We start from the raw sequence: 129,552 nt of genomic DNA on the forward strand, positions 1-129,552 counted from the left end.
GGGGTGGTGTGGGGAAGGGGGAGGGGCGATTAAAGGAACAACTTTCAAAATTAATTTAAACAGAGTTAAATCCATTCATTGCCCTCAAGGGAAAGCACACACCGCAGTCAGCCTAGGTTACATGACAGAAGGTCCGGTGTTTGGGCCTTGTTCTTAGCTTGAAAGCTCAAGGAAACAGCTGGGTCTAGACCCTCTGCGCCTCAGCTGGTGCCAGACATCAGCCTAGGTATGACCACTTCCTTCCTCCTTCGCTTCATCTCCCCTCTTTCCAGAAAGAAACCATGACTTCAGTCCACGTCACAGGCCACATCCTGTTGCTTTTTTTTTTTTTTTTTTTAATCATTTGGAAGACCTATCCATATAACCCTGCCCCCTAGACAAGGCCCCCACGCTCCTGGTGTTTGGTGAGCCTTCAGACTCAAACTGACCAGGGCCTTAAGGTGGAAAGTTGACTTTTGGGCACTGGCCCCATTCTGTGCTACTCTGGGTAGGTTGTTACCTCTTTCTGGGCCTCACTAGGTCTATCTGTCAAATGGCAATAAAAACATCACCCTGGGTTCTCCCTGTCTGTACTTGGAGGTTAGGGGTGGGGCAGTGTCAAGGAGATACATCCTGAAGCCTGGCTGTGTCTCAGTGCTTCCGGTTTCCTGCAGCTCAGAAAAGGGGTCTCCAGCCCGAGGACGGGCGCTAAGACCTAGACCTTCTTGTTGCGGTGACAAGCCCCTTGGGGCTGCGTGGGCCCACCCCTTCCCACCCCCTCTCCCCCGAGCGTTTAGGCTCCGCCTTAGGGGAGGAGCTAAGAGGCGCGCGGTGGCTCGCTACCCAGCAGAGCTGGCTCTGTCGCCGCACCACCAGCTGCGGCTCTGGGACCTGCGGATTGAGCCGGGGCCGGGAGCCGCCCGTGGCAGGGCTCGAGAGAGCGGGTGAGTAGCGAGGCGCATTCCTCTATGAGCTGTGCCTATTGGGCGGGCAGGTGGTCTCGGCTCCTTCCAGTCTGGCAGGTGGAGAGGGGCGCCTTGGCCAAGGGCGGGTGGTTTAAGATAATGGAGGGGGGCCGCAATAAGATGTTCTGGAAAGGCGGGTACCGAGGGTGCGGAGCCGGGGACTTGGGCCACAGTGGGGACATCCTCCCTGTCCTCGCTCTCGGATGGTAAGGTTGGTGTAGGGGATGCATTGGCAGGTTGTTGGCTGGGGCTGTGATGGTTGCATCTTGGGGGCGATGTGAGGTCCGTGGTCTGTCTGGCTACAGTCTGCCAGGGTTACAAGGCTGCGTGGTGAAGCCACAGAACACCAGACGCCCTGGGCGCGCGGTTCTACGAGCCCGGCATGGGGGTGCCGCCCCCTCGCGTGTCGGCGCTTGGTTTGGGCTGGCAGCGGCCGCGCGCTGGGAGCACTGCTCCGGGGGTTGGAAAAGTCCCGGGGGCAAGCGTTCCTATGGGTAAACGTGACCCAGTGCGGGATCTCCACCCCTAGACCGTGTGGGTCAGTTTCGGCAGCCCCCAGCTTGGTGGTTCCCCAGAAGGGATGCTCCCAGCCTCTCCGCCAGCCGCCGTGGGCGCGAGCTGCCGGTCCTCGCGCCCGGAGCGCTCCACTCCTCGCGAGTCCCGCGCATTTGCTCCTTCAGGGAGCAGCGCCCCCGAGCGCCCAGGACATGCAGAAACCGCGCAGCCCTACCCCAGAGGTCGACTGAGGGGTCTCCCACAAGGTCACGCGGAGCGCATAGATCGTCCCGGGTGGGAGCGAGAAGCGGGAGGCGCTCCTACCCTCCTCCGTGGTGGATGCGGACTCTCTTCCTCTACGCTCCCCTCCCAGCCCTGCCTCCGGCTTTACTGCTGCTGTTGCTGCTGCTGCTGCAGCTGCAGCTCCCAGTCCTGGGAGGATAGTTGGGTCTAGGTGAGCTGTGACTACGGCCCTCCCTGCAAGCCAGCGGGGCGCCGCCACCAGGGGCCAGGCCTGGGAGCCTTTGCTCTCTGGAATCTGGAGAGTGGAGGGACAGAGATGCGGCTGCACAGCGCTTCCCAGAACCGAAAGCCGGTGCTTGCGTGCCCATGTGATTACACTGCTCATAAAGGGCTCCTGTTCTTGCTGTCAGAAGCGCCCACCAGCTCCTGGCGGCCGGGAGCACCAGGTGCGGCCTGTGAATCGCCCTCTGTGGAGGACCCGGAGCCCAACAGTGCCAGGCGCCGTTTCCCTCCAGGCCCCTCTGGGGAAGGGGCTGGCGGTTGCCGGGGCCCTCGGGGGGTACGGGGGGGGCGGGACTTCCCTGTGTGCCCTATCCTGCCATTTCCTGCGGCCAGTGTGGTACGGGAGGAGAAACAACCTCCATGGAGGAGGGAGCTCTCCTTCCAGACTGAGCTCAGCCAAGGACTAGCTGTCTTCACTCGGTTCCCCATCACCACAGATCTCTAAGAAATGGGGCGAATGGTGGCGGTACGGTAACTGAGAGGCCTCGCAGAAAGCTCATGGTGCAAGCGGAGCACCAAGGATGGCCCTGCTAGGCAAACCCGCCTTCAGTAAGGGTTTGATCGGGGCGTGTCTCCTAGCCAGGTGCAGAAGTGGAGCCCTGGTGGGTGGTTCTGCAGGGGCTGGGATTGGGGGGGGGGGGGGGAGTTCTACTTTTCCTCCCTCAGTTATGTCACCAAGAGCCAGCTTGTAGGAGGCGGTGGGGACCGGTGACTCCTTCCAGCATGTTGCCTGCTTGCAAGGCCTTTCCCACACACATTTCCCACCACTTTCTCTCCCACCTGTCACCCAAATCGCATCTTCTCTGCCCCAGTCCTTGGGACGCTGTGGACAAGATGCCAACCAAAGCACTGTCAACTAGAGTCTACCTACCAGTGTCCTCTCAGCTCTTCCCAGCCTTTGGACTGGCTTTAAGAAAACCTTTTAGTGGGGTGCTGGTGGGGTGCGGTGGTGCACACCTGTGATGCCAGCACTCAGGGAGGCAGAGGCAAACGGATCTCTGTGAGTTCAGGCCAACCTGGTCTACAAACAAGTATGGGCCAGCCAAGGCTACACATAAAAAATTAAATAAAAGAAAGAAAGAAAGAAAGCCTCTTTGGATTCCAAGCGGACTCTCATTTGTGACTTAGGCATCACAGGCCCCTTGGGAAATTCTCTTGTGATGGGCCATTTCCTGGCCTAGAAGTACCAGGTAAGTAAGGCCAGGGTTTAGTGCCCACACAGACTTTACACTCTGTGTTCATGGAGCCCGGGAGCAGAGGTTAAATTCTAATCTTGCTGTTTGGTGTTTTCATGAGCCCGAGCCACAGGGTGAGGTGAAGCCGAGGGAGGGAAATGCTTTTCTTCAAGGCTGGAACCTTCCTGTGGAGCTACTCTGAGCTAGCCACCTGTCCTGTCTTGAGAAAACCCTTAGGGAACTTGTTCTAACCCACAGCAGCTGAGTGGTCACAGGACAGCAGATCGCAAGGCAGCCTGGATTCAAGTGCTGGGTTCGGATCCCCTAAGACACTGTTTCTTACTGACCTAACCCCTTCTCCCATCCTAGCCCCCTGTGCTCCCAGCCCCCAGGCACTTGCAGACAGTGAGTCCCAACTGACATTCCAGACCAGGACAGCTCCTGTCCCAACACTTCTTAGCGATCAGCCTTGGGGGAGGGGGAAACAGTATGAGTCTAGTTGAAATGATGGCTCTGTCTAAAGCCATCTTGGATCTCTGTATAAAGCGCTCTCTCTCTCTCTCTCTCTCTCTCTCTCTCTCTCTCTCTCTCTCTCTCTCTCTCTCTTTCGCCCCCTCTCCCTTTCTCTTCTGGGTAGTAAGAACCCCCACCAAAGTCATCTTCATGAGACCAGAGAACAGAGACATGCTTAGTGGAGTGCTGGCAGGCAGGCAGGAAGTGAACTCTTGTCACTAGCACCTCTGGTCCTTTCTTTCCTTGGGCCCTCATAGATCCTGCCTCCTCCCCCGCTACAGGAATACCTCTTGTGCCATGAGTTCTCAGGGTAGAGAAAACCTCTTAGCCTGTCTGGGGGGGGGGCGCAGAATTAGGCTTCTGCATGATTCCTTTCTCCGGGGTCCTTTGTGCATGCCTTGTGATTAGCAAGGGGTCTCCATAACCAAAGTAGCTCTGGGGGGGTTCTCATTTCAGGGGAGAGGCAGGCCTGCAGACAAGAGAGCCTGGTTGGGGGGCGTGCGGTCAAAGCTTCCATAGTAAGACGTGGGGACTGAGGACAGGAGGCCCCAGGTTTGAGCCACCACTGTACCCTGTCCTTACTGCTCATGGTTAAGTGAGCAGAAAAGAGATACTGTGGGTAAAGACTTAGCTCAGGGCTGTCCCTGTATGAATAACTGCTCGCAGATGTTAGTTGCTATTATTATTAGTCTATTATTACCAATAACAGGTGGGCTACACTTACTGCGGGAGCACATTTGATCTCTTCAGTGGCAATTTTCCAGGTGGTAGGTAATGGAGGGGTGGGGACCCGTACATGGAGAGGAGAGCCGTATGTGTTAGAGTGTCCAGGCTGGAAAGCTCTGGACAGCTTTGGCGAGCTGTGGGTGGGAGTTGCTGCTGGAGCCCTGTCAACAGTGTGATGCAGGTCCTGGTAGGAAGGCCAGGGAAGGAGTCAGAGGCCATCCTGCCAGGGGCCTGTGCATGGTTAAACACTCGCTGACCCGAAGCGGCACTCCACAGCCTTGTCAGGTGGAGGCTCTCTGCAAACGGTTGTCTGGTTGTGGTAACCAAGAAAGTTCAGGATTAATTTCTGCGTGGAAGGAAGAGCAGGGCAGTGCTTTTATACCGAAGCACTGTCTCCATTCCTCCTTGGTTCCTTCCATTAAGCATAGAGCTTTCTTTCTTCTGCCTGACATGCTCCCCCATGCCAAGGTCTTCAGAGATGCTCTATGCCAGCTGGACATGGTGGGATACGTATGTAGTCTCGGCCCTTGGGAGGTCAAGGCAGGAGGATAGCAAATTGAGGGACAGCCTGGGCTACATGGTGAGAACCTAAAGAAAAGAAAAGAAAAGAAAAGAAAAAAAAAGGATATCATGTACTTTCCTGTATGCTCTTTGTAAGTCTCTAAGCTGGCTACACAGTGTCTAGTTTCTCTGACTTTGTGTGCCCCTGGATGCTGGGCAGGAGAGCCCTTAGAAATCGGTCACCATAGGGTATGCTCGTGGAACCTGCCCTGACTTTTGGGAAATTCCTGAGTGCAGGTGACTGTGGGGGGGAGGTGTTCCTGGATGTCTCAGAATCGAGAATGGCATTCCACTGGGGTCCCACAGATGTGCTTCGATGCCGGCAGTTTGCGGCTTGATTGATGGGGCAGGTGGTGGCCAAGGCCCCCAAGGTGGCCCCAGGGAGGAATGAGCCTTTTAGGATGACTGCTCAGAGTATCATGTGACTATAGATCCTGCCTATTGACAAATGACAAATGACATAAAAAACTAATGCTTAAGTGTTCCCTTTTTCTGTAATGACAGAGTTTAAGTTCAGGGTTCGAACACTGATTGTGCTTTCCGTCAGTTTTTGGGGCCTTGGACACTGCTTCTGTTTCCTTGGGCCCCAATTTCTTCATCTGGAAATACAAACCATATACACTGTATATACAACACACATATTAGGAATTCTGAGTTCTCCTAAGAATCTTAATCGTATCTAAAGTGATGGGCTTCCAAGCTTTTTGTGGGAGATCTCACTATATGCTGAGGTTAGCCTTGAACTCTCAATCCTCCTATTTCAGCCTGGATGCTGGGGTTATAGGGGTGCACCCCAATGCCTGGTGTAGCTTCTAAGCGGTGAATGATATTGGTATAATGTTTTCTAAATCTTCTGCCATGGCTCTGTTTGTACCATACTTAGTTATATAATGATCATTATTCTTTTAGTCTTATTTTAAAATTATTTAATTTCCCCCTTTTTAGATTTATTTACTCGATTTTATGTGTACGAGTGTTTTGCCTCCGTGTATGTCTGCACCACATGTGTGCCTGGTGCCAGCAGCAGCCAGAAAGGGGGGGGGGGGCGGTGTTGGATCCCATAGAACTGGAGTTACAGATGGTTGTGAGACACCATGTGGGTGCTGGGAATCAAACCTGGACCCTCTTCAAGAGCAGACAGTGCTCTTAATGGCTAAGCCACTTCTCCAGGCCCCTGGTCTTAGTCTTCTCTTTTACGCACTAGACCTACAGTTCTCAGTGTCAGACAGTTTTGGCCACTGTCTCGCGATGCCTGTGTTTGTCAGAAGCGGCTGGGAGGGAAGTGGAGACTAGGAGCAATTGACATCTAGTGGCTAGAGACCAGGAAGGCTGTGGAATATTCTACAGTGCATAGCCAAGCCCCTCACAACAACAACAACAAAAAGCACCAGCTCCCCGAATGTTAACAGCATCAAGGCTGAGATCTGCTACACTAGACCTTATGTCCTCCGAGGTCAGTGACTGTATCTAATTCATTCAGCTGTGTCCCCAGTTGCCCAGTGTGATGTTCAGAGCCTGGGAGACAATCCATATGCATTAAAGGAATGAATGAGGACTTGGAAGGCCTCATGCACCCTGGAGTCCCAGAGGTTTGCCTTACAGGACATTCTGAATGAGCGGGAGAGATGTAGAGGAGTCTGCGTGATGAGCAGCCGCTCGCTGGGCAATTCAGATCAAAGGCTTTCAGAGCGCACACGCTATTTTCTTTTGAGCAGGTGCATGGGGGCCTGAAGTTAACTGCCTCACGCCTGTGTTACTGAGGCATTTGCTCATGCCAGACACAAGGCGAATCTTGATCCTCAAGTGGGCTGGGAAAAGGGGCCATAGACCCTAACCCTAACTGTCAGCTGAGCCTTTGGGACCTGCCAGGCCTGGGTGCAGCTGCTGTCAGCTTCCTGTTTTCCCCTGTCTGGTGGAATGAAGGAAACCCACTGGGTGGCTGTTTTTCCACTGACATTTACAGCAATGTGATCGGCCTCGGATTAATGAGGTCAAGCTACAGTGTGAAATCTGCCCGATGACTTGAAACCTGGCCAGCAGGAAGACATGCTCATTTTCTTTGGGCTGTTTGATGTTTCTGGATGGCTTTGGACAGGAAACAGGGGTTACGACTGCTCAAAAGAAGGGTGTCCTTTGTGTCCCCGGGATTGTAGAGCCTGGTATTGTCTCTTTTCCTAACTTAACTGGGAAGGCTTATTTTAATGTGGACTTTGAAATGACCAGCTTGTTAAAGCGAAGATTCACTTCAGGCAGGTATGCTGCACCATAGAGAGGATACCTGCCCCCCCCCATTTCCCTCACCCCACACTTCCCTTCCTGCCTTAGAGTAGAAGTAAAATTCAGGTAGGGGGAGGGTGGTCTGATTTGTCAGGGTCTCTAGCAGGCTCCTGGGACGGGAGCTGCAGACTTCTGGGGAACCCCAAGTCTACAGATAAGGGTTTCTGGTGTGGACCACTCAGGCAGGAAAGAGAATTCAGCCTGTGCCTGTTTGCACAGCCATCTGCTCTGCTGGCTGCTTTCAGAATCACAGATGTTAAGTGTGCCCAGGCCTGGGACCAGATGCCAGTGACAGGATGCTTGCTCTCCGAGAACAACTCAAGTAGCCAGAACCGAGAGACTGAGTTTACAGTGCTTCCAAAAGCACGTGTCTAGGGATGCACCATGCCTGGGCCATCTGGTCACCTGGGTTTTTAAAAAACACTGATCCCCAAGGCCTATGCCACCTGTCCAGACGGCCCCTGGGCATCTGTTTTTTGTTTTTTGTTTTGTTTTGATGTGCCAGGAGATTGATTCACAGCTGGGGGTGGGACTGGTACCCTGTGTAGGTTAGTTGCCCACAGGCCTTGGATCCTGTTCTATGTGTACAGCCAGCCCAGTGGCACCTGCCTAAAAGGGGGTCCTAAACCTAGCCTGTGCTTGCTTGCCAAGCTCTGCACCCTGCAGGGTTGCCTCTCCTGCCGAGAGGGAAGGGCACCTGCTTCTTAACTGGTCATGAACATGCGGTGCTTATGAGCTGGCCTCCAGCTCTCTAGTCTTCCATCAGCTCTTAAGTGGTGGCAGTATTGCTTACCCTGACTCTAGTGACTCTCCCAGAAAGTGAAGCATAGAGAGGCTCAATGACAGCCCCAAGGTCACACCACCAACAAATGGCAATTAGGATTTGAATCTACTCCACCTGGCTTCCAGGCCTTTCTCCTTCATTACCACATGTGCTGAGTTTAGAAGATCTCTTCTCTGTCTGTCTGTCTGTCTGTCTGTCTGTCTGTCTGTCTGTCTCTCTCTCTCTCTGTCTCTCTCTCTCTCTGTCTCTCTCTCTGTCTCTCTCTCTCTCTCTCTCTCTCGCGCTGTGTGTGTGTGTGTGTGTGTGTGTGTGTGTGTGTGTGTGTGTTTGAGGGGTAGAGAACGTGGAGGCCCAAGGACAACCATAGATGTTTATTCTCACCTTCCATTGTGCTTGAGACTGGATCTCTTGGTTTTTGTTTTGCTTTTGTTTTTGTTTTTGTTTTGGCCAAAGTGTGCCAAGGCTAGCTGGCTGGGAAGCCTCTGAGGATGTTCTTGGCTGCATCTTATCTCCAGCTAGGATTGCTGGGATTTCAGACACTCAACATCATGTCCCCTTTTCTAAGAGTCCTAGGGATCCAAGCTCTGTTTCTCACACTTGTTTGGCAAATACCATACCGCTGAGCCATGTCCCCAGTTCCCACTTTAGGGTTTTTGTTGGGCAGAAATGCTTTCTTCTCTGTGTGGGACATCCCACTCAGGTTGAGCATCTGTTAGTCTTTCCTTCAGATAGGGGATGCTAGCAGTGACCTTGGGTGGCTTCAGGTGGCACATTTGCCCCTACCACCTACTGACAGCTTGAGCATGTTGTTTGTCTTGGACAGCTGAGCCTCAGTTTCCCTGTGTAAAGAAAACATAGCAATGATATGTTGTGCCGGCGGTTAAGTACTGAGTGTGCCCAGCAACAGGATGTATGGGTGTAAATAAACTATTCCTGGGATCTTGCTGTTGGCATGGGCGTCTGTGTGTCCTGCATGGCTCTAGGGCAGAGGGACGGGGAGCAGAGCACTGTGTCACTGCGTTCAGGGACTGGGTCATTCATGTTCCTCCCCAGCTTGCTGAGGATCCCGGCTTCCTTCAGCATCCCTAGGCCCTGCTTCTGCTGTTGAGGCCGCAGTGTCTGTGGCAGCCCAGCAAACTCTCAGTTCAGTGTCTCCATGAGAGCTGGCTCCTGTCACCCGTTTGTAAGTAAAAGCAACACATGCTAACACACGCACTCTTCAGCCCCCCCCCCCCCCCGGGCCCTTCTTGGTTGTTTTCTAGAATCACTAACACCCTCAGCTGTGCTGCGGACATGACAGGGAGTGACCGTTGCAGTGATGGGTGCAGCCTCTTGCTTTAGGACGAGAGAGGAGTGATCTTCACCACGATTCCATTTGTTTTGTTTTTCCTCTTTGACGCATAATATTAAGCTTTTTTCTTATTGCTGTGTTTTGTGCTTTTTAATTAGAAAAAGGATACAAACACACACCATAAAACCCCAACAGTACAGCGACGTGGAAAATGTAAAGTAAAATGTCCCCACCCCTCTCCCTACACTCTTATCCCTGTCTCCAGAAGGAATCCCTGGCTGCCTTAGCGTATCTTTCTGTACGTTTTTTGATGCAGACACAAACTCACATTCATTTATGTGTTTATCTCTTTTCTTTTTCACACATCTAGGCCACAATCCTCTGAGATTTTCTTTTTTCAGCTAGCTTGTCTGAGCGCATGCCAACACACATATGTATATCATCTAGGCCACGATCCTCTTGGGTTTTCTTTTTCAGGCAGCTTGTCTGAGCACATGCCAACACACATATGTATATCTGGGCCTCTAAGGCTATGTGGAGTCTCACTGACAAAAATCCACCATCATTTGTTTTCTTGACTCTTATGGTGGCTAAAATTGCTTCTAGGGCCTGGAGGAACAGCTCAGTGGATAATAATGCATATTCCTCTTCAGGACCTGGGTTCGATTCCCAGCATCCACATGGTGGCTCATAACTTCCAGAACCAGGGCACTGGACACCCCAGGTCCCTGCACACACCCAGGCACCTGCACACAAGCAGCACATACCTCGCACACACTCACACAGACGATAGAAAGAGATGCAAATACACATAAGTCTTTAAAAGCTGCGTCTTGATCTTTCCTGCAGCAAGAGCAGAAATCTTATCTTTGTGTACCATTCTGAGTTCTGCCAGAAGCAAGTGTCATTGCAGTTTGAACAGGGTCACCTCTCGCTGACTTGTTTTCCCCGGTGTGGATGCTGCCCCTGCCTTCTTCCACACTGACACCCAGTGCTTTCTTCTTCCTGGGTACTGGCTGAAGAGCAGTTATCAGGATGCTTGGGGCTAGAAGTGTTTTGCATTTCCGCCCCCCAGATTTTGGAATATTTTCAGATGCACAATGATATGCCTTACAGATGGGACCCGAGTCCAAACACGAATTCATTTGTTATCTCCTCCTCTTTCTCTTCTTTCTCTTTTCCCCTTCCCCTCTTCTTCCTCCTCTTCTTCCTCCTCCTTCCTCTTCTTCTGAACCAGGATTGAATCTAGGGCACATGAATATATGCAAACACTCTACAACTATGGTATAACCCACCCCTCTTTATGAGCGCGCGCACGTGCATGTGTGTGTGTGTGTCTGCACATGCATGTGGAATCCAGAGGCCAGCACCCAGTGTGTTGTTCCTCAGTCACTGTTCACCTTACTTTTTTTTTTTCCAAGACAGGGTTTCTCTGTGTAGCCCCGCTGTCCTGGAGCTCACTCTGTAGACCAGGCTGGCCTCGAACTTACTGAGACCTTCCTGGCCCTGCCATCCAAGTTACTGGGATTAGAGGTGTGCACCGCCATGCCTGATTGCTTCATCTTCCTTTTGTGACAAGGTCTGACACTCAGCTGGGGCTCACCAACTGTGTCAGATGGCTGGCCAGAAGCTTCAGGGAGTGTCCTGTCTCTGCCTGTATCACCATGCCAGCGTTTACACTGGTGCTGGGGATCGAACTCAGGTTGTCATGCTTGGGCAGCAAGTACTTTACTGACTACGACCTATTCTCAACTCCCAAGCATCCTTTTAAAATTTGTTTTATTTTGAGACTGGTTTTGGTAAGTAGCCTAGATGGCTTTAAAATTGTGATTCTTCTGCCTTGGCCTCCTGAGTAGGTAGGAGGACAGGCCTATGTGCCGTCATGCCTGGCTCATGTTTGTTAGTTGTTTTTTGTTTGTTTGTTTGTTAGTTTGTTTTATTTTAATATACATTGTCCACAAAGCCTGAAGGTCATTTGTTGTAATATTGTTAGTGTGCTGGGTTTGTCTGTCATCTGCCACAGGTCAGCGTGAAACTACCCCTTTATGGCTTCATGGCTAATTAAAAACAAAACAAAACTTTCGGGTCTTGGAGCATTTTGGGTTTTGGATAGTTGGTTGCTCAAAGTGTAAAATATCCTGACCCAGGCTTTGCAGTAATTCACATTCCTTGGCCTCTGGATGGTGCCTTTATAAAGATTGTTCAAAATAAAATAAAATAAAATAAAGATTGTTCAAAATCCAGGAACTTCACTCCCCCTTGGCTTTACACTTCACCCTGAACATAAGATTAAATTAAGCCAGCATCCACCCTTAGGTTGATCTTATCTCCCAGGGTTGGCAGACAAGTGACCAAATAAAACAAGAACAAAGCAGTGTGGTTCAGGTTGTACCATGTGGGGGCAGGTGCTAAGCCAGCTGCTATACTGATCAAGCCTAGCTTCATGGTCAGCACCCGTTAGCTCATCAGTAACAGGAGTATGTCCTGGAACGAGGTGGTTGACCTTCTCAGGAGAAAACAACTTGAAGCCAGGCATGGTGGTGTGTGCCTATATAGTCCCAGCACTTGAGGAGGCACATGAGTTCAAGGCCAGCCTGGACTACCTACCAAGGCTTAGTCTCAACCTCCCCCCGCCCCAGGAGTGTGTGAGGAGGGGGCAGGGATAGAGTGTGTGCAGGCACTCAGTGAGAATCAGAAAAATGATGCAGTTACCTGGGAGCAGCAGTTAAGAAGAGGCCATTCAAACTTGGGGGTTTTTTTTGGTGGTTTCTGCATTTACTAATGGGGTTCATCCGAGAAAGGTTTTGTAGATCCCTCAGGCAAATCTGAAGCCTGCAATGATTTCTGATCTCTCCTGTGTGGGAGCAGCTGTATGCTAGTCCAGAAAGACAGATGGAGGGAGCAGAGGGCTTATTTCAAAACTCACACCCTTGCTGGGGGTGGGGGTGGGGGGGTGAGGTGGGTGGGGTGGGTAACAAAGATTGGATGTGGGTGATATGATTGGCTGTGGTGGGTCAGATGCACAGAGTGGTTCTCGGTGAGGAAATGAGCACCAGAGAGCTCCTTGTGGCTTATAAAGGGGCCTCCTATGGCAAAAAGAAAGAGGCCCGTTCACCTGAGAGTCTCACCCACTCACAGGCAGCCACGACTGAGCTAGACATTGCCTTGTCCCAGCACCTGTTTGCGCACTTGGGGCAGCTCAAGGCAAGGAGCAGATGAGGATAGCAACTGAAAAGGGCCGTCGGGTGAAGCCAGTTGTTATTTTCTAATGTTCCCTGGCCCGTTACCCAGAGCTCACTGTGTTGCCGAGAGAATGAGGAGAACGTGACCCTTGGTCGGCTACATCCTGCAGTCAAGCCCTGGCTACAGAGGCAGCTTGAGCAGCGGTTATGAAGGAAGGCTTTGGCTCGGAGAGGTGGCACATGCCTTTAAGGTTAGCACTTGATAGGCAGAGACAGGTAGATCTCTATAAATCTGAGGCCATCCAGTTCTACCTGACAAGTTTCAGGCCAGCCAGGGCTACTTAGTGAGACCTTATCTCAGAAAACTAAATAAATAAATAAGAAAGGAAGGAAGGAAGGAAGGAGGAAGAAGGAAGATGGTGCGATGGTTAAAATGCTGACCATGCAAAAATGAGGCCTTGGCTTTGAATTCCCAGCAGGTATGTCCCTGCACACCTATAAGCCCAGCACTGTGGGAGGCAGAGACAGGATGGTTGGCACTTGCTGGTATCACCCTAGCTTCAAGATCATCCATAGACTCAAATGAGTGCAGAGTGATAAAGCAGGGCACTGGATGTCTTCCGCAGGCTTGGGTGTGCTTGCGTACATGGGCCTGCCCCACTCTCTCACACATAATATATGCTTCTCACCTTTTTCTGAGGCCTGTCATGAGCACGGAATCTGATAGAGTAGCTAAAGCTACTGTCGTCAGCGATGTAGCCAGAGACAACCCCAACGGACCAAGAAAGACATCATTTCACCATGGAGCTTGTTTCCGTGTTGGGCACACTAGCATCCTCTGCTGCGCTTCATGTTCTACAGAAACATCTTGCTTTAGACCTTCTGTGGAAGTAGCACTCGCTGCTCCACAAAACAGCAGGGAAGGTTACGAAGTCCTGACGTGGTGGTTCCTGGAGGCTCACACATCACACCCACCTGGGGGAACTCGGAGACCTAGCAATTCCTGGCTGTACCTCAGACCCATTAAAGAGAACGTACCGAAGTGACACTCTCACACACCGCTGTTCTTCTCAAACTTTTAATGATTTGTTATGGGAAAAAAAGCAATGCAAAAAATACATACAAACTTTGAGGAGTGGCTTCTCTCCTTTGCCTGGGTTTCAGGGGTTGGAATTATGTTACCAGGCTTGTGTGGCAAGTACCTTTACTTATTGTGCTATCTTGCTGGGTTTCAAAATAATAATAATAATAATAATAATAATAATAATAATAATAATAATAATAATAATAATGCTGGGTTTCAAATAATAATAATAATAATAATAATAACAACAACAACAACAACAATAATTTTAAAAGCTTTTCTGTGATGTGTGTGTGTGTGTGTGTGTGTGTGTGTGTGTGTGTGTGTGTGTGTGTGTACGGGTATACGACTGCCTGTAGGACCTTCTGTTTGGTCTGTTCTAGAGATGAAATTGCTGGATTATGGAGTATGTGTGTTTCCTTACATTTATAAGATATTGCTGAGTGGTTTTAAGAATGTGTCTAGACCAATGCATACCCTGCTCAGGGCATGAGACTGTACACAGAACCGTTGCTGCTGTCAGTGGTCTTGCTCTGTGGGCTTGCATGTGTGTTCCCACCATCTGCAGCCAGCTCTAAGGCAGAACTAACTGTTCTTGATTTAGAAGTGGGAATGGGGAAGAGGAAGGGCTGCACAAATGCCTGTAGCAGGAGCTCATCATGGGCCTCGCATTCCACAGGAGGGCATTTTGCTGAGGAAGGGACGTTTGGGTGTGGATCTGGAGGCAGGGCACACATGGCTCACCAGGATGGCTCTGGAGACTGAGTGGGAGCACTATCGAGCTCTGAGGAGAGGCCGGGAAAGACTTGAGTCTGTCCCTACTTAAGGCCTGAGTGGGATGGGAAGACGATAGGTAACTCATAGTGTGCCTAGATGCCATCAGAGCTATCTGGTTTGTAGGTTATGTTGTAGTTTTGCTCTTCAAAGCTTGCCTTTGAAGAACCAGGCACTAGGAAGATACTAGAAAAGACGCTAAAGGAAATATGAGAATTGTGTAACTGTCATTAGCGAGAACTGCAACTCGCACAGGTGCAAAGAACAAGGGAGTGCAGCGAGTTAATAATGTTGGTTCTTTGTCCCATCTTTCTTTTCTCTGTCTGTCTGTCTGTCTGTCTGTCTGTCTCTCTCTCTCTGACCCTCATTATCTAACCCAGAATGATCTTCAACTCTAAGTCCTGCTCGCTCCTTCCCCCTGAGTGCTAGAATGCCAGGCATCTGCTGCCATTACCTGCTCAGCATACCAAAGATGTCTGATCTGTTTGTTTATTACAAGCATTAATTTATTTTACACCCTTGAGCAAAGCTAGCATGTTTGCTTTAAGAACTCTTATCCTGTTGATTTCAGCGCTGGTTTCATTTTGAGAAAGCACCATTGATTGCCTTTTCTCTTGAGCTTTGGGTCTTTTTTTGGTTTTGTTTATTTGTTTTAACAATTTTTAATTTTTATGGTGGTTTTACTTTATTTTTTTTAATTTAATTTTAAAGAGTTACTGACCAAGCATGGTGGTACAGGCCTTTAATCCCAGCCCTTGGGAGACAGAGGCAGGTGGATCTCTGTGAGTGTGAGGCCAGTATGGTCTTTGTAGCAAATTACAGGCCAGCCAGAGCTACATAGTAAGAAATTGTTTCATAGATTTTTTTTTATGTATATGAGGGTTCTGTCTGAATGTACATATGCACCATGTACATGCCTGGTGCCCACAGAGGCCAGTAGAGGGTGTCAGAGCCCCTGAAACTAGTGTGAGCCTCCATGTAGATGCTGGGAACCAAACCTGGGTTGACTGAAAGAACAGCAAGTGCAATTAAGTGCTGAGCCATCTTTCCAGCCCTTTCATAGCAATTTTAGATTACATCCCTAGTGTTGTAAAGATTTGGAGAGAGTCTGGGTTCTACTGTGTTTCTCAGAAATGGAATATTTTAAATAACTGGCTACTTAGCTTGCCCAGGCTACAACTCCAAGTAACATCCTCTGGGCAGACAGTCCCTGAGGGAAATCAAGGCAGCAACTCAAACAGGGCAGGAACCTGGAGGCAGGAACTGATGCAGAGGCCATGGAGGGGGTGTTGCTTACTGGCTTGTTCATCATGGCTTGCTCAGCCTGCTTTCTTATAGCACCCTGGACCACCAGCCCAGAGATGGCACCACCCACAGTGGGCTGGGCCCTCCCACATCGATCACTAATTAAGAAAAAGCCCCTAAGGCGTGCCTGCAGCCCAATGTTAATGGAGGCGTTTTTTTCTGAATTGATGCTCCCTCCTCTCCGATGACTCTAGCCTGGGTCAAGTTGACATAAAAGAAGCCAGCACAGTAGGCAACAGCTGAGATCTCGGCCACTTTGAGCCTGATTCAAACTGCTTGGCATCTTCCCAGAATATGTAGCATTCAGGTAGAGTTGGGCACAGTCTCCACTCCCTGTCTGTCTTGACTGGATGTCAGGTAGCCTTGACTGGCTTCAAACTCACTCTGAGCTGGGGGGTGACCTTGAATACCTGCTTCCCTCTCCAGGTGTGTGCTATACCACATGCCAAGCCACGGGAACGCCTACTCAGTGTTCAGGGCTGCTGTCCTGTGGCTTTATCTATGTTGGAGGGAGGTGGGGAGCGGGGCTTTCTTCACTTTTCAGCTGTCACTGGCTGAATTTTGCTCCCTAATTACTTAGGTCACGAGAGAGAAATCTTCACCCACAAATTAGCTGCCACACACAGGTCTGATGGAGGGAAATTCCCTCACAGTCTTTAGAATGTTAAGTCCCTTCCAGTTTCTGCCTGATTTTTGGTGTTTTCCTGTGGGCTCTTCCTTGGCAGGCAGATGGATAGTGTAGAATCTTGCTGAATAGCAGCTCTGTCCATTCAGGAACCCTCAGAACCACCCGCCTCCCTACTTCTGCTGCAGTGGGTGACAATAAATATTCATTTGTTGGCTAAGTAAATAAGGCTTTAACCCTGAAGACAGACTCGGATTGGTAGAGTAAACTGCTACAAGAAAACCCCAAATGAGGGCTACAGAGATGGATTAATTGGTAAAGGGCTTGCACAGAAGTGTGTGAACCTGAGTTTGGAACCCTGAAACCGCATGGAAGCACATGGAAGCACATACCTGCGCTCCACTGGTGGAGAGGGAGAGGCAAGTGGACTCCTGGAATTCAATGGCGAGCCAGGCTGGCTTGCCCAACTCATAGATTTCAGGCTTATCCAAAGACCCTGTCTCTGAGTGGAGAGTGATGGAGGAAGATGCCAGACATCAACCTCATGACCTCTGACCTTCCCCCATGCATCTGCATGTGTATGTGCGTGTTGTGTGTACAGGCACACACACACACACACACACACACACACCACACACACACCACACACACGCCCAAGAAAGAACTCCTGCAAACTAGTTACTTGTTAATGACCTGAGATATGAACTTAGAGAGCGATGCTATAATTTGAGAGGAGATGAGAGCGTCATCCCAGACATCTGAGTGCAAAGCACCATGGTTAATGGTTAGAGTGAGCCTGGGGTTTTGACGCAGGGGAGCTGAATTCTATTGCTATAGTAACACGTCTTCCTGCAATGGGACTTTCAGGTTCAAAGGGAATAGGGAAGCTGAGGTCTGCTCAGAGTTCTGCACGCCCAGGAGGAGGGAATCAAAGGGAGGAACTCTGGCTGCAGATCACAGGGGAGTGGCAGAAGCGCAGTGGGCCACAGCGTGCATCTCTGCAGAGTAACCCGAGAGGTGAGAGGTCACAGGTGGCAGTACCGGAGAAACTTCAAAACCTGAATGTTGGATTTAAAAAAAAAAAAAAAAAAGATCCATCACACTGGGGAGGAGCTGGAAACTTCCTGCTTCGTGTCCCAGGCATAAGAGGACGAGACAGTCACTGTTGCGAATCTGGTCTGAGAGTTGTTCTGAGAAATGAGAATGAAACTCAGTCACCAGAAAGAGAGTATTTAGTGGTGGAGGCCGAGCCCATGGGGCCTTGAAAGGGATAGGAAACGCAGACCCGCAGAACAAGTTACATCCATTTCCTGCCCAAGCCGACACATGCAGTCAGCTCCTACACGAAGTGAAGTTCTGACTCGAATCAGCTTTTTCTCATCCAATGTGGCTTTCACTTATTTCCCTTAAGAATCCCCCTACTAGCCAAGTATCATAGTATGGGCCTGAAGTCCCAGCCCTTGGGGAGTGGAGGCAGGAGAATGAGGACCTCAAGGTCGTCTTTGGCTACATACCGAGATCCAGGTCAGCCTGACTGCATGAGAGTCTGACTAAGCACAAAGCAAAAACCAATAAACGAAGCAAGAATTCCTCTTCTTACACCAGTCAGACTTCTGAGCTCATCTTTGTCTGAACCCTCCCCCCCCCCCCACCCCCCCCCCCTTTTATTTTCAAGTTGGGGAGGTATTCGACATACCAAGCAAATGGCTTAGGCACCGACCCATCCAAACAGATGGCAGGCTGATAAGGAAGAGATGCCAGCGCAGAAAAGCTAGAACACAGCTCTATTTACAAGTGTTCTAACCTCTCCGAGTCTGCTTCTGTCACCGTTTTTGAGACAGTGTCTCATATAGCCCAGGCTGGTCTCAATTTTGATATATAGCTAAGGATGGCTTTGAACTCTGAATCCACCTACTTGTACCCCCAGCATGCCAGGGTTACCGGTGTATACCACCATACCTAGTTTTTGAGGTGCTAGGGATTGAACTCGGGGCCTCGTGAATACTAGGAAAGTACCCTTACCAATTGAGCCATAGCCTCAGTCTAGTCTCCCTCCCCCCTTTGAAATGGAGTCAACGCCTACATTTTCAGAATTAATGCAGAGATGTTACAGCAAAGCTTGATGGGAAAAGGGGGTGCTAATTTGAGAAGCTGCCATTGTTTCTTGGCATCCTTTCTCCCGGGGTTCATTTCCTGGGCGCAGATAACGGGCCCTGAAAGGCTTCCCTTTAGCTGAGCTAAGCGTGTGTGTTGCTCTGTCACGATCTTGACAGTTATCGTCTCTCTTGTGAATTGGTCTGTCTGCTTTCTTAACCAATATGTCTTCTTGGTTGTCTCGCCGCTGAGGCTGTAGACTCTAATATTGTGTACTTCGTGTGGAAGATCTTTTAAAACGCTTAGGGTGCTTTGGGGGGTCTCTCCTCTTTCCTTCTGCTGTCATTTTTCTGTGCATATAGTTTGCATTTGATTCTCAGATGTGCCCAGGACTGGAGGGGAGCTGGATTCAACTCTGATTCACTCTGGCCCCTCCCTCTCTCAGCCTGTCTTCCGGGTAGGACCACCTTCAAACTTAACTGCCTCCTTGGCATCCTTCTACACACCCCAGCAGATAGTTCATATGAAAGGTCTTGTAAACAAACAAACAAACAAACAAACCCTCATCCTAGCAATTTCCCAACTGGCTAAACCTGCCCCTGACTGCAGAAGGAAAGGAAGGGTAGTGGGTAGGTGTGTGTGTGTGTGTGTGTGTGTGTGTGTGTGTGGTGTGTGTGTGTGTGTATATGAGACAGCTTTCTAGAGATGTGTTCCAGGAGTCTGCAGTGGAGAGAGAAATCTTGTTAGTGACTGGACAACAGGGCTCTTCCACGCTGTCAGGAGGGCTGTGAAGCCCAAGCCAGCAATCTCTGCCTCTAGATGGAGAAGGGTCTCAGCTGGTGGCAGTGTCTTACCTCCTTCATCCTTTAAGAATGGACCCTCAACAACACGCTGCTGCATCTCTGTGCTTCAGGGACAGTCAACTGTACGTGCTGCCATTTTGCTGTCGTTGGCTTAGGATGTCACTTTCTAGAACCTAGGCCTCAGCATTTTAGCAGGATGGAGCCGAGTTCATTCTACCGCCAGCGGCAGGTTGCTGTTCAACGATGTCCTGGGATCTGAGAGGCCCTCCTATCTGGTTTGATAACGTTCTAGACCTTTGTGTTTAAGACTAGAAGATTAAACTCCCTTTGCATGTATGTGCACATGTGTGCATGCGTGTTAACATATGTGGGCACACGTGGAAGCTGGAGGTTGATGCTGAGTGTCTTTCTCTATCACTCTCCACCTTATATACTGAGACAGGGCCTCTTTCTTTTTTTTTTTTTTTTTAATATATATATTTTTTTTTAAGATTTATTTATTTATTATTATGTATACAGTGCTCTACCTGCATGTACACCTGGAGGCCAGAAGAGGGCATCAGATCACGTCATAGATGGCTGTGAGCCACCATGTGGTTGCTGGGAATTGAACTCAGGACCTCTGGAAGAGCAGACAGTGCTCTTAACCTCTGAGCCATCTCTCCAGCCCCCAGGGCCTCTTTCTTGATCTTAGAGCTTTCCAGTTCATCCAGGCAATTTGATCTAGGGAACCTCTGTTTCCTGCTCCAAAGCAGTGCTCATATAAGTTCTAGGGATCAGAACCCTGGTCCTCATGTTTTGCTCACTAAGCTGTATCCCTATACCGAGGACTAGACTCTCAGTCGAGGGGGACAAAGGCATACACTGAAATCTAACTTTAGGCAAGCACGCTGTAGACCAGAATTGCAGTCGATGGGCTCATAGTCCCCACCTACATCAATGGCCATGGCCGACATTGCTGATCCTTTCCAGCACTCGGTCCTGTGGCTTCATAATCTGCCTCCTCATACAGCCTCAAATGGACTCCACCAGCCTAAGAGTTGGCACAAGGGGGCAGGGGGTGGGGGAAGCTTGGTCAAGAATGTCGGGAGAGATGGGGGAGGGGGCAGAGGAGCTGATCTAGACAGTATTAACAGCCATCCCTTGTTTAATGACCTGTGATGCAGGAGGGTGTCCTGTGGCCACAGGTGGCCTGCTTTGAAAATGATCCTCCCTCTAGCTTTGGAGGGAGTTTTTTTGTTCCCGCACAGGAGTGGGGTGAGGGGTGGAGGGAGGGAGGGCTAGGAGTTGGGGAGGTTAGGGGCTGTGTGTTCCACTCCCCCCAATCTTGGAGAAACTGTGTTTGTAATATGACTCTCATTTCCCTCTACTTAGCTATTATATAAGCTTCTTTAGGAAACTGGTAGCTGTGATGGTGCCACATAGGACAGTTGTAAGGCATTATATGAGGTCTACGTGCCCCTGGCTTTTGTACCTTTTAATCTGACCCCTGTGCCCCTCCCCGCACTGGCATTCTTACCTACAAGTGGTCTGGCTTCTTTGGGTTCAAATATCAGATGAGAAGTTGGGTGTGGAAGACTGATACCGTAGTAATTTTTGGACTATAAGACGCGCCTGACCCAGTTTTTAGAAAAGTAAAACAAGAAAAACAGTAAAAACAGCCATCAGACGTAAGGCGTACCCTGATCCCTTCCTCACTTTTTGGGTGGGTGGGTGGGGGGGAAGTGTGTCTCATGATTCAAAAAATACAGGATGTTCCTGTGTCCACTAGACTCCTGACCCCTTTGAAGATTTCTTGGAAGCCCAAGGAGGCCACCTCACCTTAACCTGAGAGCTAACCCAAAACATCAACTAATCATCTACTCGAAGTTGGCCTGACAGGTTGTGTTGTTAAACGTGTGGCTCTGGGCATACTTAGCAAGGCCCTTACTCCTGTTGGATGCTTTCCCAGGCCAGCCAGGATCGGGGCTTCTGGGGAGCCTGTCTGCCAAGCACTGATTCTCTCGTCTCTTTACAGCCTGTGGTCACTGAGTTCTGGGTGAGACCAGCGTTGTTCCAGGCCTGGCCTCTAAGTTTGCATTTGAAGATTTTCTCCTCATGCCAGGCTCATGGCGCCTCTTTATATTGCCTGTCCACGGGCCCAGCTCTGCCCGAGGCTGGAGAAGCCAGTGTCCTCAACTAGTCCACCTAAATGTCACTGGTGCCCCAGGGCAATGTCCTGAGAGAGCTCACGTCTATGGGTTGCCTGGTCACTCTTCATTCCTGTGTGTTAGGAATCCTGCCTCCCTCTCCTGCCCATACATTTGAAACCCTATAAATGGGCTTCAGGCAAAAGGTCAGGGCCACCACTCAGAGATCTGAATGAAAGAATGTGACTGGGAGAAATGCCATTGAGGAGCAGGACCTCGGGGACTCTAGTCCCTCATCAGATTTAGAACCAGGAGGCCTGTGTACAGGGACTGTGCCCAGAGTCTAACAGGGTCATCCCCGCAGGAGCAGGACAGTCAGTGGTGCACCACGTCCCCTGAAGACAGGGCCGGAGGGACAGGGCTAATTTCTAATTCAGATATCTGGAGCACCAAGGCCCAGAAGTCTCTTCTCTCACGCGCAGAGCATCTCTCTACTGATGATGTTACTCAGCTGCCTTGTAGGAGGGCGGGGGTGTGCGTCCTTTTAGAGAGAAATCAGGTCCCGAGTGAGAGCTGGGAGGAGGCACCGGGCTGTTTGTTTTCCTTTTCCCCTTGTGCTCAGCCGTGCAGGAAACACGAGGAGAAAAGCACTCGTGGCCTTCCTCCGGAGCCTGCCAAGATTGTGGAGAAGAATAGCTGAAGAGCCAAGGGGGAAAAAAAGCCAAACATTTTCTTTAACAGTGTGAACTTTGAAACTCTCTCTCTGTGTGACTCATGTTTGACAGCCTCTTGAATTTGAATTCACCTTCCCTCGTGTTGTTTTTCTCAAACCAGTAAGTAGGCTTGACTCCAAAGATGTGTCAGCCACTTGCTCCTCTGTGACTGTGTGCATGTGTGCATGCGTGCATGAGTGTGTGTGTGTATGCGCGCGCGCGCGTATGGGGGGGTCCTTTCTCCCAACTCAACAGACATGACTACTGCAGGAATCAACCTTGACATCCTGCATTTCCTCAAGCCTGGCCTTCCACTTAGACCTGTTGAGCCAGAAATGGCCAATGTAGGAGGAAGTATACATGTTGGTAATAGCCTTCCGCAAGGGGCCACAGCCCTTCCTGGGCTTCCTAAGCCTGCGCCCTTGAAAGCATCCTTGCTGTGTGTTAGGATATTGTGGGTTACAGGGAACTGGCTTACCCAGTACATTAGTTTGCTGGCTTTGCTTGCTGGAGTCCAGCACCTCAGCGATTAAACAACCCATTCGTGTCCTCTACCACCCAAGCATTGGCTTCACCAGAGATTGCCTTCACAACACTTCCACTGCCTCAGACAGTGGGGGAGAGGAAGCTTCTGGTTGGGCCAACCGAGCACATATGCCCACCCTAGACCCCATCCATGTCTGAGCTCAGGCTCTTTCCAAGAGCTCGGACCAATCAGGGCCCACAGGATAATGAATGGGTTCTGTGACCCCCATAAATATCCTCTTCTCCAGGGGCATGCTCACTCCTAGCAGTAACCCCACCATAGCTTTTACCTACAGGGCCTCCTGTCACCCCATGGCTCCATCTCTCCACAGGACCCTGGTCAACTTTCTTCCCTTTGCCCTTAATGGCCAGTCTAATGGTACTCGGTCTTGGGAGCCCAGATCTGTACACTGGCTCCATCTCCTGAGGACAGCAAGGATGAGTGTGAGTGTGAAGAAGAACCAGGTTTAGACTCTGCCAGTTGATAGGCAGGCTCAAGATCTGAGGGGGTGGGGGGGGTTGACAATACCTCAGCAGCCTGTTCCTGCTTCTCCCAGGGTCTAGTGCCTTGGCCTTATACTTCCTGTTGGTCACAATTGAACTATTTTGGTACGTGGCCCAGATGCTGGGAAAGTTCAGTGCCCCACCTTACTTCCCTTGGACTCAAATTCTTCTCATACATACTTCCTGGATGACCTCATTGCCTTGGCCTGCACAGACCCCTCCCGTGCTCATACCCCAGCCAAGCCCCTTTATGAGTAGAGGTCCCACAGGCCTGTGTGATGGTCCATGAATGCTCTCACTACACACCAGGGTTAACATATGTCTATTCCACTGGTGTACCTCCAAGCCTGGCTTCCTTAGGGGAGCCCCTTAAAATACTGAGACTATTGTTCTCCCATGGCCTGTTACTACCCCCCTCCCCACCCCTACTCCTCAATGTAGATTGGGATGCAAGAGTTTCTTAAAGAAGCCACCTCCCAGCTCAGTGGAACCCTGGGTTACTGTGCTCTCCCAGCACCCAGGCCAGTGCCCTTCCTTGGGGGTGTGGGGGGGGTGCTGCCTGGCTGCTGTTGGGCGGGCAGCACCAGGCAATTCTTTAATTAGCCTGAGCAGGGTTTTCTCAGATGGGGGCGGAGGAGGTGTGTGGGTCTATTGGGGGAAACTAGGTCACCTGAAAACTCGCAGTCAGGAGGGAGCTGTCCTGGGGCCCTGCTCCAGGGAACCCAAGGGCTGAAGTGGGAGGAGCTGACAGGCAAAGGCACAGAAAATATGTCCTGGTCCCTTTTTACTGCTCTTGGGAGATGCTGTCCCTTCCTTTCTCCAGAGGGGCTGGGTAACTGTCCTTAATTTCTTGGCCCAGAGCAAAGAGAGCAGTGCAGTGAACACTGTCTGTCTGTCCTGAGCTTGTGGAAGGAGCACCCTGGCAGGAGTCAGGCCTCTGCCACCTGCTGGCCCTCATTCTGTGTTCCCTTGCCTGTTCTGTCATCCACCAGCTAGACAGCGACCATGTCTCTCCCTCACCTGCTAGCTCCTCATCCCTTAGCACAGTCCAGTGTGTGGCAAATACTTGAAAAATATTTGCTGAGTACATACGGATGCTTCTAAGACCAAAGGGGGTAGAACACTTGCTGAGCATATGCAAGGCTTTGGGGTTCCCTCCCCAACTTTAAAACTAAACCACAAAACACCCTCCCCAAAACCCATGTGAACTGTTCTCCTCCAAGACTGTTGTCATGAGAACCAGTTGTCGTTGTGAGGCGGCTTCCCCAAATGTCAGTGACTTACAAATCCTGCCAACACTGAATTCTGTCGTTATTTCATTTCTCTTTACTATCAAGTCACTAGTTGTAGATTGAGATGGAGTTCTATTAAAAAAAAAAAAAAAGGAAATTTCATGTCACTTCCATAAATAAACAGTAACTGCGAAAACAAATCCACAAAAAAACCAAATGATGTTTTTACGTCTTATCCTAAATGCTACTGCTGTCCCCTCCCCCAGGCTGGGAACCTCAGGAGGACTGTCTGTGTTTACAACGTGGACAGGCATGGCTCTAAAGACGTTAGCATCTATGAACACCAGACTGATGCTTTTCTCCTCAGAAATCTTGGAAGATTTTTTTAAAAGACATGGAAAGGATATGTTCTGATGTCTGCCTAACCCTAACCCTAACTCTAACCCTAACCCAGACTGCAAGCGCTCTACCAATGAGCTTTGTCTTCAGATTCCTTCCTTCCTTCCTTCCTTTTTTATTTGCTTTGTTTTTTTTTTTTGTTTGTTTGTTTGTTTTGTTTTGTTTTTGTTTTTGTTTTTTGTTTTTGAGACAGGGTGTCTCTGTGTAGCCCTGGCTGTCCTGGATTCACTTTGTAGACCAGGCTGGCCTCGAACTCACAGAGATCTACCTGTCTATCCCTCCCACAGTGTTGGGAGTATAGGTGTGTGGCACCGTGTCCAGCTCCTTTTTCTTTTGAGACAGGGTCTTGTAAATATGTTCAGGCTGGTACTGAACTTGCCATTCTCTCATCTCAGGCCCCTGTGGAGAGGAGAGGAGAGGTGAGATGAGGGGAGAAAAGGGGAGGGGAGGGGAGGGGAGGGGAGGGGAGGGGAGGGGGGAGAGGAGATTATGGGCTTATACTACCAGGTTTGGTTTCAATAGTTTTTATTAGGGCGTATTAAATGTAGAAAATAGTGACTTTCATTTGACTTGGTTCTCTCTCCATGCTTAGAACTCCTAGTTGAGGTGTTGGCTGAGGAAGTATTCGTTTTTGCTTTTTATTTATTTTTTTTTTAGACATGGTCTCACACTGTTAGCCCAGACTATCTTGGAGCTCACCGCGTAGCCCAGGCTGGTCTCAGACTCACTGGAGCCGCTGTGTCTCAGTCTGATTGCTGGGTCACAGGCATGAGCTACTATACCCAGCTAGGAGGGCATTTGGGAAGTGGAAAGCGTTCTGGCACTCAGCTGCCTGGCATGACTTATTCCCGCCTTCCCTTGGCGTATTTTTTTGGAGGGGGGGGCGGTTCCTCCCCAGTGTGTGATCAGTGTTGCTAATGGAGAAGTCCGTGTGTGTACAGTCACAGGGCTGTAAGACACCGAGCAGAATACTTTGGTGAGTTGGCCGCCTGTGGAAACTCCTCCGGGGAATGCTGTAAGCGCATCGTCTGCTGCCCGTCTCTGGAAGTGTAAGCAAGCACCTTTGCCCAGTGCTTGCTGCTCGGCTCTGCAGACCTGTCCACGCTGTGAGGTGTAAATGGCTGCACCCTGCTCTGTGCTATGGAAATTCCAAGATGGCCTTCCCTTTTCTGTGCAGAGTGGATCTCTGATGTTTGGAGGCTTCCATGTTTTCCCTCTGCCCAAGCACAGGGGTCCAGACTCAGTGCCTAAGGGGCTAGTGAGCAGTGACAGTTGACATGAGGTCAGGTGGGGTAGGATGGCGGTAGGCACTGGGGTTAATTAGAAGGTATGAGTTCCTTTAGAGGGCATAGCCTTTTTGGTGGCTGCTGTGTGAGGCCATATGGCCATATGCTAGGATATTCTGAAAGCTAAAAGCCTGATATCAGATATAAAAACCCCAAGTTTTAAATATGAGTAATTAATGGAAATGTTGAGGATGGCATGGGCTAAACCCAAACAGATTAATGAACGTGAATAGCCCACAGGAGGTTTGCCAGTTGAGTCTGGCCTGTCGTCAAAAAGTGCATCTCAGCCTTTAATCCTAGAACTTGGGAGGCAGAGGCAGGAGGATCGCTGAGTCTGGGGCCATCCTGGTCTACAGAGTGAGTGCTAGGATAGCCAGGGCTACACAGAGAAACCCTGTCTTGGAAACAAAACAAAACAGTGTATCATCTCACAGATACCAAACTTTCTTGATCTCTTCAGCCTGAGTGGTCTTGTCCCCAGGGATTCGTGTTAGCAAGCAACGCAACCACTGAGCTACAACCTTTCACCAAGCACTTATAACTCTCTAGCCGTGTGGTGTGGGCGAATGACCTCTTCTTCTTTCTGTTTTCTTTGTCTGGAAAACAGAGCTGGTCCCCCATGTATCTCTGAACCAGACTAGAATTCAGTGCAGGTGTTCACTTGAGGAAGGAGAGGCGAATTAGCATCTTGCCCTCCAGCCGGTGCCCAATGTCACCATGAGACTTCGTGTCGGTGCATTCAACTCCTTTGAATTCCATATGCTCAAAAACTCCAGCCGCAGAACCTGCCTCAGTGGCTGACGGAGGGAGCAGGGACAACACGGAAGGCTGCCAGGGAGGCCAGCTCATTCGTGCCCAAACCCTCTGCAGAAGGCAGTGGTCATTTCTTTAAAACTAATTGGGGCAGTTACCAGGTCACCTGACAGTTGTGTGCTGAGGGCATTTATTCCACCATGAAAAATGAAAACTTAGGCTTTCATGAAAATCTGCCCATGAATCTAATAGCCACAAACTGGAATCTTTTCCAGTGGCTGGATGGGGAAAACAAATTAACATGCAGTGGAGTACTAGATAGCAATAAAAAAGGACGAACTATTGACACATATGATAATTTGGATGAACCTCAAAGGAGTGATCAACGTGGGGTTTAAAAAAAAAAAAGGCCCGCCCTCAGATGTTACTTTGCTTTCTGCTCCTGTTTCTATAGTGTTTGAACCAAAGTCTAAGGACAGGGAACAGGTTGTTAGCACCACAGGCTAGGATGCGAGTGGGTTTGGGGGAGCTTAGGAGAGCCGTTGGGAGGTTGCCGGGAGGGGCGCTTGTAGCTGTTGGTGTTTTACTGTGGTGGTAAGCACTGATGAAGTTACTACAGAGGCAGCATATACAAATAAGAATCTGTGCCACTGGGGAATATGGAATGTAACCGATGGGCCATGTCACTGTTCTCAAAATAAAATAGTTCAGGCTTATTTGATTCCTGAGAAGGCAGCAGTTTTGCATCCCACAAATATGGATGCACACATCTTTCCATGTCTCCCAGCAACCTGAGATGGCCTTGCCTGGCGAATCCAGGGGCCGGGGGGAGATCTGCCTTTCCACCAACATCTCTTCTTCCTCCAAGCTCCGTTCTCTTTGCCACTAGATGCACAACTGCGGCCACCTCCTTCATTCCTTGACTACCCTGGGGATTCTGGGAGGGGACAGAGCATTTTGCAGGTGGGAATATGGTCTTCAAGAGGTTCAAATGATCGTCCAAAGACCTCTTTCCTTTGCCTCGGAGAATCGAGGGGTCTGTGCTGATGTGTCGCCCAGTCAGTTTCCACCTCTGAAAGGAGATGTGTGTTCTTGTCTTTTGAAAGACCTCCGAAGTGTGTGTTCTGGGGGACTTCAGCCAAATGTTTCCAGGTCCAATAGTTCAGCAGTTCGTAAACTTTTGGGGGTTAGGAGCACTGTAATCCTTGAAATTCTGGATCCTAAAAATCTTTTGTTTATACAAATTGTTTATTTTTAACAGTTTTGATTTTATGAGAGGCAGTCTTACTATATAGCCCAGGCTGGCCTTCGGTTATAAACTGAGAGCTGGCAAGGTGGCTCAGTTGGTAAATGTGCTTGCTAACAAACTGGATGGCCTGAAGTTGATCCCCACATGATGGAAAGAAAGAGCTGACTCCTGCAGGACATCCTTTGACCCCCCCCACATATGTGTCATGGTGCTGTGTCCGCGCGCGCATGCGCATGCGCATACACACACACACACACACACACACACACACACACAAATAAAATATAAAAATTATAAACCCATTATGTCTTATAACCATGCCGGACCTTTTGATGAAAAAAAATGTAACTCTTACACCAACCAAACAAAAATATATAGAGACAGTTGCTGTTTAAATTTTTGTACATCTCTCTATGTTGGGCTTTGCACCTGAGTGTCATATCCATGTCTGTGTTAAACTGTTGCAAGTCACCTGCTGGGTAGCACTAGGACCCTTGCACACTAGGGACAGAATGAGAGTGGGAAAAGTTTAGCAGTGTCTTCCTGCATTTCTGCAAATAGTTTGACTTTGTGGAAGCTGTGAAGGGGCCTCAGGAGGTCCCCCCACCAGTTCCCGGGCAGTTGTACCTTGCTCACACCCTCTTGTTTCCTTCCAGGCCTGCTTGCCCTTCCTCGTTACAGTGTGCGCCATAGTGAGCAAAGTAAGAGAAGCTCAATTGCCTGGCGTCCACGTAGCTGACGGCTTGCCTTCTATTTGTTGCTTCCCTCCCTACCCCCTTTTCTTTTCTTCTTTGAGGCTGGCTCTAATGTAGCTCAGGCTAGCCTTAGACGTGCTAGGTAGCCAAGGATGACCTCAAACTTTTGATCCTCCTGCCTGTACTTCCTCAGTACTGTGATCACAGGCATTCATTTCCATACCCTAGATATACAGGGCTGGGCATGGGGCCCCTCGCTTGGTTCCCTCCGGGCAAGCACTGGCTGAGCCCAATTCCAGCCCCAAGGATTCTATTTGGATACTGCACAGCCTGGGATTTCCTGGGTTCAGCGGTCCACAAGCCATCCTGGGCCTCTGCTTCCAATGTCACATAATTTTTTTCTTTTTCTTTTCTTTTCTTTTTCTTTCTCTCTTTCTTTTTTTTCTTTTTCTTTTCTTTCTTTCTTTTTTTCGAGACAGGGTTTCTCTGTGTAGCCTTGGCTGTCCCAGACTCACTTTGTAGACCAGACTAGCCTCGAACTCACAGCAATCCTCCTGCTTCTACCTCCCCAGTGCTGGGATTAAAAGGGTGCACCACCGCACCCAGCCTATAATTTATTTCTTGAAATAGGATACCTTTGTACCGTGCAGCTGCAAAGATCAGGCTCTTGTTAGCTAACTGTGGCTTGAGCAAGCACCATCATGCAGCAGAACCTTCTGGAATAATGGAACGGCCTTTGTCTGGCTATCCAACATGGGAACCACTAGGAAGTCTGCACTTGGATGTGGCTGTGGAACTGTACCGGTTTACTTTAATTAATTCGAATGTGAGCAGCCATCACTGGCTCAGCTCACAGCAGAGCCAGGCCTTACTGGGGACTCGCACACCACTCTAAGAATCTGCACTTTCGCTTTTGGCACAGACGGGAGGAAAACCTCAAAGGAGCTATGAACTCGGTTGCGGGCGGGCAGGTGATTGACTCTCTATACAGTGCGACGTGTGTTCTCGGGGCCTAACCAGTCCATCTCTGTGTCTGTCTTCCTGTTCCAGGGCCCCACCATGAGGCTCCAGCCCCTCGGGAGCCCCTGTGCTCCCCTGGCCCCAGACACACCGTGCTAGCAGCCCCAGGCAGGGCAGGGGCAGGCGCAGGGCCATGGCCAGCCACGTGGACCTGCTCACAGAGCTGCAGCTGCTGGAGAAGGTGCCGACGCTGGAGCGCCTGCGCGCAGCCCAGAAGCGCCGGGCTCAGCAGCTGAAGAAGTGGGCACAGTATGAGCAGGAGCTGCTTCACCGCAAGCGCAAGCATGAGCGGAAGCGGAGCTCGGGTGGCCGTCGCAAGAAGGTGTCCTTCGAGGCCAGTGTGGCGTTGCTGGAGGCCTCGCTGAGGAATGACGCCGAAGAAGGTAAGGGCCCCCTGCCCTCCGGGACTCCAGCTATGCAGGGAGCCGGCAGAGTCTTATGCACAGCTACTCTCCTGAGACAGCCCCCATGTAGCCCAGGCTAGCCTCCAACTTGTAATGCAACAGAGTATGGCCTTGAACTTCTTTCTGATCCTCCTGCCTCCAATTCTCAGGACCTGGGATTGTAGACTTGTGACGTCACACAGCCTTCCCACCCCACCCCAGCCCCGCCTCCACCCTAGCTTTTATCTTAGACAGCTATTTTCATTCTTGGAGACAATGAGTCCAGCTTTTGCCTAGTAAATACAATAACAATTTTCCTTCTCTCCCACAAATGTTTACTGACAGCCTCCTTCCTGCAGCACCGGCGCTCTGCACACAGAGTAATGAGCAAGTGGCATGTCGTTCTCCCTCCCCTCCGCTCCCCCCCCCCCCCCCCCCCCCCCCCCCACCCCAGCCACAAGCTGGATACTCTAGGATGGTGCGTTTCTCCAAATCGTTCTTCTCCATGGTCCTCACACCGCCCTCAGCATGCTCTTCTGGTGTCTTCTTTCCCATGCGGGGAGGGAATTCGGGTCTTACAGAGTCACATCCCAGACCTTGTTCTCCCTTCACCTTCCACTGTCGTGTCCATGGTGGAGTGTGATTAAGAACTAGACCCTGAGATAACTCAGAGGTTAAGAGTGCTGGCTGCCCTTCCAGAGGACCTGGGTTCTATTCCCAGTACCCACATGGGAGCTCACAACCAGCCAGGGGATCTGACATACTCTTCTGGCCTCCCCAGGGACCAGACATACATGCAGACAAAATGCCCATACACATAAAATAAACATAACAAACACTAGAAGTGTGTCTAGACCCTGAAGGTGGACAGCTTGGGTCTAAAGCTGGTTGTGCAGGTCCCTAGGTGACGCTGGCACAGAGAAGTCCCTTTGCTGTCTGTCTTAGACTCTACTTGTATAAAATGGCAGAGGCAGTAGCATCCTCATAAAGGCCTTCTGAGTGTTCAGTTGGGTAAAACCCATGAAGTATCTTGGACATGTTAAGTTTGTAGCTATGAATTTTTTGTTTTGTTTTGTTTCAAGAGAGGGTTTCTCTGTGTAGCCTTGGCTGTCCTGGACTCACTTTGTAGACCATGCTGGCCTCAAACTCACAGAGATCCACCTGCCTCTGCTTCCCTAAATGTTTGGGCTACCACGCCGGGCTATAAATTTTTAAAAATATTGTTTTTGGGTTTTGAGACAGACTCTCAGGTAGCCCAGGCTGGTCTCTGTGTGTGTCTGAAGATATCATGAATTCTTGATCCTCCTGCCTCAACCTCTCAAATGCTAAGGTGTCAGGAATGAACCACAATAGCTGGCTTATTGATATGTTTTATTATATATGTTTTTGTTTCTTGGTTGTTGTTGTTTTGTTTGAGACAGGGTTTCTCTGTGTGGCCCTGGCTGTCATAGAACTCATTTTGTAGACCAGGCTGGCCTCAAACTCAGGGATCCACCTACCGCTACCTTCTGAGTGCTGGGATTAAAGACGTGTGCTTTTGTTGTTGTTGTTATCTTTTATTTCATTAAATGTATATTTTATATTGTCATGGAGTTCCCATAAGTCTGGAAGCAGAGACAAGTACATGTCACATTGTCCAGGATGGTTTTAGTCTCTGAACCGTGTGAACAAATCAATGCAAGTTCACACAGTTTTCAGGTTGCACAGTTACCCTGTACTGGTTATACCCATTTTATAGATAGGGATATTGGACTCAGAGAGATTCAGAACCTTGATCCAGATGGTGTAACAGGTCCAGAGCAGGTTCATAGGATACTACCCCGTTTGCTTTCCACTGCCAGGATGGCTGGGGAACTCAAACTTCTGTCAGGCCTCCCTTTCTGTGTATGTGCTCATGCCTGCTTATTCTAGCTGAAGTTTGTGCACATGCCCTTCACCCCTCAGTAGCATCTGCCTTACCCCTGAAGAGGCCTGGCCATGTCTCCTGGACCCACCTGCACCCTCTCCTGGTATTAGGTACTAGAGCTGAGAGCTGGTGGCACTGAGAACATAAGAGAGTGTGGACTTTCACAGGCTGCATGGAAATCTGAAACATTTAGGGGCCTACATGATGTCCCACGTAGAAACTAACACACCCGGCCTCATGGGGTGGGTGGTAAAGTGCAGGTGGGCGAGAAATTACACCCAAGCTACTTGCGTGAGGTCCATAGGAAACAGAGTGAACTCATGGTGTCTTGGGGCCCGTCCTTGAGTTATCATTGAGTGTGTGTCAGAGTACGTCAAACACTCCGTACCGCGAGCCTTTCAGACATGAGACACACACCCGTGCTCACCTTACTCTTCCATTTCTAGAACCCTCTGGAAGCGCCATTCTATCTTGATCTTAGTAATATGGGGCTCTGAGACACGAGCAGGAATGGGGTCCCAGGCCCACTGATCTTCCAACAGCTCAGGTGAGAGTTGGGGTTAGCCGCCCCCCTATAGACATGATGGTTCAGGCTGGGCGCGTGGCCCTGAGGCTCCTTCCCACGTGTGGTTTGGTTTGCTGAGTGACGTGGCACCCCCTCCCACTCAGGGGGTGGCTGGCTCATGACGAGGTCTAATTTCTGGTGGGGGAGGCAGTTCACTAGCTCCCTCTCCCACCTGCCGACTACTCTCTTTTTCCCTGGAAATCTCCATTTCCCCTCCCAAGGGGCCTCTGCAGAGGTTTTAAAAATTGGCTGTGTGTTTCAGAACAGCCACCAGGGAGATGGCACCTGCCCAGCCCACTACCCATGTATCATCCTTTATCTGTCCCTTGGCTGTCAAGTGCCCTGCTTAGCAGAAACATGGTTCGGAGTTCAAGGCTACAACTCCAACTGATCCCTAGTCTACGACCTTGGGCAATTTGTTTTGCCTCTCTGGTTTCAGTTTTTGAAATCTGTGTCACGGAGCGTTGAAGGCAGGGGTTAGAAATAGTTCTAGATTTATGGGGTGCAGCTGATGGAGGCCTTGCCTAGCATGTGTGAGGCCCTGCATTTGGCGCACAGTACTATATAACCTGAGCAGGGTGTCTGTCACACACCTGTGGTCCCAGTACCAGAGGATGGAAGACCAGGATATTCTACGTCATCCTCAGCTACGTCCTGAGTTCAAGGCCCCACCCAGCCTGAGCTGCATGGGGCTCTACCTCAACAGAACAACAAACCATCCTGCCCTTTGAAAGTTTCCCTGAACCCTGTGTCAGAACAGCAATTATTTAATTAAGTTCTTCAGGTTAAAAGACTTCCTAATGCCTAAATAGAGATCAAATTCATACAAATGAGTTCATAGTAAAATCAAACAATACAAAGTTGTACAGAGTAATAAATCTGCTCCTCGCTTTCTTTCTCCCTTCCGATCCCTGATTGCTGGTTCAATGTGTTTCTTTCTAGTGACTTTTCTTCTTTGTCTAAGAACTGGGAGCCACATAAACTTCCACATCCTGGAACCCCAGACATGTGACTCCAGTTTTCACACCACACACACACACACACACACACACCATATGACATCTTAGAGTTATGGCCGCTGGAGCACACACAGTGCAGCAGATCCTCACGGTTCGCCCTGTGACGCTTTTGCAGTTGGCTTCACTAGAATCTTTAATATTTCCCCAGTATTTTGTTTGCACACAGTGAACTGTTGAGCACATGCCTAAGTATTTATCCTGTACAAATGTGGATGAGCGTTTGGGAGCTGGGAGCTGGACGGAGATCTTTTGGATTGGTGCCATTGTGGTGTGGAAAGCCATAGAGGTTGCATGAAGGGGACTCTGGGGTCCACGGGTGGATGTGTTCGAGGCTGGCAGCAGTCAGCTCTTGTGCTTGCTGAGCTCTGCTCAGCTTCCTGGCAGCCTGACAGCCCGCTGTGCCTGGCTGGCTGAGCTGGTGTTTGGGAGGCTTCTGGGTGTTAGTTTACAGCCGAGTGGGAGCACAGGGTGGCAGCTCCCCGCTCCCTTGAGCTCATAGCATCCTGAATCAACCTCCCCACCTGCAGCGGGGGTGTGTGTGAGTCGTTCCCCCAGAAAGGGCATCCTTCTCTGGCTAATGTCCTTGACCTTGGACCCGCTCAAGCCCCTCCCTCCCCACTCCCCAGCATCCTGGGATTCCTCCACCAGCTCCCTTCATGTCCCCTGAGTTCTCTCGCCTCCTCTGCACCTCTAGGTGTATGGTTCCCTCACACTCTGACAGACTTTCTTGGACTAACTTCTCTAACTCTTCAGGCCCACAAGGAGAGCTATCCACAGGCCTCTGGGCACCCCAACCATCACTAGCATGGAAGCCCTGAACCTAGCCGTTTCCTGAGAGGCAGAGAGGAGCCAGGGCAATCAGAGTACACGCTGCGGCTCATTCTCCCAAACTGAGACCTCAGCTCTACCACTGACTGCCTGTGCATTTTGGAGAGACAATAACCTAACTTCTCCAGGCCTCCATTTCCCCCACTTGAGCAGGTTAGCAATACGCCTGCCACATAAAGCTGAAGAAGGGATGACTTGAGTTGGTAAGTGCAGAAGAGGTGTGGTACGAAGTGGGGAAGTGGCAGGAGCTGTTATTTCTGTGGTATCTATTATCCCACATTTACGCAAGCACCCTTTATTATATATGCTGACTCTCACCTTCATGATTATTTATCAGGTGCTGTGTGGCTGCTTTATGCCCCACCATCTCGCCTAATCCTCAAGCTGGGCTAGTCAAGCCCTATTTTGGAAAAGTAACTTGGGGCTTCATTTGCATATCATAAGATAGACCCATTTTTCCCTCAACTGTTCAGGGGGTTTCCACAACACCTCAGAGCTGCGCACACAGCTTCACAGTGTAGTTTTAGAACTTGTCCATCACCTCCTGCTCCCCAGGTCCTGCTCCCAGTCCCAGGCCACCACCAACCTGCTGCTGCCTTTTCTGCTGTTTCCTTCATCTGGCATCACGCCGCAGGTGTATGATCTTTTGTGGTCAGCTTCTTTCGTTCAGTAGAGCAGTTCTGAGCTTGGCCAGGTTGTAGCATAGGCGAGTGAGCGCCCGTTCCCTTGTTCCAACCTTAAGTTGCATGGCTCTACCGCAGTCGACTTCCACTCACAGAGGGCTGAACATGGGGAATGTTTGCCATTTTTGGTTTGATGATCAATGCTGCGAAGGACATCAGGTCCAAGTCTTTCCGTGGACATTTATCCATTGTTTTTGGTGTCTACCCAGGAAGCCAGTTGCTGGGTCACATGGTACATTTCTTTGTAACTTACTAAGAAAAGAGGTTAATGGTTTTCTGAGGGTTTTAGAGCAGGCAGGGGGCACCATGGACCCCAAGGCCAGCAGAAGCATCAGGGTCTGTACATCCCCAAGGAGCACAGATTCCCAACCGCAGATGAGCGGTTCTGTTTTACAGGAGAAAGCAGAAGCAAAGGGCACAGGTCACCTGGTAGCTAAAAGGGGCGGTGGGGGTGGGGCGGGGGCTGGGTTGAGAAGTTCTCACGCTTCCAGATCTGCCCTGTAAACAGGCTTGAGAAAATAACGATGCTGCCACTGCCCTAGCCATCTGTGTTGTACAGCTTGTGTGCGTATTTGGTCCTTTGCTTTGGCCTTGGATGCGATGCTTCACTGTAGGGAAGCGGCTCAATTGCTTTCCATTCACCAAGGCAATGGAAACTTACTTATATATGGAACATTATGCAGAAAGGAAATATGCAAAACAGTTATGAGATCTGTTCAGAGGCTGGCAAAATGGCCCAGAGGCTGAAGGACACTTGCCACTAAGCCTGTGGCGTGAGTTTTATCTCAAACACTCATGTGGTGGAAACAAAGCACCGGCTTCCAGAAGTTGACACACACACACACACACACACACACACACACACCACAGTGTAAAAACAACAATAATAAAAAGGCTGTGTGGCACAGGTGATCTGAAGGTGCAGGACCCTCAGCCCCTCGGCCCTGCTAAGGTCTTCTGGCCCAGGTGCCTCTGTGCGACACCACAAAGGCCCCTAGCTCGTCGGAAGGAAATGGCTCTGGCTTTCGTTTTTGGTGATTTTTTTTGAACAGGAAATTTTCTTTTCCTCTCATTCTAAAAATAAGGTGTCCTTGTAGAATATTCCAAAACTATAGGAAAAGAAAAACACTAAGAAGATAAAACTCACACATGCAATGAACATCGACAGCCTCGGGTAATATTTTTTCTATCTTTTATCTAGGAAGTACACTGAGCTCTCCCCTGGGGTGTGTGGAGGAAAGTTTAAATGTGGCCTTGGGTCCAACGGCCTCCCCTTTCTGATCTCAGAGTTCCTTTGTTTTCTTAAACACTGAGAACCCCACCCCCACCCCGAGAGCTTTTGTTTACCTGGGGTCTGTTTTGAGTTTTTGGTGCATTATAGGTTAGGCACACACGTGTGATCCCAGTGCCCAGGGCTCTGGGACTGAAGGGCTATGAGTTTGAAGCCAGCCTGGGCTATATAATGAGACCCTGCCTCAGCAGCTAAGAGTACTGACTGCTCTCTCAAAGGACCTGATTTTAGCACCCATGTCAGGTGGCTCACAACCTTCTTTAATTGCAGTTCCAGGGGGCCCAATACCCCCTTCTGGGATTCCTTGAACACCTGCGTGTACGTGCACACACCCTCACAGAGACACATACACATAATTTTTAAAAAATGAAATAAATAAACCCAAGACAAATGAAGAAGTTAAAATCGAAGGGTACATTTTCTTTGGTCATTAAGTCAGAGCCTGTTTAGTTTTTATGTTTCTTCTGCACAGCGGAGGTCATCAACTACCAACCTTAAACAATTGTCTCAATCTTCCATGGGAAGCCATGCTGTTCTAGCTGGGATTTCTCCGAGGATATGGCCACTTGGAGGTTCCCGTGAGGCCGGAGGCATCCATTCCAAGATGCAGCTCACATGACGTCCTTTTACTTTGGGTGACGTTAGCACAGAAAATCTTACTTCGCGGGGGTATAGCCTTGGAAAATGAATGGAGCCTTGAAACTGCTCTTTGAAGCCCCGAGGTACCCAAACTTCCTAGTTGGTTGTAAGGTGAAGTTGGAAGCCATTTCAACTTCAATTTTTTGGTTTTTACTCGTTACCATTTAAATCTGTTGGTCTGCCCTGTGTCTTGAATGGCTCTTTACCCGGGTGTACTTTTTAAACATCACATCTTGATCTGTTGCAAAGTACAGGTCCCCAGATTCCTAATGTTAACACATCTCGCTGTGTAATATACCTTTTAGGACTTCAACGTGCATCCTTTCAGAAAGTTCAGGTCCTAAGAAACTATAGGCTCAGGGTGGCCGTGTGGAGTCTGAAACTCGAAATTGTGGTTGAGGATATAGCTCACCAACAAGGCCCTGAGTTCGAGGGGTGTGCATGAGGGCAGCGGGGCCTCACAGGTAGCTGTCACAGTTACCCCGACTAGCAGTGCAAACACAGCAGTGAGGAGGAGTGCCCAGCCTCACGGCCTCAATGATTTCTGGGTTTGAGGCATCTAAGCAGGCGGTGGCGCAGTACTCTTGTCACATTTGTTTACTCCAGGTTTAGGATTGTGATGTGTGTAGTCCAGGGTGGCCTCAAACTCACAACCCTCCTGCCTCAGCCTCCTGAGTGCTGTGATTACAGGCATACTACACGCAGCCAGTAGTGCCCTGTTCTGAGACCAAAGAAGACAGGAGTAAAGAGGAGGCTGGGATTTGGAGAGAGTCAGGGTTTTGAGAGGATGGTCTGAGATGGAGTAAGTGAGCAAGGAAGCCTGGTGCTCAGAGGTTGGGGGGGGAGGGTACGACATGCCAGTATCCAGTAGAGATTCTAAAGCCACACACCCATCAGAGACAGCAATGGAGGGGCTGGAGAAGAAGCCAGGGGTACCTCAGTAGGTGTACCCTAAACCCAGAAAAGGAGCCCCAAAGGCAAACTAAGAATTACCTGCCATGGGGATGTGGGAGAAACCAGAGTGTTCTAGAAGACAGGGAAAGGCTGTTGTGTACATCAAATGCTCTTGAGTGATGTAGTCAGATATTGTGTCTTGTCTTTATGGAGTCTTTGAAATCAGATTTTTTAATAGATTGGCTTTTTTCTCTCTCTCTCTCTCTCTCTCTCTAATGTTCAGCATAATGAGATTTGCAGGCCAAGCCCTGCTTTCCTCAGTTACTTCTTTGGAGTTTTTCCTCTTGCACAAACACAATGCATTTTGATCACATCCTCCAGCAAACATATTTGATTGTTTTGCTTTTTTTTTTTTTAGACAGGGTTTTCTGTGTAGCCCTGGCTGGCCTTGAACTCATAGAGATCTGCATGCCTCTGCCTTCCTGAGTCCTGGGAGATTAAAGGCGTGTGCCACCACGCCCAGCTCGCAAGCAGATTTTTTTTTTTTTTTCCGAGACAGGGTTTCTCTGTGTAGCCTTGGCCATCCTGGACTCACAGTGATCCGCCTGCCTCTGCCTCCCGAGGGCTGGGATTAAAGGCGTGCGCCACCACGGCCGGCGCAAGCAGATTTTAAATGCCAACCTCTGTATAGGAGTCCAAGTGTCCCATCTTTGGTGCAGTCTCCATTGTTACTGCATTCTGAGCTATAACTCCTCCCCTCCCCCACCCAGTTATTTTCGTAGTGTAAACTGTGCATGCTATCTACATACGGAAGCATTTGGCCACTGCTTGGTTACTAATTAGAATGGATTCTTAGATATTTATTGGATTTGAGGATATAAAACCTGTGAAGTTTCTAATGGGGTTGCCAGTAAGGTTTCAATTGCCCTGCTCTGCTAGGCCTGTTTTGCCCTCTGCTTTGCAAATCTTCACTGTATAGCCTCCCAACACACTCGTGGTTGAATAAGAATGGCTCCTACAGGCTCATATAGCTGAATGCTTGGTCCCTATTTGGTGGAACTGTTTGGGAAGGATTAGAAGGCGTGGCCTTGATGTGTGTGTGTGTGTGTGTGTGTGTGTGTGTGTGTGTGTGTGTGTGTAGGGGTGATGTTACTAAGTTCAGGCTTTGAGGTTTCAAAAGTCCATGATATTTTCCAGTTAGCTCTCTCCGTCTTGTGCTTGTGGATCAGCATAAGACCTCTCATCTACTGCTCCAGCGCCATGCCTTCCTGCTGCCACACCCCCTGCCATGATGGTTGTGCACACTAACCCTCTGAAACTGCATCCCCAATAAACTCTGTCTACTGGAAGTTGCCTTGGCCATAGTGTCTCTTTATACCAATAGAAAAGTAAGACACCCACATTCAGTACCTGTAAGGGATTTTTCTCATCATTTTGTAAAACGTATTTAAGGTTGAAAAGATATTTCCAATCTTACTGATTGCCTGTGGCTTGCTTTCTGAGTTACCCTGTTGTTGTTCATGGTTGAGAAGGGAAAGATGGATGGTAATAGTAAAGGCAGTGGGGGAGGGATGCTAACCCTCTGCTGTCAGGCATGTTCACATATGTTCTCCGGTATGTACATTTGTGTGCTCGCTTTTAAAATGTGTTAACAGTATAGTTTATTTTTCATAGTGCTAGAGCTTGAAGCTAGGGATTTGTGCATGCTAGGTAAGGTCTCTACCACTGAGTCACACCCCCAAACTATGTTTGTTTAGGATAAATATTTTATTTATGCTTCAAAGTTCTTAATTTTATGTAATAAAATCTATGACTGCTTGCCTCGTTCTCTTATTATTTTATTCTTTGCCTTTGTATCATTCAAACAGGAGTTTAGGACAGCAGGCTTGGTTTAGTAGTTATGAGGACTTGTTGCTTTCCAGAGGACCCTAGTTGGTTCCTAGCATCCACGTGGTGCCTCATGACCATCTGTGACTCCAGTTCAAGGAGATTTAACACTGTTTTCGGACTTCCCTGAGCATCAGGCACACACATGGTGGATGTATCTAATCTAAAATAAATGGACCTTAAAAAGGGAGGGAGGTTCAGAAAATTCAATTTGAATGCCTACTCTCCCCACCAACTCTTTTCATATACAAAGTTTTCTTGGCGTCCAGCTATGGCCACTCACTTGTATGTCACCTGTAATTCCTGTCACACAGTTGAGTTTGCAGCAGAGACCATATGGCTGACAAAGATGAGACTATTCACTCACTCTCTTGACTTTCATAGAAAATTGCAATCAGTTTAAAGCATTTCCTCATCTTGAAATACCTATTAGCTTGCATTTTCTTCTAGGTCTCCATGACCTTGTTTAACTAAATCAAAAATGTAATCCCACTGGAGTTCGTTTTAGTATAAAGTAGTAAATGAAAACCTGTCTCTATTTTCTTCTCTAAGAGTTATCAGTTTCCCAGCATCCCTTGCCTTCCCTCAGGACTGTGACAGTGCTTTTATGCCCAAGGGCCTCCTCTGCAAACATGGGAACCTGCTAAGTTCATTATTCAACCATGGGAGCTCAACACTGTGGCATGATGCTTGATTGAAAACTGTGTTAATAACACAGCTAACTCCATACAGTGCTAGAACTCAAACCCAAGGCTTTGTGTGTGCCGGACAAGGCCTGTCCCACTGACCCACACGCGGAGCCATGGTTACTGTGGAGTTCTTAATGCTCTGAAGTCTTGATTATTATGTACCAGGCCTGAGAATGCTTGCCTACTTCCCTTCTTATTTTATCCGTTGCTTCTAGTCTCTTTAAACAGGGATCAGATAACTTGTTTGATGGCAACATTAATCCTCCCTGTCCTCTTTTTCAGAAATTCTTGGATCTTGTTGGGCATTCATATACTATTTAAGGCTTGGTGAAGTTTCTCTGAACATTTGGAGGTATTGATTGGTGCTATCCTAACCAATAAATTTAACTGGGACCAGACTCCCATTTTTTGACATTGTGAGCTCTTTCTAATTAAGTTTGGGGTGGAGGGGTAGGAGTGGGGGCAAGTCTGCATTTCTCTCGGGACATTTTGTGTTCTTTAGGAATGCTGGGAGGTGTCTTTCCTTTTTTTTCTTTCCTTTCTTTTCTTCCTTTCTTTTTTTTTCCTGTAGAAGTATTTTTCTTCCTGAGAGGAGAGTTTTTTGGTTTTGCATATCAAATCACATTGTTTCTATCTTGGTTTTTCAGCAGATTCTCCCAGGGTTTTCTGTGTAGAAAAGGACTTTTTTTTTTTTTTTTTTCCAAAGAAGGTTGTTTGATCACTCTGTTCAATCTGGAGGGAATCAGCCCACTCCACTGTCTCTTCTCTTCCCCCTTCTGCTCCTCCTACTGTGTGTACATGGTAAACATATTAGTACAGACATTCACATATATGAAGTGGCACGTGGCTTTGAGACTTGTGAACATCCTCTGCTGACTGTGTCCTCCCCAGAATCACATCTGGCTGGCCTTGGAGTGACTGATAGTCACCCTTCTCGCCGCACCTCCGTGTGTGTGTGTGTGTGTGTGTGTGTGTGTGTAAAACCTTTAGCTCACATATGCTAGGTAAGTACTTTACCCCTTTGTCTCCAGCCCTTTTTTTACTTTTTTGTTTTGAGACCGGGTCTCACTTAATTGCTCAGTCTGGCCTTACACTCACTATGGTGCCCAGGCTGGCCTTGAATTTGCAGACCCTTCCTTGGCCTTTCTACTAGTTGAGATGCCATGGGCTGAGCTACCAGGACTGACCTACCTAAGTCCCTCCCTCCCATCCTTTTTCTCTCCCCTTACCCTTACCTCTTTTGTAGCTATTGTTGACTTAGAGATTTTGGGAAAAGAAGCCCCCGAGTTACTTTCCCGTTAGTTCAGCATCTTGCTATCCTGATTTTCTAAGGACCAGCTGTGCCTGGTCCTCTTCATGCCGGAAGCAAGCCTGCACTGGTTGTACTTTCGTGCTAAGCACCATGGCCCGGGTGCTCCCTCCCAGCACCCAGAGGCCTTCCGGGATGCACCCGATTTCTGACATTGAAGTCAAGGCTCTAAATTTATCTTGTTGAGTTCTGAGCCCCATTATCCACCTGCTCAAATAATTTCAGATTCTTGAATGATAAATTAAGACTTTTCATGTCTCCAGTGACAAAAGCTCAAATCAACCACAAGCAGAATAGGCTTGCATCACCGGAAAGTGCAGGAAGATCACAGTTTTAGGCCACGTGGAGACAAGGAATTGCCAAACGCTGTCTGTGTAGATAATCTCAGTAGCCTGAGAAGTGTAGACCTTGTCCCAGGGCTCAGCGAATCCCAGAATCGAATCTCATTGGCTAACGTAGCCTATGGATTATCTATGGATCAATTACAGTGGTTAGATCCGAGATGCAATGCTGTGATTGGCCCTATCCAAGCCATATGCCCAACCCTGGTATCCATTCCTCCTGTACGTAGGCTAACGCCGGGGCTATAGTACTCTAAGCCAAGAAAAATGTGCTGCTATATCTGCAGGGATAGAACAGGGGTGCTGACCAGGCCACAGCTTCGTATTGTATCGGTTACTTTTCTCTCTGCTGTGGCCCAGTGCCTGACAGATGCAACTTAAGGGAAGGAGCACTTAATGTGACTCACCCACCATTCATGTTGGTGAGGGAAGGCCAGGTGACCTGCTGGCTCACTCAGTCAGTGACGGTGGCAGCATACAGCAAGTAAGTGGAAGGTGGTATGTGGAGAGGAAAGCAAGAGACTCTGCTTTGCAAAGAGATTTTCTTACAAAAGTTCAGGCACGCTCTCACCGAGAGCATCAGAATAGAAGCCCGGGCAGAGAACTCTGTGGCTCTCACCGACCTGGCCCTCCTGGTTCGGTAGCGAGTGAGTCGTGAACTGTGCCAGCCTTGGAGCCTAGCATCAAGCAGAATCACCTTGAACAGAATGAAACACCCACATGCTTTCCCGTGGACGGAGGTGTTATAAAGAGAACCTTGTCAGTAACAGACACCCAGGAAAAGGAAGCAAGCAGGCTGTGCATGCGGATGGCACTGCTTTCCAGACGAGAGGGCACCGTGACCAGCACCTTTGAAGATGTCCATCCTGTTGCTAGGCACAGACCTGCTGCAGAAAAGAGCCGTCCTCCTGTCTTGGCTCTGTGCCACCACACAAAGGGACTGATGTGCCTCCCTGCAACCTCCTGATTATGTTTTGTTTTCCTGGCCAGGTCTGCCCACACGCAGAGTGGGTTGATCGTGCTTAAATGAATTCCTTCATGCGAGGCCGTCCCCGTTCTCCTGTGATGCTGGCCTTGTGCTTTGGGAAAGCAGGCTTCTCATCTCAGACAGTAGAAGCCTACTCTCAGTGTCCAGTTACCAAGGTGATGATGCCCTGGGACCTTGGGGAGAGACTGAGGCAGTTGGAACTTCCTCGGCACTGTGTCAAACTCCAACCACCGTGACACCCAACCAGCACCGGCTCCCAGGTGTTAGTAAGGACCCTTGTTAAGGCTTTGTCACATATCCACAGAGTCCAGAGAGTTCCCGTGTTGGCTTTCCACTGCCATGATAAAATACCTTAGCCAATCAGGTTGAAAGGAGGAACGGTTCATTTTGGCCCCTGGTTTCAGAGCTTTCCATGCAGCAGTTGGCCCTGTTGCTTTGGGGCTGTGTCGGTACAGTGCTTCATGCTGGGAATGACCAGCACCCACTACCACTACCAAGACCCTTATAGGCTTTTAAGAACGAGCAAACCTTAAGCCTCCTCTCTCAACTGCCCTGTCGTCAAACATCCCTGTGGAGAAAGCCTGGGGGTTGGAAAACAGAACAATAAACCAGATTCTTTTCTGCGCATTCCTCCATCAACACAGCCATCTTGGTTTTTTTTTTTTTTTCAAAGACTTATTTTATTTATTGCATATGAGTGCTTTATCTGCAGAAGCGGGTATCAGATCACATTATAGATGGTTGTGAGCCACCATGTGGTTGCTGGGAATTGAACTCAGGACCTCTGGAAGAGCAGATGGCGCTCTTAACCACTGAGCCATCTCTCCCGCCCCCTCTCCAACACAGCCATCTTACTTGTGTGTATCAGCAGAGCTGGTCCCCCGCTAGTCCTCTCTCTGGCTAATACAGTAAACAACCAAAGCACCAGAGAGGACTAATTGAAGGGAGATGCTCAGGAAGGAAAGGAGGGCAACGGTATAGACCCAGCTCAAACCCCACAGCCTGATGGACAGGGCTCCATTACCTCAAGAGAAACTTTACACACAGGATCCCACAAAGGTAATAGTGACATTCCTGCAGGTGAGTCACTTCTTACTTCAAGCAACCCCTCCCCTAAGTCTGTTTATTGATGCTCCATGACTCCTTGAGACGTTCTGGTGGTCTTATAGTATGGTTTGATTTGGCGTGTTCCCCAAATATCATATGCTGAAGGCTTCGTCCTCAACATGGTTTAGAGGTAGGGCTTTTGGTAAGTAACTGGACCATGGGGCCTCTGATCTCATTGACAGATTAATTCACAGATGGATTCATAGTTGAATTGGCTTCTTGGAAGCAATGGCAAAGTGAAGGAGATAAAGTCTTATTGGAGGATGTAGGTCATTGTGAGGTGAGCTCTTAAAGGGTCTGTCTTGATCCTCTGTGCTCTCACACAAGCTCATCTATTCTTCCCTTCTCAGTGCTTTCTGGCAGCCGCAAGTCATGCAGCTTGGCCCCATCATCCTCTTCTGCCATGATGTTCTGCCTTACCATAGGGCGAGGAATAATGGAATCAGATAAACATAGAACCAGAATCAAGGTCAATCTTTGCTCCTTTGCTAAAAAAATTTTTACATTCATGTTTAGTCTCTCTCTCTCTCTCTCTCTCTCTCTCTCTCTCTCTCTCTCTCTCTCTCTCGTGTGTGTGTGTGTGTGTGTGTGTGTGTGTGTGTGTGTGTGTGTGTGTGTGTGTGTACATGCATGTAGAGAGGTCAGTGGATAACTTACAGAAGTTGATTTTTCTTCCCCTATCATGTAGGTCCCAGGGATTGAACTCAGGTCATCAGGCTTTGATGAAAGGTAGCATTTACCCACTAAGCCATCTTGCTAGCCCCTTTCCTCTTTAAGTTGTTTCCCTTGGGTATTTTTCCACAGCAGTGTAGTGCTGATTCACACACCTTGCCTTGGCTGTAGTTAGCTGCAGGGCCATTGTGTTCTGGACTCAGTTAGGATGGTTTGGCCTCCTCATCCTTGTGGTTTCCGTCAAGCATGGTGCTCTTGGGGTTCTAAGAAGGGAAAGCCTAGTGTACACAGGTCTACCTGGCCTTTGTCTATAGCACTCCTGCTGATGTCTAGTTGGGCAGAATATGTCACATGGACAAGCTCAGCACCAGTTTGGGAGGAGTCTGTATATTTCGCATATGCTGAAAGGCATCATTCACTGATGGCCGCCATTTTTATAATCCACCATTCATTCTAGACTTTTAAAAAATCCTACTAGTGTATGTTTGTTGTACAAAGTGATGGGCTTCATGATGACATTTTTGCTCAAATGCATCAGGTACTCTGACCACATTCTTGCTCTGTCCCTCTCTCCTGTCCCATTTCTCCCTCTTCCCAAATAATTCCCCTTATATTTTCATGTCATAAATATATGTTTATGTGTGTATATGTAAATGTATTTATATGTGTGCATATCATGGACACAAACATGCACTGTTTGTCTTTCTGGGTCTGCTTTGTTTTGCCTAACATATTCTATAATTCAGCCCATTTTCCTGCAAATGCTGTAACTTTCTCCTTCTGTTTGAAATGTTTAAATTATTTTTAATGGTTCATGTATTCACTTATTATTTGTGTGTATTGTGTGTCAGTGTGTGTGGGTGCCTATGGAGGCCAGATGAAGGTGTTAGGTCCCTTGGAACCGGAGCTACAGACAGTTGAGAGCCACCTAACCTGGGTGCCGAGAACTGATCTCGGGTCCCCCGAAACGCCAGCAAGTGCTTTTAGCTGCCCAACCACTCTCCGGCCACTTTCACTCATCTCGTGGCTGAAGAGTCTTGGTTGTGCATCTGACCCACTCTCTCTGTCAGTTCCTTGATGGACAGCTAGGCTGAGTCTAGCTGTGCTGCCAGCTTTTCTTCAGACTAGAATTGTAGCCGCGTGTTCTGGTGGCTCCTGCTGGTCAAGTTGGCTGGACAGTGTGCCTCTGAGGGTCCAGGATCCCCTGGGTGATCGGAACACCATGCCCCACTCCCACCCCACCCCCGAGGTCGTAATGCTGAGGGTCCGATTGGCACGGACTCTAAACTGCGAGGCAGTCAGGTGCCGGGCGTTGGGGTTGTGCTTGCTTGGTTTTCTTGCTTATTAGCTGCAAAGCAGAGCAGTGATTTATGTGATCTTATAATATTATACCACACACGCAATATATGGGGTCAGAGGCTGGGCCAGTGTGAAGCAGAGACCGGGCCACGTGGAGATCCACAGCCAGAAGCATGGGTCATTAGTTCACAGATGCTGTTCCCATGGCGATAAAAACAACGTTCAAGAAACAGATGACAGGAAACATGAATAGAAAAGGGCCTATGGGTGAGAGGGCACAATGCTATAGTGGGCCTTGAAGCCTAAGACCATGGAACCATGTGACTCTACGTTTTATCCTCTATTCTGTGGCCCTGGGCAAATTACCTCACCTCTTTTGGACTCAGTAGCTGTAATATTCAGAGCTGAAGGCTGGGTAGGGAGTACAGCCAAGGTAGACATTGCTGTTATTTGCCACTTGCTTCTGTCACCAAAGTCTAGAAGCAAAGTTTTCATCCTCTTCCTAGTCTTCCTCATCCATTGGCTGCTCACCTTCTGGCTGTATCTGCTCTGTTGCTTTTTATTAACCTGTTATTCTCTTTGAGAGGGTTCTTATTATAGTCACTTTCACTTTGGTGTGAAAGAGGCAGCATTATGTTTTGTTTGGTAACAGTTTGCGTTGTAAACACAAGCTGGGCTACAGTGCTGCGTGCTTTTAATCCCAGCCCTCAGGAGGCAGAGGCAGGCAGATCTCTGAGTTCCAGGCCAGCCTGGTCTACAAAGTGAGTTCCAGGACAGCCAGGGCTACATAGAGAAACCCTGTAAAACTACATTGGAAACATGAAGAAAATGAAAAGGTTTGACTCCTCCCCCACTAGCTCCCTACCATGTTTCTCTCAAAATGTGTTTGCCTCAGGGAGTCCTTTCAGGGTTGCAGAAACAAACAAACAAAAAAAGCCCCGCCCTTAACTTATTTCTGACTGATACCATAGACCTCTTCTGTGTGTTTGGGTTGGCTCAGGCAGTGTGGATGTTTAAAACCTATCTTAATTACAAAAACTCCTTGGCAAGCCCCTAATTAGTGTCTGCAGTTTGCTCTCTCTAACCTTTTGGAGCCAATGCAATCTGCTCTCTTTGTTATTAAAAGAACCCTCCACCGTGAACAGTTTTGTAAAAGCTTTCCCAAGTTTCTTGGCACCTAGTGTTTTGTCAAGGAGACATGGTGGCTACCTATGCCTGGATGGGCTTGGTGTCTGCAGTCACTCCTTCCGGCTCAAGCCTTCCTTCTCCATTGGCTGCCCACGCTACTGAAAATAACTTGTTTTCTGGCAAGCCTGAAATGAGATTCCTTCTGATTTAATCAGAGCCACAGCGAAGCTCTTCCAGCTCTCTGGAGGAATCCTCTAGAGCCTGGAGAGCGGCCTAGGGGCAGGGCCTAGAGAGGGGAGGAGCCTTCTGCCGGAGCATCACCGCCTGATGGTCTGAAAGTGCTTTGTGGGCCTGAGCCACTTGGGATCCATGGTCTCGTCCCCTGTAACCTACCTTGAAGGCCTCCAAGACATAAGACAGGACATGGTGTCCCTCCACACCAGTGCCTCAGGCTGGAGGAGCCAACATTTTCCAGATAGGGAGAGAATAGGTCATGTTTGTCCCCACTGAAGCCAGGACCCCACTTGGTTATTCCAAAGTGGCATTCGAGTAGAAGGCGACTGCCCTAGATAAGAGAAGCTGGAGGTGGCAGAGTAGCCGATGAGTGACAGTTGGGGTAGGTGGTAGCATTAGCCATTGAAGGAGCAGACAAGGGTGAGGAGAGGGGCTGAAGAGAGGGAGTAGCTGGAGAGACAGTGGCTAGCTCTTAGTGGCTGAAGACAGCCCAGCTGGGAGAGGCTACTCTGCCTTTTGTGTATTGGCCTCCTTTTGTAGGGCTGGTGGCTGGGTTAGAGTTGGTACCCAGGACCCAGTCTGCTGCATGCCTATGGGGTACAACTCTCCTAAACCAGGCTGCGTTGTGACTATAGCAAGTGGTTGTGCTGTGGCTAGGTGAGGTTCTCTCGCTGGGGAAGATGCTCTGAGGACCTGACACCACGCTTAGCATCTCCCACCATCACTGTCATTTTCATCAACATTCCATTGACCATTCCCTCCTACCCACCCTTCCGACCTCCCTCCTCCCTCTCCCTCCTCCCTCCCTCAGCCTCCTTTCCTTCTTCCTTCCTGCGTTGGTTTTTTTTTTTTTTTTTTTTTAGACGGGGTCCCTCTATAGCCCTGGCTGGCCCGAACCTTACTGTGTGGACCAAGCTGGCCTTGAACCACAGACAACATCTGCCTGCCTCTGCCTCCAGAGTGCTGGGATTAAAGGTGTGCACCACCACACCTGGCCCCATTTATTTGTTTGTTTGTTTATTTAAGATAAGGCCTGTGTACTACCACAGGCTGGCCTTGAATTCTCTGCTGGGTTTCATGATTGTTGGTCAGCAGTCTACCCACTGAGCCAATGACCGTTGGGTGCTCCAGGGTCAGGCACGTCACCACACAGCAACCCACTGATGCTCCTAGCCACTCTCTAAGCCTCTCCAATGCCCCCACTTTTCAGACAGACAGACCAAGGCTGGGAGAAGTCTAGTAACTTGCCAGGGCTGTCTGCTATTGAGGGTCTGTGTGCAGAATCCTATGCTGCAGTCCTGGTCACACATGCAAGGGACATTCATCTCTCCTTCAAGGCCAGTCCCCCTCATCTCTAGGTCATTGCACTTGGAAAGCTCTGGGCTAGCTCAGCATGAGCCTCCTGCCTAAGCAGGGAGCCTGAGGAGCAAGCCCAGTGCTTCAGAGGTGCAGCCGTCTGGCCGGCCTGACACAGACTGGTCTCGAGGGAGGCCTGTCACAGAGTCACAGCTTCTGGCCAGTCTTCCCTCAGACCTCATTTGCATGGAGATGTTTATAGTCTGAGTGACTTTCCATCACTGCCAGGCATCTGAGAGATGGCGGTCTCCATTTAGTCTGACACTGTCCTTCCAAACAGCTCAAGGCACGTGCCATGTCAGAGGTCACACACAGCTGATGTTTTCAACATCTTCAGCCAGACTTTGTGGCATACAAGTGTAACCCAGCCCTGGGGGGAGGGGGCTCCATGGCAGGAGGAAATCACAAGTTGGAGGCCAGCCTGGGCTACAGAAAAACAAAAACTCCTGCCAGGGATGTAGCTCCATTGGCAGAGCACTTACCCAGCATCCAGGAAGCCCTGGGTTCCATCCCTAGGACCACATAAATCTGGTGTGATTGTTTAGATCTGTAATTCCAATCCTGGGCAGGCTGAGGCAGGAGGATCAGTTCAGAGTTATCCTTGGCTACATAGCTACTAGCCTGGGCTACATAAGACCCCATCTCAAACAAAATAAAACATTATCTTTTGACAGCAGGTATTTGGAATCATTGTATAAGAATAATTCCAGGCCTTAGAAAAACATGTTAATTCAGAACAGATTTGCACGTGGGACCTGAAGAGCTTATCCACTCCTTGTCTCACCAGCTAAGCCATCCACTCCAGGAAGCTGGTGACTGGCAAAAAACGGTTTTTCACTAAGAGAGTCTTAAGGTTAAGCACTGATTGATGGAAGGGGGTTGGACCGGATGTAAACAGAGCAGTAGGTAGGTTTGGGGATGAGCCGAATGCTCCCTCCTTGCCTCTGCAGCTGAAAATACATCCTTGAAGCCTACACACAACACTGTAGATGCCTTAAAGTTCCAATTTTGGCAAGTATATTCTGGTCTTGGTGTGTCCCAGCTACTCTGTAGCTTCTGACTCATGGCACTGGGTGGTGGATCATGGCCTTGACCCGGGTGTCCTCAGGACATGGGGCGGGGGGGGGGTGGGGTGGGGTAAGGGGCGGCGTCCGCAGGGGGTCTGAGTCTACCAATCTTTGGGTGGATTTGGTCTGAGGGCCTAGAAAGGCACCTTAGTCAGCTGGGGCTGCTGTAGACTGAGTGCAGTGATAAACACCATCTTCCTGGAAGTTCTAGAGGCTGGAAGTTCACAGTCAAGGTCTTAGGGCTCTTGGTTTCTGGCGATGTCTCTTGTCTTTATTACTTATTTGTGGTGTGTTCGTGTGGCCAGGGGCGGGGGAGGGGCAGGTGGAGAGGAGAGGTGGGGGAGTCTGGCATCTCTTCCTGCAGTGATGATAATTCCATCTTTGGGGGGTCCCCACCCTTGTGACCTCATCTAAACCTAAGTTTTTACAAAGACCCATCTCTGAACACCCTTATACTGGGAGCTATGGTCTTAGTATATGATTTTGGGAGAAACAGTTAGGCCAAACACTGGCTTCTTTGATGACCCCTGTCTGGAATTGAATAAGCTGGAAGAGACTGCCCAGGGCAGGAGGTGACAGCACATAGTCCTGTGTAGATGGACATGCTTGCCCCTCTTACCAGACTGTGTGCACTGACCAGCCACCCTTCTGTCACCTCGCCATAGTCCATTTGCTTTTTGTTGTTGCTTCTAGCCTTCTAGAGTGGGGACTTGGATTCAGGTCTCAGTTCTACTAATTGCCTGCTGTGTGATTTGGGATAAGTCACTTGACCTCTCTGGACCCCAGCCTCCTCTTTGTAGGGATAGTCAGAGCTATTGGAGGATGGTGCCTCATGCCTGCCTCACTTCTGTCCAGCTGCAGGCCAGATGCCATCGCTATTTGAGATAGTCCTGACCTAGGTAGATGCTAGAAAAGGGCTAGACCATGCCACCGATGAGGGTGGGGACAGGTCCACACCTGAATGTCTCCAGTACAGTGGCCCCATTCTCAGAGCCAGGCTCAGCCTTAGGTTAACTGCCTGGCTCTGGAGTTTGCCTGGGAGAAGCCCACGTTAGCCCTGTCCCTCCTGAGGACCCATGCTTTGCTGCCCGTCATTGTCCACCTAACAACCAGGACAGTGGCCTCTGGTCTCCTGCTCACCACTGCCCATACCACTCTAGGGCTCCTACTGGACCCCAGGAGGCCAATATCAGTTCTGCTGAACCAGGGTTCCTGTAGGAAAGCCCAAATCTAGCCCATTCTTGGGCAGATGTTGCTTTGCTGCCTCCCTCTCCTGGCCCTATCAGGGCCACTTGGGCTGGGATGACAGCCTGACCACCAAGAAAAGCTATACGAGGAGTGGAAAATAGGTGTCAGGTGACCACTAGCCCTCAGCCAAAGTCCCCAAACAGATGAGGGGAGATAAGAACAGCGTTAGTGGATTGGAGACGGAACTGGGTGGGGCACAGTGGGAAAGATGTAAGTCAGGAATGTTGGTAATGCTGGGATACTGCAGCAGAAAGGGGGTACAGAGAGGTTCAGAGACCTACCTGGGGCTTCCCACTCAAGTTGGATTAGGGCCCAAAGTCTGAAGAGTACCAGTCTGTGCTCATAACTGCAGTGCAGCTCAGCATCCTGCGAAGAGTGGAAGGACACACTGACAGCCAACACCGTGCAGAGCCCACAAGGCTGGGGCGTGAAAAAAAGCTGACCGTTTTTTTCAGAAGACGATAGCACCACGGGTGACTCTGACCATCCTTAGAAGCCATGAAAGTTTCTCCTGGGTCCAAGCAAAGTTAAGCAAACCTCAGAAAAGACCAGTCTGATGATGAGGGAGCTGGGAGGGACTGAGGGGCTGAGGCCAGGCCAGGTGTATGTCTGCCTTCAGAGTGGAGAGCACTGCTGATGACCCCGGCCTTGCCTTCCACACCTATAGCTGTGTACGTGCTGATGCTCAGAGGTGCAGGGACAAGCAGGGACCTTCTGGCTTCTGAGAGGAGTGAGCTTTGGGGTGGACAGATCCTAAGGCTTTTCCCAGTTCCTCAGGGCTTGGGTCAGAGGCTTGCTTGCTATGCTCTGCCAGCTGAGGACTGGGGCCTCCCGTCATGGTGACCCTCAAAGGCACGCCGCCAAGCTTCCTCCCCAACACTGGTTACTTCTCTGCACTTCACCTCAGAAAGGCAATGGTGTGCAAATGGGGGTGTTTCCAGCAGCGACGTGTGGGGGGTGGGTGTGGGGGGATAAAATCACCTTGTCTGAGCACAGGGACCCAGCACCTCTGACTTCCTCTCTTGTCTGCAAATCGTGAACTTAGCAAGTTCACTCCATCTCCTTCTGGTGTTCCTGTCTCAGGTTAAACGCCCATGTGACTGAGCAGAGTTGAGACCTTGTCACCATGAGGGAGGAAAATAGAGTTTCCCATAGTTCCATTCCCTCCCTTAGCCCCGGCGACACCCCGGCCCCTTTGACTCTCGGGTGATGAAACAGAGAAGGAGGACCTTTGCTGCCATGTGTCCTTGCACCTCTACACATCAGCTCTGCCTCCCTGGACCTCAGCTTTTTTGTGGGGACAGTGAAGGTATCCGTTATAGCCACTTTGATGGAATCATGGCTAAACAGAAGCCGGCTTGGAACAGTGACTAGCCCACAGTAAGAAATGGGACCAGGATCCTCCATTAAACAAATGCAGAAAGAACCAACTTCCTACTGTCAGCTACTTCCATAACTTTTGTCCACATATAAGCTTATCTGCATTTTTATGATACCGCCAATGCAAATGCTCATCCGCTGATGAATGGATACATTAAATGTGATATATCCATATAGCAGAATATTATTCTACCATGGAAAGAATGGAGTATTGACATATGCCACAGCGAGTTTGAGCCTGGCTTAATGATAGAAGCCAGACAGGAAAGGTCACATGTTATATGATTATATTTGAATTTATATATTTCAAGAATATGCAAATCAGAAAATGGGGTGGTGGTGGTGGTGGTGGCGGTGGCACACGCCTTTAATCTTAGCACTCAGGCAGATCTCTGTAAATTTGAAGCCATCCTGGTCTACAGTGAGTTCCTGGACAGCCAGGACTACACAGAGAAACCCTGTATGGAAGAAAAACAAAAACAAACAAGCAAACAAAAAATAAATTAGCATCTACCTAGGGAGTGGGGAGGGGAAGGAAATGAAGACTGACTGGTTGTACAGCTTGCAGTAAGCAAGCACAGAGAGGGAAAGCACTATGTCCCAAGTCACACAGTCGTAGCAGGCAATGCGTAACCCCACTGCAAGAGCTAGAAGTCAGACTTTGGGCATGACCGAGGGGACCATATGACCTTCTCAGTCCAGAAAGGCTCTTAGTCCCCTCTCTCAGCATCTTTCTGGCTGGCCTAGGGTGGGGAGAATGAACCTGCAAAAAGCTAAGCTTTGAGCTGAGGACCAGAAGTGGGCGTGACCCGAAGGCACCTCTGACCCAGTTTGAGGGCTTCTGGAGGGGCTTAAAAATCGATTTGCAGAAAGATGGTTTCCACTTAATTAGCGTGGCCTGCTTCCGGCTGGGAATGCACCGTTAAATGGGCTGGGTCACCCTGCAATCATGCCAGTGTCCTCAGCTCCTGTCCCCAGGGACCGTCTGCCTCTCGGGCCCTGTCCTCTTAGCAGGGCCCACTGTTCAGAATGGCTCGAGTTTCCACTGTGGTGCAGGGGGTTAACTTTACCCACTTCCTAGCCCGGAAATCCAGGGTGGAGTAACACAAGCATGAGATGGCCCTGGGCTGTAAAGGAGCCACGTGGAGGCTGCCCCTGTGTGCATGGCCTCAGCACAGAGCGTGGCGAAGACCAAGCCCACACCCTGCCCAGCATCCATATGTCACCGTGCATCTCTAATGCAGCATCACAGCTGCGTTTGTCACTTACTGACGGCTCCCAGACCGCAAGGGACAGAGCAGGCGTTTGACCTTCGGAGCTCCTGGCTTCTGGTACCTTCCATGTGCCTGGTTTTCAGAAGCCTGTAACATTTGATTCTTGCTCCTGGTTTTGGAAGGAAGGTGTTAGAGGCTTTAGGACCCCTGTGGGACAGAGTGGCCCCTCAAATCTGAATATGACATCCTTTCAGCAGCTTATGCATGATGGACCCCACCGTTTCTATGCTGTGTGACTCTCTCAGCAGTGGACTCCATCTCTCAGAGCCCTTTCCCCTTGACTGTAGAACTGGGGTCCTGAGAGCGTGTTCCTGAATATTCTTGGTGTGGATGGTGACTGGGATGCTACAGAAGGTGAGTGGCCAAGGTGTCTTGGCCACAGTGAGTGAGTGGCTGCTACAAGTCTACCAGCTTTTTCTCAACATAGAAGTACAGGATTAGGAGGACTGGCTTCCTGGGCCCAAAGTGTCGTGTCTCTGGTTCTCCTAGAGATGGGAGCATTTTCTTTTCTTTTCTTTTTTTTGTTTTTCTTGTTTTGTGTGTGTGTGTGTGTGTGTGTGTGTGTGTGTGTGTGTGTGTGTATGTGGGTTTTTTTGTTTTTGTTTGTTTGTTTGTTTGAGACAGGGTTTCCCTATTTATAACTGGCTAGGTTGGAACTTCCTATATAGACCAGGTTGGCCTGGAACTCACAGAGATGCATTTGCCTCTGCCTCCCGAATGCTGGGATAAAAGCCTTATACCAGCATGCCTGGCTCTGCCCTTCTTTTCTGAGAAATGTCTGTTCGATTCAAAGTGATGTTTGTACACACTGTACTTGGCTCCTTTGCCTTCCTCAGCCATTAACGTGTAGATGTGTGGCTGAGACAGGGGTGGGTGTGGCTCTAGGGGATGAGCTGGTTAAAGATCTACCCCTGTACAGAAGACCAGCTTCCTGTGGCGTCCAGCCCGGAATTGCCAAGGTACATGGTTCAGACCCTGGGCTCTGGGGCGAGACCATCTGGGCTCCAATCCCAGCTCCACCCAGTGACCTCAGAAAGATCATTCTGTGCCTCAGTTTCTCTGTTACTTGAGTGGAAATAGGTCTACCCGGACTCAGTGAAGCCCCCCTGTTTTAGAGTAAATTTTGGCACAGAGACAGTTGCTGAATCATATCATATATTGTCACTGTCAGTCAACATTTTCCTCCAAAGCTGGGCCTGTCGCGTTGGGTACCAGTCTGACACAGGCCATGGTCACCTCAGGACTTGGGTGGTCTGTCGTTGGTGTCTGTGTGGGCCTGTGGTTGGGTACACAGGTGTTTTCCTGAAGCCCTATTTCTCATCTCTGGCAGATTTACTGTTAACTTTCTGAGGAACTCTGCATTGTTTGTACTTACCCAGACACCCAAAGTTTCAATTTCCCCACATCCTCACCAGCACTTGTGGTAGGTATTCTCTCTCTGCCTGTCCCTCCTCTATCTGTCTCTGTCTGTCTGTCTCTGTCTCTCAGTCTCTGTCTCTCCTCCTCCTCTTCTTTTCTTTTCTTTTCTTCTTCTTCTTCTTCTTCTTCTTCTTCTTCTTCTTCTTCTTCTTCTTCTTCTCCTCCTCCTCCTCCTCCTCCTCCTCCTCCCTTCTTCTTCTTCTTCTTCTCTCTCTCTCTCTCTCTCTCTCTCTCTCTCTCTCTCTCTCTCTCTCTCTCTCTCTATCCAGAGTCTTATGTAGCTCAGGCTGGCCTCAAACCTACTGTAAAACAAATGAGCTTGAACCCTTGATCCTCCTGCCTCTGCCTCCTTAGTTCTTGGATTACGTGCATGTGCTGCTACGCTTGGCTCGTTGCCTTAACGCTGTTAATATAGCCATCCTTGTGAGTGTTCACCCAGTCACTTTTGCTTTTTCTAGAAGGTTGTGCAAGTGGTACTACACAGTGTGTGGTCCCCAAGGCTCTTTTTACTTAGCATGAAGGAGGTTCTGGCTTGAGGGCTTCAAAACCCATATCATGGCCGATGGGAGGTGGCAAATCCCACTCCCCCATACACCCCACCCTGTTTGTAGATGAGCCTGTTCGCCTTCCTTCACAGACGCCTGTGAGCCTTGTGTCAGAGGCCTGAGACTCATTAGTGAATGACAGACAGGACCCTGCCTAGTGAGGCTGATCACCCTGCAGGGTAGCTATACAATAGCCTGTAAGTAACTCAAAGAGGATGGGCATGGGCTTGGTGGACGAGCACCTGCTCAGCGTCCAGGAGGCTCTGAGTTTGATGCCCAGCATGGCATTAGTAAAAAAAAAAAAAAAAAAAAAAAAAAAAAAAAAAAAAAAAAAAGACTACATGATGAACAGTTTGACACATGTTAGGACAAGTCTCTCTGAGGAAGTGACATATAAGTGACATGAATCACAGGAAGAGAAGAGTCTGGACACGAGCATGGATCTGGAGCAGAGAGAGCCCCGGGTGATTTGGTGCTAGCCTGGGAGGCATGACTCCAGTGGGCAGGGAACCCAGGTTGTATGGATGCCAGACCAACTTCCTTATTGCCTCTTTAGCTCTGAGGGACAGCTGGGCCAGGACAGGGCAGCTTCTTCCAGGGTCTGGATGCATCTCATTCCATCCCAGAGCTGGGATTGAGGAATGGTTCAGGGTCAGTTGCTTGAGAGAGCACAGGATACAGTGTGACTCTGACATCACTCTTGCCTACCCTAAGGCACGCTCTGAGGCCTGCATCCATTATCTTTGGAGCCTCTTCTTCCTAGGCTTGGCCTGGTGTTCCCTCCTCACTGCAGAGCTTAGCCTCAAGGCATGGGAGTCCAGGTTAGTGTCCTGGGCCACCTCCTGCCTCTAAGAGAACAAGGTGTTCCACTACAGAGCCCTAGGACATGAGTGCACCTGGCCCAGGGCACAGGAAGAAAACTGACCCCACTTCTGAGTTACATAAGGTGTCTTGGCTCCTTTTGAGCTGATATGGGAAAAGGACACCCAAGCAGGCAGGCAGGTGGAACCGGAGAGGAGGGTGGCACCTTCAGGTCACTTCTGGGTCATTCTGCATTCTGGGTGTTGGTTGGTTCATTCACCAAACACGGCTGGCATCTGCTCTGTGTTTAACCTGCTGGTGGGTTCGTGAGCAAATTATTCAGTGGATGTTTGCAGGAAGGAGAGAGGAAGGGAGGAAAGAAAGGAGGGAAGAGGAGAAAGGAAAGAAGAAACGAGGGAGCAAGAGAAACAGGAAGGATGGGAGGGATGGGTGACAGACAGGTGAAGGCTGAAGAGGCTTCTCTCAGCCTGCTGGTGTGCCCCCCCCAAATCACGTGACCATCAAGCTCTGCTCTGGCCAATAGAAAAGCAACATCCTCATATGGAACTGTGGGGAAAGGGAGCTGGTGAGAGTTCTGGAATACATTAGCTCAAGAATCCCCAGCAGCAAGCCAGGGAACAATTGTCAATGACACCCCATGCACTGATTTATTTTGGTAGTAAATCTTCAAAGTCTAGTGTGGGCGGAATACCCCAGCCCAGTCTCTGTGGGGATCACATTTAGCTGGCACACTGTGGCTCCTCAGGGTCTGGGGATGCTGTGGGAGGTGACAGGTGCTGGCTGAGCCAGACACTGCCTGCTGAGGGTGCTAGGTCAGGATCAAGGGAGGTTTAGTGTGCAGTGGGTGTAAGTGCTTTCATTAACTCCTCTTATCTGATGGATTGGATGGCCGCACTGCTTCGAGGGTGGGGAAAGGTTCGGCTGGGTAAAGGGAAGGAGGGGCCCTCAGAGGGGGCATGAGATCACTGAGGGCTTCACCTTGAGTGTAGCCCTACCCTGAGAGCTCCTGGCTCATGCTTTGGGGTGGGCTTAGTTTTTGGTTCCCCCCCCCTAACAAATTCCTGGTGCTGCTCCTGTCGGTCCAAGGACTCTGTTTTAAGAATCACCAGGCAGGTCTGGAGAGATGGCTCAGAGGTTAAGAGCACTGACTGCTCTTCCAGAGGTCCTGAGTTCAATTCCCAGCAACCACATGGTGGCTCACAGCCATCTCTAATGTGATCTGATGCCCTCTTCTGGCCTGCAGGTGTACGTGCAGCCACAGCACTGCATACATAATAATAAATAAATATTAAAAAAAAAAAAAAAAAAAAAGAATCGCCAGGCTAGAGGCTGGAGAAATGGCTAAGCCACTAAGAGTACTTATGCTCCTGCAGAGGACCCAGCTCAACTCCTAGCACCTACATTGGGGCTAACACTGTCTGTAGCCCCAGTTTCAGGGATCCAGTACCCTCTTTGCCTCCTCAGGCACTACACACACATGTGATACGCATCCATGGATATATACAGGCAAAAAAAAAAAAACCAAACATAGGGAAAAGCAGTTGGGAGTGTTTTTTCTTATATTTATATTTATATATATATATAATTTTTATTATATGTAATTGTTTATTATATATAATCACATAAACACACACACACACACACACACACACACACACACACACACACACACACGCTAGCCCAGGGCAGGGAAAGGCAGTTGCAAGCATTTTTCTTTAGTATTTATTTCCCTCCCCCCGCTACCCCACCCCCGTGTGTGTGTGTGTGTGTGTGTGTGTGTGTGTACTATGGCATGAGTGTGGAGGTCAGGACAACTTTTAGAAGTCAGTTCTCTTCTTCTACCATGTGGGTTCTGGGGATCCGACTCAGAGTGTCAGCCTTGACAGCAAGTGCCTTTACCCACTGAGTCCCCTCACCCCACATACACTATGAGAGATTTTCATGCGGGAGAGAAATGTACCAGGTTTGTGATTTCAGAAACTCTTAGGAGCTGCTGACAGCCTCTCTCCTGCCAGGCCAGAGTGACCCCAAGTTCAGGAGGGTTCCATCCTCACACGGCAGGGAAGCCTGGGATATCCTGCTGGAACTAGAAAGACACAGGTGCAAAGTGACATGTGTGGACGTCTCAGCATTGTGGGTGGAAACAAACCCCCAAGGCAGCTGGAGGCCTCTTAGAAGAATTTCTCCAGTTAAGGGAAATTTGGACACCTGTGGGCAAGGAGAAAGTCAAGGGCTGGGGTGTCCGTTGCTCAGAGCCCTGTGGGAGCCAGCATGCTGGCGTAGATTAGAAGCAGTTCCGTGTGCCTCAGTTTCCCTGCTTAGAAATAGGATCACACCGTCAGCCTGCCTCGCTCCTGCCTCAGGTTGTTGAAAGGACTAAAAGAGAGCATCTTTACAGGCTCTGGACACGGGACTGGGCATGCAGCAAGCCCTCAGTACATGTGGGCTCTTGTTGGTCATCAGCGTCTCTGTCCTGAACCTGTCTGTGCTGTGAAGATGTAAAGGTGTGTCTGCCTTTGTTCTCTGTTGCTGGGAACATCCCAACGATCCTCCAGGATCCAGAGCTCAGAGCGTTCTCCAACCCCACCCAAGACCTGCTCTTGACCGTGCCTGCATCTGGTCCTTGTACCGTGGGCTGAGGACAGTGGGATTCAGCAGCAGTAGGTTCCACTCCCAGGCTGCAGCAGCACCCCCAGGCTGTGCCCCTCCCAGGCTGCAGCAGCACCCCCAGGCTGTGCCCCTCCCAGGCTGCAGCAGCACCCCCAGGTTGCGCCCCTCCCAGGCTGCAGGAGAGCACCCCCCCCCCCGCAGGCTGCTGAGTCTCTCTTTAGCTGTTCCTGTCTGATAAGAGTGGATTTTTCCACTTCCTGCAGCAGAGATGGCCCGGTTTTCCCTCTGCCCACCAGCTGCCCTGGTTTCCACTCCTGCAGAGGCTGAGATGGCAGAGATGGCTGTCTTGGAAGCCACAGGAGGTTGTGGCAAGAGGGGAGATGTGTGCGTGGGCCAGGGACTCGGAGACCTGGCAGCAGATTCGACTAGGAGGGCAACTTCTTGTTTCTGGTGTGACAAGAAAGGCCCAGTCTTTATCAGAAATGGCTAAACCTAACCCCAGCAAACAACCACTACCAACCCCCCCACCCCCACCCCCGCCAAGCCAGCAAACAGGAAGCAGGGGCTGGCTAAAAATACCATCTTCTGCAGCTGCAACTGAGCCATCTTGCTTTCAGCCCTTGACAGGAAACGTGGCTGCTGCGGAGGGGAGAGGCAACCAACGAGGGGGCCTGGGATAGAGACACGGGTGACAAAGGCAAAGTGACATCAGAGGCCCTTGAACCCAGCACTGCCAAGCAGGTTAAGAAACAAGCTTGGTCCACCTGTGCCTGCTGGGCCTTCATCTTAGGCTCATCTGGGACAGATGACCAGTTTCTCTCGCCCCATCTAGGGACTGGGAGACCATTATTATATGTGAGAGATTAGACTGTGGCTTTGAATTTGTTTTGTCAGTTGCAAAGCATTACACTTGGAAGCCACAGAGTTCTTCTAAAAAAAAAAAAAAGATAAGAAATCTTTTAGACTGTGTACATCATGCGGTCTCTCCCACACCTGAGCCCTGTTGCTGAGGCAGAAAAGCCACAGAAGGCAGTGAGAACCCAGGGCTCTCGCTCCAGCTAGCTCACAACAGTGGCTTTCACAGACTGTTCATTTATCACAGAAAATACTGTGTCTTTGACGTTCTTCAACTGCTTCAAAAGTAGCAACCTGGGACTAGGGAGATAGCTAGCTCAGCCTGCAGAACATTTGCAGATAGGAAGACCTGGCTCTTATCTCCAGAGCTCCCTTTAAAAAAAAAAAAAAAAAAAAAGCTGGGCATGGAGCTGGGCATGGTGGCAAATGCCTATGATCCCAGCATTCAGGGAGGCAGAGGCAGGTGGGTCTCTGTAAGTTCGAGGCCATCCTGGTCTACAAAGCGAGTCCAGGACAGCCAAGGCTATATAGAGAAGCCTTGTCTCGGGGTGTGGGGGAGCCCGGTCTCAGAGTGGGGGCATGGTAGCATGCATTTATAATCCTAACTTAATGGGAGAGTTCCCAGGCCAGTGAGAGACCCTGTCTCAATAAAACAAAAGGGATGGCTTCTGAGGGGCTGAGAGTTGAAGTTGTCTTCTAGCTATCACACATGCACAGACAGACAGACAGACAGACAGTCAGACAGAAACACAAATACAAAAAATCATTTGTTTTTTTGATGTGTTTTATTTCAGACAGAGTTTCTCTGTGTAGGTTCACTGGTCTTGAAGTCACTATTATTTAGCCCAGGCTGGCCCCCAACTCCGAATGCTTTTTCCCAGCCTCTTGGGTATTCTACTAAACCCTAAACCTTTTGTGGTCCTCACTCTTAACTTTCAATTGGTGTAAGTGTAAGGTCACAGCCCGGATTAGAGCTTGCAATAGCCATTTGCTGACTCTTGCACTATAGGAACATACTAGTTTTTTTGTTTTTGTTTTTGTTTTTTTGGTTTTTTTTTAGTCATTGCTGTTGAGTTTCCTTCCTAACACAAAAGTCTCAGCTCTGCCTCATCCTTCACGGGATCAGTCAGCAGGAAACGTCATTTGTACTCTAGCAACGTGTAATGACGACAGTCCTCAGCACTTGCCTATCCTGTTGACGATGCCCAGCCCTTAGTGAAAATGAACATTTCTGACTCGCAAGGCTATCCCCACAGATCTCAAAATGCCCAGAAAACACTGGCAACCATAGCATACATGTCACAGACAAATTTGTGTCTTCATTTTTTTCCCACCGAAGAATGTGTTGATGTGTGAAACTCGTAGTGTGTCTCTAGGACGAGACCTTGCTGTGTGTGTTGGTTTGAACCCCCCATTTTCCCATTGTATTATGTGTCAACATTTTCCTAAGCCATTAAAAACCTTTCAGATACCATCTCAGAACATCCCACCAGATGATGTTCCAAACACTCTGGCGTCAGTGTGCAACTGTTTAGACACAGGGTCGCTTACCAGATGTCTTGATCATAAACAATATGAGCAAGCAGCACTGCTGTGCGTAGCCTTGTCTGTCTATCTCTGGCTATTTTCTTTCCTCATATGTATTTATGAGGAGATATATATGTATATATACACATACACATATATATTATATGTGGGGTATGTGTAAAATGCGGTGGACATGTGTAGGTCAAAGTATGCCATCTTTTTTTTTTTTCCGACACAGGATTTCCCTGTGTATAGCTTTGGCTGTCCTGGAACTCACTCTGTAGAGCAGGCTGGCCTCGAACTCACAGAGATCCACCTGCCTCTGCCTCCCAAATGCTGGGATTAAAGGCGTGCGCCACGATTGCCAAGCACTAAGACTTCTTGCATCATCAGTTCTCTCTCTTCACCATGTGGGTCCCAGGATCCCAGGGTCCCAAGCCTATTGGCCATCGGGCTTGGTGACAAGTGCCCTCACCCACTGAGCCATCTCACCAGCCCCATATCTGCCTATTCTCTAATCTCTTTTTTTTTTAAGATCTTATTTTTATTTTTAATTACGTGTATCTGTGTGTGTGTGTGTGTTTGAGTATAGATATGTACGTATCTGCTGATGCTGGCAGAGTCCAGAAGATGGCATCAGATCCCGTAGAGCTGGAGCTACAGGTGGCTGTGAGCTGCCTGAGGTGGATGCTGAGACGTGAACTTGGGTCCTCTGCTCTTAATAGCCAGGCCGCCTCTCCAGTGCCATTCTCTGCTCTTTCCTTCAAGTGTGTGTCTGCTGAGAGCTCCTATGATTGCCATGCTTTCGACTTCTAACAGGTTTTTTTTTTTTTTTTGCCTTGTTGGGTTTAACTCTACTGACTGACTGTGCAGTTCACAGAGTCCCCCCTAACTGATGAGACTGATTTCCCCACCCCCCCGGCCCCAGGCAGCCATCCATCTGCTTTCTGGTTTGTACTTAACTTCGCCTCCACGGAACACAAGGGAGACTCTGTCATCTTGTAGTGTCTGTTTTGGTTAACCTCAAGTTCACTGCCTCCTTATTTTCCCAGAATTCCATTCTGTATCATAGTAATGTTGCCGCCCCCACTTTCTTCGCGTTTGCATCCGCCTGTTTTATACTGGAACATTCCTTTATTTTTAGCCTCTCTGTTGTTGTGTTTATGTCACCACTCTTTGTTACCAGTGCACACTGAACATTTTTCCTTCTTAGCAAAGCAAATCTTTACTGTATTCAGAGTGGAGGGGAAGAAAGACTGTTGCATTTACGCTAGTGTGGATGTATGGCTTGCTCGTTCCGTGCTTTGATGTGTTTGGTTTCATTGTTACTTCTTTGTTTTTGTGACTTCAGTGAAGTCTATGGTGTGTGTGTGTGTGTGTGTGTGTGTATCATGTGTGCGCAGGGTTCTTCAGAAGCCAAAAGAAGCTTCAGATCCCTCTAAGGATAGAGTTCTGGGCAGTCATGAGCAGCTCTGTATGTGTGCTAAACTTGAGCTCTCTGGAAGAGTGACAAGTGCTTTTAACTGCTGAACCATCTCTTGTAGCCCCCGTGCCTGGCTTTACCACTTAGGTGTTTGGGATGGGCACCAGTTACACATGGAATCAACCAGGCTTAAAATGAGTTTCAATACTTCCTAGCCAAAAAAAAAAAAAAAAAAAAGCTTGGGCACATCAAGCCAGTTATCTGCTGAGGGGGCCAATAGCAGCACAGAGTCATAGGGTTCTTCTGCAGGGTGACTAGGACAATAACATCTTAGCATGGTTTCTCAAGCTTGGAAAGGAATCAGCCTGTGTTAGCTGCTGTTATGGTGGCCTCGAGGCCACTCTACTATAGGCATGCATCTCATACCTGGAAGGCGGAGAATATTTTTAAGTAGTCCTTGCCCGGAGATATGAAATAATTGCACTATTTAAAAACAATCCAGGCAAGATGGAAAGAGACAGTGTGCTAAGAGGAATGGGACTGGGAGAGCAAAAGGGAGCAAGGAAAGAAGACTGAGCGTGGGGCGCCTGGGGAGAGAGGGGAAGGAAGGGCAGAACCTTGGAGAGTTCCCAGGCTGCCGGCTAGGGGGACCTGGAGGTGGAAAGGTTTCTACTGAGCAGCCACTGGGGGTGGCGTGGGATCTGGGTATGGAGTCAGTAAGGGACTGGGGAGCTGGTGATGCCGAAGGGATCAGGAAAAGCCTCTGGCTTGTGTTGGAGGCACATGGTCCCTTTGTCGGAGTCTTGGGAATTAAGGGCTGTAGGGAGTAAGGTACCGAAGAGAAAGTTAATGGATGGAGGTGACAGTGGAGGAGTGGGAGGGAGGGCACAGGCTGTTCTGGAAGCCCTGTTCTCTATGCCTGTTGTCTTTATGGACAAGGTGCTCCACATGAGGAGATCTGGTACAGGCCCATTCACGTGCGGGCAGTGCCCCTTCTGTCATGCCCTCTGTGTCAGAGAGAACATACATGTTCAGGAAGGACAAACCGCGAACTTTGCATCCTTCTCACTGAAAATCTTCACTCGTATTTTTAGAAGAGAGAGAAATTGGGATTTGTTCATTTGCTCAACTCAAATCTTCACTCATGCTTTTTAGAAGAGAGAGAAATTGGGATTTGTTCATTTGCTCAACTCAACAAGTGTTTCTGAGCCGTTAGCCCCACAAACTGGTTCTCCAGACAAGAAATCTAGGCACCGTAGTGCACACAGCTGTTATCTGAGCACTTGGGAGGGGGAGGATTCATAGTTCAAAGCCAGCTTGGGCTACAAAACGTAAGAGTTTAATCCATCCATCCACAGCAGAGGATAGACAAGATTACCTCTTAAAGGGGCTTTAGTCCCTTTCCCTGTACATCCCTGGCACTAGATGTAAATTGCACAAAGGCAGAGGCATTCAGTGACCAATATTAATGTCACGTATTCTGGACATGCAAGTTCTGGAAGCTATATGTCTGGGGTGCTCCTGATTGTCTTGTCCTGATTATCCTGAGAATATTAGAGATGCTAAGAGACAAATGAACCTCTTGACTCAAGTCAGGTGATGAAAATTCTCTCAGAGATGGCAGAGTCTGGGGCCTTGCCTGGGGTACTTCTGCTCCACAGGGAAAGCAGAGTAGCCCAAGAGCAGAGACTCTAGTCAGTTCTTCAACTCGGGCGGAGGCCACGCGGGCCTTTTTTTCTTGCAGGCTCAGTTATTGCCTGGGAGCCTGAACTGCATCCCAATAGCAAAAGATGCATCTCCTGCCCCACCCCTGCCTTCTTCCAGAACCTTCTCCTACACCACCCACCTCCAGAGCCGACAGCCTTGCAGAGACAAGGACCCATACACAGCCACACTCGAGCACTGTGCGTTCTTAGGGCTGGGTAGAAATGGCACACTGAAGAGGTACCTGGCCATCCTGGGAGCCAGTGGGTGGGAGGTGGGAGTAGGGAAGTCCTCACAGAGACAGTGACGATGAAGATGGGACCCGAAGGCGACGTGATGATTAACAAGCTAAGGAAAGTCGAGAAAGGCAAGTTGAAGGAATAGCACATGAGAAGGCTCAGAGGTCCACAGAGATGGTCAGGCCTGGATGGCCCTGAAAGCGGCCCACAATGGTTGGAGGGAGGATGCCAGGAGATGTAGGTAAAGCCCAGATCATGAAGGCTCATCAGGGACCAAGTGTGTTGTGCACTGGGCCTGTTTTGGCCATCTGGGTACAGTAATGAGGGGGAGTAGATGCTACTGAGATCTCACAGAACTCCAGGCCTAACCTGGAGCCGCCCCCCTCTTCTCTACAAACAGATGCACGGTTCAGATACCATTGAATGCAGACTTTCTGAGCTGTGTGCTTCTGAGGTCTTTGGTCCAAGGCCCTCCACAGCTGTCAGTACTGTCTGATCCTGGTACATGGGCATCATCTCCATGGGGAACTCTAATTTCTAGCAGCGACTTCATTCTACCTGCTTGACCACTGCCACACCCCAGTGCACCTGCCAGCTCTGGACGTTTCCCAACATGTATACAGGATTTAGTAACAGGAGATCCTTTTTAGCTAGTGGTTTGTGTGTGTGTGTGGTTTTTTTTCCTACCACAATGCTTTCAGAATTATTTTTTTGGTGACAAAATAATATCCCATTGCCCGGAATTCCACGTGTTCATTCACCAATTGACAGACACATGGGCGCTATTCATACTTTGGGAATATTATGAACAATGCCGCTGCAAACATGAGTGTGTGAGTTTGCTTTGTTTGGAATTTGGAGATAGGGTTCCAATGTATAGTTGGGGCTGGCCAGGAAATCATGATCCTCTGAATGCTGGGGCTTCTGGCATGTGCTACGTCATCCTGCCCGCGTCTGTGAGTTTCAGTGTGGACACACAGGCTCAGCCTGCTGAGCGCAATTGCTGGGTCATATGATCACATGGTCACTTGATATTTATTCCAAAGCAGCCTCACCCTTTCATATCCCACCAGCAGCAGATGAGAGTCACCACCTCGTCTGATCACCGACACCTGTCCTCTAGAACGGCTAATGTCTGGAGGAGGAGAGGGGCTCGCTTCTGGGCCTGGGGATGTGACTTTGAGGGAAGCCAGCATCTTCCTGGGCTACTCCTCACACGGCTGACTCACCACCCAGGACTTAGGGAAACTTCTGGAAGAGGCTCTATTGAATCTGCCACTGAGAAGCCACCATTACACTTGACTGAGCCTCTGCCCCCCCCCCCCCCCCCCCGTCCCAGGAAGCCACGATCCCTGGAAGCAACTATTTCTGGCTATTTCTGCTCCAGGGATGAACAGTGGTGGGTGGAAAGTTGAAATTGCTCAGTGGAGTGATTTTGGAAGCACAGTGAGATGGAGGACCAGGATAACTTCACTTTCTAAATGTGCTGAGGGCTGAGGGCTGGACCCACTGCAACCCTGTTGGCATGTTGAGGAAGGGAAACGGAATCACTGCGGGTAGGATTTTACATGGAGGAGGTGTAGTCCCCATGGGTAGCATGTGACAGCTGGAGGAAGGATGCCAAGGCTTTTGGAATTAAGGGTGACATGGGGGTCTGCCCAGGATGGAGAGGCAGCAGGAAGATGCACTGAGTGTTGGAGCTCTTTGCAAAGCTGCTACTCCTTTGCCACGTGACCTCAGGCTAACTGTCAGCCTCTGTACCTGGGGACCTCATTTGCAATCGGTAATGACAAGGCTGCAGCAGTGACTGCTGTCATTGTCACTGTTCTTCTTTCCCATGTGATGTTCTGGAACGTGGAGCTCCGCTCGCAGCAGCTCTGACCTTTCCTTGCACTTTTTTTTTTTTTCTCTATCTCTCCCATGGTTTTCATTTGGCAATGTTTTGACACCGCGGTTCGGTGTGCAGGCCTTGGAGCTGACCAAGTCTGGGTTCAAATCCCAAGCCTTGGGATGACCAGATGGCTCAGTGGGTGGAGATGACTACAGGACAAGCCTCATAACTTGAGTCTGATCCCTGGGACCCCCTGGGATCTCTGGAACGCACACAGATGCAGACACACACACACACACACACACACACACACACACACAATGAGATGATGATGATGATAATGATGAAGAATGATTTTTATTTCCAATAAAAAAATCTTTCTCAATATCAAGCCTCTCACACCTTCCTGCTGCACTGGGACAAGTTATCTCACACGCCTAGATCCCAGCCTCAGTTTCCCATATGTAAAGGTACAGTAGCAGCCATGGGTCTCGAGTCCTCCCAACTGGACCGTGAGGACTGATTGGTGCGATGCCTGGAAAACAGTGAGCTCAAGGTTCTGCACAGTGGGTACTGGGCTACAGAAGGAGTGAGTAAGGGCTCAGGGTCAGAGAGAGGAAGGAGTACTGTGGAGCGGGGACCAGACATGATGGCTACCCGTTGCAAGCCCAGAGAGAGACCGTGTGAGGTAGGGTGGGCTGTTGACTCCTAAAGCCAGCCTCCAGGTCTCCTTGTGTGGATGAAGGATGCCAGGAGGGGGCACTTGCTTCCTACTCTCCATTAACTCCTAATTGTTGCTTTGCTGTCATTGAGTCACCCTCCCAGGGGAGCCTCATGTCTGTAAGACAACATGAGAGATAGTTCCAGTAGCTGTGCGGGGCATGAAGTAGAGGCCCCTGCACCGAGAGGTGACATTTGGCTGCAATCTGAGGGACAAAGAAGAATTTGTTGGCCCAGGGTGCTCTGCCCATCGGAAAAGAGGGGTGTTCTCCAGGGCCTCTCTGTGAGCTTCTACCAGTCTCTGCCAGAGCTCAGAGAGCCCGCTGCCATCTGAGAGGACCCACTCAAAAGCTTGTGAGTAAGTCTCAGTGCTCATGGGAACAGCCCCAGCACCCAGTGCCCAGCCCAGGTAGGACCCAGGGGTAGCTCAACGGTTCGTTTCAGTGTTTACTCTCTTAGTAACTGATAATAGTAGAACCAAGACCTTCTCTTGCTAAATCCTCCGTATCCTAAAAGCAAAGTCCTTATTTGATCCCTATTTTATAGCTAAGGGCCTGCAGGCCTAAGGCCGCAGCTAAACACGTACTTGAAAATGCATAGCTCACTCTGATAAGCTCATGGCTGAGACTGGAAGCTGGGGTCTGGTGGGCACGGAGCAGCCCCAAGAGCAGCAACCAGGAGAGGGGCTGGCACTCCCCACTAGAGGAGAGTGTCCCTTTTGTCTCTGTGCTTTCTAAGCCCCTGTCAAGCCTTAGACCCCAGGCTTCCTCCCCACGCTGTTCAGGATGCTCCCTGGAGTAGGAAGACATGAGCCCAGAGGGGCAAATGCAATATCTCAGCGTAGCTGAGCAGGCTGCATGCAACTTCGAAGCACTCAGTTCACGTAGATTGTGAGGGAAATGGTCTGGCCTCTGAGTTGGTTGAGCGGGCAGCCTTAGGTAGTACCCACACTGTTTGGGGCCTTGAAGACCAAGCAGCTACAGACCTTGCCACGCAGGACATGCTGCAGGCTGTGGGTGCCACACAGTCTATGGGGACGCTCGGCTCTGCCGCTCTGGGATGAACACAGTGTAAGTGACCCATCCTGCTTGTGGCACCTGGAGCCCTTCTGTCTGTGCAGGGCCCTGCCTGAGGTCATCCGATGCTCAGCTGACTTTGGAATCGTCCCCGGCTCCTGACATCAGCCATCAGCTTGGGTTCACACGGAGCTGGGTAGTACAGCCTTGACTTCTAATCTCAGCACCTCAAAAAAACAAAAATGCACTGGACAGACAAGCACAGGGTCTCTCTTCTTGCTGAGCTCAGAGAAAGGGATGCTGCCTGGGGGCTAGGTGGCAGGGCTTTGCTGCAGGGAACGGGGCTCAGAGCCAGGCTCTGGCCTCCTAGTGAGAGCTGCCTGGGCAGCCTTGGCTCATGGGTATTAGGGGTTTCTTAGAGCTGGAGATGATCTGTCCCACTTCTTGGGATGAAAATAACTGCCCGACTTCAGGGTAATTACATGGCTTGGGCTCCCACACAGTGCAGAGAGCCCCCCGATAATTACTGTGCAGATGCTGCTGTTATTTTCTGCCTCCGAATCTTCTGGACAGGAAGCCTGGGCCATCATCCACTCTAGACAACCCAAATCTGCTCATGTGAGCAGGGCAGAACCTTCTAGAAACACACTTCCTGAACAGGGTCATGATAGCCAGGTCTCTCCCCAGAACCATTTGCCAGATTCAGGTCTCCATTGCCAACCCAGATACAAGCGGGGCCTGGGGTAGTCAGTGGCTCTATTGGTAATTTCTTATAACCATGACATCAACAGCCGACGAAAGCAACTTCGGGAAGGAGGGTTTGGCTCACAGTTCGTGGGGTACACACCACCATGGAAGAAAAAGCATGGCGGTGGGAGAGAAAGGTGGCTGCTCACGTTGTATCCATAGTCAGGAAGCAGAGTGATGCATGCTGGTCCTCAACTCTTTTTTTTTTTTTTTTTTCTCAGTTTTAGTCAGCTCGGGACCCCAGCCTATGGATAGTGCCAGACACGTTCAGAGTAGGTCTTCCCACCCCAGTTAAACATCTCTGGAAAAGCCCTCATAGGATTGTCCTCGGGGGTAATTCCACGGTGATTCCCGAATCTAGCCAAGAGTGGAGATTACCTATTCCTCATCTGTCAGGAAGCCCAGGGCTTCCTGATGTCACCAAGCTCTGCAGGAGACACCCACCAGCAGAACTTTTTTGTCATAGCAGATGTCTGTCTACTGGGGTTAGCACTCGAGGTAGTCTGCAGCGGTCTAAGACGGAGAACCTGTATGTATGTCCTTAATATTTATTTATTTGTCATTTATGTGTGGCAGTATTCTGCCTACATGTACATCTGTGCACCACATGCATGCATGCACGCCTGTTGCCCAAGAAAGTTACAAGAGGCCATCAGGTCCCCTGCAACAAGAATTACAGATGATTATGAGCTGCCGCATGGGTGATGCAAGATTCATAAGATCCGTAAATGCTTTTTACCACTGAGCCATCTCTCAAGCCCTGAGCTTGGGTCTTTGAACTGAGCTAGGGAACGTCCGAGGGTGGCAAGGCACTGGAAGAAGGAATTCCTGAGGGTTCACTGTGTGTCCGGCTTTAGAGTCATAGAGTCATAAACCCCAGGCTACACTCGTGCCTCCTGGGGCCTAGAGTTCAGCAGGCAGAAAGATGCGAGGCCTGTAGTTACCCAAGTTATGCAGGCGAGGCTGTAATGTGGTTGTCCATGAGATGCTGGGACACATGACTGTGCATAGCGGGAAGAGACTAGGGAGTTTGAATGAGACCTAAATGACGAGAAAGGAGGCACATGTGTGTGCACAGGCATGCGTGTATGTATACCACTGCACACATGCTCAGATGCCTGTTTGGGAGAGTGCCTAGAAGATGGATGCATGACTGGGGTTTGGGAGAGTGCCTAGAAGATGGTTCGATGGATGCATGACTGGGTGCATGGATGGATGCCTGGGTTGGCGGGTATATGCATGGGTGGACAGGTAGTAGTCGAGTCTTCCGCACAACGAGAATAGGCAGTGCAGAAGCTCAGAGGCCGGAGGAAGTGTGATTATTGTAGCTGACACAAACCGCTGTCGCAGAAAATGTTAGAAGCTTAAGAAACGGAGGTTGGAGAGGCAGACAGACAGGGTTAGCTCACAAACCCTTCAGTGCACATCTTCAGAAGGAGCAGGACTTCAAACCACAGTGTGAATGGTGCCCCATGGAATTGGGCAAGGCAGTGACCTGCAAGCCGGGATTGCATTATGCAAGACATTGTATCCTAGGCAGGGGTGGAGGATGCTGTAGCGGAGAGGGCTTGGGCGTTTTGTGATGAGGCCGAGTTCCAGTTGCAATTCCTGAAAGCTGCAATGTCCCCTAGAAAGTCCTATGAAGCTAGGCACGCTTGACTTCTATTCTCTCTACGGTGTGCCACATGTGGCTGCTGGGCAGTGTGGTGGCCACTGCGGTTTACGTGCCTATTGATTGCAATTTAAATAGTCACAGCAGCCAGATGTGGCTTGTGGCTCCATAAGGGACCAAGCAGCAGAAGGCTCCAACTGGGGCTGGGCCAAGTCCTGTCACAAACATGCCCCGGGAGTAGTGCATCTGGGGCAAGTCTGCTGGAGACACTTCCTTGCTGAGTCGAGGCCCCAGCTTGCCCTTCACACAGATTTCTGTCCACGCTGAGGCCAGGGTGCAGTGAGCTGTGGTCTAGGGGTAGGGTCTGTGAGGTTGGAGCAGAGCAGCTGCCCCGACCCCTGCTCCTGGGAACTTGAAGGCTGCCCCAATCTCTATCCCTGTCTTTTCCCTGGCACCTTTGAGGCTGTTGATTGACTGTGGCCGTGCAGAGTGCCACACAGCTCTCCCCTCACCTGTTCCCTCCACCAGAGCTGCATTGTTGAGGAGACTCCCTTAGGCCTGGCTACATGAGCCACTGACAGGAGATAGTGGCTACCTTGGGTGCTTGGTATGCGGCTGTGGCTTATGGTAGTATGGATGGGAGAAAGCTCACCAGGGCATGGCCAGCCTGCTCCTCCCACCATGACAGTGGCCTTTCCACAAAGCAGCATACCTACATGTCCTCAGACAACTGCCCTTTGTCCTGTCCTCTGGTCCAGACTTGCACTTGCTTACTCACTGCTCAGCCTAGGCAAGCTGGAGGCAGAGCATCCCTGCTGACTAGGGCCACTTAGACAGTAGAAGATCTAGAAGAGAGGGCTGTGGGCTCCAGTGGACTCTGCCTGTCAGCCCCATGGCTGGCTCCCTCCATGGACAAAGGCATAGTTGAAGGCTGGACAGAGGGAATCCCTCTGTGCTGAGCAGGGGGGAGGCCCTGACTGCTGACAGACACGCTAGCCGCTCCTTTTTATCCTTTGCACATGGCTTCTAGCTGACATTGAGACCCTGGATAGGACAGGGTAAAGAGAAAGGACACTGAAGAGACAGAAAAGAAGCTCTCTAATGCTATTTGTATACTCTGGTTTTCCTAGCTTCCAAGATCACTCACCACCTTTGAACACACACACACACACACACACACACACACACACACACACGTGCGCGGAGGCGGGAGGGAAGGGAGAGAGAGGGTAAGCGGGGAGAGAGAAATGGGGAATGTGGGTACCTAAAGTCTAGGACAGGGGACAGTAAAACCTCTACCACCCTTCCCAAAGGCTCAGTAGAGCCAAAGAAGGCATTTGACACCCATTGGTAAGCCATCATGAGTGCAGGATACAGCTAGGCTAATAAAACCAGGCATAGCCAGAGACACCTACAAACCATGTGCTACGCCGAGTCCCCGATTGATGTCACATGACCCCCATGTATGGTGGTGTCAGCATCATTCCTACTCTTCAGATGAGAAAACGGAGGCAGCCTCTCAGCTCAGCCAGGAGTAGTGGCACCTCCTCTGATCCAGCTCTTCTGGAGAGAAGCTGAGGCAGAAGGATTGTAAGTTTGAGTTCTCCTTGGGTTACATAGCAAGTTCCAGGCTAGCCTGGGCTACTTAGCAAAACTTTCTCTTAAAAAAAAAAAAGGCGAGACAGAGGTATAGCTCAGAGGTTGAACACTTGCCTCGCACAAGGTCTCATCCCCAGCACTGCCAAAAACAAACCCCCAAAGTGCTCAGGTCACTGACTGGCCCTAAGGAAGATGTGGACAGTTGTCAGCCCCTGTATGTGGGACCTAGGATAAGACAGGTACTTCTTGGTCAGGCAGTGGTGGCGCATGCCTTTAATCCCACCACTTGGGAGGCAGAGGCAGGTGGATCTCTGGTAGTCTGAGGCTAGCCTGGACTACAGAGCGAGTTCCAGGACAGTCAGAGCTGTTACACAGAGAAACCTTGTCTCAAAAAAACAAAACAAAACAAACAAAAACAAACAAACAAACAAATAAAACCCAAAAAAACAAAAAGACAGGTACCTCTTGGAAATCCTAGACCAAAGACCTAAGTTATGTGCCTCACTTTCCTCATCTGTGAAATGGGGGGTGCTGTTAACATCTCATTGTCCTTCTGTTGGGGAGCAAGCAAGACCATTTGTGTTGGGGTCTGGGAGAGGGTGCAACCTTGCTGGGTTCCCGCAAGAGTGTGACAGGAACCTCACTCCTGTCCCTTCTTCTTGCAGTCCGCTACTTCCTGAAGAACAAGGTTAGCCCTGACTTGTGTAACGAAGACGGACTCACAGCCTTGCACCAGGTAAGCTGGCCACTCAGGATCCCCAGCCTCTCTGCTTGCTTCCTGATAACTGGTACCCCAAACCCTCAGGGACGAGGGGACGATGAGACAAGAGCACAGAGAGCCCAGCTGAAAGGCCTTTTGTCCTTTGGAGATGCCTGTGTCTGTCACAAACAGGCCCTCAGAGCCCCTGGGTGCACATACACATGCACACAGTGCCAGGCTTTGAGGACAGGGGGCTTTGTTCACTGTGTCCTCACAGCCAGCAGGGAAAACCCGTGTAGAAGCTGAGCATCGACAGAGCGCATTCCCAGTCACCGGGACATCCCTGAGGACAAAGCCAATTGACTGTTGTGTTGTCTACAGTCACGTGGCCAAGAACTATGGCCATGAAGCGCATGCTATCAAACACGTGTCCCTTTCAAGGGAGTGTGGTATCAGCCTTCCCTGCCTGGGGACAGCCTTGGCTGTCACCACCCACACAGAAGCTTTGTCTTCACAGCCTTCTAGCTAGCCCCCCCCCCCCCCGCCAATGTTCAGCCCAGTCTTGCTGTAATTCTTTCCCCAAAAGCTGAAAGTTTGCTTGCGTTTAAAGCCCCATGGTGTCTCCTACCTAATGCTGAGACTAAAGAAAAAACATGGGTTGTTCTGCACAAGACCCTTGGGGCCTGATCTGTCCAGTCTCTGCCCCTCCCCCCAGCTCCCAGGCCTGGTCCCTGCCTGTCAGGTCCACCCCATCGTTCGCTTTAAGTTGCTCCGTATGTGCTCACTGCTTCCTGCCCCCCACCCCCCCCCCCGGGAAGCGCTTGAGAGTGGGTTGAGACAGAGCCTCTCTATCCTTCCAAGTGACCCCTCCTCTCTGATCAGTTAGCACTCGTGTGGCACTCTGAGGATGCCTCTCATCCCAGCCTCCCAGCCTCGCCACAGCACAGCCTTCATCTTCTGCCCACTGTCGTGTTCCAGCAATTTCCCCCAAGCTTACATACAGTAGGCACTCAGTATGTACACACTGAATAAGTGGCTGGGCCACACTGGTCCTTCCCTGTGCCATCGCCTGAGTTTCTGAGCAGAGGGACTTAAGTGCAGCTTCGTGGGGAGGAGCCAGACACCCGGAACCCCACAGACAGAGACAAACCTCATTAGGCTATACCCATAAGATGCGGGGACACAGCCTGGTGTGGTGGCGCATGCCTTTAATCCCAGCACTCGGGAGGCAGAGGTAGGCGGATCTCCATGAGTTTGAGGCCAGTGAGGATAGCCAGGGCGACACAGAGAAACCCTGTCTCAAAAACAAATTTAAGAAATACTGGGACACGGCCCTGCCTACAACCTTCAGCTCTGAGCCTGAGGGCTGTCTGCATGTTCCCTTGGCCCTTACTGACCGCCAGGGCCTACCCACACTTAGGCAATTGTCTCAGTAACATCACTGGGTCTTGCCCATGGAAAATCCCCCAAACCCCAACTTCATTTGTTCTGGAATGCTGAAGGTGCTCAGAGGCCAAATCCTTAGTCTACCATGGATTTGAGACCTAGAAGGCAATCTCTGAGGTGGGCAGCGCCCAATAGCCAAGGACATAACTACAGGATAGCTGTAAGGACAGTCAGACGTGAGGCCTGGAACTGTCACGCGTTTGCTCTTGACCTTGGACCAGCTCTTAAGCTCTCCACGCCTCAGTTTCCTCACTTGTGAAAGGGAAATAGTATCTCTCCCTTGGGCTGTAGAGAGAATTAAATGAGCAGCTGTAAAACTTTTGCGAGCAACACTTACCCCAGACGGTGGCGTCATCAGGCTGGTGAGAAGGCCCCACAGCTAAGAGCACACACTACTCTTGCAGAGGACCCGAGTTCAGTTCCTAAGTCCCTGTCAGGCTCACCACCGCCTGTGTCTCCCAGCTCCAGGGAATCTGGCGCCCTCTGCTGGCCTCCCTGAGCATCTGCATGTACACACACACACACACACACACACAGACACACACACACACACACACACACACGCCTACATATATACAAACATATACCTATAATTATTTTTTTAAATCTTTTTTTTTAGAAGTTTTGAGCTATGACTGCAGTTTATCGTGTGACTCCTTCACCAAACACTTCAGTGACGGCTCATCATTTTCATAGTCACGCTCTGAAGCACTGTTATTTACATCTTGAGAAAGGCTCAGGGGCACCTCTAGTCTCTTGAACTTTCCACAAAGGTGGGAATAAATGTTCCACGTGTCTGTGTGGACCAGCATAGGAGCCCCCAGAGTCCTGTGGCTAATGTGATAGGAAATGGATTCTAACTCTTACTTAGTTTTAGTGAATTTAAATATGGATGGGCCATGTCAGATGTGAACTCTCTGGGTTCTAGGTCAAATGGTGACCTAGAGCCAAGGTTAACAACAGTAGCCTTGACTGTGTGGGTACAGTGGCTAGCAGAGTCCCAGGAGCTTGCTATAGGCGTTATCATGTCCTTCATAAGCGTTTTTGGGGGGGCTCTCCCTTGGGTTTGGGATTTCTTCCATTTCCCACCACCCCACCTCCTATTCTTCCTTGCTGATCACATGACTTCCTCAGGTCCAGCATCTCTTGGGGACCACTGGGCCCCTGGCAGCACACGAAGAGGTAAAAACTCCCCAGAGTCTGAGCTAAGCTGAGCAGGACTCACCCCTTAACGCTACCACCACTGCCACACTTACCTTGGGCTCCATCTGGGGACGGTGCTTAGGAGGCCGACTCTCGTTCATTCAACAGTCCCCTTTTGCGCTCACCCGCCCTTGTGTCCGGTGATCTGCTGGGGTCAGGGAGTTAAGAAACCTCTGCGCTTACGGACTGGGTGGTGTGATGTGACCACAGGCATAGAAATAACAAGCTGAGGTAACGGAGTGTGGTCAGCGTTCACACGCTGGAAGCAGAGGCGTCTGTGCAACTTGAAACTGGGAGCCAGTGACATGCCTCAAAGGAGAACCGAGACAGGCTTCCAAGAGGAAGGACACCTGAGCTGGGGCCTGAAGGAAGTGTTGGAGTATGCATATTGTATGCGTGTGAGTAAGAGGTTGGCAGAAAGAAAAGGAACAGCATTTAGGGCGGAAGGGTCGCCCATAGAGGCAAGAGAAAGCAGCTCAGTCTTCCAAGTTTGAATTTGAGGGAGTAATTAGGACTGGCCAGGTTGAGAACAGGACCTTTGGAATCAGGCTGTTTGACTTTTAATCTGTGAGGACTGATCTTGTTCTTGTGTGAGTACCGTGTGTTTTTATTATTTATTTATTTATTATTTGATTAACTTTCGTAGGATCTTGCTATGTGACTCTGAGCTCTGATTTTTCTGCCTTCACTTTCTAGTCCTGAGAGTGTTGGATGTGCATGACGTAATCATGACTGAGTCTGTTTCTTCCTATGTGTGTGTGTGACTTTGTGCTTCTTTGGGTCAGTTGGGAGAAGACAACCCCCCCCCCCTCCAGGCCTTTTTCAAGGGTTAAATGCTGCTGTGAATGGCCAAAGCGAAGAAGCCTGGTGCCTGGCTCTAGTAAGTCTTCCCAAAGCTGGGTGGCATTCTGTGACCACCCAGCTACGTGTTACTACTACACACAACATGGAAGGCACTTGCAGAGCCTCCCAAGGCTAGCCACGGAGTACAGGTCTGTTTCACTTGGACGTGGCGAACCTTCTGAGGTTTGCAGACGTCAAGCTGCAAGACTAGACACAGCAAAGCAGAGGGCATCTGGAGGTAGAGATGATGCAGTGTGCCCTGAGCAGCAGGGATGGGGACAGACACTTGGGAGACAAACGCTCAGCCGCCTCTGTATTGGATGTGGGAAGTGAAGAGGCAGAAGGAATCAGCCTACTGCAGGTGCCGCTTCCCGCCATGGTTCCAGGGTGACTGCAGGACCTGCTCCCTACACACACACACACACACACACACACACACACACACACACACATGTGCACCCCTGAACCAGCCCTTGGATCACTCCCACAAGACTCCACAGGTCTGGGTATGCAGTCCCCCTGGTCCACTTGTCTCTTTACTGGGGTGGGGGGTGAGGGGAGGAGATGAGAGGACTGCCCACACAGGTCTTCCTTCCCTTCTACCTATGCCGGGCTCTAGTGCCCGTGTCTCCCTCTAGTGGCTGTGTTATGCTACTGCATGGTTCTCCTGCCCACCTAAAACAGTACAGCTTTGTCTATCCAGAAAAAGTACCTTCAGACCTGGCCATGCTAGACCAGCTGGCAGGAAGAACTGGCTCTCTGGCACCATCTGTACGCATGACTGTTCCTTTACTTCATGTTAATTCTCCCGCAGAGTCCTGGCTGGCTGGGGATATGCTGGGAGCTGTGGTGGTGCCCCACCCCATACCCACCTCGGCGGTGGGGGGGGGGGGGGGGGCGAGTCAGTGGGCTTACATAGGTGCCCCTGAGCTTTCTGTTGGCCTTCATGTCTTAATGTGGGTGTGTACCCTTGCACAAGCTTACACACACACACACACACACACACACACACACACACACACACACACAGAGTCCTCCACACAGAACCAGCAGAGTGAAAAAAATTTTGTTGTTGTTGCTTGAATAAGCAAGTCAGGTATGTTCCTTTTATGAGTACGGTTAACCCACGCCGCCGCCCCCCCGCCCCCATTGCCCTGAACACCAAACCTGGCTTACCTGGGCTGCAAAGGTGAGCTCATGTGCCCTGATACACCTGCAGAGTGGCCACTGACACCATCCTCTGTCCCCACCCCTATTTTCCCTTGATGAGGCTGTGTCCCTTGGTGAGTCTTTCATTCTCTGACCCTGGGGCCTGTGTGTTCTCTTGGGGAAGCTGCAGGACTGGACCCTCCCACCTCGCTATGCCCACAACTCCACCAAGGTAGGAGCACACACAGGCCATCTCCTCAAAGTAACTGTGCCACGGCCCCCAGGACCCACTGGGAGGAGTCATAGTCACTTGGGGATCTCTGCAAAATTTGCATTCCCAGGTCACAAATCCTTAAAGGGTTCAAACAGTGCTACAGGGCCATACCTCAGAGGCCACTGCCCCCAAAGGAGGGTGTGGCCACAGACCCCAAACACACCTGAGCAATCCTGCTCGAGCCAAAGGGTAATTTAAGAGTCCCCTTAAGATGTTGCCTGGAGAAAGCTGGGATTTTAAAGGCTCATTCAAATTGTATGCAGTTCCACTAGTGCTCATAAAAACACTTTATAGCTAGCTGACTGGGCTGTTCGCTGAGACTATTTTTATCTTGCACGTTATTAATTTCTCCAAGAGGTAAAGTGCCTTGCCCAAATTTCATGGGCAGTACTTACAACATGGAGGCAACAACATGGTCTCTTGCGGGGAGTGTGGGGTGTCCCCAGCAGGCCTCTGAGCCATGCCTGGCCTCACTCTGCCTCTGTGTCCCTCCCAGTGCTGCATTGACAACTTTGAAGACATTGTCAAGCTGCTGCTTTCCCACGGCGCAAACGTGAACGCCAAGGACAACGAGTTGTGGACGCCTTTGCACGCTGCAGCCACCTGTGGCCACATCAACCTGGTGAAGATCCTCGTTCAGTAGTACGTGCCCCTCCCTCCCGGGGCAGCCTGCCGCTCCCCAGTCCCCTCCACGGGTGGTGGGTTTTTATGTGCATCCCTCCCGGGGCAGCCTGCCGTCCTGGTCCCCTCCAAGGGTGAAGGTTTTTATGTGCATCTGTCCTCCTTTCCTCCCTCCAGGCTCTTCCGTTCTCTCTCCATCTCCTCCCCTTCCCTGACCATCAATTCTCTCCTTTCTATTTTCCTCCCCTAAATTCCCTTTCTCTATCTCTGTGTCTTTACTGTTTCCTGTCTCTTTCTCTTCTTCACTCTTCATTTCTCAGTCTTTTTTTTTAACGCTGTCTCTTTTGTTTACAACTTTTACTCTTCTTGCGGTTTTTGTGTTAAAATGCCAACAGTGTACAATTTACACTTTTTGCCGTTTTTAAGTGTACAGCCCGTGTTATTTCATACATCTGCCTTGCTGTGAATTGTCATCTCCGGAACTTGCTTCCCCTTGCACAGCCCACAGCCATTGATGATGACCATCCTGTCCCCTCCCGTCCCCATCTGTGCCCACCCCACACTCACCCCCAGACTAGTGCTCTCTCTGCCTCTCTCTGTGCGGCAGCTTATTTAAGTACAAATAATGTTTATCTTTCCATGACTGGATTATTTCACTTAGCACAACGTCCTTAAGGTTCATCCATATTGTAGAGGTTCCAGAATCAGAGCGTTTATTCATTTGTCCATTGATGGATGCTGGGTGCTGCTACCCTTTGGCTGCTGTGCACATGACCTCGCTTCCCATTCCTTTGGGAATATACCCAGATGTTTTTAAAAGGGATTTACCTACTGTGTTCCCAGTTCTCCTTTCATTTTACATCCTGACCTGTGCCAGGCACTGGGCATGTGGGCAGGAAAGCAACATTCGTGGGTGGGGGTCCTAGAGACTGAGTGCGGGGAGTCAGTACAAGAGATGGAGAGCAGGTGACCACTGGCACAGGTCTTGGCAGATCATCACAGACCCACCAGGCATCTCCCGGGAGGTCCTCAAGGGCAGGGGCAACGGTGCCAACCTGGCTGTATTGCAGTCACCGAAAGCACAAGTATAAAATACATGTTCCCAGGCCTCCGGGGTTCTTTTAAGGTGGGGGAGACAATTCATGGAGCTGCATTTCATTGCTGTGGCTCCCCAGGTATTTCTGCCATACTGTGTCCCACCGCCACACCTGGGAACCTCTCTAGTCTCTGTGGCTGGGATAAACACCCTGGCAGGACACAACCTATGGAAGAAAGGATTTATTCAGTGGCTTACAGTTCCAGGCTATAGTCCTTCATGTTGGGGAAATCAAGGCAGGGAGTTGAAGCAGCTAGTCACACACAGTCAAGGACAGAGAGGAAGCACCTGTTGCTTAGCACTCTCCCTTAGCCTTATCTTACACAGGCCAGGGCCGCAACCCCAGGGATGATGCCGCTCACTTTCAGGCTGAGTCTTCAAATGTCAGTGAAAACCATCAAGATGATCCCCCATAGATGTGCCCACAGGCCAAGCAGATCTAGACAAGGCTTCACTGAGACGCTTACTAAGCAATTCTAGGTCATGCCAGGTTAGAACAACCCAGCCCAGGTGCTGCTGGCCTGAAGGCAGAGTTCTTCCAGGATACCCCAGGCTCTGTTCTGCCCATAGCTTGGTCAACTCTTTGTGGAAGGGATTCAAAGCGGAGAAACATGCTTCGCCGGCTCTATGCCCGGCGAAGGCTGGCATAGAGCATGGAGTAAAAAAAGGCTGACCTGTGAGAGACCTGGCTTTGGATCTTGACCGTGTCATATCCAAGCTGTGTGGCATGATTGAACCTTTCTGGGTCACTGTCTCCTCTCGAGTGAGGCGAGGCCCACAGTAGCACCCCTCGGGAAGACGCCCTAAGATAATGTGTGCAAAGGACTTGCCTCTAGCCCAGTTTCAAGCAGGTAGCAGACAGGCAAGAAGTCCTGCTCCTGTTTATGTCCTTTTTATTTTTTTTATTTCTTATTTTTTTTTTAAAGATTTGTTTATTTATTATGTATACAGTGCACATCAGATCACATTATAGATGGTTGTGAGCCACCATGTGGTTGCTGAGAATTGAACTCAGGACCTCTGGAAGAGCAGTCAGTGCTCTTAACCTCTGAGGCATCTCTCCAGCCCCTATGTCCTTTTTATTATTGTTGCCAGAGAGGGCTTTGTCATCTGTCCGGAAGTGCCTGTCTGCTCATGGAGCTCATCTGAGTCCTTGGTCCCTCCCTGTTGGGACCTTGAGATTGGGAAACACTTGGTGGGGGGGGTGGGAAGAGCATCATTTATCAGGGGGCGTACACTTCAGTAGGGTCACGGCTGCTGGGCAGTACAGTGAGGCTGTGGATGGGAAACCAGAGGACGGGAGCAGCCAGACCAACCCAGACACGCCTTCTTGGCTCTCACTCTGACCCTTTCTCTGCAGTGGGGCTGACTTGCTTGCTGTCAACTCTGATGGGAACATGCCATACGACCTCTGCGAGGATGAGCCCACCCTGGATGTCATTGAGACCTGCATGGCGTACCAAGGCAAGGGGGAGCAGTTGTGTTGTACCGTGGGCACAGTGAGGTACTGCAGCGAGCGTGGTTTCCGTGGATGGGAACGGCACATTAGCTGGCTGTGTACCTGCCAGCCTCGTGCTCAGCTCCCGGTAACTGGGACAGGTCCTTGTTATTATTGTCATCTGAATGACTAAAAGATAGGGACACGAGAGGGCCTCAGAACACATGCCGCCTGGAGGGAGATATTGTTCTCCCTGTCACCCACACACGCGGGCGGCCTCAGCTGGCCCCCTCTCCTATTCGTCAGCTGTGACAATTCAATTCAGCCGACACTCGCCGTAAAGATGTGTCCCCATTTGGGAACATGGGAAGAAGTCAAGAACATTTGTGGTGCTGCTCGGTGCCAGGCACCAAGCTGGCTGCCAGGGGCCCAGATAAACAAGATGTGGGCTATTCTTGGCTCGAAATGAGCTTTAGAGGGACATGCGTGTAGCAATGGGAGACACCTGCCAGTCCTAGCTCCCTCTGCGCATACTGTGAAGCAACCTCTTGAATAAAAGGTCTTAAATCCTGACCTGTAGCTGTGGCCCAAGGTCCTGCCAGGTCTTCATTGTACTTTCTTCCCCAGATCTCTGTGGGCAACTCTTGATTTCACTTCCTTACTCCCTGGCACCTTCACTTCCCCCCATTAGTTTCCTGTAGAAAGTTTTAGGCCTGGGTGGTGGTGGCACATGCCTTTAATCCCAGCACTCAGGAGGCAGAGGCAGTTGGATTGCTGTGAGTTCGAGGCCAGCCTGGTCTACAAAGCTAGTCTAGGATAGCCAAGGGCTAACACAAAGAGACTCCATCTTGAAAAATTAAAAAAAAAAAAAAAAAAAAAGAAAGAAAGAAAGAAAGAAAGAAAGAAAGAAAGAAAATTGTAAATAACTTTTGTTCCAGTGGAGTTATAAAGCCATTGGAGTATAAAGGAAGCGACTAGGTCATCTTTCAACATAGCTACCAAAATATTTTAAAATGTGCTACATAGAAGCCATTAATTCTTTCAAGGATCAGATGATGTGTGGTATGAAATTACTCCATGTTTCTGTTGGCCACAAGCTCACGGGCATTGCAAATTGTTCTGATGGCAGGAAATACTAACTTATATAAAGGTTAGTCAAAAATAGGCATGTAACCTTTTTTTTTTTAATCCTGTTAAGTTTACAGATTGCCCCAAATTCTACCCAAGGGAACGTGATCCCATGTTTTTAGTTAGTTAGTTTGTTTTGTTTTTTCTTTTTAGTGGGCCATGGTATTCTCCCCTTACGTAGCCACCACTAACAGACACACTTTTGTTAGCCAGAGATTTGGGCTATAAATGTCTCCTTGGAGCTGAAATGGCTCATGCCTGTAATCCTAGCAATCGGAGGCTGAGGCAGGAGAATTGTCACAAGACTGAGGAAAGTCTGGGATACAGAGTGAGACCCCCCTCTCAGAAAACAAAAAGCAAAAGTCTTTGTGGGCTTTTCTAGCTCCTTCCTCAACTCTCTATTTAAAAGTAATATCTTCACTGATTTAATCATTTTTTTGGGAAAGATTTATTTATTTATTAAGTATATAGTGCTCTGTCTGCATGTACACCTGCCCACCAGAAGAGGGCATCAGATCTCATTAGGGATGGTTGTGAGCCACCATGTGGTTGCTGGGAGCTCAACTCAGGACCTCTAGAAGAGCAGTCAGTGCTCTTAACCTCTGAGCCATCTCTCTAGCCTGATTTAGTCATTCTTATACAAATAATTTATTAACTATCACCTATGGTGCCGAAAACATAGTGGGATATGAGAGAAAAGAAACCAACAGACCCCAGTCAGAAAAGGTAGCCAGTGCCACCAGCTGGGGAGATGACATAGGTCAACACCTAAAGAATGAGGCAGAGCAGCGATTGAGGAAACTAGAAGTGAGAGGGCAGCAGCTGGGGCAACTGGAGGTGAGCAGGGATGAGCTCCAACTTAGCGGGCAGAACAGCATGCATACAGTGAGTAAGGTTAGTAAAAAGCCTACTAGGTGCCAGGAAGGAGCGACCTTTGTCCTGTGAGTTAACCCATGGTATTTGTGTTCAACACAAATGGGGACATTGATCTTGGGCATATCTGTGCACTGGGTGACCGGCGGTCTCTGGGGAGTAGGAGCCACGCCTTCCCTTTCTGCCTTGCCCTCTCTGCTTGGGACCCAGACCTGACATTGACCTCTGACCTCTGTGCAGGCATCACCCAGGAGAAGATCAATGAGATGCGGGCAGCTCCCGAGCAGAAGATGATATCAGACATCCACTGCATGATCGCAGCGGGCCAGGATCTTGACTGGATAGACGGCCAGGGTGCCACGCTGGTGAGGAGATGGGCCAGCCTGGTTTGGGTTGGAGACACGTAGCAGAACCAAGACCAACTAGGACAGAATCGGGTCTGGGTCCTGGTAGGGTGAAGAACCTACACAGGAGTGACCGTGGGCGACCCCCTGCTGCTCGTGGATGTGCCAGGGCAAGGCTCAGGGTCCAGCCATCCTTATCTGGGAATAGGAGTCAGGAGCTCTGGGGCTTGGCTCTAATGTCCACCTGTGCTGTGTCCATGGCAGTTCCTACACTCTCCCCAAGCACTACCATTTGCCACTCAGCCACATATTCTTGCTTTGTGTCACCTGTCCCCTGCCTCCTGTGTCTTCACAAATCACAGCCCTTCTCATTCACTGTAATAGATCCCATCAGTCACTCCATCCATCTGTCCATCTGTCCATCTGTCTACCCATTTATCCACCCAGTCAACACATAGTGATAAGGACCTCCTCTGTGCTGCATGCTTTACTGGTTCCTGGAGAGATAAACGGCGAAATCTTCCTCTTTCTCAGAACCACCTGGTTAGCACCACCGAACCCAGCTTTCTCTGAGGAAACCTCCTCCTCTACTCCAGGCTCTCAACAGTGGAAGCTCAGGTCTGGGGAGGGTCTGCTTCTGCAGTCTCTAAGCTGAAAACTGAACTACGGCTATGGAGGTCCCCACTTCAAGGTCTGGGCGCTGTCGTAGGCTTAGGCTCCTTGCAGGTCATGGGCATCTAGGGCTCAAGGACTCAAGTTCAACAGCCAGAGTTCTTCACTTCATTATACTTAGAGCTGACTTGGGGCCCCAGACTTGTTGGTGGGGCTTCTCACTTACTCTTGAACTGTGACCTCTGACCTCTGCCTCATGTCCACTACTGTTTGACAAGTCCATGCTTAGATCTTCTGCTGAGCGCCTCATGGAAGAATAGGGTCAGGTAGTGATACTGAATGCTGCTAGCTTTTTACGATGACCTCAGTCACCTGAGCTGGGCACGTACCAAGCCTTTCTAGAAAGCTGGAGGTAATAGTGTCTTTCTCACAGGACAACTGGGAGTATTGAATGGCACTCGGCAGGTGTTGAATACAGTCTGAAAACTCAGTATATTCTGATAACAGTTTCCTTCCTGTCTCTGTCTTTGACTCCATCTCTGTCTCTATCTCTTCATGTTCATAGGCAAATGCTATACTTCTGAAATATATCCCTAGCCCTTATGTGTTTGTTTTTGAGACAGGGTCTCGCTATACAGCCCAGACCAATGATGGGCCCCTTGATCCTTCTGCCTCCAAGTGGCGGGACTGCAGGCAAGAGCCACCATGCTGGCTCTACCAACCCTCTTTCTCATTAGCAATGCCCCTATATGAGTCATACTTGTTGTTTCCTGGCTTAGTACCTGCTGTGACCCTGTGCCTTGAGGTATCTGCCTGGCCGGCAAGGTTTCATTCCCCACAACTGGCAAGCATCAGACGTATAAATCAGATAATTATACTGATCTGTATGGGCTACCTAACATACAGTAGATTTGCTCTGAAAACTAGAAAAGGGAACCTGCCCTTATTGGGACTTTGGAGCAACCCTCCCCTCCCCCATCACCATGGAGGAAACATGTGACCATCAGGGCCACGTCCTAACTTGAGCCATGACTTATCTGTTTCAGTGACTTCCATCGCAGACCCCAAACCCTTTCCATCCTCTGGCTCATTCCCAGGCAGTCTTCAGCCGGCCTCTGTAGACTGTCGCTTCTGTCCCCTCTGTGGCAGAACAGTGGCTTCTCCTTGTCTCACCTCCTTCTCCTTCCTTCTCTCCCTCTCACGGCATTCCTGCCATCACGCTCACCACCCCAGTGCTAAGCATTTTCTTTTCTGAGTGACTGAACAAGTGGAGACGCTAAGGTCTACGTGGGGGCAGCCATGACAGGCAGCCTTGAATGGTGCTGGATGGAAGAGTTAAGCTCTCGGCCACAGTGATGGCTCATACTTGGAATCTTAGTACTTATAACACTGAGGCAGGTTGAGGGCACAGGAGGCAGGGGACAGATGATACTTATAAAACAATTGCAAGTTGAGACTATCTTGGGCTACAGGATGAGACCATTCTCATTGACTGACTAACTGAACAAATAGAAGAATGAATGATGAGCAAATGGAGGAATGAATGAATGGATGGATGAATAGATGGATGGATGGATGGATAGATGGATGGATGGATGGATGGATAGATGGATGGATGGATGAGTAAACTAGTTGAAACAGCACAAGCAGTGTGAGTCTTCCCATCAATTATTTATTTCTGCATAACAATCAGCCCTACATGGTAGATCCTTCAGAGTAAACACTGCTTAGCTGGGTGACTCTGACTTGGCATTTCCCATGAGGCCAGGGCTGCAGTCACGTGTGACGTTGGTCTCCTTCATGGTGGCTCCCTCACACAGCTGACATTAGTATGGTTGGTTGGTAGCAGGCCTCAGTTTCTTGCCTCCTTATAACTTCTCCTCAGGGCTACCTGAGGTGGCTGTCTCCTCCCAGATGAACCTGAGTGAGCATAAGGGAGAAGCAGCCATACCTTTCGCGCCCCAGCCTCAGAAACCATACCCTGATGCCACTTTGTAATATCCTCTTGGTTGGAAGTGAGTCACTCAATCCGATCTACATTCAAAGGCAATCAGATCCCATATTTTAAAGAAAGGTAGATCAATGAATAGGTAAGCATATTTTCAAATTATGATATTGGACCCCTTCTCTGGGGTTCAGGTGATGAGCTCATCTCTCTCCACCGTTCTTTCACACTTAGTAACCCGCTGCAGCCTTCCTGGAGTGGTCACCTCATTCTCTTCCATTCTCTGGCCCCCAAGGATACTCTGAGGCTTGCGTGAGAAAGGACACCCTGCTTCCAAATGTGGAGCTAGCCCTCTTAGGACCACTGACTTCTTTCCTCCCTTCCAGTTACACATAGCTGGGGCCAATGGATACCTGCGGGCAGCTGAACTCCTCCTGGACCATGGAGTCCGTGTGGATGTGAAGGATTGGGATGGCTGGGAGCCTCTGCATGCAGCAGCCTTCTGGGGACAGGTACTTCCCACCCACTGTAGAGTAGCCAGGCACAAGTGAGTCCTTTGGGCTGACAATTGATGCAAGAAAGCAAGAAACCACCTAAGGTGCTGGCCACAGTTAGTATGTGGGAGATGAGAAGGCTCAGGGGTTGCAAATACATTGACCAGTCGTATCCTAACATGATGAGAGTCAAACTTGTCCAGTAGGAAATCCCCTTGCTTCTGCTTTGCACGGTTTCTCTAGCGTGTTTTCTTAGATCCCTTTGCAGCCTGTGTGGCCACTCATAGATACCCAACAGCTGTGGACTTACAACTAGCTCCTCCTCCTGCTTCTCCTCTTTGTAGTAACCCAGACAGGCAGGCAGGGAGGAGGCACCAAACCCATAACATCTGACAGGGCTCTCTCATGGCTCCAGGGTACTGGGTTTCCCCTTAGCAATCAACTTTCCTCCACCATTCTTTGGGTCCCATCCTAAGAGGTCATGAGTACTCTCTCCAACTCCTAGGCTTCCTGGGTCCTGGGTCTGGAAAACATGAACTTCTTCCCTGTGTTGCAGATGCCAATGGCAGAGCTGCTGGTGTCCCATGGAGCTAGTCTCAGTGCCAGAACATCCATGGATGAGATGCCAATAGGTAAGACAGCTTCATACTTTGTATGTACATACTCATTCAATTTTTTTTTATGATGAGTAGATGGATGATGGAACATATGGCTGTATACTGAAGGTAAGTAGGTACGTAGAGATAGATAAATAGATAGATACCGGACAGACGGACAGACAGACGAATAGGTAGATGGAAGGTAAATAGGTACATAGAGATAGATAGACAGACAGACAGACAGACAGACATATAGATAGATGGATAGATGACTGGGTAGATGGATGAGTAGGGTAGACAGGTCATGTGACGTGGGATATAATGAAGGATGAACGTGTAGATGGATGGATAGTTAAGTAGATAGGTGGGCTGGGGATGAGCCTATGGACCGATGACCTGGTTAGCCAGTAGGTGGACAGGTCGATAGAGAGGTTAGGTGCATTGACTAGCGGGGCTAAAGGGATTTCTCAGCATCATTACTTCATTTCCTGCTTGAGGGATCTGCTTGTTACCCTCAAAGCTCATATCAGGGAGACTTGATGACTCTCCCAGAGACCATCAAGGCTATGTGTCCTAGTTTGCTTTTCTGTTGCTGTGATAAAAACACTGACCAAAAGCAACCTGGGAAGGGAAAGGTTTACTTGGCTTACACCTCCTCATCCCAGTCCATCATTGAGGAAACCCGAGGCAGGAGCTCAAGGAGAGGCCATGGAGGAATGAATACTGCTTACTGGCTTGCTCCTATGTCTTGTTCTCCCTGCTTTGTTATATAACCCAGGCCCACATGCCCACAGTGGCCCGGCCCCTCCCACACCAATAATTATCAAGAAAATGCCCACATACTTGTGCTCAGGACAGTCTGATGGAGGCAGCCCCTCAGTTGAGATTCCCTCTTCCGGAACATTGCCTGGGTTTGTGTCAAGTTGACAAAATCTCCCAGCATGATGTGAGTCCCTTAGCTGGGAACTTCAAGAGTTGGGGGCCCAGGTCTTCCATCCCCCCACTTCCCTAAGGAAATAAGTGGGAGGTTGCTTTCTCCCTTCCCTCTGTGCCCCCAGAAAATCCTCAGAGCTTCCGGTGGGTTTGCATGGTGGCTCCTGTGGTACGGAGTTGCCTTCTGCAACTGACCACTGCACTCTTTCAGATCTGTGTGAGGAGGAGGAGTTCAAGGTTCTGCTGTTGGAGCTTAAACACAAGCACGATGTGATCATGAAGTCCCAGCTGAGGCACAAATCGTCCCTGAGCCGGAGGACATCCAGTGCAGGCAGCCGTGGGTGAGTGGTACAAGGCAGCCAGGGGCCCCTTCCTGTGCCTCCCTGTGGCTCCTGGACACAGTTTCCCAGGAAACCTCCTCTTTCCCCCTCAGGAAGGTGGTGCGTCGAGCCAGCCTGTCAGACAGAACCAACCTGTACCGCAAAGAGTATGAGGGAGAGGCCATCTTGTGGCAACAGCGGAGTGCAGCCGAGGACCAGCGTACTTCCACCTACAATGGAGACATCAGGGAGACCAGGACAGACCAGGAGAACAAGGACCCGGTGAGGGACCTCCTGCCTGCCTCCGTGTCGGCCTGCTACCTTGGGAAGAGAACAGGGCCCATCTTTATCTGAGAGCCACTGAGGGGAGATAGCTGGGCAGTGTGCTTCAACAGCTGGCTCCTGTCTAGTGGTCGTGGCTAATGGTGGGCAAGCGGAGACCAGGTGTATTAGTCACAGCTGGACCTTTTCACATGACAGGGCTTCATAAGTGGCAGGGACCGAGTGACTGCCCTAGGCCTGCTTTCTCCCTAACAGACCTGGTTCTGAAGTCGTCGTCCCCCCCTGCCCCCCCCCTCCCCGCCAAAGAGAGGCTTAGCAGGACAGTTACCCTAGCAGCTAAGGGTTAAAACCTTCTTTTGTGAGGACAGCTGGTTGAAGGAGATGTTCTGGAAAATGTGGGAGGGCTCTGGGACGGTCTCTGAGGAGCTACTCCCGCAGCAGCCAGTGGTCCTGGGTTCTGGGTGTTCTTGGAAGATGCTGTGTGATCTTTCTCTTCAGCTATGGTATCAGAGGTCAAGCTGGGGGCTTAAAATGGTGGACGCATGGGTCTGAAGTCTAGACGTCTAAAATGAAGATGCTGACAGGCCTGGTTACTCTCGGTGCTTCTAAAGGGGAGGTCCGTGCCAGCTTCTGGTGGTGGCTCGGGCGTCCCTTCGCTTTTTGCGTGGATTTGAACTCTGCTTCTGTCTTCACAAGCCTTCTTCTTCCTTGTGTCTGTGTGCACCTCTGCTTTCTTTTTGTTTAAAACATATTTGTGTGTATAGTGTATTTACAGGTTTGTGAATATACATATGGATCGCCTGTGCATGTGGAGGCCAGATAGCCCTCAGTCACTCTCCACAGTCTCTTTTGAGACTGGGTCTCTCAGTGAACCCAGTGCTCACCAGTGAGCTAGACTGGCTGGCCAGTGAGCTCCAGAGGTCCACTGATTTCTGCTCACTCTGCCTTAGGGTTGCAGACATGAACAGCCACACTCAGCTTTTTTAGTGATGCCAGGAGTCCAAACTCAGGTCTTACTCAACTCATGTGGCAAGCTTTTTACCAACCTACCCATCTTCTTGGCCTCTTTGTTTTCTTATAAGGCCAGGTGTCAGATTGGCTCCCATCCTAATCCAATATCATCTCATAATAGTTTTTTTTTCCAAGCCAACTAATTGTACGTGTTCACTGCTTGCATTTGAAGCGCTCCTCAGTGACCCCTTTGCTCTGATTCTCTTCCATAGTCCCTAACTACAACATAACTACTTAACAACTGCCGACCAGCTCACGGCACTTCCCTTGTGGATCAGTTTTGCCTAGGCTTGCCCATTCCTCTAGTTTCTTCTTGTCATCAGCCTTAATTAGGTTGATTTGGTGCTCGGCACAAGTACCAAAACATGCTTCCATGTGTAAGGGCATCGCAGATGGGTGTAGGCACACAAAAATGGACTGGGCACTCGTCCAAGGCTCTAGCAGCTTCCTGAATTCCACGGGTTGGGCTACTGTGGGTGAGAGGGAGAGGTCTTCAGCAGCACCTCGAGTGTTGACCTCTATTCCACCTCCAGCCAGGAACATCTTCCCTGGCCGTAGTGAGGGGTTAGGGGTGAGGCTGAATTTTGAACTCACAAAGCATCCCCCTCCCCCAACAGCAGCAGGGAAAGAGCCCTTGCCTGAATTTAGTGACTGTTGCAAAAAGAATCACTGGACTCAGGCACCGAGTATGTACTACTTTTTTCTCTCAACAACAGACCTTGAGATGTGAAGCAGTTTTACGTTTATAGAGAAGTAAGTGGAGTGCTTTGGGAGATGTCAAGTGTTTGCCATGCAAACAGGAGGACATGACTGTGGATCCCTAGCACACTCATGAAAAAAAAAAAAAAAAAGAAGCAAACCAGGTGTGGTGGTACATATCTTTGACCCCAGCACTAAGAAGGAAAGTAGCGGCAGGTGGATCTCAGTGAGTGCAAGGCCAGCCTGGTCTATATAGTGAGATACAGGATAGCCGTGGTGAAACCCTGTCTCCAAAAAAAAAAGTCAGACTCAATGGTATACACATCTATAATATCGATGCCTGGGACACAGAGACAGGAGAACCCCTGGGGCTTTACACATAACACACACACACACACACACACTCGCTGACATGCACACACGCACACATGCACAGGTGCGCACACACGCACACATGCACAGGTGCACACACACACCCAGGCACATGCATGTATACCTACAAATACCAAGCACACACACACACACACATATACACACACACACACTCACTGACATGCACACACGCACACATGCACAGGTGCGCACACACGCACACATGCACAGGTGCACACGCACACCCAGGCACATGCATGTATACCTACAAATACCAAGCACACACACACACACACATATACACACACACACACTCACTGACATGCACACACGCACACATGCACAGGTGCGCACACACGCACACATGCACAGGTGCACACACACACACCCAGGCACATGCATGTATACCTACAAATACCAAACACACACACACACACACACACACACATACACACACACACTCGCTGGCATGCACACATGCACAGGTGCACATACATGCACACACACACACACACAGAGGCATATGCACATGCACCTATACATATCAAGCACACATACACACACAAACTTAAATAGGTGGAAAATTGCCCTCAGATTCTATTTCATTGCCATTTGCGTACTGCATGTGCTGTTGCAGCTGAGCCAGGACTGACGTACACATCACACCCGACTTCACCCTGTGTTGCACTATCTGTGAACTCCACCTTTATAGTATCACGCAGCATGCTTTCGCTGTCCCACCTGAGCCCATTCGTGACATGCACATGCTGTACACGAGTGCAAATGGGAATGAAATAGAATTTGAGGACAACTTTGGTTTTTTAGATTTTTTTTTTTTTTTTTTTTTTTTTTGAGACAGGGTTTGTCTGTATAGCGTTGGCTGTCCTAGACCAGGCTGGCCTCGAACTCACAGAGATCCGCCTGCCTCTGCCTCCCCAAGAGCAGAGATTATAGTTGTGCACCACCGTGCTTGGCCCGAGGGCACCTTTCTACCTATTTAATTGTGCATGGTGCATGTGGTGTGTGTGTGTGTGTGTGTGTATGTATGTGCATGTGCATGCATGTGTGCGTGTGCATGTGTGTGTGTGTAATGATCTTATGCTACCAGAATTTTGCCTTTTTCAGAAGGTCATGTAGTTGGAACTGTTTAATCTGTAGTCTTTTAAAGTGGCATTACCTGCAGTTGTTCAGTTGTTGCCCAGTGTTCATGGGGGCTTGATTTCAGGACCTAGCTTCCCTCAGACACCAAACTGCAGATGCTCAAGTCCCTGTGTAAAATGAGGCCGTGTCTACGTAGAGTCTACACACATTTTCCTGTTGCTTTTAACAGACTTGTATCACCTAGTGCCATGGGAAGGCTGAGAAGGAAGGAAGTCTATTCATAGAAACAGTTCTCTGTGTGAAATTCTCTCTCTCTCTCTCTCTCTCTCTCTCTCTCTCTCTCTCTCTCTCTCTCTCTCTCTCTCTCTCTCTCTCTTTCTGGTGTGTGTGTGTGTGTGTGTGTGTGTGTACAGGGCTTTGCTCTGTCACACAAGACTTGGTCCCATGATCCTCCTGCGTTAGCCTTCTAAGTGCTGGGATTACAGGTGTGGGCCACTATGCCTGAGCTACCTTTCCAATCCTTCAAATTGATTCTTTTATATTTGGGAAATTATTCTCTTGTCTTATGTGTCATGAATGATTTCCCAGGTTTTTTTTTAAATATGTGTCTCGTGATTTTGTTCACGGTGACTTTGCAGTTGCATCTTTGCTAGTGTCCGCTGTTTCTGCTTGCTGTTATAGTTTCTTGTTATGTGCTTGCTGTTTTAGCTCCTTTTCAAGCTCTTATTATCCAGAGACCATTGAAATGTGTAGGTGTGAGGCTCTATCAGGTGAAGGGTTCCAAGTGACTCGGCGGCGGCGGCCGGGGGGTGGGGATGATAACTAAAATTGGCTTACACAAAAAAGGAATTTGTTGGCTCAGCTAACTGAAAAGATCTGGGCCTAGCGGGAACTGAAAGTTCAGAATACACCATAAAGTCAGTTTGCCTGTGTCCAGTCTTCCTTGATGCCAGCCCCTCTCTCTCTCTGTTTCTCTCTGTCTCTGTCTCTCTGTCTCTGTCTCTCTCTGTCTCTCTCTCTCTCTCTGTCTCTCTCTCTCTCTCTCTCTCTCTCTCTCTCTCTCTTTGGTTTTTCGAGACAGGGTTTCTCTGGGTAGCCTTGGCTGTTCTGGAGTCACTTTGTAGACCAGGCTGGCCTCGAACTCACAGCGACCCGCCTGCCCTCTGCCTCCCGATTCTGGGATTAAAGGCGTGCGCCACCACGCCCAGCTCCAGCTTCTCTTGCAAACCGAGAAAGCACCTTGGACCCTGCTTCCCACAGCTTACAGCATCTTTACCAATTGCAGTTCTTTCGGAAACATCCAGTTACTCTAGCAAAAGTCTCCGCATTGAGGTTCACTGATTCCATTTCCACTAGCTCGTCCCAGGACATCAGCAATAAAATATGCTCATTAGCCATGGCTGGAGTCACACTTCAGGCCTGGGGTTGGAGTGGGCATTGGTCTGACCTACCAGAACATAGGCCTGGACACCCCAAAGCTACATGGGGGTAAAGTAACATAGAGGATGGGGTTCAGCACTCAAGTCCCTCAGCAGACGTGCGGGTGGCTGGTGGGTACAGACGCTGTAGCTGAGAGGTGATTACTGATGCTGTCCTCCCCTCCCTCAGAACCCCAGGCTGGAGAAGCCTGTGCTGCTCTCAGAATTCTCTACCAAGATCTCACGGGGAGAAGTGGATGGGCCTGTGGAGAATGGCCTCCGGGCGCCTGTCAGCACCTACCAGTACGCGCTGGCCAACGGGGACATATGGAAGATGCACGAGATGCCTGATTACAGCATGGCCTACGGCAACCCCGGTGTGGCCGATGTCCCCCCACCCTGGGGTGGCTTCAAGGAGCAGAGCCCCCAAACGCTCCTGGAGCTGAAGAGGCAGAGGGCCGCCGCCAAGCTGCTCAGCCATCCATTTTTAAGCACGCATCTGGGCAGCAGCGTGGCCAGGTCAGGGGAGAGCAGCAGTGAAGGCAAGGCCCCTTTGATCGGAGGCAGAACTTCCCCCTACAGCAGCAACGGGACCTCAGTGTATTACACGGTCACCAGCGGGGACCCCCCGCTCTTGAAGTTCAAGGCCCCCATGGAGGAGATGGAGGAGAAGGTCCACGGCTGCTGCCGGATCTCCTAGTGTCTGTGAGCTGGAAGAGATGGCTGCCTCAGAGAGAGGCCCCTGGAATCCAAGCCAGTCCAACAGCCCTGGCTGGGGAGGTGTCAGAGGGCAGCCGGGGAGAGGTGGGATCTGCTTTCCAGAGGAATGTTGACCTCACCTCATGCCCGGCTGCCCATAGCATTTCTGCTCCCCTCTGTGCTGCTTTCTTGCCTCCAAGCCTGCATCCGAAGCATAGCAGCCCCGACTCACTCTGCAATCTGTTTCGGGGAGGGTGGGCCTGAGAATCTCAGTTCTGTACTTGGTAAAGGCTTCTTCATACCAGGGCTAACACACTCAGCCCTTCACACACACACACACACACACACACACACACACACACACACACACACACACACACACATCCCACATACATGCAGACCAGGCTGAGAATGTGTGGGTTATTTCCAGAATCTTGGCATCACTGCCAATTGGCTTCCACACTGGGGAGAGGCCTGCTCAGCCGAGACCCACAGTTCTGCTTAGAATCATACCAGGCTGGGTCATCACCCGCACTTAGCAGGGACAGGAAGTCCTCTGTGCTAGGGGGAGGCGGGAATCAATATGGTTGAGATCAGTGGGCCCAGGCCTGCTCCCCACATGTCAGTAGGAAGGTGGATGAGTGTTCAAGGGTGGAGCTGGGAAGCCGGGCCATCCACTCTTAGAAGAAACCAAATCTTGTTTTGGTCTTCCATGGAAGCACCAGAGTTGGATAGGATGCAACACACTGGTATTCTCCAGACTGCATTTGGTTAAAGCATTCTTTGAGGCTGCAACATTCCAGGTGGGAGGTAACTGAATTTGCCTTTTCCCAAGATAGCGTCACAGTTGGGGTTTTATTGTCTGGTGTTTGAAAAATGAATTTCATCAGGGGCTTCTGTGAGGGGCCTCCCAGGGGAAAGGTGAGTGCATTGCTGAGAAGACCGTGGCTAACAGTGCTATAACACAGCATCCTAGCTGATCTTTGTGGTTTTCAGGCTGTTTTGGTCCAGCCCAACTCAGCCTGTCCCTCTCACATTGAGCAGCCGAGGCTTGCCTGCACCCCAACCCTCCGGCTTTACACAGTTCAGTATGCAGAGTGAAAGCTCAGCCTCACACTCACCTAAGCTTTGCCTTTTTGGTAATGTGATGTCAGACCTCCCGCCAGGAGGTCTCCAAGCTCTCAGCCTGCTCTTACTGGAGTGGTAGGGCCCAAAGCTGCAAACTGAGGTGCCCGTGGCCATGGTGGCATCACTGGAGTTGGCTCTCACTCCAGCTGTACAGCTTTGCTGCCCTAGTCTTCCTGATGCTGGAGAAGGAAGCCCACAGCACATTCCCATCACAATCTACCACCACTCCCATTGAAACTGTACCCCATACTCTGGGTGCAGCGCACTGGTGGGACTAGCGAGCTACAAGTTTGTCCCTTGCTTTGTTCTCCTCTTGTTTGTCCTCAAACTACCTCTTAGAGCTCTGAGAGGGTCCCTAAGCCTAGATTTGGATGTAGGGTACAGATACTCACTTCTTCATGGCCCCTGGTGCCGCTCCCTTAGTAGTTAGTCTCTCCGTTTATCGGTCTCTGTCCCTACTGTGGCCTTGGGACCTCAGTAGACTAGAGATGAGTGACGACCTAACTAGGTGGGGACGGATGCTTAATCAGGACCAGGAGTGTGGCCCAGAGAGCACCCTGGAGGCTGATGGATGCAGAAGGAGATGCACAACATTAGGTCAGCCCTACCCCAACTCCAGAACTAATGTAATCTGGCATGGTGGGGGTGGGGCAGCACAGGAGACCAAAGATGGTTTCTTGCATCCCTGGGGCTTCAGCTAGGCTCTGCAGCCCATGGCTGAAAGAGGAGATGATCAAAACACATACCTGTGGCTTTCAACTGTTACCTAGCTCTGCCAGACACTGAAATGCCTCTTGAGATAACTTTAGCCACAAGGTGGGCAGTGCCCAGGCAGCCAGCCACATATTCCCAGGAGTCAACTGCCTGGGGTTTCTGAGCTCTTTGCTCAGGGCCCAGAGAGCGAAGGCATTGGTTGCCCTCTCTGAGCCATACAGGCCATTCCTCCTCCACCCCACCCCCCAGCACTTCTTCCTGCCTCCTGGGCCATTCCTCTCTACCTGAGGGATGGAAAACTCAGCTGCCTCCTCCATGGGAGCTATCCTCAGACAGCATGGATCCATGGGCTTTTGTTCATGTTTTCCACCAGGGATAAACAAATGTTCCCTGTTTGGGTTCCAAGTCCCTAGGGCACTTTCCCTGTGACTCTTTGGAATATTGAGAGCTACGATGAGGAATAACTTCCAGTGCAGGAGCCAGGGCCACTCATCCACTTTGTGTGACCTATTGAGATGCTGAACCACACCAGAACCAATGTTGGTTTCTGCAGATAATGAGCCAGCCAGGCAGAGAGGACTTTGATTCCTTGAGGACCACGAGCATCCTCAGACTCATCCATTATTCTGATTAGAGTGCCCGCATCTCAGACCAATGCCCCCGTGCTTTACAGCTCCTACAGTTCTTAACAGTGTGGATCTCTTTAGCTGGGGTACAGCTTTCTGGCCATACCTACATGATATTTGCCACTAAGTGCAAATGCTAGATCTCGGGCCCCAGGCAGACACCACACCAGTCCATCCAGAGCCTTCAAGCCAGCATCCCTGGAGAACATGGCCAGTGCCTGGGAGAGTCAGAAGTCTGCAATGCGCTGCCAAATGCATCCCTAACATTTACAGTCCTCTCCTGCTCGCTTTTGTTCACGCATGGTTATCATACAGGCTTCTACCCTACCCCACCAATGGATATTGGGAGGGTGAACTCTTCCACTTCATATCAAACGTTTCCCTGGGTGTCAGCCTGCCTCTTTCCCTGGAAGGTGTGGATCCAGGGGCAAGAGAGAAGCCTGGCAAGGTTGACCAGATGCCTCGCTCCTACCAGGCTCCTGTGTCTTGGTAGCAATTCTTGGCAAACTGAAGACTTCTATTTCCAAACCAAGTGCCCTGCAGCTCCCTGTGAGCTGTGGCCCCTGCACCCAGCGTATGCTTCCCAGACAATTAGAAATTGGTAGCTCTCACCTGATTGTCAATTTCTGGCCAGTAGCTCAGGGAATTGGAATGAATCCTAAGCCCAGGTCGACTGAAGACTTTGGGGATGTAATTCTTTATCAAGTATGCATCATTAATGAAGCTTCTCTGCACTGTTTGATCAACTTTTAGATGCTTGGAAAGGTTGCCATTGTGTGGCCCCTCAGCCAGGTGTAGTGGCATACACCTTGAATCCCAGCACCAGGGAAGCAGAGGCAGGTGGTGTGTTTCTGAGTTCAAGGCCAACCTGGTCTACAGAGTGTGTTCCAGGCCAGCCAGGACTATCCAGAGAAACCCTGTCTCAAAACACAAAACAAACAAAACGAAAAAAACCATGGCCTCTGGGTTGGCGTACCACAGCCTAGCTTTGTAACAGTGTGAGACTCTTGCTTCATAGTGTCTGATGCTCTTTGATCCTGGGCTTTCTCTACCTGCTCATCCCAAAGCAGGATACTGGGATGCTTTCCAGAGGGACCATCCTTCCATGATGTCAGAAGGACTGTCTGAACACTCTCTATTTGTAGCCTGATGATATAGCCTCCCCTTCTCCAAGGCACAGAAAAGCCAAGGGTCACATGGCCAAGGGGACAACTCCACTGAAGTGACCCACCCACTTTGCTAGAAAGCCCTAGACCTCTCCTCCACAGGAGTCTCTTGGTGGCCAGATGGCCTGCTTCTTGTGGGCACTTCAAGTGTCACTTCAAGTGCGGGGCCTGGCTCTGCACACCCAGGAAAAGTCTGCAGACACCCAGCCCTCCGCAATAATTCACCAGACCAGAAGCCACTGATGTACAGAGAACACTTAAGGAAAAAAAATGTATTTTATGTGAAAAAAAGTTAAAACTCTGTATACTGTATCAGCAGCTTTGTGTAAAAATGGCAATCAAAAGAGTCTAATATATTTAAAACTTTTTTTAAAAAAATTCTCATGGATCTTTGATATTGTACTGAAGTAGCTCCATGCCTCCAAGATGGGATCTGACCATATCCCCAAGGGGCCTTGCACCCCTGGAGTTACTTCCAGCTGCCAAGGCCTGTGACGGAATTCGCTGTTATGGATTTTTAATTAAGATTATTAAATTCCTTTTAATAACACCTGTTGGTTTGACTGGTTATTGCCATGCACTCACCTGGAGGCTCCCAGACCTGCCTGCACCTGGAAGGCTCTCCCAGGAGGTCCCCAAAGAAGGATGAGCTTTGGGGATCCATAGGTGGACCTGAAGGGGATTTTAGACTGGGATATAGTGAAAACTTATGAATGCAAGGAAAGATGGCTGCTTAGTGTCGGGCTTTATTCTGTCAGATACTCCTCTTTGAAGTCACACGATGCTCTACAGCAGCATTTATTTTACAGTTTGACATGTTTATATGTTACCAGGGTGTCCCCCTCCTCTGTTCCATACTCACACACACACTGGCTTGTCCTGGGACTTGCCATGCTCCTTCTGAGCTTAAAGTGGAGAACAGGACTCGCTCGACAGGACTGTAGGTAAAGCCCTGGTTAGTCTCACTTTTAATCCAGGGAGTAGAGGCATAGAGTGGTTGTACAGCCCCAGGCCATGGCTCTTGTCCTTATTACACGCAAGAACTGGTGCCTTGGGAGAGGAAGCTTGCCAGATATTGGATGCCAGAGTGGGGACACACTGAGGCTCCCACCCTTTGGGCTTGAATAATTTCCCTAGTAGGCTGGGACCAAGTGAGGATGGAGAGGCATCCTAACAGCCGTACTCATTTGTTTTAAGTTCACTGAGGAGGTGGCAGGGGATTAGGAAGTCAAGGTCATTCTAGGCTACATGGTGAGTTTGAGACCAATCTAGGCTACATGGAATACAGTCTAAAAAGACAAAGATCGGGCCGGGCGCGGTGGTGCACATCTTTAATCCCAACACTCGGGAGGCAGAGGCAAGCCGATCGCTGTGAGTTCGAGGCTAGCCTGGTCTACAAAGTGAGTCCAGGACAGCCATGGCTACACAGAAAAACCCTGTCTCCAAAAAAAAAAAAAAAAAAAAATCACATTTTGTTGTGCTTTATAGGGGTGTGTATGCCTTATCGGCACAGAGTTTTCTGCTGGCACAGTGGAGCTCAAAGTGACCCCAACCAGAGGTTCTGGCACAGCAGTTGTGGCACAAAGCTGCTTAGAGAGGGTTGAGGAAAGAACTACAGGAAAACTGAAGACACCAAGTACAGGCCACTTTTTTTGAGGTTCTAGGCTACAGAAGTGAAGAGGTATGAGGGAACAGCTCTAGAGGAATCCACAGCCAAGACGTGGTTATTTTAAGATGGACAGTAGTAGGGACTGGAGAGATGGCTCGGCGGTTAGGAGTGTATGTTGCTTTTGCAGAGGACCTAAGTTGTCTTCCCAACACCCACGTTGTGTGGCTCACAAACACACGAAACCCCAGCTCTGGGTGGGGTGGGGATTTGATACCTCTGACCTCAAGGGACATGTGCATACCTTGATGCCCCCCATACATACAAATACATCTCTTTTTTAAGATGATGAACAATATTGAGGAGAGCATGGTGGTACCCCTCTCTAATTCCACTCCAGAGTTCAAGGCCTGCCTGAGCAACGAAGTAAGACCTTGTCTCAAACATTATTTTAGCAGGAAAACTGATGGTGTGGGAGAGAGGAAGGACTTGCTGGAGATGGACAGCGTAGTAACGGAAAGCCTGGAAGCTGTTGCCCTGACAGAAAGGTTGGTCGGCCCTGGCACAGCCCACCCGTGCACACAGAAGATAGACATAATGAACACTTGTAAACATTCTTTTATGACTGTTTATGTCCTGTGAACGTATTGTCTCAGTAAAATAGGAGCAAAAGGACACAGGAAAAGACATCATGAAGGATAGAAATGTAGGTCAATAGGCATTTTCTTCTTTTTAAAAAGATATTTTAGTTAGCATATAAAATAATGGGTTTGTTATGACATTTTCATACATATATCGTTGTAGTGTGATTACATTAGCAGCCAATTTTTAAAAAAGATTTATTTATTTACTATTTATATAATATTCTACCTACACGTGAGCCAGCAGGCCAGAAGAGGGCACCAGATCTCATTATAAAAGGTTGTGAGCCACCATGTGGTTGCTGGGAATTGAACTCAGGACCTCTGGAAGAACAGCCAGTGCTCTTAACCTCTGAGCCATCTCTCCAGCCCCTAGCAGCTAATTTAAAGACACACTTCAGGGCATGGATGTGAAGTGCAGTCAGTCAGCAAACATGGTCCCACCTGTTCCCCCTCCTCTATCGCTCTATGGCTGTCTGGGTACAAGTGGAAAGTGGGGTTTAAATACAATTGAGGTGTTGCTGGGGAAAAAAACGGGGGAGAGAGAGAGAGAGAGAGAGAGAGAAGAGAGAGAGAGAGAGAGAGAGAGAGAGAGAGAGAGAGAGAGAGAGAGAGAGAGAGAGAGAGAGAGAGAGAGAGAGAGAGAGAGAGAGAGAGAGAGAGAGAGCGCATCAGTGAAGGAGTGGGTACCACAATAGATTAGAATATAGATTCTATACACACACACACACACACTATATATATATATATATATATATATATATGATATATAGTGTAGTATCTAGATATACTAATAGTACACAGTATATAGTAAAAGTATATGCACATATGTGTGCATATGTACATAAATATAATTATGTTCACAAGGTCTTCTGTAGCTTAGGATGGGCTTGAGTTTGCTATGCAGCACAAGATGGCTTTGAACTCCAGTTCCTCCTGCCCCAGCCTCCCGCGTGCTAGGAGTGTACGACCACCCCGACTTTGCACTATTGGGGAAAAGAGATTTATTTATTTTTACTTATTGAATGTATGTTTGTGCACCACGTGTGCATACAGTGTCCGCGATGCCAGAAAGCGCATCGCATCCCCTGGAACCATTACAGGTTATGAGCCGTCAAGTAAGATGAGAGCCAAACTCAGATCCTCTGGAAGTGCTCTTAACTGCTGTCTTTTTTTTTTTTTTTTTTTTTTTTTTTTTTTTTTAGTGACTAAACGAATGATTAGATGCAGGATGGAACGACAGTGAAGTAGATCACACCTAGCATGCATGTCCAGGAGCAAGCCTCACCCCTACTCCCGGAGCGCCACGTTTGTGCGTCAGCAGGCAGGGGGCGCTCTGGGACAGGCTCGGGGCTCTGTACCCTGTTGGGGCGGTTCTCTGGCCAGTAGGGCGGGGTAAACTCAGATTTAAATTCCGTTTAGCCACAAGGCAGTGAGGGCAGAGGGTGGGCTGGTCCGTCATCAGGGAACAACCAATAGCGACGAGAGGGCGGGGCCTCAGGCGCACATGAAAGGCAAGTAGCCAATGGGAGAGCCTGGGCGGAGCGGCGAACCAATAGCGCGGGCTGGTTTGATTCAAAGGTGACTATAAAAACCTCAGGCGACCACCTCACTCCTGTGGACCAGTTCTGAGAGCCGTCATGGCTGCTCGTTATGAACTGTTGGACGAGCTTCCCGCGGCTTGCCTGTCGCCGTGCGGACCGCCCAACCCCGCGGAGCTGTTCAGCGAGGCGCGGCGCCTGGCTCTCGAGCAGCTGCTGGCCGGCGGCCCCGACGCCTGGGCCGCCTTCCTACGGCGCGAGCGGCTGGGCCGCTTCCTCAACGCCGACGAGGTGCGCGAGGTTCTGGGCGCCGCCGAGCAGCCGGAGGAGGACGGCGCGGCGGTAGCCGAGGACTCGTTCGGCTCCTCTCATGACTGCTCGTCGGGCACCTACTTTCCCGAGCAGTCGGACCTGGAGCCGCCCGCCTTGGAGCTCGGCTGGCCGTCCTTCTACCGAGGCGCCTACCGCGGTGCCACGCGCGCCGAGGCGCATTTCCACCCCCGCGGCGCGGGTGGGGGCGCAGGCAGCCCCTATGGCTGCAAGGATGCGCTGCGCCAGCAGCTGCGCTCCGCTCGAGAGGTGAGAGGGCCCCCCACTAGCCTACAGTGCAACTCAACCCTTGACCCCTGGACACCCTGGCGGAGTAGGGGGAGGAGCTTCGGCCTTCTGAAATTGGAGTCCTGTAGTGGTTTCAACTCCTAATAGTCGTACCCGTGGAGCAGTTCAGACCAAAGGGAACTGAAGAATTCCAGGGGCGTTAACAGATACTAAATCCCACTTCAAGAGCTTTTTAGGACATGCATTACTAAAGAGTCGCTTTACCCAAAAGATGGTACCCAGAGACCATTGGGAATCTGTTACTGCCACTTAACTTAGACGCATCTTACTGTTGGTTCAACTCCTGCCCCTTCTGTGAGTGAGTCTGGTGGGAGATGTTTTTAACCCTCAGTGACTGGGGCTGTTCCTGGTAGCACTGACCCCAAATGTAAATACTTGTGCATTCGATAAGGTGCTGTTTTACAGTGGGTCTTTTATCTTAGCTAGGGTCAGACTGCCTGCCTGAGTGGCCTGGTGTGGTAGTGGTGGGGGAGGGGAGGGGGAGGGGGTAAAGAGTCTAGCCTGCCATAGTGAAGCCACAGCAGTGGGATCAGGGAGGAAGAAGGCTCCTCTTGGGAGGGTGTGGCTGCAAGTTTGCATGGTGGTGAACTCTGCTCAATCCACAGACTTTATTTATGGCTGTGCCAGGAACATGACAGGCCAAGCCTCAGACCATGTCAAGACTTGGAAGGCCTGGTACCTCTATATGTTCGGTAGAGGAGCAGATTGAAATTGCCAACTCTAAGAGCAAGCTTGTGTTCAGTTTTGTTGTTTTGTTTTGCTTTTCTCTTTTCAAGACAAGGCCTCTGTAGACCAGGTTTGCCTGGAACTCACTATGTAGCCTGAGCTAGCCTCAATTCCAGGCAGTCCTTCTGCCTTGGCCTTCTTAGCGCTAAGCTTGTATTCTGATTCTGGTTCTTTAGCTGTGGCAGGGCTGTAGTGATAAGAGTGTAGGTGACCTGGCCTCTGCTGTTTGGGGAAAGGTGTGGCTGTGGCTGGATTAGTGTCAGCCTTGTGGAGCTTCAGGTGGGCTGTGGCGGGCCCCTTTGATGCTGAAAACCTTTTCCTTGTGAGTTCAGGTTGTGGCCCAAGTGTGCACGCCCAAAGCTTCCCTCCAGGAGGAGAGCTTGAGCACCCGGACACTTAGAAAAGGAAAGGATTGGGTCTTCAGGGAGGACAGAGATGTGAGTTGATCTTACTCCTTTGCTCAGTTTGGGTGAAGAGCACTGGAGCTAAAGGTCAGAAGAAAAACTTGCCTTAAAATGGATCCATGGCTGCTGCAGAGACTTCTCTGTCTCTCGGGCCATCTGAAGAGCATTCCTAGGCAGGCCCTCTGGCTTCCCTCTGCACCTCGCTCAATTTCCCCTTCTCCTAGATCCTGTTAGTGGAAGATGCTGGCCTTTGCTACCGAGAAAGGTGCTGCACTACTTTAAATCCAATGAGCAGTTTTAGAATACATGCCAAATCGCATGCTTGCACAGAGCTTCCCAATTGTCACCCTGCCAGGGCTGGGGCCACAGAAGGAGAGGTGTGGCTCTTGTTCTTAGTTTGGGGGGCGGGAATTGCTGCAGGTAGTGAGGAAGGGGCGAAAAGAAAGTCTAGAGTGGTGGTGACTTACCTGGACCCAGAAGGGAGGGTGCATCCAGCCTCTGGAGACCATAGGGACCAGACCAAAAGTGGGAAAGGTGACAGATTGTTGTCCCTGGCAGTCCTTCTGACATGAAGGAGTTTAGGTTTACCGGGGCTGAGGTTGCAAGGCTGCAAGAGATATCTTTGTAAGAGGAAAGAGTCTGCATTGAGGCAGGGTAGGCAGGAAGACAGTTTAGGCAGAGCTGCTTGCATCTGAGATACCATGAGCTGGAGTGGAGAGGCAGGAAAGAAAGGCATAGGAACAGCGAAGAAGACTGAAGGTTGGAGGCATAGCTGAGTGACAGAGTGCTAGTCTCAGCATGCTTGAGGTCCTGGGTTCAAGCCCATGCCAAGAGGGAAAGGGGGAGTAAAAAGTGAAGGAGGTTCATACCTCTGTCTCCCCAGTTCTCATAGAGATCAGCCGGCCTCTGCCTTTGAGTGCATGTGCCACCAAGCTAGCTGAGGCTGGGCGACATGTTAGGCTGTGCAGGCAACGATGCCACTGCATTGGAATACAGGAAGGAAAATAAAGTGACAAGTGATCGTTGTGGATATGAGTTAGATTTAATTTGAGGCATGATGACTCTGAAGTTCAAAGACCATCTCTTGCTTAAAAAAAAAAAAGTCAATAAAAAATGTTTTTTAAAACCCTTTTAATTCCAGTAGGCAGAGGCAGGCAGATCTCTATGAATTTGAAACTAGCTTGGTCTAAATTCTAAGTTCCAGGCCAACAAAACAAACAAACAAAAAATTGCTTTCTCTTTGCCAGATAGTATTTCCAGTAATCTTGAAATAGTTGTGATTAGCTGTGGCGCACACCTATAATCCCAGCACTCGGGGATGCAGAAGCAGAGGCAGGCGGAGCTCTGTGAGTTCAAGGCCAGCCTGGTCTACAAAGTGAGTCCAGGGACAGCCAGGGCTACACAGAGAAACCCCGTCTCGAGAAAAACAAAACAAAAAAGAAATAGTTGTGATTATTCGGTCCGTTTTATAGAGGATGGATGGAAGCATGGAGAAGCCAGGTTGCCAGTAGGGTATGGTGGAGCCAGGAAGCAGGACCCAGGGCAGACCCTGAGGACAAATCTCCCCCTCCCCTGCCACTAACTACTGTGTTGTGCACGTGCCCTTGGGGAGAAGGTGTCCTATCCCCAGGTGGAAGAAGACAATGGGCACCGAGAGGGATTAGAGGGCTAATTAGCTGGCTGTCTAGTGCTGCCACCTGTAAAGATGTGCATGGGCACTTGGGAGTGGCTGTGTCACTGGCCATGTCCTTGGCAGGGAGGACTGTGACCGTGCATATGTCAGGTGTGTTCGGATGTCGGATCTGTATAGTGACGCCAGGCCTTTGGGGCCCTAATTGAGTTCTTTTCCCAGATTACCTCATAGTTCCCCCAGTGGCCAGAGGAGGCTACACTTTCTAGGTCAGGGAGCTTGTTGACTTTTGTGAGGCAGAGCTGGGGTCAAGCCCTGACTCTAGGGCTCACACTGGGCTTGCTTGCTTGAATTTTCACTGAACCTGCCCTCCTTCCCCCTCCTGCTCGTGAGAGCTGGGATGTGCTTCCATTGCCAGTACTCTCCACAGCCTCCCTGTTCCCTGAACAGGCAGAAGGTTTTAGACAGTTTCCTAAAGACTTGGACATTGAATTCTCAGGTTGTATACCTTATAAACAGGAAAATAGTGGTGATAGCAAGAGCTGCCTGTTTGGGGAGACAGTCGGGGCTGAGGAAATGCTTCAGCAGGCATCAGAGCTGCCTCCAGGGCTGACAGCTTGACCTCCGCTGTGTGCATGATACACATAAGTAAATAAATGTTTGTTTGCTTTCTTGCTTGCTTAATTGTCAAAACAAGACTAGGGTAGGCTGTTTTAAGGGGAGGAGGAACCAAAGTAGCAGAGACCTTCACGTGGGGAAGGTGGTTCATGACCTCAAGACAGTATAGGTCCCTGGTGTTTAGATTTTTATAAATTACTGTGCATTTTTTGCCTGTCTTGGGCAAGACAGACCCAAGCAAGTGTTTCGAGTATCTGAAACAAGTATAGAAACCTGGTGGGTGAATGAAGGAAAATTTGAATTCCTCATGGAGGGTCCCATGTAGTGAGCCCAGAGATGGGGAGCAGGCTGTACTGGAGTGGGGTCAGATCTAGCCGCTTGCTCATAGCAGCTTTATTTGCCCTCAGTGAGGAGCTCTGCGCACCAGCCTGCTTTCTCTGGTGGGTCTGGAAGAAGCCTAGATACCAGGTTCTATGTTAGCCCTACAGCATAGGATACCAGGGGTGTTTGCCAAACGTGGGCATTATCTTTCTGAGTGGATGGCTCTGGGGTAGCTCTATCCAGCGGCTCTCTGACCACCCTGGGCATCTGATGCAGGGTAGGTGCTCGGTATTTTTTTGTGGAGGCCTGTCATGCACCTTTGTTCATTCAGTCTCATGCTTTTGGGGGAGGGGGACTGTAGAAGTAGGAAGGGCTTAGATGCTTCTTCCTGCCACCTAGTGCTTGGAGGAGCTGTGGCCCTGCCTCGTCAGGTGCTTCTGATGAGCTTGTCTGCCTATCCCAGGGTGCCACTTGTTCCCCCCCCCCCCACCCCCCGTGCTCCCTGCTTTTGATGTGTAGCCAGTCTGGCCTTGCCCTTGAGGTTCTCCTGCCTCCGCCTCCAATGCAATAAGACACTATGGTGCCCAGCGATTCCCAGCTTCCTGATGGGAGTTCATAGGCCAAGCTCATCCTGCTGGGAGATTTCACACTTCTCAGACTTGTTGTCCTCACCAGCTGCCGTTCCTTTATAGGCTTTTGTTCCAAAGAGGCCACTTTGTGGTGACCACACCTTTGGGCATCCTTTCGGTGGCCAGGGTATTAGTGGCGGCACTCTGTGTGCGTCGTGGAAGAGTCCCGCCAGGAGCAGTAGTAGCTGAGGAATCTGCTGGAGGCCCCTGGCATGTATGCGGATGTTCTGAAGGACTGGACTCTCCTGAGCTTGCTCAACCCTCCCCTGGGTTACGATAGAATCTGTGCTGTGGGATCAGTTCCTGTTCCAGATGCCTTCGTCAGCCTGATAGGGTTTCTCAACCTTGCCACAGTTGGCATTTGGGGTGGATGGCTCTTTGTCCCGAGGGTCCTGTTCAGTGTGAGACACTGAGCATTTCTGTCCCCGCTCACTAGGCACTCGTAGCACTTCTCTCCTCCAAGCAGCTGTGGCCTTCAAAACCTGTCTGCAGAGGGGTCAGCAAGGAGTTACTGCTCAATAGTCAGAATGCTTGCTCTGCTGGTGGAAGCACTTGGAAAAGTAGCAATGACTGAGCAGTGCTGTGAGTGTATTGAATATGCCACTGTGCCTCTGCAGTCCCCCACTACTCTTTCTGCCTGCCATTTCATTTGTTTCTTCTTACTAATTTTGGGAAGGATGTTTGAGACGGGGTCTCACTATGTAGCCCTAACTGGCCTGGAACTTGTCGTGTAGACCAGAAATCTGTTTACCTCTGCCTCCTAAGTACCTACCTCTGCCTCCTGGGTGCTACCCATGCCCAACTTTCTTTAGTCTTTTCGCGTCATTCATATATACGGGTTCATTTCTCTCAGAAAAAACAAAGAACATACAAACAGAAGATAGTGAGTATACTGGCTATAAGTGGCCTTGATGCGCTGGGTATAGAGGCACATGCCTGTTATCCTAGCTCTTGAGGATCTGAGGCAGGGGGATCCAAAATTGGAGGTTAGCCTGAGCTATACTGTAGGACCTTGTCTTGAAGAAACAAACAAGGTCTTGATGTACACGATATCAGCCTCTAGAGGGGAAAGTTTCTGTTGTAGTCTCCATTGACCCAATCGTTCCACTTCTGTGTCCGCTCCACATAAACTCCGGCAAAAACAGGACTAGAGGTAGCTCTGATTGTACCAAAGGCCCGGAAAGAGCTTGCATGTCACAGTAGAGGATCGGGGAGGAAATTAGTATGTGTGCACCCTGGAGTACCCAATCGCTCTCGAGGCAAACGAAGGCAAGCTCTATACTTTGGCTCAGTGTCCAGAGTTGCATGGACCAGTGCAAGGACCATCAACTACACATGCTCATTTAAGTTTGTATCCACTGAAGCTAAATTAAAAACATAAGTCCTTTGTCATCTCAGAAGGTTCTCATGGATGACACTGTCCAGAGCATGTGTCGTTGTGCAGCCTTTTATCTATTGGTGGATGTGAACACATAATGCTATAGTTTCCTTCATATACTTGTTTATATTAAAAGTAGAAAAGTAACCCCAAACCAAACCACTGGAGTTATTTCTTACCTTAATGAAGAGAGAAGGAAAGAAAAATAAGAGGGAACATACCTTGTTTTATAGATTACATTTTGGAACAGGAAAATTTCTTGCATAGTAAAAAAAAAACTTAAAAGTCAGACACATAAGCACCCCTCTCCCTCCCCCACCAAAATAAAGCTGCATGATTTTCCCACCGTTCCTCACACTGGGGCAACAGTGAAGAAGTGCAGGCACACGCCCTGAGGGAAAGACTAGGCCCTGCCCCTACCTGCCAAGAGGGCGCTGTGCCCTGACCACCATTCTCTGCAGCCCAGAACCCACCACAGGTCACTCTGATACCCAAATTATGGAATTTATAGCAGCCTGTAAGTCCTGGGGAAACAGTATATACCAGTAAGCTTAACTTCCCCTATGGAAATTTACATTCTCTTGTTTTTAAACCCAGAAGACTAGCAAAGCAATTGTTTCAAAGATTTTTTCTTTCTTTCTTTCTTTCTTTCTTTCTTTCTTTTTTTTTTTTTTAAGAAATCTGAATGAACAGCTTTAGTCCTTAAAACATGTAACTAATGATGGCTCCTGACTGTACTTATCATTTTGGAGACTGAAGCAGAATTATCTTCAATTTGAGACTAGCCTGGGCTAATACCAAGACCTGTGTCAAAATGAAACATGAAACACACTGGAGAAAATGGCGTGTTTGGGTTTTGTTGTTGTTGTTGTTGTTAAGCAAGAAAAGTCTGTACGTGATTAATGGTGATGTATACAGCATAGGGATTCAGTGGCCAGTCTTCCAGGCTGACACATTACTGAACATATACAAGGCTTTGGCTGAATTCCAAGCATTCTGTACATCTGATCTGCCTTTATGACTCTGGGTGGGAAGGGAGGGAAATTGAGGCACACAGGAAAGGAGTGATTGACATGTGCTTCCTGATAGAATGAGAACAGGAATGACTGGCCTTGAGTGGCCCCTTCAGGCTGCGTGTGCCTGGTCAGATCCCTGGACAGCCTGTTCAAGGGTGTGTAGCCACAGAGCAGGCCTTGTTTCAAGGACACTGGACCTCAGGTTAAATGTCTTGCTCAGGGATAGTGGCAGAACTGGAACTAAGAATATGAGCAGCTGCCACTGAGGGTTCTCATTGGCTGAATCAGCAAGGGTATGAGATGGGTGGCATTAGCATATTCTAGAGGCCAGAACAACCCGACACGTGACAGCTTCCCTGCTTCTGCACAGTGGAGGAGCCTGGATCCAAGTCCAGGTCGGTTCTGCAGCCTGATCCATCACATGACAGCTCAGCTTCACAAGGCTCTGGCTTTGGCAGCAGGTCTGCAGAAGAGAGAGGGTGCCCGGCATGCTGGGAAGTGTGACCTTCCTTGGCAGTCATCATGTGTTATAAGTTGTCCCTTCAGGGTGGATTTGAGCCCCTGTGCTATGTGGGGTACTCTGCCGATCCCCTAAGGACTACAGCAAGTTCTGAGTAATTATGAGACCCCCCCCCCCCCATTGGACTTTCCTGGAGCAATATTTAGCTCAGCACATTTCTCCTTGTGGGCTTTGGAGGCACACAGACCCGGGTTGGCATTTCAGCTGCTTGCTTAAGTGTGTCTCTTGAAGCCATTGTCTAGCCTGGCCAAGCTTTAAGCTGGGGAGGATGGTTAATGGGGCTTTGAAATCTCTAAAGCTCTTCTTTGTTTGTTTTGTTTTTGAGACAGGGTTTCTCTGTGTTAGCCTTGATTGTCCTGGACTCGCTTTGTAGACCAGGCTGGCCTCAAACTCACAGTGATCCACCTGCCTCTGCCTCCCGAGTGCTGGGATTAAAGGCGTGCGATCTTCTTGAGCCTTTGGGCTAAGTGACAGTGGCAGAGATTCCAGTCCTGCCTAAAGAGTAGTGTAAGTGTACTCTACCCTCTGTCTGAAGACAAACCTGTGCTCTCTGCTCTTTTGACTTGTGGTCCCCTAGCCTGCTGGTGAAAATCAACAAGGCGTTCTTCTAAGGATAGGCTTGTGGTTTGTCACTCAAGCTGAAGATGGGGGACTGGACACATGGGTGGCCCCTCAGATGTGGCTTGAGGAAACAGAGGTAGTGTGGTGGAAGCTACTCTTCCTCAGCTTCTGGCCAGCTGGATGCTTCCTTCATGGGTATCTGGCAGATAGATGTGAGCCTGTAATAGACTCTCGGAAGTCAGCACACTTCTAAGCCGGGGAGAAGGGGCCGGCTCCATTGCAGCTCAGCCTAAGAGAAGATGGTGCTTGGGGTGGCTGTGGGCACTCGGTGGGGGTAGCTAGGCAACCCCTAAAGGGACAGTGTGTTCAGTGACAGGGCCTGGCCGTCTGCATCATGAGTGCTCAGGCTATGGGAGGTGCCGTGCCATGACTGCCATTCTCTGAAGCCTGGACCCCATCACATGTCAACCCGAGCCTGTAAATCCTGGGGAAACAATACATACTCATGAGCTTAGCTTTCACTGTGGAAATGTTCACGTTCCCAAGTGGATGGTCCACCTGGAAAATGGGACTGGACTGGTGAAACTGAGGCTAGACCAACCAGGTCTGTGAAAGACTGTCCCTTCCAAGAGCTGAGAAGCTGCAGGCCTGGTCCAGCTGTGTAGGACTTGGAGCTGAGGCCAGGGCTGAGGGGGTAAGAGTAAGGTCTAGGGAGGGCAGGCCTTGACGGAGGAAGAGTTCCCTCTTGACAGTTTGCACAAGGAATACTGGTCTCCTGACAGAGAAGGCGAGTCTTCAGAGGGTCCTACTGTAGTGGAAAGGAGAGTGTGCTGGATGCAGGAGAGTGGGGGGAGGGGGGAAGGAAAACATCCCTTTGCCCTCAGAGACCCCAAGTGAGACAGGCCTGTGGGAAAGGTTGAGGGTTGAAAATCAAAGATGAACCAAGCTGCAAATTACTACTCATCAGCTAACAAAAGTGTTGCCTGCACACCTGTTTTATTAATTGAGCAATCAGAGCTGTTTGGCAGGCCTTTGTGCTCTGGGCCCTGCTCCCATTCTGCCTCTGGTGGCCTTCTCCAACCTGCCAACTGGGCTGGGTTCCTAGTCCCTGTCTCAGTAGCCTCTAGGGTGTGTTCCTTGCCCGTCACTGGGTCACCTGGGTTCTCCTTTCTCATTCGACTGGCTTCTCACCATGGGGATCAGCCCATCACCTGTCCGCAGCTCACAGGCTCTGCTGACCATTCGGTCTGCATGGCCATCTCTTGCCTTTCTCCAGAAGCTCTGTTCCAATTCTTGCACCTTGGATTCAGGTTTACTCTATGAAACTTCTACTGCTTTCTCTGAGTCAGCTCAAAGATCTCTGACCAGCATGTATGTGCCTCTGTGGCCCTGTGCCCATTGCTTGGCTCTCCCATGCTCCATTCGCTCCACTGGATCCTCCAAAATATCCACGGACCTTTGTTAACCCCTAAAGGTCCCCATCCCCCACCGGGTTGCAGACGCAGAGGTTCTTGGTCCTGAGTCTGAGGAAGTAGGTTCACTCCGCGGCAGCATGTCTCCCTGCCTCTGTCTCTTCTGGATTCATCTCTGTATGCTCCCTGTGCAGGCAGTGTGGGTAGGAAGGACTGACATAGATTCCATAGCCTTCGTCCATCTCTTACATCCCTATTCTCCAGGCACAGCCTGTGGCTCCCTTTTCTGCATACTGTACTTTCCAGCTACACTGGTATGCACCTTGTCCTTCCCGGCCTCTTCTGTCATGTGGTTTCCTGTCAAAGGGTCCTTCACGGCTCCCATGGCCTCTTGTCGCAGGTAGGCCTTGAACTTGGGATCTTCCCGCCTCAACTTCCTAGGGGGCTGAGATTACAGATCTGTGCAGTCAGGCTCAGCTCCCTAAAGTATTCTTATCTGTGGTTCAGCTCAGATGTTGCCTCTCACAGGAAGTCTCTCTCTTCTCTCCAAGTGTCTATACTGCCTGCCCTCACAAGGGAGCTAGCTGGCTTACTGCTCCCTGCAGAATCCGGATGCATTGTTTTGCTTTCCTCATCCCATGTCCTGTGAGCCTAGTGTAGCCATCTCTGTGCCCAGGGGAGGGTCAGCCAGCAGTGGACTCAGAGGCACCAGCTGCCTAGTTGAGCTAAGCCCATTCTAGACTTGTTCTCACTTAACCATCACAGCAGTCCTGTCACTGCACTGTTGCTACCCAAACTTTCTAAATGGAAAAGAAACTAAAGCTGAGAGAGATTAAGTGCCAGGTCGCGGTTAGCAAGTGGCCATGCTGAGCTCTTGTCCTGGCTTTTGCCTTTAAATCCTGTTACAGGCCGCAAGGGAACAGGATGAACACAAACTCAAAACAGCACGTGAAAGCCATTGGGCCTGTACGATTCTGAAGATGCCACCAATTCTAAATGTTTCTTGTTTTGTTTTACTCACTGTTTGGGAAAGTTTATGAAGAACAAGCCAGGGTTGGGGTGGAGGCAACAAGAGATGATTATCCCATGTGATACTGGCTTCTGGGAGCTGGCATTTCAAGCTCTCTCTCTCATCTGAGTAAGTAGAACCCTGAGGTGTTAGAAAGGTAGGAGCATTGCTTGCGTGTGTGTGTGTGTGTGTGTGTGTGTGTGTGTGTGTGTGTGTGTCTGTCTGTCTGTCTGTCTCAGTTTTTTGTTTTGTTTTGTTTTTTCTTGAGATAGACTTTCACTCTATCTGGGCTGACCTCAGCCTCCTAAGTGCTAGGATTATATGCTTGTGTGCTCATATCTGGCTTCTTTTTAACCCTACAAATGGTTAGGGGTAAAACCCATCAGTTGCTGTCTCGAGGTCTCCACCATGGAGACGGATCCGTTCTGTTTGAGGGTCTCTGGTGCAGCAGAAGGAAGAGGTGACTGCTCAGCCAAAGAGTTAATGTGATTCAGAGACAAAGGACTTATACTGTGGAAGTTGGGGGGTGGAGAAGCCTTGACCCCTCCCACTTGGAAAACAGTTCCCAAGCCTGGCTTCCTGACTCCTTTGTAGAGACTTGTTCTCAGCCTTGGTGGTTTTTTGTTTTGTTTTGTTGTTTTTACAGCCCTGCTTTCCTGCCAGGAGTTTCTGAGGGCCCTTGAAGCAAGTGATGTGAGGCCCTGCTGCCAGCTGTAGCAGCTTCTGCAAGCGAGGGAGGAAGCAGGGCCGCTGGCATCTGCTTGTGAGGGGCTGTGTCTAGGCAGCTGCAGCCCACACTGGTGCCAGGGTAGTTGAGCAGACACCAGAGCTCTCTTGGACCCCGTGCTTGTGCAGTTGTTTAGGCTTTACTGCAGGCTTGTTTTGCAGCTTAGGAAGCAGACATTCAAAACACTGATACTTTATCTATGGAAGCAGGGGTGGGCATTGGCTCTCAGCTGAGGTCTGGCAGGGTGTAGAAAATCAGTTTGTGTCAGGGGCACACATTGCCAGGGAGAAGAAAGACTAGCTCAGCTGAAGGGCATAATCTTCAGGAAATATTTCCATGCTCTCGTCCTGACTGCTGGGGAATATGTGGTGTTGGGAACAGAGGATGGGGTGGGGCCGTTGTGAGCGTCATCTGAGCATCTCAAGCACTGGCTTGGCGATGAATGGAGTCTTCCTAAAACAAGGTAAAAATATTCAGAGACCACAATCCAAAGTCAGAGAAACCAAAACAAAACATACACTATGGACTTGAATATTAATAGCCAAAGGGGTCTTCATAGAGAGTCTGGGGTGGTTTTTTTCCTTTGCATTTATTTACTTGTGTGTGGTACCCATGTGGTATAGCATCCATGTGGATGGCATATATGTGGAGATCAAAGAGACAGCTTGCAGGAGTTGGTTTTCTGCTCCCACCGTGTGAGTTCTGGGACACAGGTCATCTGGCTTGATGGCAAGTGCCTTTGCTGGCTGAACCATCTTGCCAGCCCCCAGGTTTTATTTATTAATACAGACAGAAAACTGAAGCCTGACCGGGAAGGCTGTGTGATTGAGATTCCAGTGTGTTGGTCCAAGAACCCGGACACCTTTCTAATTCAAACTGAACCTGGAAGGTGGGGTTTAGCGATGGCACAGAAACTAAATGAGAAGTTTGCCAGTGTGGAGTAGGTTGCCTGCAAGATGGTGGTGAGTGTTAGTCAGCTGGACCAGCCAGGACTTGTAGGATATGGGTGTCTGAGCGGATGCATTTGGGGGTGGGAAAGTACTGATGGTGAGGGGAGGCCTCCTGCTGAAGAAGGGAGGGTCTCTGAGGATGGGATTAAGAGTTCCTTACTCTTCCTTCTGCCTCATCTCTTAGGTGATTGCTGTGGTAATGGATGTTTTCTCAGACATCGACATCTTCCGAGACCTTCAGGAGATGTGTAGGAAACAGGGAGTGGCTGTGTACATCCTTCTGGACCAGGCTCTGCTCTCCCACTTTCTGGATATGTGCATGGATCTGAAAGTTCATCCTGAGCAGGAAAAGGTTTGTGGGACACCATTTCCAGTTCCCCCGCTGTCAGCAATGTGGCAGAGTACCCATGATCTACAATGTAGTGGTGGCGGTGGTGGTGCCTCCCCTCTGACAAGTGAGGGAACTGAAGTCTCACAGACAGTGAACCCCACTCGTGACCTCCAGTTCCATTCCTAGGTTAACTGCCCAAAAGGAATGAAAGCACATGTCTGTTTATAGATGCTAGAAGCTTCAGCAGCTAATAAGTGGATAAACATTACACTGGCTCCTCAGAGCAATAGAATGTTATTCCCTCTTCAAAAGGACTGACATACTAACACATAATACCACATGAGTGACCCTGAAAATATAATAAGTATAGGAAGCCATACACAAATGGCCATATGCTATGCGTGTGCAAGACCAGAACAGACAGAGAGTAGCACCGGGTTTGTGGACGTGTGATAGGAGGATAGGCAGGCTTGTAACTGAAGGGGTTCAGGCTCTTTTTTTTTTTTTTGGAGGTAATGAGAGTTCTACAATTGTGAGAATGGTTCTGTATACCCATAAGTAGTACAGATTTGCACACTAAGCAGGTGAATTATATGGGGCATGAATTACATCTTCATTAAGCCATTGAACAGGAAAGGCAAATGGCTGTCAGGCTTCCCAGCAGTGAGTATAGACCAGCCTGCAGCCAAGCCTTCCAGGCTACTGCCACCATGGCTCCAGATGGCTCCACTTTTGGCCACAGTGGCCATTTTGGAGCTCTTGTCCCTGGTACTGCTCACTGCTCTGGCAGATGTGACATCACTAACGCTCAATGGTGGCCCTGTCAAGTTAGGGGTCCTAATGCTTTGGATCCAGAAATGGTGAGATCGAGAGCCCAGGAGTCCACGGCTACAACATGGCTCAGGCTTTGACCCAGTCTGTCTTCCTCTCACCCCGTGTGTGCAGTCGCCATGGCCCACTGCTGCTTGCTTCTTGTGACAGTTCACTCAGACTCAGAACTGACTTTCTGTCTTTCTCTGGGCATGAAAACAATTCAAGCATCTAGGTAGAAGGCCACAGAGCTGGCTTAGTCTCATTGGGAATGAGCAACTTGTGAAGTCAGGCCTAACTTCTCCTTGTGCTGCCTGGCACGCGGTGTGAGGAGTGACACGTTCATCAAAGGAGTTAGGCATTTTGCCACTCTGGGCTTGTGCACGAGAACTCTGACTCAGCGCTTTGTAAACAGGCAGTGTGGTTTACAGAACTCCATCTCCTTAGCCTCTCCTGCAGAGTGCCTGCTGGCTTTTTTACTAATGAGCAAACCAAGGACTGGGCTAAATTAGGTGTTTACCAGCTTGTCCATTTGTGCCACAAGACAAAGTCATGACAGAGGTAGGATTGGGGCTTACGGACTGAAATGAGACAGCCGTGTGATCTAGTAGCCAATGGGACCAGGAGGACTCAAGGAAAATGCCACTTGGGCATGGTAGAGCACTGCCGTCAAGCCAGCAGTCCACGGCTGCTCTTGTGGACGTGCAGAAGGTGTTGGGGTATAAGTGCGAGGTGCTATTGGGTAACTAGGCTGAGTCTCGGCTGCAGAAAATGATAGAACTGTGACAAAGCCTTCATAATGCTTCGTCAACACGGCAGACCCAGGAGCGACTGCTGACTGTGGCCTTCATGGTGGCTCCGCGCCTCTGCAGGGAGTTTAAAGACGGTTTGTCTTTGTAGTGGCTCATCTCCTTCCTTCCTGGGCAGGCACTGGCTTCCCTCCCATCTTGTCTGTGTCATGGGTCAGTGTTTTTTCTCAGAGGCATCCTCTGCCCTGGGTTCTGATTGGGTCAGAATATCGAGTCACCCTTTCTGCAAGAATTTGGCTGCATGTTTGTAGGCAGGTGCACAGAAGTGCTGTGTCCACAATTTCAGCATCCACAATGTTCAGATGTGTGTCAAAGGGATGGACAGAGCCATCCTAAGCCCCACAGGTAAGGTGTTTTTATGCTTATTGTGTGTTGACATGTTTGGGAGTCATTGCCTCCTCCATCCAGCCAATTCCATGTGTTCATCTGTGAAATATCTCAGTTTTAAAACAAAAACCTTACCTTGAAATTAATATTTATAAAGGATTACAGAAATAGATACCCAAGTTTTGTTCCCAACCTGGGTTCAGTGGTTCACAGGCACTTGTAGTTCTAGTTCCAGGGTGTTTGACACACTCAAGTGCATACCCACGCACAGACACTCATAATTTAATTCCCCCCTCCCCCCCATACAGTGTTTCTTTGTGTAGCCCTGGCTGTTAAATGTTTTTTAAAAATCATTTTTAAGGGTTTAAAATGAAGTTACAGAGGTAATGTAAAGAATTCCTGAATGTTCTTGTGCCTACCTTCCTACACTGTTAATACCTCACTGTCTTCAGTACACATAACAAAGTCAGCTTGGAATAGCACTGTCTTATCTCCACACCTCTAGCCCAGGACCCAGCCCAACAGGGCAACTTGCATTTACTAGTGAGGTCGCCCCAGCTCCCACAGCCTCCATCTTCATGGTTTGGCACCTGGCACTTTTGAGAACACGTAGCCATCGTTCTGTAAGTTCGTATTTATCGGATGCTCCCTGAGGTTCAGTCCCTATACATTTTGACAAGACCACCAAAGACCTGTTCATGTGTGCAGATGTTTTAGTTTTAACATCTTATTTTGCAATGATGGCAGATTCCGCAGAGCTGCAGACAGCACAGAGGAGTACCACGTGTGTTTTACCAGGTTTCCCAATAGTTCTGCTTGTTGCACTATATGGTAGTCCAGAGTTGGGGAACAGAAGTGGACGTTGGTGTATCTGTGCCCTTTTGTTCCCTGTGCACATCAAGACAGAACCCCTGGTGCACACCTTTAATCCCAGAATTCCAGTGGCAGAGACAGGTGGATCTGTGAGTTTGAGACCAGTCATAGGGCTACCTTGTCTTGGAAGGAGAGAAGGACGGAAGGAAGGAGAGAAGAAAGGAAGGAAGGAGTCGTTTTATTCCTCTCCGAGCCATTCTGTCCCATTCTGTAGCATCTGTCCTTTTGAGATTGGCTTTATCACTGACTCAGTGTTTTGAGGACCATATGAGTTGCATGTTCAAAAATTTGTTGCTTGTTAATGTGTTTGTTATTGTTGAGCGTCACAGGGGTATGGCTGCCACAGTTTAACCAGTTTCTAGGCTTTGACTATTAGGAAGAGAGTTGCTAGTATATTGTGTGCGCTGTCACTAAATGGTGACCATAGCCTAAGCCACTACAAACAGATATGTGTGGGAACAGTAAGCTCAGCCCACTGGATGGTGTCACCGAGTTGGTTGTTGATTTTTTTTTTCTCCCACTTCCTCCCCAACAGCTGATGACAGTGCGGACTATTACAGGAAATATCTACTATGCAAGGTCAGGAACAAAGGTTGTTGGGAAGGTTCATGAGAAGTTCACGCTGATTGATGGCATTCGGGTGGCAACAGGCTCTTACAGGTATGTTTTGAACAGGTGCCTCAGAAGTTAGTGCAAACCCTTCACAGGAGTGAGTCCTTGCTTGTGACAGAGCCCTCATGTATGCACTTGTGTGTGTGAGTTGCTTCATCAAAGTCCTCTTGCTGGATGTAGATAGAACAAAAGTCACTTCCTTCTCCGTGTGGTCCACAAAACTAAAGCATAAGTTAAACTAACCCTGAGACCCCACAGTCAGAGTCTTAGCATTCAGGTCTTGGCTGAGGCCTTTGGGGAAAAAATGGAGGTTAATTGTTCTCAAATCCTGGTTCCCTGAGGACTTGGGCCCCACCTGCCCTGCTTACTTGAAGGTAAGAGCATTTGCAAATGTTGTAGGCAGACTGAAGTTGGTCATTTATATTAACTGTTGGGTTGCTACAAGCCTTGTAATGAGTACTTTGGTCTAGAAAGTACTGGGTATATTCCAGGCCCACCTTGGACGTCCAGTTTGCAAATAGCATCTTTGGGTGGAGAGCAGGAAGATGAGTGAAGGGTTGAGGTCACAGTAAGTAGTGCTAATCTCTGGAAGCTGTGCCCCTCTTACTCATACCGTGCCATGCCGTGTGCTTGGCTATCTCTTTATTTCATTGCCCAGTGGTATATGTGACGTGTAGAGTTTGGAAAGAAAATCTTGATTTTGTGGAGTGTGCATCCCTTAGTGATACCTTTATGCCAGCCATGGCTTTGTGGCAGGGGAGGCAGTGAGGTAAGTAGCTTCCTTTCCAAATGGTAGCATCGTTGTTCAACACTGAGCACAACATATTCTTGAGACTTCCTTCTATGAGGCACTTAGAAATACCAAGGGGACTTAGACTGTCTCCCAAGCTGGATTTATCTATACCCATGAAACTTGGCTCTGGCTTTTGGCTGTTTGAAAGCCTATAAATATAGCCGAATGTGGTGGCATACACCTTTAATCCCAGCACTCGGGAGACAGAGGCAGGTGGATGTTTGTAAGTTCGAGGCTAGCCTGGACTACAAAGGAAGTCCAGGATAGCCAAAGCTACACAGAGAAACCCTCTCTCGAAAAACCAAAACTAAAATAAAAATTTAAGACGTTTATAAATATAAAAACTGCCCTCTGCAAAAGCACTGTCCCACCACCAGTGACAGTGATACTCGCATGTGTTGAGACACAGTAAAGTCTTGGGGGCAGGTAGCCCCTTTGTTTCTGTTACCCCACTGTGGATCATCCAAAGACTCTTGGGGTCCGAAACACTTTTCAGGCAGCATATGGATTAGTCATGGTTCTTGTTTGTTTGTTACTGTTTTGAGACAAGGTTACTCTGTGTAGCCCTGGCTATCCTGTAACTTGCTCTGTAGACCAGGCTGGCCTCAAACTCTCAGAGTTCTGCCTCCTGAGTGCTGGAATTAAAGGCGGGCACCACCCATCACCAATAGTCTTGGTTCTTACATGCAAGAAATAGTTTAAAATGAATTCAGGGTCTCTCATTAAAGCTGCCTGTTTCTGGTCCCAAGCTCAGTGTTAAGTGTGTAACCCAGACAGCACAGAGTGGGGCAGCAGCTCACAGACAGTGCTAGGATGGCTAACCCAGACAGCTCAGAGTGGGCAGCAGCTCAGGGACAGTGCTAGGATGGGAAGGTACAATGGACTATGGCTGCTCAGGGCCTGCGTACGTGTGTATCAGGATGTTTGTTAGAATACTGTCTCCTACTTCTGCTTTGCTCTTTATTCTCAGATAGCCTCTTCCTTTGAAAGCAAAGACCCCGCTTGCAGTTGTTTCCCAAAGGGAGAGGCTTCTGAAACAGGGACATACATCTCTGAAAACTCATTTGGCCCTGGTGGGGCCACGTGTGTACGTTGGATGAATCTCAGGGACCAGACACTGCCCCTCCTGTATGATATGCCCACCCCATTGAGACTAGAGAGGGTGTGTGCATGAAAGCTTTTATGTGTAGAGACAGGTGTCAGTTCTGTTTCCAGAGGAAGAGGCCAGGGTGCTGGACAGGCAAGGACACCAGGCTAATCAGCTGTAAATGTACTGACCAGTGGCATCGATGGTGGAGTAACCTCCACTTGAGGAACCAGAAGAGGTGCTTCCCACTTGGCCATCTCCAGCCGATTCTCTAATCTCTGAAACGAGGCTGCTGGCCTAAATATTTTATACTTTCTTACTAGGGTTTAAAGCTGAGCGTGAGGTTGTATCTGTGTGTACGTCGGTTAAACCATTAGCCTCTTTTGTTTCTGGCATGTGTATTTGTTACTTAATGTTAGCACCAAAGTTGTCACTCTAACATGACAGCTACTGAGAGTAAGTACTGAGATCCCTTATCTTGACCAGTTTGTGTGGTTTTTATCCTTCAGTTTTACTTGGACCGATGGCAAATTAAATAGCAGTAACCTGGTAATTCTGTCTGGCCAAGTAGTTGAACATTTTGATCTGGAGTTCCGGATCCTGTACGCCCAGTCAAAGCCCATCAGCTCCAAACTCCTGTCCAACTTCCAGAGCAGTGGCAAGTTTGACCATCTGGCTGACCGAAAGCCACAATCAAAAGAGCCCACACTGGGCAATCTGCTGCGCATCCGGCTAGCCAGACTCTCAAGTACTCCCAAGAACACCAACCTGGGACCAGAGGTGCTATCAAAAGACAGAGCCAAATCCAAGCGCCGTGACTCTGAGGCTTCCACCATCAGTGATGAAGACTATTTGAATAGCCACAAGGACCAGCTAGATGATAACAAGGCAGTTGATGCTGCTACCCAAACAGAGCCAAGAGAAGAGATGCCTGCAGTAAGCCTGAATGAGGTGGGAACACAGACCAATTCCAGCATGGCTTGTGTAGGGACCCAAACCACAGTTGTCACAAAGGCAGTGAGCTGCCAGGCCACAGTGTGGTCCAAGTGCACTACCACACAGACTGAAGCTGATGAGAGCTTCCTTCCTCAGGGTGCCCCATCTAAAGAAGGGTCACCTGTATCCAAGATGTCGGTGTCCACATCTTCTAGTTTGAGGTCATCCTCTTCTATGTCTTCCCAGGGCTCACTGGCAAGCTCTGTCAGCTCACATGCTTCCCTGACAACCACTGACCTCCACACTCCTGGGTACCCCAAGTACCTGGGTCTGGGCACCCCTCATCTAGATCTGTGCCTGAGAGACTCGTTCAGAAACCTGAGTAAAGAACGGCAGGTCCACTTCACTGGCATCAGGTCCAGGCTCACCCAGATGCTGACCGTGCTCTCAAGGAGAACCCTCTTCACAGAGCACTACCTCAGCTACAGTCCCGGAAGCTTCACCAGAGCTTCCACAAACCTGGTTTCTGTGAGGGACATAGCGCTTTATCCTCCCTATCAGTGACTGCTGGATTTGGCCTGTCCTCCCTCTTGAGGCTTCATGTGTTCCCAGCTACCCTCTTCCACGTGACACTGAGTTACCTTTGAGTTTGATTCTACACATTGTTTGATAATTTAATTTTTGTTCTGTAGAAACCACCTGTTGGTTTAAAACACTATAGGGACTTTTTGTTCTTTTTGCACAATTTTAACGTTGTATCACTACATAGGTATCTAGGGTTGGTTTACAAGATAAAATGCTGTTTTTTGTATGTGTTCTTCTGTCTTAGTGCTTTGAGTCCCCAGAGCACTGGGGATCAGAATCATATTTAAAAGTTAAACACTGTTAAACTGATTTTTCTTGAATATCTATGTTCCTAGTATTAAATAAGTACAGACAATTTTGTTTGCCTGGGTTTGTTTTTTTCTCTCTGGTACTCTTTTCTTTATCTTTAAGGTGTGTCATAAATAAATGTACCACATTCGTATGTGTGTGATTCTTTGTTGTTGTTTTGTTTTTAAAACAGACTTGTGAAGTAAATGATCCAGATTATAAAAGGGGCAGTATATTCACTTAAGAGTTAGAAGAAGAGCCAGATATGGTAGCACACACCTTTAATCCCAGCACTTGGGAGGCAGAGACAGGTGGATCACTGTGAGTTCGAGGCCAGCCTAGCCTACAAAGTGAGTCCAGGACAGCCAAGACTACACAGAGAAACCCTGTCTCAAAAAAACCAGAAAAAAAAATAGAGGTAAGATAATATAAATGTATATAAAAAATTAATAAAGAAAAGAAAAGAAAAAAAAAGAGTTAGAAGAAGCTGGGTGGTGGTGCACACCTTTAATCCCAGCACTTGGCAGGCAGAGGCCAGCAGATCTTTCAAGTTTGAGGCCAGCCTGGTCAACTGAGTGAATTCCAGGACAGCCAGGGCTACACAGAGAAACCTTGTCTAGAAAAAGAGCGGGGGGGGGGGGGGAGTCAGCAGAAAAAGAACTATGGTTGCATATGCCTCTGATCCAACCACTTGGGTCGAGACAGAAAGGTCTGAGTTTTAAGGCCAGCCTGATTGATTCAGGGAGACCTTGCCTTTTTTTTTTTTTTTTTTTTGGGGGGGGGGAGACCTTGTCTTAAAACATAGAAAAGTTAAATGACTTTGGTATTGGGGTCAAACCATCCCTGGCATGGTGAAAACTGACATTCCTCAGAACCTGAGGAATCCTGCCAGCATAGCAGGCCTTTGTGTATGTGCCTGCTTTTGTGTTTTCAAAGAAAAAAGCCTGAGCGGCTTCAGTGAGGACCTGGCCTATCTGCCAAAGGAGTCCTGGGTGTGCATTCCTGCGTTTGCATTCACCTTAGTGACCCCAATGGGTCCAGTTTCATCAGCTGGGTGTATTGTCACTGATTTAGCAACCCTGTATCCCAGAGTAGGGGCAAGAAAGGACACTGACAATTATCCCAGATTCCTAGTCCAGTGTCAGGCAACGTAACTGGTTCCTGTATCTTGCTAATCAGGATTGGTTTGGCTGTGGAATCCTGGTTTTGTCAAGTCTTATTCATAAAAACAGACAAAGGAAGAGAGTTAGACCATGGCTTCCTCCTGGCTTGCTAGCCCAGCAGTAGTCTATAGTAAGTAGGGTGTTGTCTGCAGAGAGACTGCTGATACATGCAGATCAGTAATGTCCCTGCAGATTTTCCTGACTGTTCCATGACTCCTCTCATGACAAAGTTATCTGAGAACTTAGTGCTGTAGTCTATGGCTGTCAAGCACATGCTAGGACACTAGTACATGCCTGGCTGTGAACCTTCTGGGTTGATCCGGGAGTGTACAGTTTGCAGACTTAGAACACTTTTATGTGCTGTGTTAAATCCTCTTTACGGTCTAGTGACTACAGGTTAGACAGCTGGCATTCCCATTTTCAGATGTAAAAAAAAGGCTGAAATTAAGTAACCAACAGAAGGTCATATAGCTGGTGTAAGATGACATAAGAACGTAAAAACAGGCCTAGGTCCTCTGCTGTGTGACTGTTGGCTTGTAGAAAAGCCTTGGAGCCCTGATTGTGACCATACATTTAAATTCCATTGACATTTTAAGTCCACGTTCTACAAGATGGTTAATAGACCTTCATTTGAAACATTATAGGCTCAGAGATGGCTTAGACTTTGGTAAAGTGCTGAATAATCATGAAGACTTGTACAAAAAAAAAAAAAAAAAAGGCAGGTGTGGTGCCATACAACATAATCCCAGTGTTGGGGAGGTGGAGACAGGAAGATCACTGGGGCCTGCTAGCCAGCTGGTCTAACCATAGTCAGCTGGTCCAGTCTTTAAATAAGGTACAAGGAACTGGCAAGAAGGCTCAGTGGGTAAAAGCACTTGCTCAGCTTGATGACCTGAGTTTCATCCTCGGCCCCATGCGGTGGGAGGAGGCAACTGACTCCTGCAAGGCGTCTGGTTCCTATATATGTGCTGTGTCATAGGTGTACACCACAAACCAAAGAGACAAGATTTTTACAATAGAAAGTGAAGAAACTACCTGGCATTGACCCCTGCCCTGCCCCCGTGGATATATATACAAACAGCAGTACACGCATGAACATGTACACACATCATATAAACACAAGCATAGCTTAGCTGGCCAAGTGCTTGCTTTGCAACCACTGGGGCCTGATTTCAACCCCCAGAACCCACATAAATGTCACGATGGGCTCAGGAAATCCCAGTCCTGGGGAGTCAGTGACGGGTGGGTCCTGGGGTTTACTGGCTGGCCAACCTAACCTGATGAATTCCACTTTTTTTTTTTTTTTAAAGACAGAAGAGTAGATGGCTGCTGAGGAACAGCAGTTAAGATTGTTCTCTGGCTTTCATAAATACATGCACACATGCACACCCACCTGCACACAAATGCCCCTACGCACACACACACACACACACACACATTTTTTGAGAAATTCTAAACCAGTAAACTGAAGTTCTTTATTCAGACCACTCATGTGAAGGTGTCAGTGAATTTGTCTGGACACATTCAGTATGTGCATGCCCCGTCACACACACTTGACCACACTGTCCTCTCCCTATAGGTAGGAATCAATCAGTATTCTCTGAAAGCCCTGTCAACTATTAGAAATAGGAACAAGAGATAGAATCCTAAGAAAACTGTCCAGTCTCAGGATGAACCAAGCCTTTCTGGGACTTCAGTCTGGAAAGTATCAGTAAAGCCACCTCTCCAAGTGAGATCTGAACCCCCGTGTCAGTCTGCCAGCGTGTTTAGGGATGGCTGTAAAGTTCATAGATCTAGCTTGGGTAGGTTCAATAACTGGTACATGCTCCTCTCCCTGAAGAGCTGATTATTGGCTTGAGCCCCAAAGAAAAGGTGGGTAAGTACCAGCGTGAGAATTCTCTCTCCATCCGTCGGACTGAGTTGTAAATATTCAGGGTATAGTGCAGTCTTTCCTCCAGTTATGGGACCAAACCAGAGGTCACACATGCCAAGCAAATGGTCTACCCCTGGGCTACATTTTCAGCCAGCATTTAGCTCTAAAAGACAACTTACACAAAACAAAAACTGGCCCAGATAGATGGCTCAGAGGTTAGTGTAATTGTTGCTTTTAGAGGACCCAGATTTGGTCCTACGTTGTAGTTCACAACCATCCTTAACGCCACTTCCAGGGAATCCAATGTCTCTGGATCTCCTTGTGGTACATATAACACCTTTAAAAGACATAACCATAATACTTCCTAAGCAACGCTAATAACATCTTCTCTATCATCAAATACTCAGTGCTTTAAATACACCATACATTCCTCTCCTCACTGATTTATTAAGAATTCCGTATAGTTTTTAGACCCAATCTTCAGGACTGACATCCTCTCATAAAACAAGGAATGCATTGAGATGGCTACGCCACCTTTGTTGGCACTGCATGGGGCTAGAGAGTTGCTTGTTACTGAAGAGACTTAAAATGGCTAACAAGGTGGGCAAGATGGCTCAGTGGATAAAGGCACTTGCTGCTCAGGCAGACTATGTGAGTTTGATCCCAGGGACCACCAGCTCCCACATCTGGAATGCTATGGCACATTTACTGTGACACAAACATGCGTGCCCCCAGTAAATAAATAAACAAATGTAATTTTAAAAATTAAAACCTAAGCTACAGGCTCTCGCAATCCAAAAGTTTCATGAAAGAGTCAAAGTTAGGGGATACAAAATAGAGTCAGGCATGAAGCTGAAGAGTGCATGCTAGGACACGCAAGATTCATATAGGGCAACACATGCAGGGCGGCATGTAAATGTAAAGATTCCAGTAGCCAAGACAAAGGAACCTGGCTTAGAGACACCACTCAATGTCTACAAGGTGAGGAAAACAAGTATTCCCGCTATTAAGGGAATACATGCAATTCTTAGAAGGATCTTCTCGCTAAAACATTGCTGCGGAGGGCTGGAGATGTTTATGTGGGAGAGCTTTTGCCTAATACACATGAAAACCTGGGTTTGATTTCCAGCACTGTAAACCCAGCGTGGTGGTGCACACCTGACATCCCGGCACTTGGGAGGTAGGGGAGGGAGAATAATTAGCTCAAGATCACCCTTGGCTACACAGTAAGTTGGAGACTAGCCTGGGCTACACGAGGTCCCGTTTCAAACTCAAAAAAGTTAAACCTCAATTCCAAATGGGTAGTCTTTTGGCGCCGTCAGGTGACTGTATCCAGAAGGGTTCCGTATGAATGTACTTTACACTGAGTGCATTTAGGCAAACCTGGTTTCACTGGGTTACAAACCCAGATAGGTGCCCCAGTTTGCCTGGCACTGCCTGTTTACCTTGTATCCCCAGGTCCCATCTCTCTAACACTCCCTCTCAGGAGTGTCCCAGTTTTGAGGCTAGCCAGAAAGTATCTTGCAGGTCTAAGGAGGCCTTCCCAACCCATCCAGTTCCCAGAATCACAGCCTCCGAAGCTATCATGTTTCTATTGTTGTGATGAAACACCGTGACCAAAGCAACTTGGGGAGGAGAGGGCTTATTTGTGTCACACTTCAATATTACTGTTCATCGTCAAAGTCAGGACAGGACCTCAAACAAGGCAGGAACCTGGAGCCAGGAGCTGATACAGAAGTCATGGAGGGCTACTGGTTTGCTTCTCCTGGCTTGCTCAGCCTGCCTTCTTATAGAACCCAGAACTTCCCCCTCCAGGAGTGCCATCACCCATAAATGGGCTGGTCCCTCTGCATCAATCAGTAATTAAGAAAATGCCTTACAGCTGGATCTCATGGAGGGATTTTTCTTGATTGAAGTTCCCTCTCTAGCTTGTGTTGACACAAGACTAGCCTGCTCACAGTACAAAACAGTCTCCTGTGGTTCATCTGAGTGTCTTTCCTGTGGATCCCGCCTCAGTCTGAACTCAGATCCCCAAAGTGGGCGAACACTTTTGCTTATGGCAATATGAATGTGACGCTGGTGTGCAAAGCCAACGACCTGGGTACATTTGCATATGGTACCAAAGTTCAGACCCACCTTAGCCTCTCAACAGGAAGTCCTGGCATGGCATAATTTTGTAAAACAATTGGATGAAAAATCTCTTTGTGGGGGGGGGCATCTGCCTGGTCTGGCTTCTTGAGAAGCTAGCTGCTGTAATGCATGTAAGACATGGATGGATGTGGTAGACAGACTATTTTGGCTTTATTCACTAATCCTTTGATAGTCATGGCAAGACTTCCCCCTGAGGAGCCAATCTGTGCCCAGTGCTCTGTGTGGCTCTAGTGATGCTGGCTGTACCTGACCCTGGAGGTGGGACACATGGTCTAGTCCTAAGGAAACCAGTCCTTCAAACTCCCAGGCTCCACACATTGATTCAGGGACTGATACACAGGCCGGTTATTTTTGCCAGAAAATTTTCTTCTGAAATGTTTGATGCGTAAAAGGATTTCAGACACTGATTTGGCCATCTGGTCACCATGTTATGTCTGCGTGAGAAGGCAACAGAACACAGGGTTCTGGCTATGCCACATGTGTCCTGATGCAGACGTGCCTTTAACTCTTGGACTTTTTAATATCTATGAACTACTTTTATTCATTTATCCTGGTCTCATTCTGTAGCCTGGGTCTCACTATGTAGCCTCCCATGGCCTTACACTTGGATATCCTCCTGCCTTAGCCTTCTGATGCTAGGGTTACAGGCGTGAGCACTATGCCCAGCTGTATGAACCATTTTTATTGAAGTGATGTTGAGCTGAGTTTTCTATCACTTGCACTCACAACTGCTACAAAGGTTAAAGCCTTTAAGCCCCGTGCTTCTCAAAGACAGGCAGCACAGAAGTTATAATCCAGAAGCATTTCAGAGCAAACAGTACACTACTATAGGAGCAGAAACATGTCTTTCATGTGTCCAAATATCAATGTTTTTTTTTTCTCATCAAATAATCTATGTTCATATTCAGTCGTTTCATTCCTTGTGAAGTTTGGTCAGAGATAAGATTTCAGGTACAGTTGGTCTGAAGGGTTGACATTTTCTATGAAACAAGAAATCTACTGGATGGGAGGGCCACGTGTGGGAAATATTATCTTTCTGGAAAAATCTGCCATCTGGAAGTTGCAAAATATACCTCTGAATGACAAAACAGATCATATTTTTGTGGAGTTGTTGGCAACAAACCAAGTCAGTTCTGCATGTTCTCTTGAGAAGCAGCCAATCTTGCCAGGTATGGTGGTGCCCACCTGTTTTCCAGTACTTGAGAAGCTTAGGCAGGAGGCTTATGATTTTGGGGGCTAGTCCAGGATACATAATGAGAGCATGTCTTCGTGATGGTGCACGCCTTTAATCCCAGCACTCGGGAGGCAGAGGCAGGCAGATCGCTGTGGGTTCGAGGCCAGCCTGATCTACAAAACGAGTCTAGGACAGCTGAGGATACAGAGAGAAACCGTGTCTTGAAAAGCAAAAGCAAAAACAAACAAACAAACAAACAAACAAAAAACAACCCCCCCCCAGCTACTTTAGGCATTTTTGTGGAAAAAGTTAATCAGGAACATTACTGAGACCAGTCCTGCTTTGTAACAAAAACATCATAATGTTAGACTGGACAGTATTACGTAGTAGACATCTGTGGAAGGAAAGCAATCTGCCTGCAGGGCAGTGGGACCCCGAGAACATTCTGAGAGAGATGAATTTGCATTGAGGAGAGCTTAGCTCTAATGGTGCTAAATGGCCCCTCTGTGGTTGAAAATACCAGCCTGGGAACTAGGAAACCTTCAATCTAGTTCAGATCCGTAATCCCAGTACTAAGGGGGTTGAGGCAGAATTGCCATCCTGGACCACATAGTTCAAGACCATCCTGGTCAACACAGTGAGTCCCTGCAAGGGCTGAAACTTAGTCTTATACACATACACTCACGTGCGTGCTCGCGCGCGCGCGCACACACACACACATATGCCATAACACATACACACATGCACTTCCACAGACACAACATACCACACACCACACAAACAAAAACACACACACACCAGAGACATACCACACCACACAAAGACACACATATCACACCAGATCACACATACATACCATAATGCATATACCATACACACACACACACACACACACTACGTCATCCCCCCACATTACATCCCCCACACTACACACACAGACATCGCACAACACCCCCCCCATACACCACACACTACACACATACCACATACACATACATACCATACCATACCATGTGCACACATACTACCCCCCCCCCCCACACCCCACACGGTCCCTCATTGATTCTGACCAGGTCCTTTCAACCTCCATGGACATTAATTTTTCTGTAAGATTAGAGCAGATGTTGACTAACTCTACCAGCTTAAAGACTGTGATCTAATAATTTGGGTACCCCAATCTGTTGTCCTGTTTAAACAGGAAGATTTCTTTGAAAGTCATAAGTAAAGCAAAGATGTGGAAATAAAGCTGGGCTTGGTGGTACACATTTGTGGTCGTAGCTACTATGGGAGGCTGAGGCAGGAGGATTGCTTCAGTTCCAGATTTGGAAATTAGTATTTTTTTAAAAAATTGTGTTTATGAAATATTTAATTTAATTTTATCATTTGTGTGTGTGATGTAACGCGCGCGCGCACGCACGTGGCACATGTAGGTATATGTGGCATGTAGATCAAAAGACGAGCTTGTGGAGATGGTGTTGTCCTTTCGCCTTTGTGTGTTTCTGGGGATGGAACTCAGGTGGTTAGGCTTACACTACAGCCTCTTTCCTAGCTGAGGTATCTCAATCCTTCCTGGAAGCAGTCTCTAAAAACAAAACAAACAATCCCCTGGGGTGGGGTGTGGTAAGAAAAATATTTATACAGTGGCATTTTTCATGTATAAATCTCATTTTCTTTACGTAG

General features: G+C 49.4%; 2 protein-coding genes across 3 annotated transcripts; both read left to right on the plus strand.

The window, feature by feature from the left end:
* The first annotated feature begins 788 nt into the window (after positions 1 to 788).
* Positions 789 to 94,502, plus strand: Ppp1r16b (protein phosphatase 1 regulatory subunit 16B). 2 transcript variants are annotated; one of them, XM_051143695.1, is made up of 11 exons: positions 789 to 923; positions 29,694 to 30,046; positions 73,185 to 73,255; positions 78,631 to 78,776; positions 81,212 to 81,315; positions 83,531 to 83,655; positions 86,578 to 86,703; positions 87,242 to 87,317; positions 88,429 to 88,558; positions 88,651 to 88,819; positions 93,611 to 94,502. In XM_051143695.1, exons 2-11 carry the CDS (start codon positions 29,797 to 29,799, stop codon positions 94,118 to 94,120), a joined length of 1,707 nt encoding a protein of 568 aa, XP_050999652.1. In that variant the 5' UTR covers positions 789 to 923; positions 29,694 to 29,796; the 3' UTR covers positions 94,121 to 94,502. The 2 variants fall into 2 exon arrangements, with proteins under 2 accessions (XP_050999652.1, XP_050999653.1); XM_051143696.1 differs by lacking the exon at positions 789 to 923 and having other exon boundaries at positions 88,655 to 88,819; positions 93,611 to 94,008.
* Positions 94,503 to 101,626: 7,124 nt separating this feature from the next.
* Positions 101,627 to 121,649, plus strand: Fam83d (family with sequence similarity 83 member D). The gene is made up of 4 exons (XM_051143693.1): positions 101,627 to 102,120; positions 114,245 to 114,412; positions 117,746 to 117,870; positions 120,212 to 121,649. Exons 1-4 carry the CDS (start codon positions 101,641 to 101,643, stop codon positions 121,200 to 121,202), a joined length of 1,764 nt encoding a protein of 587 aa, XP_050999650.1. The 5' UTR covers positions 101,627 to 101,640; the 3' UTR covers positions 121,203 to 121,649.
* The last annotated feature ends 7,903 nt before the right edge of the window (positions 121,650 to 129,552 follow it).

Source organism: Acomys russatus, chromosome 4 (assembly GCF_903995435.1).
Source record: "Acomys russatus chromosome 4, mAcoRus1.1, whole genome shotgun sequence".
In the NCBI taxonomy this organism is placed as follows: Eukaryota; Metazoa; Chordata; class Mammalia; order Rodentia; family Muridae; genus Acomys; species Acomys russatus.

Bases quoted from the DNA above. Each gene is read 5' to 3' on its own strand.
- Ppp1r16b (XM_051143695.1), top strand. From the start codon at position 29,797: ATGGCCAGCCACGTGGACCTGCTCACAGAGCTGCAGCTGCTGGAGAAG. The intron at 73,256-78,630 runs GTAAGCTGGCCA...TGTCCCTCCCAG, and splicing joins GACTCACAGCCTTGCACCAG to TGCTGCATTGACAACTTTGA. The intron at 88,559-88,650 runs GTGAGTGGTACA...TTTCCCCCTCAG, and splicing joins TCCAGTGCAGGCAGCCGTGG to GAAGGTGGTGCGTCGAGCCA.
- Fam83d (XM_051143693.1), top strand. From the start codon at position 101,641: ATGGCTGCTCGTTATGAACTGTTGGACGAGCTTCCCGCGGCTTGCCTG. The intron at 102,121-114,244 runs GTGAGAGGGCCC...CTCATCTCTTAG, and splicing joins AGCTGCGCTCCGCTCGAGAG to GTGATTGCTGTGGTAATGGA. The intron at 114,413-117,745 runs GTTTGTGGGACA...CCTCCCCAACAG, and splicing joins TTCATCCTGAGCAGGAAAAG to CTGATGACAGTGCGGACTAT.